Source organism: Coregonus clupeaformis, chromosome 33 (assembly GCF_020615455.1).
Source record: "Coregonus clupeaformis isolate EN_2021a chromosome 33, ASM2061545v1, whole genome shotgun sequence".
NCBI lineage: Eukaryota > Metazoa > Chordata > Actinopteri > Salmoniformes > Salmonidae > Coregonus > Coregonus clupeaformis.
Window position 1 is genome coordinate 41,315,350 of NC_059224.1, and position 144,179 is coordinate 41,459,528.

General features: G+C 43.5%; 1 protein-coding gene across 2 annotated transcripts; it reads left to right on the plus strand.

Moving 5' to 3' along the window:
• The first annotated feature begins 19,765 nt into the window (after positions 1 to 19,765).
• On the plus strand, positions 19,766 to 115,561 carry LOC121549134 (C-1-tetrahydrofolate synthase, cytoplasmic). 2 transcript variants are annotated; one of them, XM_041860996.1, is made up of 28 exons: positions 19,766 to 19,918; positions 20,369 to 20,478; positions 20,752 to 20,836; positions 22,313 to 22,372; positions 22,493 to 22,546; positions 23,019 to 23,155; positions 25,234 to 25,334; positions 25,849 to 25,985; positions 32,344 to 32,455; positions 33,008 to 33,135; positions 34,489 to 34,586; positions 34,990 to 35,163; positions 35,386 to 35,522; positions 35,958 to 36,004; positions 36,092 to 36,199; positions 44,967 to 45,041; positions 56,657 to 56,743; positions 65,882 to 66,016; positions 66,311 to 66,379; positions 77,138 to 77,249; positions 78,399 to 78,538; positions 80,514 to 80,555; positions 81,094 to 81,194; positions 81,679 to 81,856; positions 91,629 to 91,736; positions 92,126 to 92,278; positions 114,184 to 114,269; positions 114,948 to 115,561. In XM_041860996.1, the coding sequence occupies exons 2-27, from the start codon at positions 20,378 to 20,380 to the stop codon at positions 114,250 to 114,252; spliced, it is 2,748 nt and encodes a 915-aa protein (XP_041716930.1). In that variant the 5' UTR covers positions 19,766 to 19,918; positions 20,369 to 20,377; the 3' UTR covers positions 114,253 to 114,269; positions 114,948 to 115,561. The 2 variants fall into 2 exon arrangements, with proteins under 2 accessions (XP_041716930.1, XP_041716929.1); XM_041860995.1 differs by having other exon boundaries at positions 115,038 to 115,561.
• The last annotated feature ends 28,618 nt before the right edge of the window (positions 115,562 to 144,179 follow it).

Genomic DNA, 144,179 nt, shown 5'->3' on the forward strand with positions numbered 1-144,179 from the left:
AGGCATTGATGCTATGGACTGGCCCGCCCGTTCCCCAGACCTGAATCCAATTGAGCACATCTGGGACATCATGTCTCGCTCCATCCACCAACGTCACGTTGCACCACAGACTGTCCAGGAGTTGGTGGATGCTTTAGTCCAGGTCTGGGAGGAGATCCCTCAGGAGACCATCCGCCACCTCATCAGGAGCATGCCCAGGGGTTGTAGGGAGGTCATACAGGCACGTGGAGGCCACACACACCACTGAGCCTCATTTTGACTTGTTTTAAGGACATTACATCAAAGTTGGATCAGCCTGTAGTGTGGTTTTCCACTTTAAATTTGAGGGTGACTCCAAATCCAGACCTCCATGGGTTGATAAATTTGATTTCCATTGATAATTTTTGTGTGATTTTGTTGTCAGCACATTCAACTATGTAAAGAAAAAAGTATTTAATAAGATTATTTCATTCATTCAGATCTAGGATGTGTTATTTTAGTGTTCCCTTAATTTTTTTGAGCAGTGTATATACATATCCTTTAAAAATATATATATTTTCCTTTATTACGTTCTAACTCCACCACCCCTACCCTAATTGGAGTAAACTAGTGAACATCAACGCTTAGGCCTCTACTTCCAGCTTATACATACTATATACATTTTATGTACACAGTCTATTTTACAATAGTTCTATTTTGTTTGTTTTTACTCATGTCCTTCCTCTATCTATTTCTGATGTCCATCCAGTTTGATTCCTATTTGCCATATCTTTCAAACTGTGCTCTTTCACTAAAGTTCTTAACCTATAACCTACATATGTTTTACGGACACTGTATGTTTTACGTTAGTTATCTTGTTGTTATTAGTTGTTATTAGTCCCAACCTTCAGCTCCATTCAACCCCTCCCATCTATCTCTTTACACCATCCATATTGCATTTCTATTTGGCATATATTTTTCAACTGTGCTGTGATGTTTCACAAAAGTTCTGAACCTTTCATCAGTATCTATTGGTAGACTAGAGCAGGTCTCCAGTTATTCACAACCATACTCTGAGATGGAACCAGAAAGGCTCTGCTTCACTAGCCGTGGGTGTGTCCAGAAATGGAGTGAAATATCCAACCAATTCCTCAATTGCTAAACAGCTATTTTAGATGTATTTTTAATCTTAGTCTTTTGACAAAAAAATACAATTTAGTCTTAGTCCCATCGTAGTTTTAGTTGTTATCAGTCGACTAAAACTCTGGACAATTTTAGTCTAGTTTTAGTCACATTTTACTGTGCATCTAAAGCTAATATCCTGCCCTTCTAGCCATCTCTAGTTAGAACAACAAAAAGTAAGCAAAAATGCCCCCAGTCATCAAGCGAAGAGATCACTGTTAAATATGTTTTAAGTGATTGATAAGAATGAACTAGATCATAGGTAATTCAATAATCAATATTGAGTTGCACCTTTAACCAATAGCCTAACAAATAAACAACTCTTAAAAAAATTCAGTTCAAAGACGGATTGTCTTTATTAAGACATCCTCTATCTCAAATTTCAGCCAGACTGCCCAGCCAGCCAAGCCACCTGCATGCCCGACTCCCACCAGTCTAGTCAATAACTCAACTCTCTCCCAACATAATTTTTTTTAATTCCCAAGGGAAAGGTTTGGAAACAAAAGTAAAAAAAAAAATAACACATACACCTACACATATACTGTACGTACATTTACACACAGAAACAGCACATCCTCCATACAGTACAATTTATCTCATAGGCCTAATAGTACTGTAGAGCTCGTTTTACTTGCACACAATATAGCTGGGTCGCCCCATCCTGTCCCTAGGGGACCACCACCCTGCAGCACCCCAACCCAACACACCCCACTCAGCTCTAGGATCTTAGTGAAACATTCATTATTGGTTTTGGGGGTGTTAGGCCAAGGCCAGAGTAACAACCCACAGGACGACAGACCCCCAGGGCCAGGACTGAGCAGCCCAGCAGCTAGTGATTGCCTAAATTGGTGTCTCCCTGATGTGGGCATGTTTTCAATACAGACTCCTTCTGTCAAACTGTATTCCATATAAGGCATCCATACCTTATGAAAGTTGCCCAGTATACCCTTAACCTTGTAATAAATCTAATCTAATGATACATAACTTGACATTTCTGCCATTCATTGTGACATTGTGGGAGGATAACCAACCATCCAGTTAATGGCAATGCATTTCTTAGCCACTAGAAATGCTTGGTTACACAGTTTCTTCTGATAACAGTATCTAGTATCAACATTTCCAAGCAAACAAAAACAGGAAGAAGGGAGAAACAGTAGACATGCTGAGATAAAAGAACATACTCTTTGCCAGAATTCAGTCAGTTTTCACAAGACCATAACATACGGAAATATGTCCCCTTTTGTGTTTTACACTTCCAGCAGCAATGACATTTCTGAGTGCATGTTATTCAGTTTCACTGGCATATAGCACGTTCTATGGATGGCCTTAAACTGCAGTAATTTCTGTCTGTATCAATTCAATGTCATCAATTGCTCCTACAAGGTCTTCCTCACATTTTTGTTTTACATATTTTGTGTCATCGGGAAAAGCCTCTATCAACCCATTATACAGTTAGGAAATCAACTTTAGAGGTTTGTCAGACTGCTTTAAAATAGTTTCAATCTTTGAAGCATCTTGCTTGTCCAGTGTTTGCTGCACAGAGAGAAAGTGTTGTATCTGCAAAATTTTACCTGAGCTCTGTCACAGACTGGTCTTCGCTGGCTGCCTGACCCTGTTGAGACCTGTCACCATCTGATCATCCTAAGATGAGGCATGACAAAGAATTACGTTGGTGTACATTTATACATTATATTATCCAAGAATATAATCAATTGTTCAATAATTGAAATGACCATTATTCTCAGATCCCAGACTGTAGCTTTAAGCTTAAGCTACTGTCCTGTAGCTATTCTAGGTCTACCCATCATTCACTGATATTGTTAATATACTGCAAAATTCACCTGAGCTCCGTAGACTGGTCTTCCCTGGCTGTCTGACCCTGCTGGGACACCTGTCACAGCCTGTAAAGCTGTTCATTACTGTGTCAGTGTGAAAAGTAGGGCATTAGCTAGGGAAACTGACAGATCAGTAACGTTACATTGCTGTACTGACTCTAATAAAAACTCACATTGCACTGAAAAAACGTCAAAAAATCAGTTTTCAATCGTTTGGCTGCTGGTTTCATCGTTTGATCCAGGTCTAGCGTGATAGAGGCAAAAGAGTTGGCCTACTTAACATTAGCCAACTTTTGGCCAGCTCTCGCTCTAACGGTACATCAACTGGCGAAAGCCAGCCAAGTTAATTGACTTCTGTTGAAACAGGACAAATAGGCTACAAAACATTTCCATACAAACAACTGCTGTTAGATAGTAGTAATAATAGCCACCTCATCTGTGGTAGCAACTGGCTAGCTAATTCATTCACCTCAGTCGAGAGGGGATGAAACATTAGCTAATGTTACATGTCAGTTACACTACTAGACCAGCACTGGGAATAAACACTAGTTTCATTTTTTATCTTGCCAGCTACATCAGTCCACTAAAGAGTAGCCAGTTTCTGCTCTGCTTGCTTTTACAACTCAGTGAAAGAGACACAACACACACACACTGACAGCAGCTGCCTCTGTTCAACTCTCCCGTGCCGGTCCAGCCAGCCTTTCAGAAGCTTTGCCTTCATACAGCCTGTCCACCCGCTCTGTGGTGTTTTAAATCCAGCTGGCTGAAACCTCCAAACAGCCTACCCAACCGCTCTGAGGAGTCTGCATGGTCGTAAGGCACACCAATGCGTCTTTTGGTATCACAGTGCAATGAAATGCAATTTTAGAATGTGGGGGAGTCATGACCCCCTCGTCCCCAGTGAAAGTTGTGCCCCTGTATGTGAGGTGGGTCTTAAACCATGTTTGTTTAATTTAGGCTAATTGTGATGCTTTTCACACGTCAACTGCAAAGGGTGGCTATTTGAAGAATCTCAAAGATAAAATATATTCTCATTTGTTTAACACTTTTTTAGTTACTACATGATTAGGTATGTGTTATTTCATAGTTTTGATGTCTTTACTATTATTCTACAATGTAAAAAAAAATATACAAATACAATCAAGAAAAGCCCTTGAATGAGTAGGCGTGTCCAAACTTTTGACTGGTAGTGTATATGAGGCCAGGACACTCCTGGCAACATTGGACTATAATCAACATCGAGAGAGGCCTGTTCTGAGGAACAAAGCTGGTAACAAGATTCCTGTTTCCCTGCCATTCTGGGCACTCACCTGTTCTGCGCATGCGGACTAATGTGTACATCTTCGGTCAGAACCAGAACCTGCCCGAACTTGTTCAGTGCAGCAGCACATTTTACTGCCTATTGCTTATATCTTGATATTGTAATACTAATTACTCTTTCTTTGCTGTTCTGTGTTCTATACCCTCAGCTACTACAGACACTTAAAAAAAAAAAGTATAGACGATGGACAGTGCTTGCGAAAGAAGACCAAAACCCTACAGTTACATCCCTGAGCTGCAAGCAGGTGTGGTCAGACAGAGGTTGGCATCCAATGTAGGAATGCCAAGGATCATGTGACCCAAGGAATCTTGTCCTTCTCCCTGACATTCCACCACCACCCATCCAGGAGCTGGTTCAGGCACATGTCAGCCGAGTGCTAGGTATGAGTGATAAGATAAAAAATACAATGGTCTTTTAAACAAGTAGGGTAGGGTCATACAGGGTGTTTCTAGATGTATCTTTTCCTCCTTCCCTTTCCCAGGATCTGGAATGACTGGAAACCCCATGTTCACATGCGCGTGCACGCATAAGCACACTGTCACACTCTGGCTCCAGGACTGTGTGTTAGAGCCAGGGTGTATTTCATTTGGTGGTGTTGGGGTTGGGTGAGTTTCATTTTGTTTGTGTTTAGTGGTGATTGGTCAATGACTCCCAATCGGAGGTAACGAGTGTCAGCTGTCGGCTCGTTATCTCTGATTGGGAGCCATATATATATACTGTTGTGTTTCACTGTTTGTTTGTGGGTTTTTGTTCCATGTTTCGGTCAGTGTTACAGAGGACTTCACTATCGTCATTGGTTGTTTTTTCGTGGTTGCTTTATTTAATAAAGTCATTATGTTCACTCGCAACGCTGCGTATTGGTCCGCTTCCTCAGACGATCGTGACAGAAAAACCCACCATAAAAGGACCAAGCAGCGTGTCAAGCGGCAACAGGATCCACCTACACAGGATTTATATCCACCCATAAAGGATTCATGGACATGGGAGGAGATACTGGATGGTAAGGGTCCTTGGGCACAACCGGGAGAATATCGCCTCCCTCGTGAAGAGCTGGAGGCAGCTAAAGCCGAGAGGAGGCGATATGAGGAGGCAGCACGGAGGCAAGGCTGGAAGCCCGGGAGTACTACCCAAAAAATTTTTGGGGGGGGGCACATGGCTTGGGCGCCTGGGCAGCAGGAGGCTGCCACAGGGAGATGTGGAGAGAAGGCTATCGGATTACGGGAGCCATTGGCGAGTAGAGGGAGGGAAGTTGTTGTCGCACGGCATGAGAGACTGAAGTGTGTTACCAGTCCGGTCCGGCCCGTTCCTGATCCCCAGTTAAGGCCAGTGGTGTGTGTTCCCGGTACGGACCGGCCTGTTCCTGCTCCACGCACGTATCCTACGGGGTGCGTCACCAGCCCAGCCCGGCCTGTTCCTTCAGAGCCGTCCGCCAGACCGGGAGCCGCTAGAGCCTTCCGCCAGACAGAATCATACACCTGCTATGGAATCAGCAGGAGCCGACGCAGCCTATGCTGGACTGGAGGCTCGGGTTCGTGACCGGCAGGAGCGGCTCATGCGGATGGGAGCCGTCCTGCTGGAGGTGATGACTGCAATCCGAGGCTGGGGTCCGCCTCCACCGCTAGCCGCCCAGCCAGCACCATCAGCCAGCCATGAGCAGCCAGACCCGTCAGCCAGCCATGAGCAGCCAGATCCGTCAGCCAGCCATGAGCAGCCAGATCCGTCAGCCAGCCATGAGCAGCCAGATCCGTCAGCTAGCCATGAGCAGCCAGATCCGTCAGCCAGCCATGAGCAGCCAGATCCGTCAGCCAGCCATGAGCAGCCAGATCTGTCAGCCAGCCATGAGCAGCCAGATCTGTCAACCAGCCATGAGCAGCCAGATCCGTCAGCCAGCCATGAGCAGCCAGATCCGTCAGCCAGCCATGAGCAGCCAGATCTGTCAACCAGCCATGAGCAGCCAGATCCGTCAGCCAGCCATGAGCAGCCAGATCCGTCAGCCAGCCATGAGCAGCCATATCCGTCAGCCAGCCATGAGCAGCCAGATCCGTCAGCCAGCCATGAGCAGCCAGACCCGTCAGCCAGCCATGAGCAGCCAGATCCGTCAGCTAGCCATGAGCAGCCAGATCCGTCAGCCAGCCATGAGCAGCCAGATCCGTCAGCCAGCCATGAGCAGCCGGATCCGTCAGCCAGCCATGAGCAGCCAGATCCGTCAACCAGCCATGAGCAGCCAGATCTGTCAACCAGCCATGAGCAGCCAGATCCGTCAGCCAGCCATGAGCAGCCAGATCCGTCAGCCAGCCATGAGCAGCCAGATCCGTCAGCCAGCCATGAGCAGCCAGATCTGTCAACCAGCCATGAGCAGCCAGATCCGTCAGCCAGCCATGAGCAGCCAGATCCGTCAGCCAGCCATGAGCAGCCAGATCCGTCAGCCAGCCATGAGCAGCCAGATCCGTCAGCCAGCCATGAGCAGCCAGACCCGTCAGCCAGCCATGAGCAGCCAGATCCGTCAGCTAGCCATGAGCAGCCAGATCCGTCAGCCAGCCATGAGCAGCCAGATCCGTCAGCCAGCCATGAGCAGCCAGATCCGTCAGCCAGCCATGAGCAGCCGGATCCGTCAGCCAGCCATGAGCAGCCAGATCCGTCAACCAGCCATGAGCAGCCAGATCCGTCAGCCAGCCATGAGCAGCCAGATCCGTCAGCCAGCCATGAGCAGCCAGATCCGTCAGCCAGCCATGAGCAGCCAGATCCGTCAGCCAGCCATGAGCAGCCAGATCCGTCAGCCAGCCATGAGCAGCCAGACCCGTCAGCCAGCCAGGATCTGCCAGAGCCGTCCAGCCAGGATCCGCCAGAGCCAGCCAGCCAGGATCCGCCAGAGCCGTCCAGCCAGGATCCGCCAGAGCCGTCCAGCCAGGATCCGCCAGAGCCGTCCAGCCAGGATCCGCCAGAGCCGTCCAGCCAGGATCCGCCAGAGCCGTCCAGCCAGGGATCCGCCAGAGCCGTCCCAGCCGGGATCCGCCAGAGCCGTCCAGCCGGGATCCGCCAGAGCCGTCCAGCCGGGATCCGCCAGAGCCGTCCAGCCGGGATCCGCCAGAGCCAGCCAGCCGGGATCCGCCAGAGCCGCCCAGCCGGGATCCGCCAGAGCCGTCCAGCCGGGATCCGCCAGAGCCGTCCCAGCCGGGATCCGCCAGAGCCGTCCCAGCCGGGATCCGCCAGAGCCGTCCAGCCGGGACCCGCCAGAGCCGTCCAGCCGGGACCCGCCAGTGCCGTCCAGCCGGGACCCGCCAGAGCCGTCCAGCCGGGATCCGCCAGAGCCGTCCAGCCGGGATCCGCCAGAGCCGTCCAGCCGGGATCCGCCAGAGCCGTCCCAGCCGGGATCCGCCAGAGCCGTCCAGCCGGGATCCGCCAGAGCCGTCCAGCCGGGATCCGCCAGAGCCGACCAGCCGGGAGCCACCAGAGCCGTCCAGCCAGTATCCGCCATTCAGCCTGGTACTGCCCCTTAGTCCGGTACTGCCCCTTAGTCCGGTACTGCCCCTTAGTCCGGTGCTGCCCCTTAGTCCGGTGCCGCCCCTTAACCCAGTGGGGTTTAGTTGGGGGGTGGTCATGTGGAGGAGGCTAGGGAAGCGGGTGGTGACTAAGGTGGGATGGGGACCACGACCAGGGGCAGAACCGCCACCGTGGACAGACGCCCACCCAGACCCTCCCTAGACTGTATGCTGGTGCGCCCGGAGTTCGCACCTTTAGGGGGGGGTACTGTCACACTCTGGCTCCAGGACTGTGTGTTAGAGCCAGGGTGTATTTCATTTGGTGGTGTTGGGGTTGGGTGAGTTTCATTTTGTTTGTGTTTAGTGGTGATTGGTCAATGACTCCCAATCGGAGGTAACGAGTGTCAGCTGTCGGCTCGTTATCTCTGATTGGGAGCCATATATATATACTGTTGTGTTTCACTGTTTGTTTGTGGGTTTTTGTTCCATGTTTCGGTCAGTGTTACAGAGGACTTCACTATCGTCATTGGTTGTTTTTTCGTGGTTGCTTTATTTAATAAAGTCATTATGTTCACTCGCAACGCTGCGTATTGGTCCGCTTCCTCAGACGATCGTGACACACACATACAGTGCATTCGGAAAGTATTCAGAACTCTTGACTTTTTTCCACATGTTGTTACATTACAGCCTTATTCTAAAATGAATTTTTTGGTCTGATTCTCTGGTCTGATGAAACCAAGATTGAACTCTTTGGCCTGAATGCCAAGCGTCACATCTAGAGGAAACCTGGCACCATCCTTACGGTGAAGCATGGTGGTGGCAGCATCATGCTTTGGGGATGTTTTTCAGCGGCAGGGACTGGGAGACTGTCAGGATCGAGGGAAAGATGAACGGAGCAAAGTACAGAGAGATCCTTGATGAAAACCTGCTCCAGAGCGCTCAGGACCTCAGACTGGGGCGAAGGTTCACCTTCCAACAGGACAACGACCCTAAGCACACAGCCAAGACAATGCAGGAGTGGCTTCAGGACCAGTCTCTGAATGTCCTTGAGTGGCCCAGCCAGAGCCCGGACTTGAACCCAATCAAACATCTCTGGAGAGACCTGAAAATAGCTGTGCAGCGACTCTCCCCATCCAACCTGACAGAGCTTGAGAGGATCTGCAGAGAAGAATGGGAGAAACTCCCCAAATACAGGTGTGCCAAGCTTGTAGCATCCTACCCAAGAAGACTCAAGGCTGTAATCGCTGCCAAAGGCGCTTCAACAAAGTACTGAGTAAAGGGTCTGAATACTTATGTAAATGTCATATTTCCGTTTTTTTTTATTAATACATTTACAAAAAATTCTAAAAACCTTTTTTTTCTTTGTCATTATGGGGTATTGTGTGTAGGTTGATGAGAAGAAAAAAAATTCATCCAGTTTAGAAGAAGGCTCTAACGTAAATTTTTTGGGAAAAAGTCAAGTGGTCTGAATACTTTCCGAATGCACTGTACACACTGAATACCAATAGCTAACAATTAGTTCCTACAGTTTCTTCTAAATAACAATTACAAATAATCACCATTATGTTATTGTACATTGTGTTATTGTACAGTCCCTTCTACTCAATTAAATAGACCTCATTTGCTTATGAAAAACAATTGTAAATAACCTAATGTTATTGATAATGTATTGTACAGTCCCCGCTACTCAATCCACCTGTAAATAGACCATATGAATACTTTGTCAAAAGGATATCAAAATGATCTTCGTGTGAGATTGAATGTCCATTGGTCACAAGTGGAATTCTCATTTCGTTACATTTTCGTCAACTAAAATGAAAAGTCATTTGTAATAGTTTTTGTTTTTTTCAGGGCATCTCATTATCGTCATTAGATTTCGACAGGAAAAGTAGGTCGTTGACAAATATTTTTAGTCATAGTTATTGTTGCCAAAATTAACACTGGTGCTAAAGGTCCCCAGAAACCCACTGGGTCCTGGGGTCCTGTCCAGAAACAACCCCTAGCCCCTACCCCTAGACACTTGTAGAGGTCTGAGAGGATTAGACAGGTATAAGCAATGTGGCCAAAATTCCACCAAATCTATCAGAGGGCAATGTGTAGTTTTTACCATGTCACCACATATCAATCTCTATCATATCTCCACAAGTGTCTGGAGAGTAGGGGCTAGGCTAGCGGTTGTGTCTAGACAAGGCCTGGGTATCACGGCAACTCACTCACTCACTCACTCGTGCGCTGTCTAAAGCATCCTTGCTTCCTCTGTCCTTGCTTCCTTCATTCCTTGCCTCCCTCTGAAACCACAATGGGGGAGAGGATTGAAGGTTCCTCCCCTAAGGCCTCCTCCTCCTCCAATGCACTTTGAAAGAGAGGCGAGGAATGAAGGAAACAAGGACAGAGGAAGCAAGGATTTGACGGCTAGTGGGTGGATGGGTAAAATGCAATATAACCATAAAGTAAGCCTTGTGATACAAAAGTCGGACAGCCTTTCTTTTTAATGCTCTATGTGTGTGTGTGTGTGTGTGTGTGTGTGTGTGTGTATCACTCCTACTTATCGTTGTATTGAATTTAACATATTCAAGCGACCAACATACTGACACAAGATACCAACAGGGTTCAAATAGCCTCCAGGGTTAATTGCTGCTCATTACAGCAATCTAGTAGAATTCAACAGAATACTATATACAATTGAAATTCATTAAATAGGGGGTTTCTTTCGGAAATGATTGATAAGAACCCCTATAATCATTGTTTCTATCAATCAAAGCACATATTCTGATGAGTTTAAGGTCTGCATAGGTGAGAGCATGAAAAATATGGGCAATGTCTTGCATCTTGTACAACAGGATATATTGGCTACTTTCCATGATGTTCCCTATACTAAAATGTCAAACATGGTCACAACATTTCAATATAAAGATAATTTGTTAAATGGGTATTTTCCTATGATAACTCAACCAGTGGACTGGTCCTCAGTGCTGAAATAGCATCTGCATCTGCTGATTACATGGACAAGGGGGACCTGATCAGTAATCCTAGATTAGCAATGTGAGTCTACTGCAGGTGTGTGTGTAGTGGACTGGCCAGTCATTTGTGGGTAATCTCTGTAGCCCCAGGCCTTTGGCTCTTAATCTGAAACTCTCACCCTGGTCTCTACCTCTTCACTGTCACTGTTGAGTGATGTCATTCTCTGAACCCTCCAAGCTCTTCCTTCCCTGAGCCCATGCCGTCAACAGACAGAATAGCAACACCAGCAGAGCTACAGCACCACTCATTCTGAAATGACACCTCAACAGAAATGATATAGTCTAAAATGCTCTGATTACTAATGGTTAATTAGGTAGCTAGGATATATCAGTGAGCTAACCATTTACAGTATCAGCAGTTCATTAATAAGTCAATAAACACTATCATTGTTGTGACTAGTTTATAATCTTTAATCTAAAGTAGAAGTGTAGAAATATCACCTTGGCATTAATAGATGAGTTAATAGATATTAATAGATTCATTAATAGATAATAGATTAACAGAATTAAGTTAAAACGGTGAACTTCTATCTCAGGCATTCCACATTTAACTCCACCCACATGTGAAAATCAAAATATCAACTTGTTTTTTGGTTTATATGCAAAAACGAGATAACAAAACAAAAAATAAAACAAAAAATACATTTTTCAGTGTTTTTTTTAATGTCCATTTTGAAGTTGCCGATTGCTCCGTTTTAAAACCGAAAAGGAATTAACCACAGGTATACGGGACCCTGGACTGTCCATATTTGAAATGTGTATTATGTAACGATCCCGGCAGTCTGAGTCGGGTCCTGTCTGGTGACTAGTGTTTCTGTTCGTGATCTCCAGTTTCCCGAGGGTTCGGGAACGCTCCGGGGAGCGCTCTTGATTTCCGCACCTGCATCCCATCAGCAATCTGCACACCTGGTCCTGATCATCACCCTTCTTAGGCTCTGGCCTAACATCCAGTTCCTGCCGGATCGTTAGCCATGAACAGTATGTTTGTCAGCGTATCAGCCTCTAAGCTACTAGTGTTAGTTTTGTTGTTTTGCACCTTGTTGGCTTTCCGTGTACTTACCTCCGTTTGTTTCTATCTGCAGTCTCTCACCCGAACCTTCTCCCCACCTCTGCCTGATGGTCGGCGGCTGCCGAGCCATTACCGGACCAACCACTGCACCCTCAACAACCCATCCACGCCACCCGCTCTGTTCCCTGGATTATTCAGCCTCACTCGGGAATCTGTTAAATAAACACTCACCTTTGTCTCAACGTACCTTGTCCTGGTCTGCTTCTGGGTTCTGGCTTAGTAAACCGTGACAGAACGATCCGGCCAGTAATGAACCCAGCGGACCTGGACTCTGTTCGCCATGCCATTACCCAGCAGGAGAAGATGTTGGGCCATCATAGCACGGTACTACAGGAGATCGCGTTGTCAGTTCGGAACCTTTCTACCGGTCTGACGGAGGTCCAGAACCAACGCAAGTGTCCGGTGGAGGATCCACTACCGGTTTCACCCATCTCGCCTGCCGCTTCTGAAGTTGTGTCCCTCCGTGAGCCCAAGGTTCCGACGCCGGATAAATATGAGGGGGAGCTGGGAAGATGCCGTTCCTTCCTTATGCAGTGTGGATTAGTGTTCGATCTACAGCCCTACTCTTATGCCACAGACAAGGCTAGGATAGCCTTTGTGATTGAGTTGCTGCGTGGTCGAGCGCTGGAGTGGGCTTCAGCCGTTTGGGAACGACAGGATCCCTGCATGGCTTCATACCAGGGGTTCACGGCCGAGATGAGGAAGCTCTTCGACCATTCCGTCCGAGGGAGGGACGCAGCTAGGCGCCTGTTTTCACTTCACCAAGGAATTTCGCAGCGTGGCCGACTTCGTGATCGAGTTCAAGACGTTGGCTGTGGAGAGTGGGTGGAACGAGGAGTCTCTGCAAGCGGCCTTTTACCAGGGTCTGTCGGAGCAGCTCAAGGATGAGTTGATCTCCTATCCGGAGCCTAGTGACCTGGATAGCTTGGTAGCCTTGTCTATTCGGGTGGATAATCGAGTCCGAGAGCGAAGGAGGGAGAAGCAATGGGGTCCGTCCAATCGATCAGCTTCTCAGTTCCCAGTCGGGTCGGGTGGTGGACCAGAACACGTCGATCATTCGCCACCACAAGGGATTAGTGGAGAGGACCTCTCTCCCGATTCTGAACCCATGCAAGTGGGGCGGCACGGGTTAACCAAGGAGGAGCGTCAACATAGACGTAAGACCAACTGCTGCCTCTACTGTGGTCGCTCGGGACATTACATCTCCACTTGTTCCCGGCGGTCGTCAAACTGCCCGGCTCGCTAAAGTTGGGAGGACTTTTAGCGAGCCAGTTTCAACCTCTCAGTACCTCTGTCAGACCCCGTTTCCCGGCTACCCTTGTGAACAGGAATCAAAGCTTAGCGATTAACGCTTTTATCGATTCAGGTGCCGATGGAAGCTTTCTTGATGCCGAGTTGGTGGAACAGCTGGGGCTTTCCAAGGAGCAATTGCCGGAAGCCATTGAAGCGACCACTCTGAACGGCAGTAGTCTGGCACGTATCACGATGAGGACTGAACCGGTTAAGATGCGGTTGTCGGGGAATCATTCTGAGATGATTTCATTCTTCATTCTGCCGTCTTCCCATGTTCCTCTGGTCCTTGGATACCCCTGGCTGAAGGAACACAATCCCACGTTCGATTGGGTGACGGGCAAGGTAACGAGTTGGAGCCTTGATTGTCATGCTAACTGTCTCAAGACTGCCTGCCCCCATTCGGTTCCCAGTCAGGTGATTGAGGCTAAACCCCCAGATTTGTCCCTGGTTCCCGAGACATATCACGATTTGGGGGAGGTTTTCAGTAAGCAGAAGGCTCTGTCACTCCCTCCCCACCGACCATATGATTGTGCCATCAACCTGTGCCCGGGAGCTGTCTACCCCAAGGGAAGGTTATACAGTATCTCCCGACCTGAACGTGAGGCGTTGGAGACCTACATCAAGGAGTCCCTAGCGGCTGGTCTCGTTCGTCCCTCGTCATCACCCCTGGGGGCAGGATTCTTCTTTGTGGGTAAGAAGGATGGCTCTCTTCGACCATGTATTGATTATCGGGGGTTGAATGACATCACGGTCAAGAACAAGTATCCCCTGCCATTGATGAGTTCTGCCTTCGACTCCTTACAGGGTGCTACGGTATTCACCAAGCTAGACCTACGCAATGCGTATCACATGGTCCGGATCAGAGAGGGCGACGAGTGGTTGACGGGTTTCAATACACCGATGGGTCACTTCGAGTATCAGGTGATGCCGTTTGGACTGACCAATGCTCCAGCGGTATTCCAGAGTATGGTGAACGACGTCCTGAGAGATATGATCGGTCTCTTTGTGTTTGTTTACCTGGATGACATTCTGATCTTCTCGAAGGAACCTTCCGACCACGTCCAGCATGTCCGGCAGGTTCTGCAGCGATTGTTGGAGAATCGCCTGTTCGTGAAGGCCGAGAAGTGCGAGTTTCACGCCCACACGACATCCTTTCTCGGGTACATCATCTCCAGGGGAGAGATTAGGATGGACCAGGAGAAGGTTAGAGCGGTTCTGGAATGGGCCCAGCCCGGTACGAGATTGCAGCTCCAGAGATTTTTGGGGTTTGCGAATTTCTACCGCAGATTCATCCGGGATTACAGCCGTGTGGCCGCTCCGTTAACTGCCTTGACTTCCAGTATCAGGACCTTCAAGTGGAATCCGGAGGCGGATCGTGCGTTTCTGGATTTGAAGAGGCGATTCACCAACGCACCGATTCTCTCTCAACCGGACACGGCCCGTCAGTTCGTCGTTGAAGTGGGCCGCGTCTGATGTGGGAGTTGGCGCCATCCTGTCGCAGCGATGCTCCACGGACAGTAAACTCCATCCCTGCGCCTACTACTCTCGTCGCCTTTCGCCTGCGGAGAGGAATTACGATGTGGGTAACCGGGAGCTTCTCGCGGTGAAACTTGCCTTGGAGGAGTGGCGCCACTGGTTGGAGGGGGCGGAGCAACCGTTTACTGTCTGGACTGACCACAAGAATCTTGCTTACGTGCAATCGGCTAAACGTCTCAACTCCCGTCAGGCCAGGTGGGCGTTGTTTTTCCGGACGATTCAAGTTTTCCCTGACGTTCCGACCTGGATCTAAGAACGGCAAGGCGGACGCCTTGTCCCGGATGTTCTCCAAGACGGAGGAGAGTGGGTCCAAGACCGAGACAATTCTCCCCCGGAACTGCGTCGTGGGAGCAGTTATGTGGAAGATTGAGGAGGAGGTGCTGGCGGCCCTTCGGACTCAGCCCGGTCCCGGTAACGGTCCACCCGGTCGGTTGTTTGTGCCTGAGTCGGTTCGTCCTGCTGTCCTCAAATGGTCCCACGCCAGCAAGATGGCTTGTCACCCTGGCGTGGCTCGGACAATGGCGTTTCTTCGCAGACGTTTTTGGTGGCCTGCCATGGCCGAGGATACTCGGGGTTTTGTTGCTGCCTGTCCAGTGTGTGCGCAGAATAAGAGTACCAATCGGCCCAGCTCTGGACTACTTCACCCCCTTCCTATTCCCCGGCGACCATGGTCGCATCTGGCCCTGGACTTCGTCACTGGGTTGCCCGCTTCTGAGGGGAACACGGTCGTTCTGACTATCGTGGACAGATTCAGCAAGTTCGCCCACTTTGTGCCAATTGCCAAGCTTCCCTCTGCCTCGGAGACGTCCGAGATCCTGGTTAGGGAGGTTTTCAGGGATCACGGGTTGCCCAGTGATATCGTTTCCGACCGTGGCCCTCAGTTTACCTCTGCTGTCTGGAGGTCCTTCTGTTTGGCCATTGGAGCTACAGTCAGTCTCACATCTGGTTTTCACCCCCAATCCAATGGTCAGGCGGAGAGAGCCAACCAGAAGATGGAATCCACGCTACGCTGTCTGGTCTCTTCCAACCCCACCTCCTGGGTCTCTCAGTTGCCTTGGGTTGAGTATGCCCACAATACTCTCCCTACATCTGCCACTGGGATGTCTCCCTTCCAGTGCCTGTATGGCTACCAACCTCCCCTGTTCCCTTCTCAGGAGAAGGAGCTCTCAGTGCCTTCTGTTCAGGCCCATATTCGGTCGTTGCCACCGGACCTGGCATCGGGCCAGAAAGGCACTCCTTAGAGTTTCGGACCGGTATCAGCTCCAGGCGAATCGTCGCCGGATCCCCGCTCCCACCTATACCATCGGAGATAGGGTTTGGTTGGCCACACGGGATCTTCCGTTACGGACTGAGTCTAGGAAGTTGTTACCGAAGGTCATTGGTCCGTTTGTGGTGGAGAAGGTGATCAATCCAGTGGCAGTTCGACTCAAACTACCGAGGACGCTCAGAGTCCATCCCACCTTTCATGTCTCCTGCCTCAAGCCTGTCTTCCTCAGTCCTCTGTTGCCTCCTCCGCCTCCTCCTCCTCCTCCTCGGATGATCGGAGGTGGTCCTGCCTACACGGTGCGTCGCATCATGGATTCCAGACGGCGGGGCCGGGGTTTCCAGTATCTCGTGGACTGGGAGGGGTATGGCCCTGAAGAGAGGAGTTGGATTCGCGGCGACAGGTCCTAGATGCTGACCTCATCAGTGACTTCTACCGCCTCCATCCTGGCGCTCCGGGGAGTCCGCCCGGTGGCGTTCGCCGGAGGGGGTACTGTAACGATCCCGGCAGTCTGAGTCGGGTCCTGTCTGGTGACTAGTGTTTCTGTTCGTGATCTCCAGTTTCCCGAGGGTTCGGGAACGCTCCGGGAGCGCTCTTGATTTCCGCACCTGCATCCCATCAGCAATCTGCACACCTGGTCCTGATCATCACCCTTCTTAGGCTCTGGCCTAACATCCAGTTCCTGCCGGATCGTTAGCCATGAACAGTATGTTTGTCAGCGTATCAGCCTCTAAGCTACTAGTGTTAGTTTTGTTGTTTTGCACCTTGTTGGCTTGCCGTGTACTTACCTCCGTTTGTTTCTATCTGCAGTCTCTCACCCGGAACCTTCTCCCCACCTCTGCCTGATGGTCGGCGGCTGCCGAGCCATTACCGGACCAACCACTGCACCCTCAACAACCCATCCACGCCACCCGCTCTGTTCCCTGGATTATTCAGCCTCACTCGGGAATCTGTTAAATAAACACTCACCTTTGTCTCAACGTACCTTGTCCTGGTCTGCTTCTGGGTTCTGGCTTAGTAAACCGTGACATATTAAATCATGTCAATGATGATAAGTCAGGCCTATATGGGATAATCTTCTTTTCTTTTTTTTTTTTATGAAATGAGAATTTATTCTAATAAAATTATTTCAAATAGCAAACATTATTTTGCCATTTAAGGTGAAACGTATGAATGAAATATAGGCCTACCAGTGGAGGCTCCTCAGTGGACGAAGGGTAGGACCATCCTCCTCAGTGAATTTCATTTTATATAATTTTTATATAAAAATATACTAAATATATTCACGTCACCAAGTAATTGATTAAAACACACTGTTTTGCAATGAAGGTCTACAGTAGCCTCAACAGTACTCTCTGGGGTAGCACCATGGTGTAGCCGGAGGACAGCTAGTTTCCGTCCTCCTCTGGGTATATTGACTTCAATTCAAAATCTAGGAGGCTCATGGTTTTCACCCCTTTCCATAGACTTACACAGTAATTATGACAACTTCCGGAGGATGTCATCCAACCTATCAGAGCTCTTGCTGCATGAATTGACTGCATGAATGTTGTCCACCCAATCAAAGGATCAGAGAATTAATCTAGTACTGAAAGCATAAGCTACAGCTAGCTAGCACTGCAGTGCATAAAATGTGGTGAGTAGTTGACTTAGAGAGAAAGACAATAGTTGAACAGTTTTGAACAAATACATTTTTTCAAAAATGAAGGAGGAGCAACAAGAGAGAGAGAGAGAGAGAGAGAGAGAGAGAGAGAGAGAGAGAGAGAGAGAGAGATAGTTGTATTTCGTTGTATTTAAAAAAAATCTTTCACTTAAAGATTTGTATTATGAAAAGTACTATAGAAGTTTAATAAATTATTATTATTACTACGTTTCCCATACTCCTGATAGGTTGATATTTCATTCCGGGCGGGAGTAGAGAACATAGACGCAGCTGTTTAGTATCATATCACTTGACATGGTAACAGCAAGAGATCAACTGATCTATTGGTTTATTCTTGTGGGGTTTTGGTTGCAATCAAGTGTGTTTTAACACGCAGATGTAATCTCCCGTTAGTAACGTTTTAAGAAATCCAGCGACACCATGCAGGATCATATTAATCCTGGCAGGAGCACGTTAAATTATGCCTGTTTTTTTGTGATCGACCGAGGGTGTCCATGTGTGGTTGTATTATTTTCAAAACCACTGTAATTCAGTAAGTAAACACCTGAGGGCGCCATAGTTCTTAAAAGAGGGCTACTATCTCTATCAAACAGCTGGAGGAGTGGGAGACAACATGCGAAAAAAAGGCATTACAACCAACCAAGCAAAACCAGAGGCAATGAAGTGTTGTAAATATGTAAGAAGCAGATTGAACCCACTTTTTACAGGTAGTCTAATTGTGTCTCTTTTGAAGATTACCTGTCATTGTTGTTTGTGAACATTTATAAGCATTACAATTCATGTAATTGATGTTTATAATAATTGATAACACCTTCATAAACAATATGTAATTAAAGTATTCTGGCTTCAATGCTCAATTCACATCATGGCTCCATTTTGTAAGTGTGTTCTGTTCGGTTCCTTTGACTGAGTTCATCAAAGAAAAATGCAAAAATTGAGTCAAATAAGTTTAGTGAAAAGTACACATGTATGTACACTAAGGCAATGCCTAATGGAGATTTTTGTTTTTCAAGTCATGGTTTCATCAACCCAAATGCAAACTGTTTGATAAGTTTGTTTCTCCAGATTTCTTGATATTGGAAAATCGTTTCTCTGTAACTCAAAAGGATTCTTGCACTCACTCCAGTAAATCTAGTCTAGTTATTGAATGTGTGTGTTGGTTGTAGTAGTGGAGATTATTTGCAGAGCATAACACCCACTGAGGCTTTGGCTATGCCCTGTTGTGAAACTGTACAAAGGTGAGTCAGACTGACTCATTCATTGCAATGTACACACAGAGAAACAACAAGGTTAGCAGAGCAGTGTTCATTAGTGCATGCAATGGAAAATGCTTTAAAATGCTTTGCAATGGAACATGAAATTAAGTGTTACTTACTGGACAACCTCAGTAGTCCCTCCCTGTTCCAGTCAGTTTTTTTCCTGTTTGTTGCCTAATGAACATGGCCCAGGCCTTTCCTCTTACTCCGTCCAAAGCTGAGTTCTCGCGGGAGGTTGTTTTGTTTTCTTTGGCATGCAGAGGAAGAAGGAGGGGCAGAGAAAGAGAGTTATGGCTGGAAGAGAGTGAGAGAGCAGAGGGGCAGGCTCATTCCTGAAGAGAAAGCAACCTAAATTAACCTTCCTTGGATACAAAGAATTGCTTTTACTCAGTGGAAAAGTAGCGACTTTTGGTAGTAAAGGAGGCAAAAAAACAAGCTAGGTTGCCAAAAACATTTCAGACTGTCTTGTCAGAATGGATTCTGATTGGCTGGAAGTAGACCCAGTAGTTAGAGGGCCCAATACCCTTCCCAACCTCTGGGTTTCTGTTTAACCAAACCCCATTCCCCTGGATTTTTCGTTTGAGCCTACGAGTTGCAACTTTCCCTATGTTATACCCTCTCTCTAACCCAATAGCCTTGACAGGGAGACATTTATCTACCACGTTCAGTCCGGAGTAAGCAGGAATGCCACGGAAAAGTCCAGAGACTGTGATAAGGTACTGCTGGTAGCCTCCCAGTTGCACTGAGAGAGAGAGAGAGAGAGACAGCGAGAGAGAGAGAGAGAGAGAGAGAGAGAGAGGGAGAGAGAGAGAGAGAGACAGCGAGACAGCGAGAGAGAGGGAGCTACACACACACACACACACACACACACACACACACACACACACACACACACACACACACACACACACACACACACACACACACACGCACACACTGATAGGAGGAGTTTCCTAGACCACTATGTTGGAGTGTGGATCACTTGGTGGCTGACCTGGTCCTCAATAGACAACAGCCACATCTGGACATTGCATCAACTCTGGTAAGTAATTTTTCTATCTCTTGCGTTTCAACTTTTTATAATAATATAGTTATAATCTATTATTACATTATTATAACCTATTGCAATGTTGCATGTTAACAACTTCTGCAAGTAGTCATGGTTGTAGTCAATAGTAGTAACCTTTGAGGCAGTTGTCATATGTTGTATGGGTTTGCAGTGTTCTGGCTTGCACTATGAGAGCTTTGTGATTGACATTTGTAAATGAAAAGCGCTCTACAAATGTAATTTATTATTATAGTTGTAAATGTGGAAGCAATGGCACTTGTGATGTTTTCAATTGTTCATAATGGGATATCTGTTGCACTGTAGTTGTAGTGGATGCAGTTCCTTTCACTGTCCTCTGGGCCTCTTAAACTCCCCTTACCATCTAGCCATTGTTCTTTCTCCTCGTCTCTACATCCATCTGTCCATCCATCCATCTTTCTCCAGTTGTCAGCCATGCTTTCCTTCGCCGCCCTCACCCTCCGTCTAGGGTCCACAGGATGCAGAGGAGGCAGGCGCACCCTGGCGACAGTTGTCTCGGGAAACAAGATGTCTCAGTGAGTAGCCTATGACACCGTGGTAATTACTGTATGTTGGAGTGAAGGGGCCTCCTGGAGGTCATGGAGTTTGATATGGGGTGCTGAATGTTAAATTGTGTTTGTTCGTTCTCATGAGTGTGTTTTTAAGGCATTATAGGCATGGGCTTCATTGAAAGTGTTACCAATGTTTCAATGTGGTTGTTCTTTCTACGAGTGTGTTTATAATGCATTACATCGTCTTCATAGAAAGTGTTACCAATGTTACAATGTGGTTGTTCTTGTTCAACACAGGCTGGTGAGGGAGAGGTTGAAAGAGGACTTGGACAAGATGAGGGGCCAGTTCGCTGGCTTCCGGCCAGGTCTGGTAGTGTTGCAGGTGTGTCTTTTACCCTTTTCACACTATCCTGCGAAACCGAACTGTATCGTCCTGGCTTGTATATTTTCTTTTCACTTTTCTTTTCACTTCCCAGCACAGTTCCAGCAACTGTGGTGGAGGCGTAATGAGGCCGGCTCAGTACAGCTTGCTTCAGTTTGGCTCAACTCTGCTCAGTAGTGCGAAAGGCCCTTTTGTGTATCCTTCTTTATTTAATTACCAGAGTGTGTTCTTTTGAGCTCTTTTTCTTTACTTCTTAATGATTTTTTTTCTCGTCTACTCCCACACTGCTTCAAATGTGTTGATTGTTTTGCTCACTAGAAGGTGTGAGTGTAATTTGTTTGCTTCTGCCGTATAACTCTAGGCTACTTTACTGTTGATTTGTTTTCTAACTCTGAGGTTTCCTCTCTGTAACCCTACTAAGTCTTAAATAACCTTTGCTAAAATATTCAGAGGCCCAATTCATTCAAAATAACATAATAAACACTGAGTGTACAAAACATTAGGAACACCATCCTAATATTGATTTGCACCCCCTTTTGCCCTCAGAACAGTTACACAAGGATGCTGGCCCAAGTTGACTCCAATGCTTCCCACAGTTGGGTCAAGTTGGCCGGATGTCCTTTGGGTGGTGGATCATTCTTGATGTACACGGGAAACTGTTGAGCGTGAAAAACGCAGCAGCGTTGCACTTCTTGACACACTCAAACTGGTGCGCCTGGCACCTACTACCATACCCTGTTCAAAGGCACTTACATATTTTTTCTTGCCTGTTCACGCTTTGAATGGGACAAACACAATCCATGTCTCAGTTGTCTCAAGGCTTAAAAATCCTCCCCTTCATCCCCTTCTGGATTTCACAGGAGACATCAAAAAGGGGTCATAGCTCTCACCTGGATTCACCTGGTCAGTCTATGTCATGGAAAGAGCAGGTGTTCCTAATGTTTTGTACACTCAGTGAATAATGAAATGTTTTCAGTGTTCTTTCTTGTTTCAAATTCTAAACATTGTTTTGTATCCAAACACCACAAGTAGATTGTTGTTTTCTATTTCTTAGGGATACCTTCTGTTTTATCACTTACAATGAATCATTTGCATTTAGTTATACATTTAGTAATTAATTTAATCTCTACATGTATTCATCAGTTTGTGCTCAGCTTACTCTGTGGTAGGATAGCTGCTATACAGACTTGGGAACATGATACATGCTCTTTATTTGTTGTTGTTGTGTAACTGGAGAGTATTTTAGCTCCATGTTTAGCTTTTGAAACTGTGTAACTTGAGAAAACAACATACATATATTCTAGTTGTTTCTGTTAGTAAAATCCTATTTGGTGTGTGCATCTCTGCATGTGTTTACTATACTTAGAATAGTAAACAAACCTAAATTTGACCAACCACAAGGTCAAATAGTATTTCTAGGGGGTTTAGGGTTAAGGCTAGGTTAGTTATACAGGACTGTACGTGTGTGTGTTTCAGGTGGGTGACAGAGACGATTCTAACCTCTACATTAGCATGAAGCTAAAAGCTGCAGCTGAGGTAAGCACTGTGGCAGCAGAGGGCGTTGGTAACACATGCTAGCTATTTGATGTCATCTGTACTGTATACTTGCAATGAGAATGCTAATGCTAATGCTAATCACTGCCACCATTTCTATAGATTGGAATCAATGCCAACCATGTCAGACTGCCAAAGACTGCCACAGAGGATGAGGTAAGGACTACAGCTACTAGATCCATGTTATGTTTTGAAATACATGCCCCTATACGGCCAGAGAAATGTGTGTATTTCAACCCACTGGGCACACACTGGTTGAATTAACATTGTTTCCACATCATTTCAATGAAATTACATTGAACCAACGTGGAATAGACGTTGAATTGACATCTGTGCCCAGTGGGAAGAGACTGAACAAGGAGCATCTAAAATATAACATAGATATGGATACAACTTTAGGCACATTTGCCTCAGAGGGCCATTGAATCCTCTAGCTAAGCAAAAAAATACAGGCCTTGTAAAGCATTTGAAATATACAAAATTAAGCAAGTTTGTATTGTGATTAATCCTTAGATATGAACTTTTAAACAAGTTTGATATTATTTGAATAATAGGGCTATGTTGTTATTCTGTACTAGCACTTCCTCACCAATCCCTGACCACCACTCTAAAACCTTGGCCTACACAGGTCCTCCGTAGTATTGCAGCGGTCAATGAGAACCCAGAGGTCCATGGCCTCATTGTCCAGCTGCCCCTGGACTCTATCAACTCTATCAACACAGAGAAGGTGACTAATGCTGTGGCCCCAGAAAAGGATGTGGATGGGTGAGTGACAACTCTCACAGGAAGCCTGAATATGCTACCAGGGGTTCGAACCTAAATAATTTTCCAATCGTTTCGTTCTGAACATAACCATTCTTTTTTTCATTCCGTTCCCCTGTTTCGACCAGCAAAATAAAGTTCTGAACCGGTTCGAACCCCCCACAACGTACCGGTTTATATCGTTAAAATAAAATACGTTATTAACCGGTTCCCATGCTTTTAAAATAACGGTTCTGTTCTGGAACAGTATAGATCACTTTCGTACCGGGTTCTGATCCTGTTCCTTGATGTCGTTCTTTTCCAGTTTTCGGTTCTGTTCCCTGAACCGGTTCCAACCCCTGTATGCTGCTATTGATATTAACATCGAAACATACTATCACTATTACTATTGTTTGTACTGTGAGTAGTAGGCCTACTGTTACTACTGTTACTACTGTTACTATTAGCGTACACAGTCACACCCTCTCACAATAAGCTCATAGTGGCAGTGAGGAAATGTTTGTCTTGGTTTTAAAGTCACCAGGGTTTTTAAGTAATCAATCGTTTACTTTTTTACACTTAAAAAATACTTACATATTAATACAGCGTATAGTTCTTTATATTTGAGGGACAAACCTAATTTTAGCATAAGAGAGTCATTATACTGCACTTGCAATCCAGCAGCGTATTAGCCCAATGGACTCTGTTGACCTTTCTTGAGAGTGACATGACCTGCTGAAATCAGTCTCTATTTAGTTTCATTGTTCCTCAGTCTCTGAGCAAAAGATAAGTCTGTCAGCCGTAAATATATAAAATATACGTTTATTGGTCATAATAAGAGTTTCCCCACCCACCCAACACACACACACCCACCCACACATACACACACCCACCCACACATACGCAGACACGCACACTCACACACACACACACACACACACACACACACACACACACACACACACACACACACACACACACACACACACACACACACACACACACACACACACACACACACACACGCACACACCCCACCACCACTATGACCCCCCCCCCCCAAAACTCCCATACACTTTCACACACCACACCATCTCCCTGAGGCTCGGGTCTCTTCCAGTTCCATCTGACTCCCTTCGGTCTGGTTTCAGCCAACATTTCGCGAATGTCCAGAACTGTTTGTGCTGTCTTGCCAACTTCTATGGTCATGGCCATTTGGGCACCCTTGGGCTCTCGTCAAAAGAAGTGCACTATAAAGGGAATTTGGTGCCATTTGGGACGCAGACCTCCTATGGGCAAATAATGCAGTATCTTTGTTGTAGTGTGTACACAGCCGTTTGATTCAAGCACTGGTGTGTAACTAGAGCAAATATTTGGAGGGTATGTGATCGAGCTAGCGCATCAGTAAGATTTGTTGGAGGTGACACAATGGACCCTTTGAAGGGGTTTGGATAGTGTTTAGGCAGACTTGTACAAGTCATTTCTCAGCTTGTGGGAGAGCTTGGAAATGAAGCTGGTCCAATTTAGACTGTGAAGGAGAGTGATGAGTAAAATTGATTCCTTGTCCACATCTTAGGGTGGTAGTGATTTGTTCTGCAGGTCGTATAAACTATGACACAAATCAGAGGAGGCCCCAATATCAATCCAATGTCCCCAAAATACCTTCCGCCGATTGGGAGTTTAGAACATTTCCAGAAGCTCTCAGTTTATGGGAGTGTGTGTGGCACAGTCTGCATTTGTTTGTTTGGTTGTGTGTGTGTGTGTGTTTTATAGAGAGATAGAGAGAGAGAGAGTGGGGGGAGCAAGAGAGAGAGCGATGCTACCTATTCCTTACATTTACATTTTACATTTAAGTCATTTAGCAGAGCGACTTACAGTTTAGTCACATTATTATTATACTTTTTTTCTTTTCTTTTTTTTTTATACCCCCTGTGGGAATCGAACCCACAACCCTGGCGTTGCAAACGCCATGCTCTATCAACTGAGCTACATCCCTGCCGGCCATTCCCTCCCCTACCCTGGACGACGCTGGGCCAATTGCGTGCCGCCCCATGGCGTGTGAAATGTGATGGTATAGATTTGTATGGTTTGTGTGTTCTCAGGCTGACCAGTATCAACGCGGGGAAGCTCTCTCGGGGTGACCTGGGGGACTGTTTCATCCCCTGTACTCCTAACGGCTGCATGAAGCTCATTAGTCAGACAGGTGAGGGTCACACACCTCTTACTGTTGCCATGGAGATTATTGTATAGTAGCCGATGAATATACAAACACTTCCCTTGAAACACACACAAGCACGAAACTGGATACATAAAGGCAGTATAGATTTTTTCTTGTTTAGGATGCTTGTCAGGGTCATAATTGGGTTTGTGCTTTACTGACACATTTCTCATACTGTATGACCTGACCTGACAATATTTTCATGATATAACATTCTAAAATAAAAATGTACGTTATAATTACTAGATTTGTGTGTATTGGGTATATGTTGTGAAATTGTTAGATATTACTTGTTAGATATTACTGCACTGTCAGAGCTAGAAGCACAAGCATTTCGCTACCCCCGCAATAACATTTGCTAAACACGTGTATGTGACAAATAACATTTGATTTGATTTGATTTAATGAAAAACATCAATCACATCAAAATTGCCAAGTGTGTGTGTGAGAATGAAATGGAGCAATGTGTAATGGTCACCAATTTTATCTGTACGTATAGGCACGTCAGTGGCAGGGAAGAACGCTGTGGTGATTGGCCGTAGCAAGATTGTGGGAGCGCCCATGCACGACCTGCTTCTATGGAGCCATGCCACCGTGACCACCTGTCATTCCAAAACAACTGACCTGGCTGCCCAAGTAACACCCTCTAACCTGACCCCAGATCTGTGTGTGCTGTCTTGCCAACTGCATTGCTGTCATTTGGTGTGACTATGATATAAATAAAGAGACGGCAGAACAGCACAAACATATCTGGACTCAGGCTAGCATCCCATCCCCCATCCTATAATCACTTGGTTGAAAGGTCATGTCCTTCCTCTCGCTAATTTTTTCTGCATCTGTTGAAGCATGAAATGGTCCCCTCTTGTAATCGTCACCCTCCTCTTGAATCATTGACCACCATTTAGTGCATTTATTTTTTAATAGATCCACAATTGTCATTAAAAAAGTTGGTTTCATCAACTAACTCCACAAATGTGCTCAGTGATGATACATTCGGCTAAAATCCTTTATTTAGATGCAATATGTGTGTTAAAAAATATACTGTATATACTGAACAAAAATATAAACGCAACATACAACAATTTCAAAGATTTTACTGAGTTATAGTTCATACAAGGAAATCAGTCAATTGAAATAAATAAATTAGGCCCTAATTTATGGATTTCACATGACTGGGCAATAGGCGCAGCCATTGGTGGGCCCAGTGGGTGGGCCTGGCTCCCACCCACTTGGGAGCCAGGCCCACCCACTGGGGAGCCAGGCCCACCCACTTGGGAGCCAGGCCCACCCACTGGGGAGCCAGGCCAAGCCAATCAGAATTAGTTTCTCCACTCAAAAGTGCTTCTTTACAGACATAAATACTCCTCAGCACCAGATAAATAACTTTTTGTGCATATGGAACATTTGGGGAATATTTTATTTCAGCTTATGAAACATGGGACCAACACTTTACATGTTGGGTTTATATTTTTGTTCAGTATGTGTGTGTGTGTATATATATATATATATATATATATATATATATATATATATATATATATATACAGTGGGGGAAAAAAATTATTTAGTCAGCCACCAATTGTACATGTTCTCCCACTTAAAAAGATGAGAGAGGCCTGTAATTTTCATCATAGGTACACGTCAACTATGACAGACAAATTGGAGAAAAAAAATCCAGAAAATCACATTGTAGGATTTTTAATGAATTTATTTGCAAATTATAGTGGAAAATAAGTATTTGGTCACCTACAAACAAGCAAGATTTCTGGCTCTCACAGACCTGTAACTTCTTCTTTAAGAGGCTCCTCTGTCCTCCACTCGTTACCTGTATTAATGGCACCTGTTTGAACTTGTTATCCGTATAAAAGACACCTGTCCACAACCTCAAACAGTCACACCCCAAACTCCACTATGGCCAAGACCAAAGAGCTGTCAAAGGACACCAGAAACAAAATTGTAGACCTGCACCAGGCTGGGAAGACTGAATCTGCAATAGGTAAGCAGCTTGGTTTGAAGAAATCAACTGTGGGAGCAATTATTAGGAAATGGAAGGCATACAAGACCACTGATAATCTCCCTCGATCTGGGGCTCCACGCAAGATCTCACCCCGTGGGGTCAAAATGATCAGTCCCAGAACCACACGGGGGGACCTAGTGAATGACCTGCAGAGAGCTGGGACCAAAGTAACAAAGCCTACCATCAGTAACACACTACACCGCCAGGGACTCAAATCCTGCAGTGCCAGACTTGTCCCCCTGCTTAAGCCAGTACATGTCCAGGCCCGTCTGAAGTTTGCTAGAGTGCATTTGGATGATCCAGAAGAGGATTGGGAGAATGTCATATGGTCAGATGAAACCAAAATAGAACTTTTTGGTAAAAACTGAACTCGTCGTGTTTGGAGGACAAAGAATGCTGAGTTGCATCAAAAGAACACCATACCTACTGTGAAGCATGGGGGTGGAAACATCATGCTTTGGGGCTGTTTTTCTGCAAAGGGACCAGGACGACTGATCCGTGTAAAGGAAAGAATGAATGGGGCCATGTATCGTGAGATTTTGAGTGAAAACCTCCTTCCATCAGCAAGGGCATTGAAGATGAAATGTGGCTGGGTCTTTCAGCATGACAATGATCCCAAACACACCGCCCGGGCAACGAAGGAGTGGCTTCGTAAGAAGCATTTCAAGGTCCTGGAGTGGCCTAGCCAGTCTCCAGATCTCAACCCCATAGAAAATCTTTGGAGGGAGTTGAAAGTCCGTGTCACCCAGCGACAGCCCCAAAACATCACTGCTCTAGAGGAGATCTGCATGGAGGAATGGGCCAAAATACCAGCAACAGTGTGTGAAAACCTTGTGAAGACTTACAGAAAACGTTTGACCTGTGTCATTGGCAACGAAGGGTATATAACAAAGTATTGAGAAACTTTTGTTTTTGACCAAATACATATTTTCCACCATAATTTGCAAATACATTCATAAAAAATTATGAAAGTTTTTTTCTCATTTTGTCTGTCATAGTTGACGTGTACCTATGATGAAAATTACAGGCCTCTCTCATCTTTTTAAGTGGGAGAACTTGCACAATTGGTGGCTGACTAAATACTTTTATCCCCACTGTATATATATATATATATATATATATATATATATATATATATATATATATATATATTTATATATATATATACAGTGCATTTATTCAGACCCCTTGACTTTTTCCACATTTTGTTATGTCACAGTCTTATTCTAAAATTGATTAAATAGTTTTTCTCCCTCATCAATCTACACACAATATCCCATAATGACAAAGCAAAAACTGGTTTTTAGAAATTATTGCAAATGTATAAAATAAAATAAAACTGAAATTCCTTATTTAAATAAGTATTCAGGCATTTTCTATGAAACTAGAAATTGAGCTCAAGCGCATCCTGTTTCCATTAATCATCCTTAAGATGTTTCTACAACTTGATTGGAGTCCACTTGTGGTAAATTCAATTGATTGGACATGATTTGGAAAGGCACAGACCTGTCTATATAAGGTCCTACAGTTGACAGTGCATGTTAGAGCAAAAACCAAGCCATGAGCCACTATTTTTTACATTGTAGAATAATAGTGAAGACATCAAAACTATGAAATAACACATATGGAATAATGTAGTAACCAAAATTAAACAAATCAAAACATATGTTATATTTGAGAATCTTCAAATAGCCTTGATGACAGCTTTGCACACTCTTTGCATTCTCTCAACCAGCTTCATTTAACAGGTGTGCCTTCTTAAAAGTTAATTTGTGGAATTTATTTCGTCTTAATGTGTTTGAGCCAATCAGTTGTGTTGTGACAAGGTAGGGGGGGGGGGGTATACAGAAGATAGCCCTATTTGGTAAAAGACCAGGTCCATATTATGGCAAGAACAGCTAAAATAAGCAAAGAGAAACGACAGTCCATCATTACTTTAAGACATGAAGGTCAGTCAATATGGACAATTTCAAGAACTTTAAAAGTTTCTTCAAGTGCAGTCGCAAAAACCATCAAGCGCTATGATGAAACTGGCTCTCATGAGGACCGCCACAGGAATGGAAGACCCAGAGTTACCTCTGCTGCAGAGGATAAGTTCATTAGAGTTACTAGCCTCAGACATTGCAGTTCAAGTCACAGACACATCTCAACATCAACTGTTCAGAGGGCTGTGTGAATCAGGCCTTCATGGTCGAATTGCTGCAAAGAAACTAATACTAAAGGACACCAATAATGAGAAGAGACTTGCTTGGGCCAAGAAACACGAGCAATGGACATTAGACCGGTGGAAATTTGTCCTTTGGTCTGGAGTCCAAATTGGAGATTTTTGTTTCCAACCGCCGTGTCTTTGTGAGACACGGTGTGGGTGAACGGATTATATCTGCATGTGTAGTTCCCACCGTAAAGCATGGAGGAGGAGGAGTTATGGTGTGGGGGTGCTTTGCTGGTGACACTGTCTGTGATTTATTTAGAATTCAAGGCACACTTAACCAGCATGGCTACCACAGCATTCTGCAGCGATATGCCATCCCATCTGGTTTGGGCTTGGTGGGACTGTTTTTCAACAGGACAATGACCCAACAAACCTCCAGGCTGTGTAAGGGCTATTTTACCAAGAAGGAGAGTGATGAAGTTCTGCATCAGATGACCTGGCCTCCACAATCCCCCGACTCAACCCAATTGAGATGGTTTGGGATGAGTCGGACGGCAGAGTGAAGGAAAAGCAGCCAACAAGTGCTCAGCATATGTGGGGACTCCTTCAAGACTGTTGGAAAAGCATTCTAGGTGAAGCTGGTTGAGAGAATGCCAAGAGTGTGCAAAGCTGTCATCAAGGCAAAGGGTGGCTATTTGAAGAATCTCAAATATAAAATATATTTTGATTTGTTTAACACTTTTTGGGTTACTACATGTTTCCATATGTGTTATGTCGTAGTTTTGATGTCTTCTCTATTATTCTACAATGTAGAAAATAGTAAAAATAAAGAAAAACTCTTGATTGAGTAGGTGTGTCCAAACTTTTGACTGGTACTGTATATATAAATTAGCTAAAATCAGGGGTTGGAACAGGTTCAGGAAACAAGAACCGAAAACCAGAAAATGATGACATTTTTCAAGGAACAGAATCAGAACTGGGAACGAAAGTGATCTAAACTCTTTCGGAACAGAACCATTATTTTAACCCTTTGAGACCTACGAACACACTGGTGTGATCATTCTACAGTTGTCCCTGCAGTGTACGCTCAAACCGGTGTGATTAGAACACTTATTTAGGACGTCCAGTTACGATTGATGCAACAGTCAGCATTTGATCTGGCCACACTGTTTTTTCACAGAAACATATTGCACAAACACAGTCTTTACAATGTTATATCCTCAATGTGAGCAGTTTATTTTTGGATGCAATGTTCAGACATTCACTGAAGTAGAAACAGCATAACACAATTGTCATCCAAACCGGAAAATGTAGGCTACATTAGTCATAGCGCTAACTGAGGAAAGAGTGACCTAACACAAGCGGTCATATTTATTTAACTCTCGGCTGACAGAAATCATAATATGAATTAGCAAATAGCAATTACTATTTACAATTCATCACATCACGGGTGACCTCACCAGCAGTGAACGAAATAATTCAGTAAAATACTTTCTAAAAATGGGAAGTAATCCGGCGATGGGTAGTTTGTTTGTGTCAACCAAAAATAAGGAGTTACAAGATGAGTTGGGTCTGTTTGCAGTATGCATGTTGAAGGGGGTGTGTTGTCTACCATCATTCACTTCCATTTTTCACTTCCGGAAGTTTACTCAAAAGACGAGTGAACCATCCCTTCACCCCGTTTTGTTATAACATCTTTGGTCTAACAGATGTTTACTCGACAACCAGAATGCATTGTATGATGTCAACAAACATGGCGCCAAACATAGCTGGAAATTAGCTTAGCATTAGCTCATCATAATCAGTACAACCTTCAAAAAAGTATTTTACACACATCATATGTGTCCATTACAATTTAGGCAAGAATCGAAATGCATGATTTGTCACCAGTACTTGAAAATATGTGAATAAAACAGTAAAGTAATTATGCTCCATACATACATACGGTGTCGAGTAAAACGACAAAAGTGCCTATGCAAAGCCCTCACTATGTCACTCAGAAACGTATTCCAGTGTCTGCCTGCCAGCTGAACATCTTTGCCAGTGTGTGAGCGTGTGCAGGCTTCATGCTCCTCCCCCTCCGTAGCATAGGCTACTGTAGCCTACTGATGTTACAAACGTGATTTAGAAATTAGGGAGAGAGATTTTTAATTAGAGGGGAATGGATTAACTTTTTCAATTCTAGTTAAGGATACTAGTTATCATGTTTGCTATTGGATTTATTAATTACAAAAAGGTAAGTCGCATTTTTATTTTAATTCAGGTGCCGCTTTGCACACACAAGCTTGTTAGCTAGCTTTGGTCCAACGTTAAGCCAAATCTCGGAAGTTCAAAGACAGTAAAAATTCCTCGATAAAAGCCGCTCCTCCGTAGGTATAATTCTGTGGAACTAATTCAGGTAACACATGTCAAACCGAGCCTCCTTTGCCACTCTCTCTCCCCACAATTTCAGTTGCATCTCTCGCCCTACACTTGTCTGTCCAATGTAAACAACTATAGCTTGCAAGCTGCTTTATCCACACTGATTGGTGAAGTAATTTAATATCGAGCTAAATGTAAAAAAATATGATTTCAGAGGTTTTAAACAGAACAGAAAGGAACTATATAAACTGTACTTTTTGGATGTGAACCGGTTCAGAACTTTATTTTGCTGGTCTGAACTGTGGAACGGAATGAAAATAATAATGGTTCTGTTCAGAACGAAACGATTGGAAAATGGTTAAACTATATTTTCTAAGATGTAAAGATATACCCTAAAACAATAAGACTGAGAGCTAAAGGGTCTAAATCTATGTGAATGTATGACATTTTAACCCTTTTTCCAGGTGGGAAGGGCAGACATATTGGTGGTGGGTGCAGGCAAGGCGGAGATGGTGAAAGGCGAGTGGTTGAAGGAGGGTGCTGTGGTTATTGACTGTGGCATCAACCACATCCCAGGTATGTATAACAACTATTTTGTCAATCACAACCCAAGGGCTACATCAAGTCAAATCAAATTGTATTTGTCACATGCGCCGAATACAACAGGTGTAGAACTTACAGTGAAATGCTTACTTACAAGCCCTTAACCAATAATGCAGTTTTAAGAAAAATATGTGTTGAAAGTAAAAAATAGAGCAGCAGTAAAATAACAGTAGCGAGGCTACATACAGGGGGTACCGGTAAAGAGTCAATGTGCAGGGGCACAGGTTAGTCGAGGTTATTGAGGTAGTCTTGAATAGCATCCAGTGTCCTTACCGATCATTGGTGATTAAGAACAGGAGAGGAGGAGAGGAAGCCATTTAACACTATTAGAACGAAGCAGAAGTCTCCTTTTAAATTCTTCCTTGTCTGGTGCCAGTCTGTTTCTGCTTTAGCCAACTTGTCATTAATGCAACAATGTGATGATGTTGAATGTAGAATGTCCAGTAGCCAGGCTACTACTTGGGTTCTCAGTGACCATCAACTTCAGCCTTTTGAACTTTGACCCTGACCATTTGACCCCCACAGATGACAGCAAAGCCAGTGGGACGCGGGTGGTGGGGGATGTGCATTACCCCTCTGCCAAGGAGAAGGCTGGGTTTATTACCCCTGTGCCCGGGGGAGTGGGACCAATGACCGTTGCTATGCTCATGGAGGTAGGCTGTCATAAATTCAATTATATTACTTTTGAGTGTTTTTCGGGCAAAAAATATATATTCAATATTGACAGAGTGCATTCAATTTACTTTCTCACATGAACGTCAAACAGACTTATTTTGGCTTTTTGCATTTGTGTAGTTATCAGTTTTGTTTTAAAATAATTTGTCTGAAACAAATTTTGGCCATATTATAATGCACAGAAACTCATTTTGAGCCACGGGGGACAATTAACATTCCTGATTAAATTGTTTTAATTTCCTCTCTAAGATAAAGATACTAAATTAATACAAAATAATAGATAGGACTTTTTCTTTTTCGTACATATTCTTGACAGTCTATTTTATAGGCATTACCACATAAATATCTTGGCTTTGACCCTGCCATGGCTGCTTGCAGCTATTCTTTTTTGTTATGTTGCCAACAACACAGAAGTAAATCTACAGTGGTGGAAAAAGTACCCAATTCTCATACATGGGTAAAAGTAAAGATACCTTAATAGAAAATTACTCAAGTAAAAGTGAAAGTCACCCAGTAAAATACTACTTCAGTAAAAGTCTAAAAGTATTTGGTTTGAAATATACTTAAGTATCAAAAGTAAATGTAATTGATAAAATATACTTCAGTATCAAAAGTAAAAGTAAAAGTATAAATAATTTCAAATTCCTTATATTAAGCATACCAGACGGCATCATTTTCTTGTTTATTTTTTTATATACGGATGGCCAGGGGCACGCTCCTACACTCAGACATAATTTACAAACGAAGCATGTGTTTAGTGAGTCCACCAGATCAGAGGCTGTATGGATGACCAGGGATGTTCTTTTGATAAGTGTGTGAATTAGACCATTCTATTGTACTGCTAAGCATTTAAAAATGTAATGAGTACTTTTGGGTGTCAGGGAAAATGTATGGAGTAAAAAGTACAAAAACATAAATAGTAAAGTAAAGTACAGAAAACTAGTACTAATTTCAAGTATTTTTACTTAAGTACTTTACACCACCTTAAATATATTATTTGTTACTGTAATTAAAATGGAGGCCCTAGTTATGCACTTACTGGCTACATCCCAAATGGCACCCTATTCCCTATATGGGGCACTACTTTAGAAAAGATCCCTATGGAACCTGGTCAAAAGTAGTGCTCTAAATAGTGAATAAGGTGCCATTTAGGACACATACTGTCTTTCTCCTTCATTGCTTTTGAGTGCCCTTTTTCTCTGTGTAGTTTTAAATGAGGATGTTTATGTTATTATGATTTTACTTAACTGTTGATCATCTTTGGGGACTTTTTTTCTTAAATAAAAACAACAACTGTTTCATCTCGTGTTGTCTTTCTTTGTCATTTCTAGAACACTGTCCAGAGTGCAAAGCGCTTTCTCAAGACGTACCAGCCAGGAAAGTGGAACATTTCCTATGCCAAGCTAAAGCCACAGAAACCTCAACCCAGGTATAGACTTGATATCCTTGCTACATCTTCACACACTTTAGAGGACTTGCCACAATTGTGCCTTTTACACTTATCTCAAATTAATTTATGTTTCATATAGGTGACCCCGTGATAATCAGTAAATTAAATGATGAATCAATCGATCAGTCAGCCAATAATTTAATCAGTCATTCATTTAGTCAGTCAACCAATGCAGCCAATACAGTTATATCTTTATATTGCCACTACAGTATCAATTTGACAATAACTAAGGGTCAAGTCCCAACAGTAGTCGCCATAAGGACAACCACATTAGTAAAGAGAACGGGGAGAATTGGCATCACTGTAGGCCTACATCAGTATGATGTCATTTATGAGATCAAGGAAGCTCTCCACATGCTGTAGCTAGTGTGACCTTTTTCAGTGACACCGCGATCGCACACTCCTTCACGCCAAAGACAATAGGCCGTCTGGCCAGGGAGGTTGGCCTCTTCTCAGAGGAGGTGGAGCTCTACGGGATGACCCGAGCCAAAGTTCGTCTGGAGGTCATGAACCGCCTCAAGGCACAGCCTGATGGGAAATATTTGGTGGTCACAGGGTAAGGGTAGTAAAACTTGAAAGACTGGGCCCAATGGGACAGTACCCAATACTCTAGGTCACATCACATACCGATATGCAGTATGTGTACCAATTAACATTGGCACAGAAAGGTCATTATGAGCCTGTATGGGATATGCCCTGGCCTCTGTGTCCGGAAATGGCAAATTCTGACAAATGGCACAACATCGTATCTGTAAGGCCTTTGACTTCCTCCTTGCAGGATCACGCCAACGCCACTGGGCGAGGGAAAGACAACCACCACTCTGGGGTTGGCACAGGCCCTAGGGGCACACTTTCATGTCAACAGTTTTGCCTGTGTACGCCAACCCAGCCAGGGCTCAAACTTTGGGGTCAAAGGTGAGTTTTTTTAGACTAAACATACTGCTTGGTGTTTCTGTCTTTTAACTTATTTCACAACTGGATGACCCAGTTGTTAATTTGTTTTAAAATATATATGAATCCAGCTAATTTGTCTGACAAATCACAAGATTTTCTCTGACGAATCAGAAGAATCACAAGATAGCATACACAGTTGTCGTTGTGTAGTCTCATACACATGCACAAACCTTCCACATATTAATAGCACATAATTTATGCTAAACTTAAAGTGAACCATGTGTTTCTCAAGTTGGTTTTCAGGCCGCAAAGTGTACTCTGTCATAAACCATTTATAATCGATTTGTAAATAGTTTGTTAATCATTTATTAATCATTACTCCCACATTTGTAAAGATAATTATACACACATGTTTAAACAATTACAAAATGTACTTTGATTATGACTTCTATGTAGGTGGTGCTGTTGGAGGTGGTTATTCCCAAGTCTTTCCTATGGAAGAGGTATAGCACTTTCTATTCCTCCCTTAGATACATCTATGGTCACATTTGAGTGCAGTCTTTCAATTTGTTCTACCTCACTGATTCCAGGTCAGTCTCCACCTCACCAGTGACACACAGGCTGTCATGGCAGCCAGTAGCCTGGTGGTGGACACCATCAATGCACGTGTGTTATCCGAGTCAACACAGTCAGATAAGGTAATAAAAAACAATATAACATTAGTCCCAATATTATTTGGTCTCTCCATTTCAAAATCCTATTTCAACTGTTCTTTACTTTGTTTACTAGGAAATTATGTGGTATGTGTGCTTTCTGTTACTTCCAAAACAAAACTTGGTAACTACATGATTTAATATTACATGTAACAGTGCTCCTTCACATTACTCACACAACAAACATTTTATTTTATTTTATTATAAAATCGTCTTCAGAAAGTATTCACACCCCTTGACTTTTTACACGTTTTGTTATGTTACAAAGTGGGATTAAAATTGATGTAATTGTCATTTTTTGTCAATTATCCACACACAATAATCTGTAATGTCAAAGTGGAAGAAAAAGTATATGATTTAAAACAATTTTATGAAAAATACAACACTAATATATCTTGATTAGATACAGTTGATGTCGGAAGTTTACATACACCTTAGCCAAATGCATTTAAACTGGAAAAAATTGTGTTTGACCAGATACAATGCTATTTGACTGTAAACAAATTGACAGCAAACTTTCAGCATGCTTATAGAGATGGCCATTCAACAAGCACTTACACAAATGACTGATGATTGGCTGAGAGAAACTGATGATAAAAAGATTATGGGGGCTGTTTTGTTAGACTTCAGTGCGGCTTTTGACATTATCGATCATAGTCTGCTGCTGGAGAAACATATGTGTTATGGCTTTACACCCCTTCCTATAATGTGGATAAAGAGTTACTTGTCTAACAGAACACAGAGGGTGTTCTTTAATGGAAGCCTCTCAAACATAATCCAGGTAGAATCAGGAATTCCCAAGGGAAGCTGTCTAGGCCCCTTGCTTTTTTCCGTCTTTACTAACGACATGCCACTGGCTTTGAGTAAAGCCAGTGTGTCTATGTATGCGGATGACACAACAATATAGACGTCAGCTACTACAGCAACTGAAATAACTGCAATGCTTAACAAAGAGTTGCAGTTAGTTTCGGAATGGGTGGCAAGGAATAAGTTAGTCCTGAATATTTCCAAAACTAAAAGCATTGTATTTGGGTAAAATCATTCACTAAACCCTAAACCTCAACTACATCTTGTAAGGAATAATGTGGAAATTGAGCAAGTTGAGGAAACTAAACTGCTTGGAGTAACCCTGGATTGTAGACTGTCATGGTCAAAGCATATTGATACTACAGTAGCTAAGATGGGGAGAAGTACACTACCGTTCAAAAGTGTGGGGTCACTTAGAAATGTCTTTGTTTTTGAAATAAAAGCTTTTTTTTTGTCCATTAAAATAACATCAAATTGATCAGAAATACAGTGTAGACATTGTTCATGTTGTAAATGGCTATTGAGCTGGAAACGGCTGATTTTTAATGGAATATCTACCTAGGCGTACAGAGGCCCGTTATCAGCAACCATCAGTCCTGTGTTCCAGTCTCAACGTCAACAGTGAAGAGGCGACTCCAGGACGCTGACCTTCTAGTAAGAGTTGCAAAGAAAAAGCCATATCTCAGACTGGCCAATAAAAAGAAAAGATTAAGATGGGCAGTCTGAGATATGGCTTTTTCTTTGCAACTCTGCCTAGAAGGTCAGCATCCCGGAGTCGCCTCTTCAATGTTGACATTGAGACTGGTGTTTTGCGGGTACTATTTAACGAAGCTGCCAGTTGAGGACCTGTGAGGCGCCTGTTTCTCAAAGTAGACACTCTAATGTATTTGTCCTCTTGCTCAGTTGTGCACCGGGGCCTCCCACTCCTCTTTCTATTCTGTTTAGAGCCAGTTTGCGCTGTTCTGTGAAGGGAGTAGTACACAGCGTTGTACGAGATCTTCAGTTTCTTGGCAATTTGTCGCATGGAATAGCCTTCATTTCTCAGAACAAGAATAGACTGACGAGTTTCACAAGAAAGTTATTTGTTTCTGTCCATTTTGAGCCTGTAATCAAACCGACAATTGCTGATGCTCCAGATACTCAACTAGTCTCAAGAAGGCCTGTTTTATTGATCTTTAATCAGCACAACAGTTTAATCCTAGTAATCACCACTTTATTTTAAGAATGTGAAATGTCAGAATAATAGTATAGAGAATTATTTATTTCAGCTTTATTTTCTTTAATCACATTCCCAGTGGGTCAGAAGTTTGCATACACTCAATTAGTATTTGGTAACATTGCCTTTAAATTGTTTAACTTGGGTCAAACATTTCAGGTAGCCTTCCACAAGCTTCCTACAATAAGTTGGGTGAATTTTGGCCCATTCCTCCTGACAGAGCTGGTGTAACTGAGTCAGGTTTGTAGGCCTCCTTGCTCGCACACGCTTTTTCAGTTCTGCCCACACATTTTCTGGAGGATTGAGTTCAGGGCTTTGTGATGGCCACTCCAATACTTTGACTTTGTTGTCCTTAAGCCATTTTGCCACAACTTTGGAAGTATGTTTGGGGTCATTGTCCATTTGGAAGACCCATTTGCGACCAAACATTAACTTCCTGACTGATGTCTTGAGATGTTGCTTCAATATATCCACATAACTTTCCTTCCTCATGATGTCATCTGTTTTGTGAAGTGCACCAGTCCCTCCTGCAGCAAAGCACCCCCACAGCATGATGCTGCCACCACCGTGCTTCACGGTTGGGATGGTGTTGTTCTGCTTGCAAGCCACACCCTTTTTCCTCCAAATATAACAATGGTCATTAAGGCCAGACAGTTCTATGTTTCTATCATCAGATCAGAGGTCATTTCTCCAAAAAGTACGATCTTTGTCCCCATGTTCAGTTGCAAACCGTAGTCTGGCTTTTTTATGTTGGTTTTGGAGCAGTGGCTTCTTCCTTGCTGAGCGGCCTTTCAGGTTATGTCGATATAGGACTCGTTTTACTATGGATATAGATACTTTTGTACCTGTTTCCTCCAGCATCTTCACAAGGTCCTTTGCTGTTGTTCTGGGATTAATTTGCACTTTTTTGCACCAAATACGTTCATCTCTAGGAGACAGAACACATCTCCTTCCTGAGTGGTATGACGGCTGCGTGGTCCCATGGTGTTTATACTTGCATACTATTGTTTGTACAAATGCACATGGTACCTTCAGGCGTTTGGAAATTGCTCCCACGGATCAACCAGACTTTTTTCTGAGTTCTTGGCTGTTTCTTTTGATTTTCCCATGATGTCAAGCAAAGAGGCACTGAGTTTGAAGGTAGGCCTTGAAATACATCCACAGGTACACCTCCAATTGACTCAAATGATGTCAATTAGCCTATCAGAAGCTTCTAAAGCCATGACATTATTTTCTGGAATTTTCCAAGCTGTTTAAAGGCACAGTCAACTTAGTGTATGTAAACTTCTGACCCACTGAAATTGTGATACAGTGAATGATAAGTGAAATAATCTGTCTGTAAACAATTGTTGGAAAAATTACTTGTGTCATACACAAAGTAGATGTCCTAACCAACTTGACAAAACTATAGTTTGTTAACTAGACACTCCAACCTAAGTGTATGTAAACTTCCGACTTCAACTGTGAGCATTCAACCCCCTGAGTCAATACTCGGCTCCCGAGTGGCGCAGCGGTCTAAGGCACTGCATCTCAGTGCTTGAGCCGTCACTACAGACTCCTGGTTCGATTCCAGGCTGTATCACAACCGGCTGTGATTGGGAGTCCCATAGGGCTCACAATTGTTCCACAGTTGGGCCAGCGACGTCCGTGTTTGGTTGTGTAGGCCGTCATTGTAAATGAGAATTTTGTTCTTAACTGACTTGCCTTGTTAAATAAAGGTAAAATAAATAAATAAATATGTTAGAATCCCCTTTTGCAGTGATTACAGCTGTGATTGTTTTTGGGTAAGTCTCTAAGAGCTTTGCATACCTGGATTGTACAATATTTGCCCATTATTCTTATCAAAACTCTTCAAGCTCTGTAAGTTGGTTGTTGATCATTGCTAGACAGCCATTTTTATGTCTTGCCATAGAATTTCAAGCCGATTTAAGTCCAAACTTGAACTAGGACACTCAGGAACATTCAATGTCGTCTTGGTAAGCAACTCCAGTGTATATTTGTCCTTGTGTTATTATCCTGCTGAAAGGTGAATTTGTCTCCCAGTGTCTGTTGGAAAGAAGACTGAACCAGGTTTTTCTCTAGGATTTTCCTTGTGCTTAGCTCTATTATGTTTATTTTTATCCTAAATAACTCCCTGCTCCTTGCAGATGACAAGCATACCTATAACATGATGCAGCCACCACAATGCTTGAAAATACAGTGGGGGAAAAAAGTATTTAGTCAGCCACCAATTGTGCAAGTTCTCCCACTTAAAAAGATGAGAGAGGCCTGTAATTTTCATCATAGGTACACGTCAACTATGACAGACAAATTGAGAAAAAAAAATCCAGAAAATCACATTGTGTCACGATCGTTTAAGGATGCGGACCAAGGCGCAGCGTGATAAGCGTACATGTTTTATTTTAGTACACCACACGAACAAAAAACAACAAACGATACGTGAAGTCCTAGGATAATACACAAACCTTTCGGATCAAGATCCCACAAAACTATAGTGCCAACAGGCTGCCTAAGTATGGTCCCCAATCAGAGACAATGAGCTACAGCTGTCTCTGATTGGGAACCACCCTGGCCAACATAGATATACAACGATCTAGAACAGAAACCTAGAAAACAAAACATAGAAAATCCACACCCTGGCTCAACATTTAAGAGTCCCCAGAGCCAGGGCGTGACACATTGTAGGACTTTTAATGAATTTATTTGCAAATTATGGTGGAAAATAAGTATTTGGTCACCTACAAACAAGCAAGATTTCTGGCTCTCACAGACCTGTAACTTCTTCTTTAAGAGGCTCCTCTGTCCTCCACTCGTTACCTGTATTAATGGCACCTGTTTGAACTTGTTATCAGTATAAAATACACCTGTCCACAACCTCAAACAGTCACACTCCAAACTCCACTATGGCCAAGACCAAAGAGCTGTCAGAGGACACCAGAAACAAAATTGTAGACCTGCACCAGGCTGGGAAGACTGAATCTGCAATAGGTAAGCAGCTTGGTTTGAAGAAATCAACTGTGGGAGCAATTATTAGGAAATGGAAGGCATACAAGACCACTGATAATCTCCCTCGATCTATGGCTCCACGCAAGATCTCACCCCGTGGGGTCAAAATGATCACAAGAACGGTGAGCAAAAATCCCAGAACCACACGGGGGGACCTGTGAATGACCTGCAGAGAGCTGGGACCAAAGTAACAAAGCCTACCATCAGTAACACACTACGCCGCCAGGGACTCAAATCCTGCAGTGCCAGACGTGTCCCCCTGCTTAAGCCAGTACATGTCCAGGCCCGTCTAAAGTTTGCTAGAGTGCATTTGGATGATCCAGAAGAGGATTGGGAGAATGTCATATGGTCAAAATAGAACTTTTTGGTAAAAACTCAACTCGTCGTGTTTGGAGGACAAAGAATGCTGAGTTGCATCCAAAGAACACCATACCTACTGTGAAGCATGGGGGTGGAAACATCATGCTTTGGGGCTGTTTTTCTGCAAAGGGACCAGGACGACTGATCCGTGTAAAGGAAAGAATGAATGGGGCCATGTATCGTGAGATTTTAAGTGAAAACCTCCTTCCATCAGCAAGGGCATTGAAGTTGAAACATGGCTGGGTCTTTCAGCATGACAATGATCCCAAAACCACCGCCCGGGCAACGAAGGAGTGGCTTCGTAAGAAGCATTTCAAGGTCCTGGAGTGGCCTAGCCAGTCTCCAGATCTCAACTCCATAGAAAATCTTTGGAGGGAGTTGAAAGTCCGTGTTGCCCAGCGACAGCCCCAAAACATCACTGCTCTAGAGGAGATCTGCATGGAGAAATGGGCCAAAATACCAGCAACAGTGTGTGAAAACCTTGTAAAGACTTACAGAAAACGTTTGACCTGTGTCATTGCCAACGAAGGGTATATAACAAAGTATTGAGAAACTTTTGTTATTGACCAAATACTTATTTTCCACCATAATTTGCAAATAAATTCATTAAAAATCCTACAATGTGATTTTCTGGATTATTTTTTTCTCATTTTGTCTGTCATAGTTGACGTGTACCTATGATGAAAATTACAGGCCTCTCTCATCTTTTTAAGTGGGAGAACTTGCACAATTGGTGGCTGACTAAATACTTTTTTTCCCCACTGTATGAAGAGTGGTACTCATGAATGCGTTGTGTTGGATTTGCCCCAAACATAACGCTTTGTATTCAGGACAAAAAGTTAATGTCTTTGCCACATTTTTTGCATTATTACTTTAGTGCCATATTGCAAACAGGATGCATGTTTTGGAAGAATGTTACAGGCTTCCTTCTTTTCACTCTGTGAATTAGGTTAGTATTGTGGAATAACTACAATGTTGTTGATTCATCCTCAGTTTTCTCCTCTCATTGGCCTCATGGTGAAATCTCTGAGCGGTTTCCTTCCTCTCCGGCAACTGAGTTAGGAATTGTATTGATACACCATCCAAAGTGTAATTGATAACGTCACCATGCTCAAGATACAGTGAGGGAAAAAAGTATTTGATCCCCTGCTGATTTTGTACGTTTAACCACTGACAAAGAAATGATCAGTCTATAATTTTAATGGTAGGTTTATTTGAACAGTGAGAGACAGAATAACAAAAAAAAATCCAGAAAACGCATGTCAAAAATGTTATGAATTGATTTGCATTTTAATGAGGGAAATAAGTATTTTACCCCTTCTCAATCTGAAAGATTTCTGGCACCCAGGTGTCTTTTATACAGGTAACGAGCTGAGATTAGGAGCACACTCTTAAAGGGAGTGCTCCTAATCTCAGTTTGTTACCTGTATAAAAGACACCTGTCCACAAAAAGCAATCAATCAATCAGATTCCAAACTCTCCACCATGGCCAAGACCAAAGAGCTCTCCAAGGATGTCAGGGACAAGATTGTAGACCTACACAAGGCTGGAATGGGCTACAAGACCATCGCCAAGCAGCTTGGTGAGAAGGTGACAACAGTTGGTGCGATTATTCGCAAACGGTAGAAACACAAAATAACTGTCAATCTCCCTCGGCCTTTGGCTCCATGCAAGATCTCACCTCGTGGAGTTGCAATGATCATGAGAACGGTGAGGAATCAGCCCAGAACTACACGGGAGGATCTTGTCAATGATCTCAAGGCAGCTGGGACCATAGTCACCAAGAAAACAATTGGGAACACATTACGCGTGAAGGACTGAAATCCTGCAGCGCCCGCAAGGTCCCCCTGCTCAAGAAAACACATATACAGGGCCGTCTGAAGTTTGCCAATGAACATCTGAATGATTCAGAGGAGAACTGGGTGAAAGTGTTGTGGTCAGATGAGACCAAAATGGAGCTCTTTGGCATCAACTCAACTCACCGTGTTTGGAGGAGGAGGAATGCTGCCTATGACCCCAAGAACACCATCCCCACCGTCAAACATGGAGGTGGAAACATTTCGCTTTGGGGGTGTTTTTCTGCTAAGGGGACAGGACAACTTCACTGCATCAAAGGGACGTTGGACTGGGCGATGTACCGTCAAATCTTGGGTGAGAACCTCCTTCCCTCAGCCAGGGCATTGAAAATGGGTCGTGGATGGGGTATTCCAGCATGACAATGACCCAAAACACACAGCCAAGGCAACAAAGGAGTGGCTCTAGAAGAAGCACATTAAGGTCCTGGAGTGGCCTAGCCAGTCTCCAGACCTTAATCCCATAGAAATTCTGTGGAGGGAGCTGAAGTTTCGAGTTGCCAAACATCAGCCTCGAAACCTTAATGACTTGGAGAAGATCTGCAAAGAGGAGTGGGACAAAATCCCTCCTGAGATGTGTGCAAACCTGGTGGCCAACTACAAGAAAGGTCTGACCTCTGTGATTGCCAACAAGGGTTTTGCCACCAAGTACTATGTCATGTTTTACAGAGGGGTCAAATACTTATTTCCCTCATTAAAATGCAAATCAATTCATAACATTTTTGACATGCGTTTTTCTGGATTTTTTTGTTGTTATTCTGTCTCTCACTGTTCAAATAAACCTACCATTAAAATTATAGACTGATCATTTCTTTGTCAGTGGACAAACGTACAAAATTAGCAGGGGATCAAATACTTTTTTCCCTCACTGTATTCAGTCTGCTCTTATTTATTTTCACCAATCTACCAATAGGTGCCCTTCTTTGCGAGGCATTGGAAAACCTCCCTGGTCTTTGTGGTTAAATCTGTGCTTAAAATTCACTTCTCGACTGAGGGACCTTAAATATAATTGTATGTGTGTAGTACAGAGATGGGGTAGTCATAAAAAAATCATGTTACCACTAATATTGCACACAGAGTGAGTCCATGCATCTTATTATGTGACTTGTTAAGCAAATTGTTACTCCTGTACTTATTTAGGCATGTCATAACAAAGGTGTTGAATACTTATTGACTCAAGACATTTCATCTTAATTTTTGTAATAATTTGAATAAAATAAAATTCCTTTAATTAATTTGTAAACATTTCAAAAAACTAAAATCCACTGACATTATTGGGTATTGTATTGTCTAGATCAGTGACACGAATTTCAATTTAATCCATTTTAAATTCATGCTTCAACACAACAAAATGTGGAAAAAGTCAAGGGGTGTGAATACTTTCTAAAGGCACTGTATATACAAGATGAGTAGCAGATTGTAAAACAAAAACGTATTGCAGAGAAACAACTATATGAGGAGGAATGTCTTTGAATGAAGTTTTGTGTAATTCACTACCCTGCCCGTATAGGCTCTATTTGATGGGCTGGTGCCACTGAGGGAGGGTCACAGGAAGTTCTCCCTGTCCCAACTCAATAGGCTGAAGGCAAGTGGAATATCTTCCTCTCTTTATTGATGTGGTTATTACAAAGTATTGTTTTAAAGCAGACATCTCAAAGTAAATTTTCCTAAGGGGCCATTTCTGTAAAGACAAATGTGACCGACCGCCTTGATTCGGTCTTATGTAGCAAAATTTGAAATTGTGTTTTTTACATTGGATAAAAGCGGAGACACAGAGCTACAAAATGGTATATCATACACTGCATTTAAGGGAACAATGGGAAAGTAATTCTGCTTTGAAAGTCGATAAACTTGTAATTTCACTTTTGAGAAAATGGCCTTACTGGTAAAATAGTACCTACTGAAGAGCTCTTCTTTGTCTACACCCATTCAGCATCGTTCACTCCCTCTTAAGCTTTAGCCCCACCCATCTCTTTCACTCTCGGAGCGTTCAAAGCGCATACTTGATGCTCTGGTCGATGATTAGGGTTGATCCGAGCGTTCTGACCTCACAACGGCAGTCAAGCACCAAGATAACTGGCTAACATTGGCTAACTTGCTAGATACTTCCAGACACAAAATTGTTATTATGGTTAATTGTTTACCTCTGGATAACATGAAAAAAAAATGGTCAGAGAACACTCCGCCCTAGCAGAGCTGGTTAGGCTATTTTCATGTTATCCAGAGCGTTGGTGACTAACTGTGCTGCTGGCAACAATTTGATTATGCTTTTTTGCCGACGTTTACTGACACCGGCCATATTCAACGAGTGTTGTGCGTTCGTAAATTAATCAGTTATTCTGCGCTCTGGCATACTCAGACTGAATTTACAAACGCACCCGAAATGGTTACACGCATAGTGGAGTCTTTTGTTAAGATGTGTATCTAGCTAGGTAAACAATGAACCATAATCCCAACTCATGACGTTACTACCCTGCATGAATTTGCAGGTAGCTAACCAACCGGGTTGAAGGTTAGCTAGCTAACATTAGGCTCTAACTAGCCAAGCAAAGCCAAGCTAAACAATGAACCATAATCCCAACTCATGACGTTACTACCCTGCATGAATCTCCAGGTAGCTAACCAACCAGGTTCAATGTTAGCTAGCTAACATTAGGCTCTAACTAGCCAAGCAAAACCAAGCTAAACAATGAACCATAATCCCAACTCAAGACTTACTACCCTGCATGAATCTGCAGGTAGCTTCCAACCAGGTTCAATGTTAGCAAGCAAATGGCTCTGAGATACGAATATTAAGATCATACACGTAACGTTAGCTAGCATGCCAGCCAGCTAATGTTATCTAGCTAGCTAACAGTACACTTTAAGTTGAAATGAAACTACTTTCTGTCAAAATTAGAAACATGTAATATCTGAAAATGTATCTTACATCTTACAAATACATCATGCATGATGGACGCGTCTCCCTGTCACGGATGCTATGGTTGCCCTTAGGTTGAAGATGTATTCCGGAGACAGGTGTTTTCTCTCTTTAGCTATCATACTCTAATTCCACTGATTTCAAAACTCGATCCTCCTGGCGTAGCAGTGCGGTCGTGTTCCCTTGTGTGTCCATGTAAATAGCCTGTTTTTTGTATTTTTTTGTATTTTACGTATATATTTCCCTATCACACTTTTAATCCTTCTACTAAATATACTTTCCTGCAACCGCCTCACACAATGTGGAACGGATTCTATTATTTACTCACCTTTATCTAGAATCTCCAGTTGAAACTAGCCAGCCAGCTAACTAGCTACTTGCTATTAGCCACCGTTAGCGCTTTTCTTCCAGAACATCGGATTCTCTGCCGGAATAACTGAATCACTGGACCTTAACACCAGATTGCAACTAGCTAGCTGCAACCGAATGGATGTCGAATGGATGTTGCTGTAGGCTAATCACCACTACCCCCGAAGCAAGCACCAGTTAGCCTTGAGCTAGCCTCTGTCTACCGGATGGGAGTAGCCAGCTAACCAGCTAACTAGCTACTTGCTATTAGCCACCGTTACACCATTGTCCATGGCCTGCACTACCTACCAGCCAGCTCTAGCCTGGACTATTATCGGCCAGTCTGCACTGTCTGCACAGCGCGTTATAGATCCAGAACATATCGGATTTTCTGCCGGAATCACTGCATCACTGGACCTTTAACACTGGATAATCGCAACTAGCTAGCTGCAACCAAATGAACGTTGTTGTTGGCTAATCAGCCTTGAGCTAGCATTGAGTCAGGCACATCTCCCGGCTATCTACCTCTCTGTCAACCGGACGGGACCTCCTAGAGTCAATACACGGAGCCCCGCCGATCCATCACGACTGGTCTGCCGACGTAATCGTCTGTGGTTTCAACAGGCTTCCCGTTGCGACGACCACGAAGATCCATCTGCTAGTCCCGGCCTGCTAGCACACGCAAACAACAGCTGTGCTTCCTGCTCGCTGTGCTGTAGCACCAATTCGAACTGCTCTCGGACTCACATATTGCTGTTCACTGGACCTTATGATCACTCAGCTGCACAGCTGATACCTGCTGGACTGTTCCTTTACACGGTACCCTGTCCTGTTTATCTGTTTAGCCTAAGCCCAAACTTTATCGCCATTACCACCTGTGATTGCTTTATGCCTCTCTCCAATGTCAATATGCCTTGCCTGTTGTCACGAATTCCGCTGAGACTGCTCCTCCTCCTTGTTCGGGCAGGCTTCGGCGTTCGTCGTCCCCGGAGTACTAGCTGCTACCGCTTGATGTTCTCTATGTTTGTTTGGTTTTGTCTTGTTGGTGCACCTGTGTCGTATTATGTATTGATTATGTCACCTATAAGTTTCCTTTGGTTTTGTTTGCAGTTGTGTGTCGTTGTACGCCTGTCCGTTGGTGTATGTGTATCGTTTTCTTGTTGTTAGTGTTTTATGCACCGTTTGCGTAATCGCTCGCCTCCTGTGTTTTGAGGCCCGTAATTTTGTATTTGTCTTTGTGACAATTAAAGTCGGTTCGACTAAGCTTCTGTGTCCTGCGCCTGACTCCAACATCGCATCCACATCAGCCCTTGACAGAACGACACACCATACATGGAGTCAGCAGGAGCAGGTCAGCTGCCAGGATGCCCAGACCCAGCAACTCGGCTCCGCCATGCAGGAGGTAATGAACACCCTGCGCCGATGGGAAAGGGGAGGCGTGCCCACACCTCCTCCTACAATACCACCACCATCGGCCAGCCCCACCAGACCAGCTCCGGAATACAGTGGGATTCGGCTCTCGCTCCCGAGGGCGTATGATGGCACCGCAGCCGGGTGCATCAACGAGTAGGAGGGGAATCCCTAACTTAGAACAAAATTTCCGATCAATAAAATTCCCAGCTGCGCCTGAATCGACTAGCGCCTTATGCTGGAAATGAGATGCAACCTGAGGAAATAACACAGGTATACACAAGTGAACAACAGAGAGCTCTGGGTGAGTGGGGCACCTACTCACCTGAAATGACTCCCCAGTGCGCGACCTGTTGCCCCGATACATAGCTGAGTCCCTGAGAAAAGGATACATACGGTCCTCCACTTCCCCTGCGTCCTCGAGTTTCTTTTTTGTGAAGAAGAAGGATGGAGGGTTGCGCCCATGTATTGATTATCATAGTCTCAATCAGATCACTGTGAAATACAGTTACCCTCTTCCTCTGATTGCGAGTATGACTGAATCATTACGCGGAGCACGTTTTTTCACAAAACTGGATCTCAGGAGCGCTTAGAACTTGGTGCGCATTAGGGAGGGAGACGAATGGAAGACGGCATTTAGTACCACCTCAGGTCATTATGAGTATCTTGTCATGCCATACGGGTTAATCAATGCTCCTTCAGTCTTCCAATCATTTGTGGACGAGATCTTCCGGGACCTGCATGGGCAGGGAGTGGTAGTGTACATTGACGACATACTAGTGTACTCTGCTACACGAGCCGAGCATGTAGCCCTGGTGCGCCGAGTGTTGGGTAGGCTGTTGGAGCATGACTTGTATGTCAAGGCAGAGAAATGTCTGTTTTTCCAGGAGTCCATCTCCTTCTTGGGTCATCGGTTGTCCGCGTCAGGGGTGAAGATGGAGATTGACCATGTGTCAGCCGTGCGTAACTGGCAAACCCCAACCACTGTTAAAGAGGTGCAGCAGTTTTGGGGTTTTGCCAATTACTACCGGAGGTTTATCCGGGGTTTTGGACAGGTGGCAGCTCCCATTACTTCCCTGCTGAAGGGGGGCCCGGTGCGTTTGCAGTGGTCGGCTGAAGCGGACAGGGCGTTTTGTAAACTGAAAGACCTGTTCACTTCGGCTCCGGTGCTGGCGCACCCGGACCCCGCATTAGCATTCCAGGTAGAGGTGGACGCGTCAGAGGCCAGTATTGGGGCAGTACTGTCGCAACGCTCCGGCACGCCTCCTAAGCTCCGTCCCTGCGCTTTTTATTCTAAAAAGCTTAGCCCGGCGGAACGTAATTATGACGTAGGGGACATGGAGCTGTTAGCCGTGGTTCAAGCCCTAAAGGTGTGGAGGCATTGGCTTGAGGGGGCTCAACACCCTTTTCTCATTCTGACTGACCATCGTAACCTGGAGTACATCCGGGCAGCTAGGAGATTGAACCCTCGTCAGGCTAGGTGGAACATGTTTCTAACCCGGTTCATTTTTAAGATCACTTACATCCCAGGGTCCCAGAACGGTAAGGCAGACGCCCTGTCCCGGTGGTATGACACAGAGGAGAGGTCCATTGAGCCCACTCCCATACTGCCGGAGTCTTGTCTGGTGGCACCGGTGGTATGGGAGGTCGATGCGGAAATTGAGCGGGCGTCACGCACCGACCCTACTCCCCCAGAGTGTCCAGCGGGTCGGACGTACGTGCCGCTCGAGGTCCGTGATCGTCTCATTTATTGGGCTCATACATCACCCTCCTCTGGACATCCAGGTATTGGCCGGACAGTGCACTGCCTTAGTGTTAAGTACTGGTGTCCAACATTGGCTAGGGACGTGAGGGTTTATGTCTCCTCTTGCTCGGTGTGCGCTCAGTGTAAGGCGCCTAGACACCTGCCCAGGGGGAAGTTACAACCCCTGCCCGTTCCACAACGGTCGTGGTCTCACCTCTCGGTGGACTTTGTCACGGACCTTCCCCCCTCTCTGGGGAATACCACTATTCTGGTCGTTGCGGATCGGTTCTCTAAGGCCTGTCGTCTCATTCCAATGCCGGGTCTCCCTACTGCCCTACAGAATGCTGAGGCTTTGTTCACCCACGTCTTCCGGCACTACGGGGTTCCCGAGGATATAGTGTCTGATCGGAGTCCCCAATTCACCTCTAGAGTCTGGAGGGCGTTCATGGAACGCTTGGGGGTCTCGGTTAGCCTTACCTCGGGTTACCACCCTGAGAGTAAAGAGCAGGTGGAGAGAGTGAACCAGGATGTGGGTAGGTTTCTGAGATCCTATTGCCAGGGCCGGCTGGAGGAGTGGTCAGGGTATATCCCCTGGGCAGAGATGGCACAGAACTCTCTGCGCCATTCCTCTACTAACCTGACCCCTTTTCAGTGCATGTTAGGGTATCAGCCGGTTCTGGCACCATGGCATCAGAGCCAGATCGAGGCTCCTGCGGTGGATGAGTGGTTTCGGCGCTCGGAGGAGACGTGGAACGCTCCACACGTCCATCTGCAGCGGGCCATCCGCAGGCAGAAGGCGAGCGCCGATCTCCACCGCAGTGAGGGTCCAGTATACGCCCCTGGAGATCGAGTCTGGCTCTCGACTTGAAACCTGCCCCTTCGCCTGCCCTGCCGGAAGCTTGGCCGGCGGTTTGTGGGGCCATTTAAAGTCCTGAGGAGATTGAACGAGGTGTGTTAGAAGTTGCAACTGCCTAATGACTATCACATTAACCCCTCGTTCCATGTGTCTCTCCTCAGGCCGGTGGTAGCTGGTCCACTCCAGGAGAGTGAGATAAGAGAGACCCCTACGCCCCCACTGGACATCGAGGGGGCTCCGGCGTACTCAGTCCGGTCCATCGTGGATTCGAGACGTCGGATGGGGGGTCCACAATATCTCGTGGAGTGGGAGGGGTACGGACCGGAAGAACGGTGCTGGGTACCTAGGAGGGACATTTTAGATCCATCCCTCCTGACTGAGTTCCACCGTAGTCATCCTACGCGCCCTGCTCCACGTCCTCCTGGCCGTCCCCGAGGCCGGGGTCGGCGCACGGCTGGAGCCGCACGTCAAGGGGGGGGTACTGTCACGAATTCCGCCGAGACTGCTCCTCCTCCTTGTTCGGGCAGGCTTCGGCATTCGTCGTCCCCGGAGTACTAGCTGCTACCGCTTGATGTTCTCTATGTTTGTTTGGCTTTGTCTTGTTGGTGCACCTGTGTCGTATTATGTATTGATTATGTCACCTATAAGTTTCCTTTGGTTTTGTTTGCAGATGTGTGTCATTGTATGCATGTCCGTTGGTGTATGTGTATCGTTTTCTTGTTGTTAGTGTTTTACGCACCGTTTGCGTAATCGTTCACCTCCTGTGTTTTGAGGCCCGTAATTTTGTATTTGTCTTTGTGACAATTAAAGTCGGTTCGACTAAGATTCTGTGTCCTGCGCCTGACTCCAACATCGCATCCACATCAGCCCTTGACACCTATTGCTGTTTCAGTTAGTTCTTATTATACAATATCACTGTAGAACCCCAAGTCCCTCTCAAACTGCCTCAAATAGTTCCTTTTTTCCACCCCCCATACACGCAGAGACCGGCTCAATCGGTGCCTCCAGTGATGCTATCTCTTTCATTGTTTCCCAATGCTTAGGTTTACCTCTACTGTACTCATATCCTTCCATATCCTTGTCTGTACATAATGCCCTGAATCTATTCTACAACGCCCGGAAATCTGCCCCCTTTATTCTCTGTACCCAACGCACTAGAAGACCAGTTCTTAAAGCCTTTAGCCGTATCCTTATTCTAGTCCTCCTCTGTTCCTCTGGTGATGTAGAGGCTAACCCAGGCCCTGCAGCCCCCAGTATCACTCCTACTCCCCAGGAGCTATCATTTGTTGACTTCTGTAACCGTAAAAGCCTTAAAAGCACGTTAACATCAGAAGCCTCCTTCCTAAATTTGAGTTATTCACTGCGTTAGCACACTACGCCAACCCTGATGTTCTAGCAGTGTCTGAATCCTGGCTTAGGAAGGCCACCAAAAATTATGTCGTTCTCCGCTAACATCAAGGCGGTGACCCGATCCTGCAGGTTCATGCTCTACAACATTCGGAGAGTACGACCCTGCCTTACACAGGAAGCGGCACAGGTCCTAATCCAGGCACTTGTCATCTCCCGTCTGGATTACTGCAACTCGCTGTTGGCTGGGCTCCCTGCCTGTGCCATTAAACCCCTACAACTCATCCAGAATGCCGCAGCCCGTCTGGTGTTCAACCTTCCCAAGTTCTCTCACGTCACCCCGCTCCTCCGCACACTCCACTGGCTTCCAGTTGAAGCTCGCATCTGTTACAAGACCATGGTGCTTGCCTATGGAGCTGTGAGGGGAACGGCACCTCCGTACCTTCAGGCTCTGATCAGTCCCTACACTCAAACGAGGGCATTGCGTTCATCCACCTCTGGCCTGCTGGCTCCCCTTCCTCTGCGGAAGCATAGTTCCCGCTCAGCCCAGTCAAAACTGTTCGCTGCTCTGGCACCCCAATGGTGGAACAAGCTCCCTCACGACGCCAGGACAGCGGAGTCACTCACCACCTTCCGGAGACATTTGAAACCCCACCTCTTTAAGGAATACCTGGGATAGGATAAAGTAATCATTCTACCGCCCCCCGCCTCCCTAAAAAAAAAAAAAAAAAAAAAATGTAAAGTGGTTATCCCACTGGCTATAGGGTGAATGCACCAATTTGTAAGTCGCTCTGGATAAGAGCGTCTGCTAAATGACGTAAATTTAAATGTAAATGTACAACATTTTCAGTCTAGATAGAACTGCCAATGGGGGTGGAGTTGCAATCTACTGTAGAGATAGCCTGCAGAGCTCTATCATACTATCCAGGTCTGTGCCCAAACAGTTTGAGCTTCTACTTCTCAAAATCCACCTTTCCAGAAATAAGTCTCTCACTGTTGCCGCTTGCTACAGACCCCCCTCAGCCCCCAGCTGTGCCCTGGACACCATATGTGAATTGATTGTCCCCGCCATTTATCCTCAGAGTTCGTACTGCTTGGTGACCTAAATTGGGATATGCTTAACACCCCGGCCATCCTACAATCCAAACTAGATGCCCTCAATGTCACAAAAATTATCAACGAACCTACCAGGTGCAACCCTAAATCCGTAAACATGGGCACCCTCATAGATATCATCCTGACTAACTTACCCTCTAAATACACCTCCGCTGTCTTCAACCAGGATCTCAGCGATCACTGCCTTATTGCCTGCGTCCGTAACGGGTCCGCGGTCAAACGACCACCCCTCATCACTGTCAAACGCTCCCTAAAACACTTTAGCAAGCAGGCCTTCCTAATTGACCTGGCCCAGGTATCCTGGATGGATATCGATCTCATTCCGTCAGTAGAGGATGCCTGGTTGTTCTTTAAAAGTAATTTCCTCTCAATCTTAAATAAACATGCCCCATTCAACAAATACAGAACTAAGAACAAATATAGCCCCTGGTTCTCCTCAGACTTTACTGCCCTTGACCAGCACAAAAACATCCTGTGGCGTACTGCATTAGCATCGAATAGCCCAAACGATATGCAACTTTTCAGGGAAGTTAGGAACCAATATACACAAGCAGTTAGGAAAGCAAAGGCTAGCTTTTTCAAACAGAAATTTGCATCCTGTAGCACTAACTCCAAAAAGTTTTGGGACACTGTAAAGTGCATGGAGAATAAGAGCACTTCCTCCCAGCTGCCCACTGCACTGAGGCTAGGAAACACTATCACCACCGATAAATCTACAATAATCGAGAATTTCAACAAGCATTTTGCTACGGCTGGCCATGCTTTCCACCTGGCTACCACTACCCTGGCCACCAGCTCTGCACCCTCCACTGCAACTTGCCCATGCCCCCCCGCTTTTCCTTCACACAAATTCAGACAGCTGATGTTCTGAAAGAGCTGCAAAATCTGGACCCCTACAAATCATCTGGGCTAGACAATCTGGACCCTTTCTTTCTAAAACTAGCCGCCGAAATTGTCGCAACCCCTATTACTAGCCTGTTCAACCTCTCTTTCGTAACGTCTGAGATCCCCAGAGATTGGAAAGCTGCCGCGTTCATCCCCCTCTTCAAAGGGGGTGACACTCTAGATCAAAACTGTTACAGACCTATATCCATCCTGCCCTGTCTTTTGAACGTTTTTGAAAGCCAAGTTAACAAACAGATCACCTACCATTTCGAATCCCACCGTACCTTCTCCGCTATGCAATCTGGTTTCCGAGCTGGTCATGGGTGCACCCCAGCCACGCTCAAGGTCCTAAACGATTTTATAACCGCGATCGATAATAGACAGTACTGTGCAGCCGTCTTCATTGACCTGGCCAAGGCTTTCGACTCTGTCAACCACCACATTTTTATTGGCAGACTAAATAGTCTTGGTTTCTCAAATGACTGCCTCGCCTGGTTCACCAACTACTTCTCAATGTGTCAAATCGGAGGGCCTGTTGTCTGGACCTAAGGCAGTCTCTATGGGGGTGCCACAGGGTTCAATACTTGGGCCGACTCTTTTCTCCGTGTATATCAATGATGTCGCTCTTGCTGCTGGTGACTCTCAGATCCACCTCTACGCAGACGACACCATTTTGTATACATCTGGCCCTTCATTGAACACTGTGTTAACAAACCTCCAAACGAGCTTCAATGCCATACAACACTCCTTCCGTAGCCTCCAACTGCTCTTAAACACTAGTAAAAACTAAATGCATGCTGGCACCCGCCCACCCGACTAGAATCACTACTCTCGACGGGTCTGACTTAGAGTATGTGGACAACTACAAATACCTAGGTGTCTGGTTAAAAAAAAACAAAAAAAACATTGTAAAGTGGTTATCCCACTGGCTATAAAGTGAATGCACCTATTTGTAAGTCGCTCTGGATAAGAGCGTCTGCTAAATGACGTAAATGTAAATGTAATGGTTAGACTGTAAACTCTCCTTCCAGACTCACATTAAGCATCTCCAATCCAAAGTTAAATCTAGAATCGGCTTCCTATTTCGCAACAAAGCCTCCTTCACTCATGCTGCCAAACATGCCGTCGTAAAACTGACTATCCTACCGATCCTTGACTTCGGCGATGTCATTTACAAAACAGCCTCCAACACTCTACTCAGCAAATTGGATGTAGTCTATCACAGTGCCATCCATTTTGTCACCAAAGCCCCATATACTACCCACCACTGTGACCTGTACGCTCTTGTTGGCTGGTCCTCACTACATATTCGTCGCCAAACCCACTGGCTCCAGGCCATCTATAAATCCCTGCCTTATCTTAGCTCATTGGTCACCATAGCAACACCCACCCGTAGTATGCGCTCCAGCAGGTATATCTCACTGGTCATCCCCAAAGCCAACAACTCCTTTGGCCGCCATTCCTTCCAGTTCTCTGCTGCCAATGACTGGAACAAATTGCAAAAATCTCTGAAGCTGGAGACTCTTATCTCCCTCACTAACTTTAAGCATTGCAAGTTGTCAGAGCACCTTACCGATCACTGCACCTGTACACAGCCCATCTGAAATTAGCCCACCCAACTACCTCATCCCCATATTGTTATTTATTTTGCTCATTTGCACGCCAGTATCTCTATTTGCACATCATCTCTTGCACATCTATCATTCCAGTGTTAATAATAATTGTAATTATTTTGCACTATGGCCTATTTATTGCCTTACCTCCATAACTTGCTACATTTGCACACACTGTATATATATTTTGTGTTGTATTTTTGACTTTATGTTTTGTTTTACCCCATATGTAACTCTGTGTTGTTGTGGAGAGCAACACTTATGCAGCTCCACTACACAATACGTTAAAAAAAACGCGCGTTAAACAGGATTACCTACACATACTGACCAGCTCAAATAGACAGAAGAGTACTATATGGCAGACCAATTCGAACTCCTCTCTCGGCATTTCCAGCCCAGTCATTATATCAGCCAATCATGGCTAGTGAGAAGGTTGCTGTCTTTTTCTGTGGTTTAACCAACTAGGCTCGTAATTTAACAATTTTATTCATATTTACAGATGGAATACAAGTTTGTTATTAAGGCACATGTAAGTTCACATGTTCCAGAAGGCATTTCTGCCAAAAAAACGCATTTAGATTTTTTTTTTAAGTTTACGTTCAAATGGCTCTCCTGTTAAGTAGTGATCCGCGACATATGCCTAGTTTCCTGAATCGAGTCACAAATACTGTAAGTGCCTTACAGAAAATGTCAAAGGGGTAGACCATTGTCGAAAAAACCACAAAGGAATAGTGAATGTACAAATTCATGTAAAGAGTTAGCAATTGACGTGTTTCCAAGATAGAAATTGGGAATTAATAGCTTTCTTAATAAAAGGAGTATAGGGTTTAATTCAAATAGCAGCCCTCAAATGGGCCATGGGGGGAATGTTGGACACATGTTTTAGGGCTCATTCTTTTTTATGTTGGGGGGGGTCTTGTCGTTCTTGCAGCTGATTGTTTTCCTTGTGATGTGTTTGTAGAGACTGGGTATAGAGAAACCAGAAACCCTGAAACCAGAGGAGATATACCGATTTGTCCATTTGGACATTGACCCGGAGACCAAGACGGTATGTCGCTTATCATGAGGTGTAGCCTGGTCCCAGATCTGTTTTTATTGTCTTGCCAACTCCTATTGTTTGTTAATTGGCGTGACAATGATGATAGGAGTTGACAAGAACGCACAAACAGATCTAGGACCAGGCTACATGAGGAGTACAAATGATTCCCTCATGAACATCCATTCACAAGTATTCTTCCATCAGCGACTGTATACAGTTACATTTTTTATGTAACACACAGAGATACTGAATGTCCCTTGAAACAACTGTGAATGAGCATGATTGACAAAAAATCAATGGAGTTGGAGGTAACCTTACCTCTCTGCAGACCTACTGGTCAGTAGGTACCGTTGAAGACGGAAGTTTACATACACCTATGCCAAATACATTTAAACTCAGTTTTTCCACAATTCTTGACATTTAATCCTAGTAAAACTTCCCTGTTTTAGGTCAGTTAGGATCACCACTTTATTTTAAGAACGTGAAATGTCAGAATAATAGTAGAGAGAATGATTTATTTAAGCTTTTATTTCTTTCATCACATTCCCAGTGGGTCAGAAGTTTACATACACTCAATTAGTATTTGGTAGCATTGCCTTTAAATTGTTTAACTTGGGTCAAACGTTTCGGGTAGCCTTCCACAAGCTTCCCATAATAAGTTGGGTGAATTTTGGCCCATTCCTCCTGACAGAGCTGGTGTAACTGAGTCAGGTTTGTAGGCCTCCTTGCTCGCACACGCTTTTTCAGTTCTGCTCACACATTTTCTATAGGATTGAGGTCAGGGCTTTGTGATGGCCACTCCAATACCTTGACTTTGTTGTCCTTAAGCCATTTTGCCACAACTTTGGAAGTATGCTTGGGGTCATTGTCCATTTGGAAGACTCATTTGTGACCAAGCTTTAACTTCCTGACTGATGTCTTGAGATGTTGCTTCAATATATACACATAATTTTCCTTCCTCATGATGCCATCTATTTTGTGAAGTGCATCAGTCCCTCCTGCAGCAAAGCACCCCCACAGCATGGTGCTGCCACCCCCGTGCTTCACGGTTGGGAAGGTGTTGTTCGGCTTGCAAGCAACCCCCTTCTTCCTCCAAACATAACGATGGTCATTATGGCCAAACAGTTGTCGTATATGATGAATGGTGGTCATTATTGCTGTCAACAAAAGGAGTCTGCTCATACTGAACATTGATCATAAGGTTTATTCAGACCACAAGCTTCAGCATGAGTTTACAGACACGCGTGGTCCGGAGAGCAGTGTCCTCCAATTCTGATGTCTGCTCTGTCCTATCTTCTTCGTGTACCCCTATTTATAACCAATGCAACAAGATGGGCTCCCTCTTCTGGCCAGTTTACAATACACTTCCTGTCTATTATATGTTACATTATACTAACCATTGTCTTGTGATACTAACATAACCAACATTCCATTTCGTCATGAAAAACATTTAACAAAGGCATAATCTTCAGATACTATATTCCCCCCTTTCGAGACGAACTAAACGTCTCGAAACCAAACAGAATAGGATTATGACTAGTAACAACTTATCTTATTGAGTATCTTTAACCTTAAACCAAAACATTCTCCTCTAGAGTGTAAATACCTTTCTTATGAAATATTAATAACTGTTGATGAAGTGTGAACACATTACTATGAATTATGAATAAATCTTTATGGAGTGTGAGAGCGAAAAACTGTCCGGCAACCTTTGTTCCAAATCCATCCATCCATCAATCAAGACAGTAAAATTCTCTCACGGTCCCTCTGCCCCAGGCAACCACCGCGGTACTCCAGATAAACTCATAAATCATGTAAAGACATTTGAAACTATGATGCCATTAAATACACATGTTCCCCTGCAAACAAAATCCTATCCAGAAACATCCACTCTCAAGCTGGTCAACCCATAGGACTTGAAAAGGAATCTCTCCCTGCCTAACCGTCCTTTCCCTAACCCCATCGAAATAAACAAAAGCATCTAAGATCCTCATCTGCATTCAATAACCTCAAACATCATTCTACTAAAATCAATACCTAAGAATATGACACCATTATGTATTACACATCAAATATGTCTATATTTCATTGCAGACACTGGAATGTAGTCCATTACACTTCATCTCCTCCGTAGTCTCCTCCTCCAATGGACTTGTTGATGATGGAATCAGCCACACCCTCCTTATTTCATCTCCTCCAGTCATATTCTCCCTTCCCATGTTCCCCCACATGCTTCTGGAATGAAAAGAAAAGAAACGACCAAACAGTATCCTTTGCAAAACAACATTTTCAAATTAAACCTCCACATCAATTTAAAAGAATATAAAAATGACATATCAATGATGTATGAATCACATTATCCATTCCCCCCTTTATTCATAAAATCATTCTAAAATCATATTAAAATCAGCCTACAAAATGTTTTCCTTGAAACAATAAAAATAAAATGATCAAATAATCAAAAAGGATATTTATCCATCAGTAGTCCATCTAAATCCCTCGTCCATCTTCGTCCAGATCAGGAACAATCACCAACGGCATCTGAGTGTTGTCTCCAGGAACTCTCCAACCTATCTTAATCTCATAACTTTCTCAAAAGTCAGTACAAACATCACACAGTGATATCAAAGCTGAAACTAAAATCTGACCCATCACTGCCCCTACTGGCCTAATTAATCTTGCAACCAAATCCTCTCAAATCTCCATAGGGTCAGAATGTACTCTATCATCACAAACCCACCAAATATCTCTAAAATTCCCATAGTCACACTGTCAGTCAAAAGCTAATCTTTTAACCATCAAAGTCCAGCTTTTCTACTACCTGGTACATAAAAATTAACCTATTATTTGTCATTACTACCCTTAAAGTCATACTTATCCAAAGTTATACTATACTCATCACCCTCTGATATTCCCATAAACATACCCCTTACCTCATATGTTTTATTATAACAACAATAACTTTTAGCCCTCAATGTTTCACCTGAATACTTCAGGTTTCCACTGTTACCTGACCTTACTTTCCATCTAACAATTCCCATAGGGTAATCCCTTTACCCCAGAACACTTAAACCCTACTGTTCTGACAACTACATTATTTTATCTGTCAATGACTGTTGCCGATACCACAGTCATGACAAAGCATAACCCTGACCCAGACCCACTAGAGGCTGCGCAACCATCCAACAGGTCTTGGGCTGGCATCCCCAACAGACATCAACCCTCAAGATTCCTCACTGATTCTTACAGAATGAGTTAATCTATCTCTAATTTTCACAACAGAGGAACGAGCAGCACTGATCAGATGCCCCCCCCCTCTGTCATCAAAATCAAAAGACCTCATCCTGCAGCTTCCATGATGAATCTCTCTTCTCCATTTCAGATTAATCTATATTGCTCTCTACTACTATCTGCTCTGCTTTTTTAACCCTATTCGTCGTAACCTAAACCCCTGAGTCTCTCTTGCTGCCTCCTTTAATTTCAGAAAAGTTGTTGTCATCCTTCCTACATTTGCTATTACCATCGTATCATTAATCCCTTCCCAAAGTTACCATTAACGTTGGTGATTTAGTTGATGAATTAAAACCCTTAATTCCCTCTAGTGGGAAACTACCAACATCCTATTCGATTATTCCCTGTTGGAGTGACTACTGTAATAAACTTATCCTTAACTCCCTCTATGACTGTGGAAAGTTTTACAGACTTCAAATCTTCCATTATAAGCATCACCTTACAAATTACATAGCCCTTTAACCAATAATTCTTAACCCGGAACAAATTTCTATGCTTTCACTAGATAAGTACACATATTCTCCCTGATCTTTATCTGTAACCTTACGCAAAATAATCCCTTATTTGACTAAGTGCAACAGCTTCTACTTCTGATCCTGCTAACAATACTTATTCTCCCTAATTATCTCTCTCTCTCTCTGTGAAAGAAACGTCATCATCCTAAATGGCATATTATTATTACTATTATCCTAACTCTAATAACAGTATTTTCCCCCTATAATTGATGCTGGACCCTTATAATCAAATGCGCTATATTTATGGCTTTAATAACTATCAATGTTGAAAGAGTTAAATTACTTCTCACTGTTGTTTTAATAGACTCACGTGGTGATGTCATTATTGTTACTACCTCATCCCAAAGCTCTGAACTCTTTACTTGTACTTCCATCCATCACCATTAGTGTCACTTTTTCCCCCTTTCAGTTCTACCTCTAAACTTTAAACCTTTTGATTATAACAAAAGTACCCACAATTACCTTGATCTTCCTATTCTAAAGTGTCATTCATTACTGTTCTCTCTCTCTCTTACTACTAACTTTGAACTTAGCTCACTGTCTCAGAGTTCCTTCACCCCTAGTTCTCCTAACTTATTTTAATCTAATCTTCTCCTACCCTTTAAACAAACCTTTTTCCACTGATTTATTGACAAAATTCCTTCCCCACCAATTTTTAGAATACGTGATTGGGAATTCCCCACCTGCTCCTGACTCCTTTACACAGACTTGGCAAAACGACTAAACACCTTTTAGCCTAACCTCAAATCTCTTAATGTAAGAATGTAACCCAAAATAACAGTCACCCCTATTAAGTTTTTTCCCAGACAGATTGTCTAACAGGCAATCTAATACATTATCATCCTTCCTATGATATTATCTTTTAAGCAAATGATTCCCAAAAACCCTACTTCTTAAAATATTCTACCAGACAGTCAGTCGTCTAGTGTGCCTCTGATTGAACACTTCAATTTACACCATGCATCTCTTCCCACAATATCCTTGATATATTGTCCTAATATTAGTATGTCTATTGTAATTCCTATTTGACTTCTATAGCAGAGCTCAATTGATTCCCGAAGAGTAAACTGTTTTACTACCTCAAATCCCTATCCTAACCTAATTAGTTTATTTTACAGAGTGGATATGGATAACCTCTTTAGGCTGAACCCAGATAAGTTTTTCCCCTATTCACTATCACTTCTAATGGTCGGTTGTTTTTACTTCAATTGTTGGCTATTTTCTCTTCTTCTCTAATCGATGCTCTCAGCTGATACCCCCCTTCCGGATATTCTAGACACTCTAGAATATTTAGTGTTCACCTGAAGCACAGGTGATCTTCACTTGCTCCTTGATCTTCCTCTGTTTCTTCTTCTCCAATTCTGTGTCTGTCCAGACCTTGACTGTGGATATGACACCTAGTACCCCCCTTGGCTGGTACAATTGCATTTGATATTGTTCAGTTGAAGCTGTAACAGTGATTGTTGATTTGGTTCCCTCTGATTCTTCATAACCCAAACTTATTTTCTCCTTCTCCAACTCTTGGGATTATTTTCTCAGCAGGTTTTCTTGGTCCTGTTCCTTCTCGTCGTTGACATATCAGTATTCTTCAACCTTAGTTCTAAGTTCTGTCCTCCAAATATCATCTTCCATCTTACTTCTGGAGTTTTGAATTCATCTTCATCGTTGTTTCTGCTGGTACCCTATCTATTATTAATCTATATTTCTGATGCAATAATCACTCCTGGATAATCATTGTAAGCTTCCTTCTCGTAAGGTGGGTGTCTTTGTGCTGAATCCGTATGTGAGAAAGGTGTACTAACATCTGCCATTAGTCTCTCCTAACACTACCTTAGTTAAATAATTACTATTTTAGTCAATTTTCCCCTATATCAACCCTTTTAAATTCCTTTATTGTGAACTATGTTATTCTAGACTGTATAGCCTCTGTAGGCTTCCCCCCTGTAATTCTTAATATAACCTAAACAACTCCAAATAAATCCAAATAAGTCAATTAAAAAATCATGAATAATTAAAACCAATTTTTATTCCTATCTCCTATGTCCCCAATTTATCCATTAGTGTTGACTATATTACCACAACCCATCAAATGCAAGTAAATTAGTCAACTTCAAAGCAATCCCAAAAACAAAGCCTCTAACCCTTCAATAAATGATACACAGAGCATCCAAAATGCAATTTTTAATGAAATAGTATTTGCCAAGCCTATGCAAAATCGTCATAAACTCACATATCTTGTAACAGTAACCTGTTTGATGATTTGATCCCTCCACCGCGTCACGTGATCACTTCCTGTATCTCCTCGCTCCCCCTCTCTCCTGTCTCTCATGACAAGGGACAAAGACACAGAAACAGCTTTTAATAGTTAATGCCATCACTGAGTGTTTCCAACAATTCAATATTCGTTCGTTCTACATTCACTCTAAAACTTTAACTCAGGACTAATTATAGATCGCCCAAAAACATTTTGATTTTAATCCGTCATTTAATTATTTAATTCACTCTATTATAATCCGCCACCATATATTTAATTTATAAATTCAATAGGTCCCAAAACAAGTTTCATCTTAACCCACCGCCGTGTAAACTTTGTGTTAAACTCTCCTTGTGCCTATTTGTTCCGTCGTCTGTGTTCCTCTGTCTCCCCCTGCAGTTTAACCAATGTGTTGTTTTACAGAAATCCACGCATGCGCAAATATCATTTATTACATAGATCGCTCCAAAACATTTCATTTAATTTTAATCGTCTTTTAATTTAATTAATTATACTCCGTCAACATATATTTGATTTATAACTTTACTACATATCGCCAAATAGTTTCCCGTTCGAACAACAGCCGTTTAACACCTAAGAGATTTTTCCCCAAAAAACCCCCCACATGGGACCTATGACCCTTACCCATAATGCCGTGCTTTGTAGGCTTAGCACATAACCACATGTTGTAGTTTTTAGCCCCGTAAAATCACACATGCGCAAATATCATTTTAACCTCACTTGAGTCTCAGCATCCCCTCATGGTGCCGTAAAACAAAACGTTCCCTAATCTCGTGCCATAAACTCCAACTCCCACGTTTGGTACTGTAGTGTCGCAAAATTAAACGCATGCGCAAATATCATTCCTCAATACAATTTCACCGTGAAAGGAAGATTCTCTACTCTCTCTCTCCAAACAGAATACCAGTCCAGCTGTAATTCCCCATTTCCCCCTTATAGTCAAACAACATTTAACAGCGCTCACAAAACATATAACCTGACTTACAAACACATAAACAAGTTTAAGAGACTTTCACCCGTCGCAACAGAATCTCTAAGGATACGTTAACATGTAGCACACAACACAATTAGCCTGTAGCATTAGCATTTAGCTTAGCCTAAGGTATACTATAGCATGATTCACACTTTAGCCTTACAAAGATTAGCCTGAGCAACGATATACCACGTGGCCCAAAACAATCCAGCCTTAGCTTCAGCCTCTAGCCAACTGCAGCCTACTACACAAATCAATATCCTGCACCGTGGCCAAATCATTGTCTATCAGTAATATCTCCTTCTAACTTTGTGTTGCCGTAAGTTCTGGATAATCATAGAGAGGTTACCCCAAGCATTATAGTTCGTCAACCATACGATGAGTATATAACATGCATATAATTCGTCCAGCTTAATAATTCCCAGAATTAACCATACACCACATAACGCGTTGCAAGGATTTTATGGCCCATTCCTAAAGAATCGCCTCGATTCGAGGGCTTTTCCAGATCCCCCGGTGCCCTAAAAATGCATACGTATTCCAACATTTATTCTCTACTAATCCATTTGTACAATCCATTGTTGTAAACAGCGTTTACACATCAACCAAATTTAGAATATTTTCGTTCAGACTCCCAGTTAACAGCCATAACGCCACCCGAAACACGGTCGTAAGGGTACACTCCTCCAGTGTACATAAGCAGTAACAAAACCAACAACTTAGCTGTGTCTAGTCGGGTCATGACTCCAGACCAAAGTCAGCTTGAGTTAGCTTGATGACTCCAAATGCAGCAAAGAAGGATTGCATCATCCCTCCTGGCAAGCTCGCCATTCTGTCGTATATGATGAATGGTGGTCATTATTGCTGTCAACAAAAGGAGTCTGCTCATACTGAACATTGATCATAAGGTTTATTCAGACCACAAGCTTCAGCATGAGTTTACAGACACGCGTGGTCCGGAGAGCAGTGTCCTCCAATTCTGATGTCTGCTCTGTCCTATCTTCTTCGTGTACCCCTATTTATAACCAATGCAACAAGATGGGCTCCCTCTTCTGGCCAGTTTACAATACACTTCCTGTCTATTATATGTTACATTATACTAACCATTGTCTTGTGATACTAACATAACCAACATTCCATTTCGTCATGAAAAACATTTAACAAAGGCATAATCTTCAGATACTATACAGTTCTATTTTTCTTTCATCAGACCAGAGAACATTTCATCAAAAAGTACGATCTTTGTCCCCATGTGCAGTTGCAAACCGTAGTCTGGCTTTTTTATGTTGGTTTAGGAGCAGTGGCTTCTTCCTTGCTGAGCTGCCTTTCAGGTTATGTCGATATAGGACTCGTTTTACAGTGGATATAGATACTTTTGTACCTGTTTATTCCAGCATCTTCACAAGGTCCTTTGCTGTTGTTCTGGGATTGATTTGCTCTTTTCGCACCAAAGTACGTTCATCTCTAGGAGGCAGAACGCATCTCCTTCCTGAGAAGTATGACGGCTGCGTGGTCCCATGGTGTTTATACTTGCGTACTATTGTATGTACAGATGAACGTGGTACCTTCAGGCGTTTGGAAATTGCTCCCAAGGATGAACCAGACTTGGGGAGGTCTACAATTATTTTTCTGAGGTCTTGGCTGATTTCTTTTGATTTTCCCATGATGTCAAGCAAAGAGGCACTGAGTTTGAAGGTAGGCCTTGAAATACATCCACAGGTACACCTCCAATTTACTCAAATTATGTCAATTAGCCTATCAGAAGCTTCTAAAGCCATGACATCATTTTCTGAAAATTTCCAAGCTGTTTAAAGGCACAGTCAACTTAGTGTATGTAAACTTCTGACCCACTGGAATTGTGATACAGTGAATTATAAGTTAAATAATCTGTCTTTAAACAATTGTTGGAAAAATTTATTGTGTCATGCATAAAGTAGATGTCCTAACCGACTTGCCAAAACTATAGTTTGTTAACAAGACATTTGTGGAGTGGTTGAAAAACGAGTTTTAATGACTCCAACCTAAGTGTATGTAAACCTCTGACTTCAACTGTATATTTTTAAGGTTCTATCTAATAAACTCCTTCCAAACAGCTGAGTGGGTCTGTGGCCAGTGAGATGATGGCGGTGTTGGCCCTCAGTACCAGTCTGGGGGACATGACGCGTCGTCTGGCCAGGATGGTGGTGGCCTACAGCCGCAAGGGGAATCCCATCACAACAGAGGACCTGGTCAGTGTGTGTGTGTGTGTGTGTGTGTGTGTGTGTGTGTGTGTGTGTGTGTGCGTGCGTGCGTCTGTGCATGTGTATTTGAAAAGAAGCGAGAGAGAGAGCACTTTTTTGCCAATTACGATATGCGTTAGCAAGTGTGCAAATAATGGTTTCTGGACGAACGTGTGTCCACTTACTGCTCTTTTCTATATAATTTCCAATCATGGTGTGCAACCAGAGCGAGTGCTATTCTTATTGTATCTGAGTGATTTGAATAACATGTTATTAGAGTCTCTTGCTGTGTTTGCCCCACAGAGTATTAGTGGAGTGTTGGCCACGTTGATGAGAGATGCTGTGAAGCCCAGTCTAATGCAGACCATGGAGGTGAGAGACCCAGACACCCAGACCGATCTATGAGATTAATGTGTGATTCATATTTCTTATTAGACCCTTAGGTCTTTCATTAATCACACATTTTCATTTGTGTGTGTGTGTGTGTGTGTGTTTGTGTGTGTGTGTGTGCACCCCAGTGGTGGAACAAGCCTTCTGTCACTGGTGTAGAGAGGAGTAGGCAGGAGGCAGTCGCAGGTTTAGAACTACTGAATTTATTTAAGCACCATAGATCAAAACGTGACGAAACCCAAACGCTGTTGTGCTCAAAATATATCTTCATAAACAAAAACGCACAGAAAGCACTAGAAGGCCAGCGACTCCGAATGCCTGAGCTGGACAGGAGGGGAGCCAAAGCGAAGGCTGGTGTGACAGTACTGCTCCAGCAATGTGGCGCCGCTGACCTTGGGGACGACCCCGGAGACGCGGTGCGGGACGGTCGGGAAAACGGCTGTGGAAGTCCCAAATGAGAGAACGATCCAGGACGTCCCGCGCCGGAACCCATCACCGCTCTTCTGGACCGTACCCCTCCCAGTCGACCAGGTACTGGAGAAGTCCCCCACGACGCCGTGAGTCCAACAGGCTGCGGACGGAGTATGCCAGGGCTCCCTCGACGTCCAAGGGAGGGGGAGGTGCATCGTGGGGTCCAGCACTAGCCAAGGGACCAGCTGCCACAGGTCTGAGGAGCGATACATGAAATGAGGGTGAGATACGGTAATTGACGGGGAGCTGTAATCTGTATGTCACCTCATTGACTCTCCTTAGGACTTTGAACGGCCCCACAAACCGCGGGCTCAGCTTCCAGCAGGGCAGGCAGAGGAGCAGGGCCTTCGTAGAAAGCCAGACCCTGTCACCGGGGTGAAAGACCGAGGCCACACTGCGGTGATGATCGGCCTGCGCCTTCTGACGGAGGATGACGCACTGGAGACAGGTGTGCGCTGTGTTCCATACCTCCTCGGCGCGCCGGAACCATTCGTCCACCGCAGGAGCCTCAATCTGACTCCGGTGCCAGGGCCGGCTGATAGCCTAGAACATACTGAAAGGTGTGAGGTTAGTGGAGGAGTGACCCCCGGCCGGTCCTGACAGTAACTACAAAGGTACCTACCAAGTTCCTGATTTGCCCTTTCCACCTGCCCATTTGATTGGGGAAGGTATCCGGAGGTGAGGCTGACCGTGACCACCAGTCGTTCCATTAAGGCCTTCCAGACACGGGAGGTGAACTGAGGACCACGGTCAGACATGATGTTCTCAGGGATGTTCTCAGGGATCCCGTTGTGCTGGAAGACGTGAGAGAAGAGAGCCGGCGCGGTCTGCATGGCCGTAGGGAGACCAGGCAGAGGAATCAAATGACAGGCTTTGGAAAACCGGTCCACAATGACCAGGACGGTGGTGTGCCCCTCCGAGGAGGGAAGGTCTGTGACAAAGTCCACGGAGAGATGGGACCAGGGTCGTTGTGGAACCGGCAGCGGGTGGAGTTTGCCATAGGGGAGGTGTCTCGGTGTCTTGCTCTGTGCGCAGGTGGATCAGGAAGAGACGTAAACCCGGACGTCCCTGGCCAAGGTGGGCCACCAGTACTTGGCGAAGAGACAGTCGATAGTACGGGCTATACCCGGGCGCCCCGACACAGGTGCTTTGTGTGCCCAGGTGAGGAGACGGCCCCGCACATCAGAGGGCACGTCGATACGCCCCTCGGGACAGTGGGCAGTTGAGGGCTCCTGTCGCAGGGCTCGACGGATGTCCGTGTCCACATTTCACACGACAGGAGCCACAATGCGGGACTGGATAATAATGGGTGTCACTTGCTCCCTCCGATCCTCTGTGTCATGCACCCGGGACAACGCATCGGCCTTAACATTCTTAGATCCCGGCCGGTAGGAGAGGGTAAATCAAACCTGGTGAAGAATAAGGCAGCTCTGATGCTGCTGCTGGTCATTAGTAGCCTACCAAACTTGCTAACTGCCTGGTACTCAGCACTCTATTGTCCCTCTAATCACTCTGACATCAATGCCTCTAATTGGCCACACCCTGCTGACATCATCAGAGTGCGCAGCTGAACATTGTATGCTGGAAAACACTTGGTTTGTTATTTTTGATTAAAACAAAAACGCTATTCATAAATATGAATACAGAACGTGTTTTTGCGTGGATTCCACGACGCGGTTAGCTTTTAACAGCTAGGACCGCTATTTCTTGTCCCGGAATCCCGCTTAAGAGACAGGTTGAAGCCTGCTTGACAGAGACGCTAAGCTGCTAGCCATCAAGCTAACGAAGTTGGTACCAAATTAGTTTTGCAATGGAGCCCTCTTTGTCTGGACTACTAAATGAACGGTTCCAGCGCTGTAGGAGCTGTATGTATTATGCTTTGTTTCGTTAAAAAACGGATCACTCGGTGTTCCAATGCGGCAGTTGTTTACTTGCCGAGGATTATAGGCTTGAGGTGGCTTCCTTGATAACGCAGGTCGCCAACCTACGTAAGAAACTGGGGAAAACGCAGAGTGGAATGTTTACATTTTCTACGCCGGTGGCTGGACGGCGTTCGCGCTTGTTGAATGCATCTCCACCTTGTCATTTGTCGTTATCCGACTGGCCGGTGTTGCCCGGAGCTCCCCCATCTGATAGCGCCGTCGAAGGCGCACAGCATGAGGAGAAAGGCAATCAACGGTGGTCGCATGTCACAACCTCCCGCAAAGCAGTCTACACTCCCAACGAGAGGCCCGGAGCAGATACAAACAACGAATAGTTTCGCCGTCCTTGAGCCTGATCTTTCTGCACTTTCGTTGCTGGGGGTGCCTGTGTCTGCAGCCGCAGTGCCTACTACTACGATTTCGAAGTCGACGTCGGCAACCTTCCGTCCCTGCTCTGGATCGAGCAGTGATTCTCCATCTGTCGGAGGCCTGCATCCTGTGAAGCATGGGAGTGGGTGGATTTCCTTGTCCTTCTCGCCAGCCGTGATTTTGGGCAGCTCCATGGTAAGAAATGTGACTGTTCCTGGTGCAGAAACAGCTCTGAACATTTGAAACTGGATTTTAAAGAGCTGATTGACTCTCTGCTAGACTGATTCTCTGCTAGACACTAACAAAAAACCCATCATATCTGGCCCTGTGCCCTCTCTGAATCGTGCATTGAACGCTTTAGATTTTTGCTCTTCACAATTGGCTACGTGATTATTGCAGCTCAATGGTTGTAACTTTTGTTGACAATTTTGATACATTTTGGAAACAAAACACTTTTTATAAGGAGGATGGGATTCACCCAAATAATTTGGGTTCCTGGATCCTTTCACAGCATTATAAGGCTGTGTTGAGACCATGACTTAGCAATGACCCAAGCCCAGCTCAGCTAATCCCTACCATTGTGACGCAGAGTGGTCAAAATGCTTCAGCAAATGTACATTACATCAGGGGCGTCGGTAGACACAATGTGGCTAACCTGGTTTGTGCCCCTCTAGCTGCCCTGGGTGCCTCTGCTGATTCTGCAGCTGTTGTGTGCAGTGATCATGTGCCTAGGAACCAGATTTATACTGTTAGCGCTGAGCCGGTGTGCCCGAGGAGGCAGTCCACTGTGTGCAGCTCACCCTGCACTAACATAAAGAACATGAGCACATCTACTGCTGCTAAGCTTCCCAGTAAAGCAATAAAAACAAGTAAGCATCCCAGAAGAAAAGTGCTCAAAATAGCCCACGTTAACATATGTAGCTTAAGAAACAAGGTTAATGAAATCAATAATTTGCTAGTAACAGATGACGTTCATACTCTGACTATCTCCGAAACTCACTTAGATAATACCTTTGATGATACAATGGTAGCAATACAAGGTTTTAACATTTACAGAAAAGATAGAAATGCCAATGGTGCAGGTGTTGCTGTTTATATTCAGAACCACATTCCTGTGAAGATTAGAGAGGATCTCATGTTAAATATTGTTGAAGTAATATGGCTACAGGTTCATCTGCCTCACCTAAAGCCAATTCTGGTGGGAAGCTGCTATAGACCACCAAGTGCTAACAGTCAGTATCTGGATAACGTGTGAAATGCTTGATAATGTATGTGATATCAATAGAGAGGTATACTTTCTGGGTGATTTAAATATTGACTGGCTTTCATCAGGCTGCCCACTCAAGAGAAAGCTTCAAACTGTAACCAGTGCCTGCAACCTGGTTCAAGTTATCAGTCAACCTACCAGGGTGGTTACAAACAGTACAGGAATTAAATCATCAACATGTATTGATCATATCTTTACTAATGTTGCAGAGATTTGTTTGAAAGCAGTATCCAAATCTATCAGATGTAGTGATCACAATATAGTTGCCAAATCTAGGAAAACCAAAGTTCCAAAGGCTGGGCCTAATATTGTGTATAAGAGGTCATACAATAAGTTTTGTAGTGATTTCTATGTTGTTGATGTAAAGAATATATGTTGGTCCGTGGTGTGTAATAAGGAGCAAACAGACACGGCACTTGACACATTTATGAAATAGCTTATTCCAGTTACTAATAAACATGCACCCATTAAGAAAATGTAAAAACGGTTAAATCCCCATGGATTGATGAAGAGTTGAAAATTTGTATGGTTGAGAAGGATGAGGCAAAAGGAATGGCAAATAAGTCTGGCTGCACAACCGATTGGCAAACATATTGCAAATTGAGAAATCATGTGACTAAACTGAATAAAAAGAAGAAGAAACAACACTATGAAACAAGGACAAATGACATAAAGAATGATAATAAAAAGCTTTGGAGCACCTTAAATTAAATTTAGGGAAAAAAGGCAAACTCAGCTTCATCATTCATTAAATCAGATGGCTCATTCATCACAACACCAACTGATATTGCCAACTACTTAAATAATTTTTTCATTTGCAAGATTAGCAAACTTAGGCATGACATAACAGCAACAATTGCTGACACTACACATCCAAGTATATCTGACCAAATTATGAAAGACAAGCATTGTAATTTTGAATTCCGTAAAGTGAGTGTGGAATGCTGAAAAAATTATTGTTGTCTATTAACAATGACAAGCCACCGGGGTCTGACAGCTTGGATGGAAAATTGCTGAGGATAATAACGGACAATATTGCCACTACTATTTTTCAAATGTCATTCCGCTACCTAAGAATAGTAAAAAAAACTTTCTGGCTCAAATAGCCGACCAAGTATAATAATAATAATATGCCATTTAGCAGACGCTTTTATCCAAAGCGACTTACAGTCATGCGTGCATACATTTTTTGTGTATGGGTGGTCCCGGGGATCGAATCCACTACCTTGGCGTTACAAGCGCCGTGCTCTACCAGCTGAGCTACAGAGGACCCTTAGTAAACTATTGGAAAGAATTTTGTTTGACCAGATACAATGCTATTTGACTGTAAAGAAATTGACAGCAAACTTTCAGCATGCTTTTAGAGAAGGACATTCAACAAGAACTTGCACAAATGACTGATGATTGGCTGAGAGAAATGTATGATAAAAAGATTGTGAGGGCTGTTTTGTTAGTCTTTAGTGCGGCTTTTGACATTATCGATCATAGTCTGCTGCTGGAAAGACTTATGTGTTATGGCTTTACACCCCCTGCAATAATGTGGATAAAGAGTTACTTGTCTAACAGAACACAGAGGATGTTCTTTAATGGAAGTCTCTCAAACATAATCCAGGTAGAATCAGGAATTCCCCAGAAAAGCTGTCTAGGCCCCTTGCTTTTTTCCATCTTTACTAACGACATGCCACTGGCTTTGAGTAAAGCCAGTGTGTCTATGGATGCAGATGACTCAACACTATACACATCAGCTACTACAGCAACTGAAATAACTGCAACACTTAACAAAGAGTTGCAGTTAGTTTCGGAATGGGTGGCAAGGAATAAATTAGTCCTGAATGTTTCCAAAACTAAAAGCATTGTATTTGGGTCAAATCATTCACTAAACCCTAAACCTCAACTACATCTCGTAATGAATAATGTGGAAATTGAGCAAGTTGAGGACACTAAACTGCTTGGAGTAACCCTGGATTGTAGACTATCATGGTCAAAGCATATTGATACAACAGTAGCTAAGATGGGGAGAAAAACACAACCATTCAAAAGTTTGGGGTCACTTAGAAATGTCTTTGTTTTCAAAATAAAAGCAATTTTTTTGTCCTTTAAAATAACATCAAATTGATCAGAAATACAGTGTAGACATTGTTCATTTTGTAAATGGCTATTGAGCTGGAAACGGCTGATTTTTAATGGAATATATACATAGGCGTACAGAGGCCCGTTATCAGCAACCATCAGTCCTGTTTTCCAGTCTCAACGTCAACAGTGAAGAGGCGACTCCGGGACGCTGACCTTCTAGGCAGAGTTGCAAAGAAAAAGCCATATCTCAGACTGGCCAATAAAAAGAAAAGATTAAGATGGGCAGTCTGAGATATGGCTTTTTCTTTCTATTTTTCGCATGCAACGTCCCACTGCTCAAGCCAGCGCATGTCCAGGCCCGTCTGAAGTTTGCCAATGACCATCTGGATGATCCAGAGGAGGAATGGGAGAAGGTCATGTGGTCTGATGAGATAAAAATATAGCTTTTTGGTCTAAACTCCACTCGCCGTGTTTGGAGGAAGAAGAAGGATGAGAACAACCCCAAGAACACCATCCCAACCATGAAGCATGGAGGTGGAAACATCATTCTTTGGGGATGCTATTCTGCAAAGGGGACATGACGACTGCACCGTATTGAGGGGAGGATGGATGGGGCCATGTATCGCGAGATCTTGGCCAACAACCTCCTTCCCTCAGTAAGAGCATTGAAGATGGGTCGTGGCTGGGTCTTCCAGCATGACAATGACCCGAAACACACAGCCAGGGCAACTAAGGAGTGGCTCCGTAAGAAGCATCTCAAGGTCCTGGAGGGGCCTAGCCAGTCTCCAGACCTGAACCCAATAGAACATCTTTGGAGGGAGCTGAAAGTCTGTATTGCCCAGCGACAGCCCCGAAACCTGAAGGATCTGGAGAAGGTCTGTATGGAGGAGTGGGCCAAAATCCCTGCTGCAGTGTGTGTAAACCTGGTCAAGACCTACAGGAAACGTATGATCTCTGTAATTGCAAACAAAGGTTTCTGTACCAAATATTAAGTTCTGCTTTTCTGATGTATCAAATACTTATGTCATGCAATAAAATGCAAATGAATTACTTAAAAATCATACAATGTGATTTTCTGGATTTTTGTTTTAGATTCCGTCTCTCACAGTTGAAGTGTACCTATGATGAAAAATTACAGACCTCTACATGCTTTGTAAGCAGGAAAACCTGCAAAATCGGCAGTGTATCAAATACTTGTTATCCCCACTGTATATGGACAAGCATTGACAGAGCGGCATGGACTAAGATACAGTAGAATATTATAGAATACAGTATATACATATGAGATGAGTATTGCAAGATATGTAAACATTATTAAAGTCACTAGTGTTCCATTTCTTAAAGTAGCCAGTGATTTCAATAGGCAGCAGCAGCCTCTAATGTGCTAGTGATGGCCATTTAACAGTCTGATGGCCTTGAGATAGAAGCTGTTTTTCATTCTCTCGGTCCCAGCTTTGATGCACCTGTACTGACCTCGCCTTCTGGATGATAGCGGGGTGAACAGGCAGTGGCTCGGGTGGTTGATGTCCTTGATGATCTTTTTGGCCTTCCTGTGACACCGGGTGCTGTAGCTGTCCTGTAGGGTGGGTAGTTTGCCCCCGGTAATGTGTTCGGCAGAACGCACCACCCTCTGGAGAGTCCTTCGGTTGCGGGTGGTGCAGTTGCCGTACCAGGCGGTGATACAGCCCGACAGGATGCTCTCAATTGTGCATCTGTAAAAGTTTGTGAGGGTTTTAGGTACCAAGCAAAATGTATTCAGCCTCCTGAGGTTGAAGAGGCTCTGTTGCGCCTTCTTCACCACACTGTCTGCGTGGGTGGCCCATTTCAGTTTGTCAGTGATGTGTATGCCAAGGAACTTGAAGCTTTCCACCTTCTCCACTGCAGTTCCGTTGATGTGGATAGGGGCGTGCACCCCCTACTGTTTCCTGAAGTCCTTGATCATCTCCTTTGTTTTGTTGACGTTGAGTGAGAGGTTTTTTTCTTGGCACCACACTCCCAGAGCCCTCACCTCCTCCCTGTAGGCTGTTTCGTCATTGTTGGTTATCAAGCCTACTACTGTTGTGTCGTCTGCAAACTAGATGATTGAGTTGGAGGCGTGCTTGGCCACGCAGACATGGGTGAACAGGGAGTGCAGGAGGGGGCTGAGCATGCACCCTTGCGGGGCCCCAGTGTTGAGGATCAGCGAAGTGGAGATGTTGTTTCTTACCTTCACCACCTGGGGGCAGCCCGTCAGGAAGTCCAGGACCCATTTGCACAGGGCGGGGTTCAGACCCAGGGTCTCGAGCATAATGATGAGCTTGGAGGGTATTATGGTGTTGAATTCTGAGCTATAGTCAATGAACAGCATTCTTACATAGGTATTCCTCTTGTCCAGATGGGATAGCGCAGTGTGCAGTGTGATGGTGATTGCATCGTCTGTGGATCTATTGGGGCGGTAAGCAAATTTAAGTGGGTCTAGGGTGGCACGTAAGGTAGAGGTGATATGATCGTATTCCCGTGTAGCTCAGTTGTTAGAGCATGGCGCTTGCAAAGCCAGGGTTGTGGGTTTGATTCCCACGGGGGACCAGTATGAAAAAATGTATGCACTCACTAACTGTAAGTTGCTCTGGATAAGAGCGTCTGCTAAATGACTAAAATGTAAATGATCCTTGACTAGTCTCTCAAAACACTTCATGATGACAGAAGTGAGTGCTATGGGGCTATAGTCATTTAGTTCAGTTACCTTTGCTTTCTTGGGTACAGGGACAATGGTGGCCATCTTGAAGCATGTGGGGACAGCAGACTGGGATAGGGAGAGATTGAATATGTCTCTAAACACACCAGCCAGCTGGTCTGCACATGCTCTGAGGACTGGGCCAGCAGCCTTGTGAGGGTTAACACGCTTAAATGTCTGACTCACATCGGCCACGGAGAAGGAGAGCCCACAGTCCTTGGTAGCGGGCCGCGTCGGTGGCACTGTATTATCCTCAAGGCGGGCGAAGAAGGTGTTTAGCCTATCCGGACGCAAGACATCGCTGTCTGCGACGTGGCTGGTTTTCCTTTTGTATTCCGTGATTCTGAGCCGCTGAATTGCAACGCCACTTTGTCCCTATACTGACATTTGTGCCTGTTTGATTGCCGTATGGAGGGAATAACTACACTGTTTGTATTCTGCAATATTCCCAGTCACCTTGCCATTGTTAAATGCGGTGGTTCGCGCTTTCAGTTTTGCGCGAATGCTGCCATCTATCCACGGTTTCTGGTTAGGGTAGGTTTTAATAGTCACAGTGGGTACTTCCTGATAAACTCAGTCACCATATCAGTATATACGTCAATATTATTCTCTGAAGCTACCCGGAACATATCCCAGTCCGCGTGATCAAAACAATCTTAAAGCGTGGATTCCGATTGGTCAGACCAGCGTTGAATAGTCCTTAGCATGGGTACTTCCTTTTTGAGTTTCTGCCTATAGGAAGGGAGGAGCAAAATAGAGTCGTGGTCAGATTTGCCGAAAGGATGGCGGGGGAGGGCCTTGTATGCATCCCGGAAGTTGGAGTAGCAGTAGTCGAGTGTTTTAGCAGCGTGAGTACAACAGTCGATGTGTTGGTAGAACTTTGGTAGCCTTTTCTTCATATTTGCTTTGTTACAATCCCCAGCTGCAATAAATGCAGCCTCAGCATATGTGGTTTCCAGTTTGCATAAAGTCCAGTGAAGTTCTTTGAGGGCCGTCGTGGTATCGGCTTGAGGGGGGATATACACGACCGTGACTATAGCCAAAGAAAATTATCTTGGGAGATAATATGGTCGGCATTTGATTGTGAGGTATTCTAGGTCGGTTGAACAAAAGGACTTGAGTTCCTGTATGTTCTCACAATTACACCATGAGTGGTTAATCATAAAACATTCACCTCTGCTCTTCTGCTTCCCGGAGAGATATTTATTCCTGTCTGCGCGATGAACTGAGAACCCAACTGGCTGGACCGACTCGGACAGTATATCCCGAGAGAGCCATGTTTCAGTGAAACAGAGTATGTTACATTCGCTGATGTCTCTCTGGAAAGAAACCCTCGCCTGACCTCATTAACTTTATTATCCATAGACTGAACATTAGCGAGAAATATACTCGGAAGTGGTAGGTGGTGTGCACGCATCCTAAGTCAGACTAGAGGTCCGCTCCGAGTACCTCTCCTCGGGCATTGTTTTCGGTCGGCCTCTGGAATCAATTCAGAACAAAGGATCCGCTTCTGGAAATTCATATTCCTGGTCGTAATGCTGGTAGTGATGGTGAGTTCTTCCCGGCTGTATGTAATAACACAAACAATATTTTGGGCTAATAAAATAAGAAATAATACATAAAAAAAATATATACTGCAAAGTTTCCTTAGAGCTCTCTGTCTGTGCCATTTTTTCTGGATTTTTCTGGATTTTTGTAGGACACAGAGAAAGGAAGGGGGAGCATAGAGTGAGCAACAGAGGAAAGGATAGAGGGAGAGAATACAGCCGTGAGGCCCAGATATCAATTGCTTCATCAATTCTTAATATTGTTGTTGCTAAATGCTTGAGGATTAGGTTCTGTGTCTTAGGTTTCTAACTGTTGACCCCCCACCCCTCCCCCCCCGCTCTCGCTCTCTCTCTATCTCTCTCTCGCTCTCTCTCTAGGGGACACCTGTGTTTGTTCACACCTGTCCATTGTCAGATATTGCCCAGGGCAACTCCTCCATCCTCGCTGACCAGATCGCCTTAAAGCTGGTGGGCCCAGAGGGGTTTGTGGGTAAGTCAAATGCAGCCACAATTATAGTTTTTCCTGTGTTTTGTATCATATTGATCAAACTAACACTGTTAAAGTGTTAAAATTTTTTGTATTTCCTGATTGTTAAAAATACAATTTACACAGGACCTTCTAATCAGCAGGTTTTTAATGGGTAGAGTTTTGGCTTGCTTGGTGACATCACCAGGTGGTATAAGTGAATAGACCAATAACAAAGAGAGTTCCAAACCTCTCTTCCAATAACAGCTAGTTTTCAGTGTACATATCCCTCCCATTAGGCCCCTCCAATGAGGCCCCTCACTCCCAGACAGTCCTAGCAAAATTCTTGCTAGAGAAAGTATTTTTTGTTAAAAAGCTATTTTTGTGCCCTTTTTACCGTTTTAACTGAAAACTATTACAGTAAGGTACTGTTACCCAGAAATGATTTGATATAGAGATAAAAACGGCTGCATTGGGCCTTTAACACATATGACACGCTAACTGTAATATGCATTTTAGTATGCACTATGTATGATTTTCTGTCTAAGGTAAGTTGGATGGACAATAAAGCTAATGTAATTTAATTCAATGGTGGACATTCAGTGAAATAAGTGATAACAGGAGAAACATTTAACACAATTAATAGCAGAAAACTTTTGAAAAACTACTTGCATGAAATGGAGCATGTTGGCATTTATTGGGATGACTCATGTACTGGAGGCAGCTCTGCAGAGTGGTCACTAGCTGGCACAGCCACAAAGTCATAAAATCTGATTATAAACCCTAACCTTAACCACACTGCTAACCCTAATGCCTAACTCATTTTTGTTTTCATAAATGTTTTTCGATATAGCCAATTTCGACTTTGCAGTTGGCCCATCTAGCGGAAATCACTCAGTTTTGCCTCCAGGCAAGATTTATGGCAATAAAAGTCAACCTCCTGAAAGCGATGGAGAGGGACATTTTAGAAAGGTCACTTAGAAAAAGTAAAGCGAAAGGATATTAGACCAGGGTTTTGTTTATGTTCAATAAATGGATGAATGTTTGTAATGTTACATAAATGTGACATATATTTATAAATATATAATTATGCTGTTGCTTGTGTCTCACTTCTCTTCACCCTACATCCCCTTACCAATGTAACATCACACACACACACAAATGTCCCCCCAGTCACCGAGGCAGAAGGAGGTGCTGAATTAGGCATGGAGAAGTTCTTCGACATCAAGTGTCGCTCTTCGGGCCTGCATCCTGACGTGGTGGTGATGGTGGCTTCAGTTCGTGCCCTCAAGATGCACGGGGGCGGACCTGCGGTGAGCTACCACTAAGGGGAGTGCTAGTAAGGAAGGAGAGTAGAAAATACCATTCAGTCAACTGGATAAGTGCGCTATCTCAATTGCTTAAAAATCGGTCTTCTCTCTGTTACTTTCACTTCATCTGCATTGATTTGAAAAGACTTGACATATGAAAACAAAATGCTGGAAGCTCATCATTAGTCTCACCTACTGTAGTCCGTCCTTTCAAATCAGCGCAATGAAGGAGAGGAGGCGACCTGAGGCAATATTTTTTTTTTTTACAATTGAGAAAGCGCCAGTGTCTGAACGCACTCCATGGATGACAGAAAAATTAGACAGCATTTATTTTTTAAACATTGTCCCCTCCCATTCTCATGTACTACCTTTGAAGATCTAAGATCATCTAGCAAGTGGCTTCTGGATATGGTTGCCTCCAAAATAGCACCCTATTCCCTATGTAGTGCAGTACTTCTGACCATGGCCCATAGAGCTCTGTTAAAAGTAGTGCACTATATAGGAAATAGGGTGCCATTTGGGACGCAGATTGACTATCACCCATCCAGTCCAATCAGATTCTCCTCTCTCACTGTCAGAGAGGAGGCTATTTTAATGTAAAGTTTCTAACCCTGGGGATTCATTAGATATCAATTATTAATTGACTGATCGACCTCATCCATCATCATGCTCACCGCAAACATACTATAGGATTAGACAAAAGTTGCCCCTATCCACTGATACAGGGTTGGATATGTTTTCATTCCCTGATGGTTTAAGTTAAGATCTGTGTTTAAGGGCAACCTACCTCGCACAGATATCGACTGTTGATAAATGCGATGGGTTCGAACTGTCATGACAGCGTGCACTAAACCTGAAACTGCCTTGCAATTATACATATTTTAATTGAATTGAACTGGGAAACTGAATTGAACTTAAAACCCAGTTTGCACTTTTCCAAAGTGCGTAGTGCTATCTAGAACCTAAAAGGGTTCTTCGGCTGTCCCCATATGATAACCCTTTGAAGAACCCTTTTTGGTTCCAAGTAGAACCCTTTTGGTTCCAGGTTGAACCCTTTCCACAGAGGGTTCTACATGGAACCCAAAAGGGTTTCTACCTGGAACCAAAAAAGGTTATCCCATGGGGACAGCCGAAGAACCCTTTTTGAACAATTTTTCCGAAGAGTGTACGATGCAATCTTCGAACCCATACAGTCTTCATGAAGCCTCTTCTGTCACAGATCACTCATGCCTCCATTTTGGGCCACAACACAGAGGTGTTTAATTATTTAACGTGCTAATGGGCACCACTGACTGGCATCGACGTCTCTAGCATCAACACCACACACACACACACACACACCGTATAACGTCTCTCAATCTCTCTAACTCTTCAAGTACTGAGCGCTCGTTAATTAAACACCTGGTGACACATTTATTCTTACATGTGATATTTATTCATTTAACATATGCTCAGGGTACAATGAGTGCGTACACTGAGGAGGTAAAGCCATACATGAGTTGTTGTAGTCAATTTAATTTGACATGCTAATTGTCCAATACACAGGGGTAGTGCCCTGAATAAATAAAATCACTGTTTATTCTCATAATCAAAGCTGAAAAATTAAGATCAATTGTTTTATATTGTGCCTGCTTCTGTGGTGCCTGCTTCTTGAGGGGTGTGAGAGAGAGAGAGATTGAAAGAAAAAGAGAGAGAGAGAACGCGAAAGAGAGAGAAAGAGAGCAAGAGAGAGACAGAGGGATACAGTGAGAGAGAGAGAAAATAAACCGTGGACTGTTGATGGCACATCTCCATTGGTGTCAGAATGAAGGGGAAAGAAGGAGAGTGAGAAAGAGAGAGACCGAGACCATTTTCCAACCCAACAACCCAACATCAAAGCGATGAGAAAGGGAAAAAAAGAGAGTGGGAGAGGATAGGAGGATAGGAGAGAGAGAAGTTAACGTAATGTCCCTATTGGTTTTCTTCATCTTTTCCACAGGTCACGGCAGGTTCAGCCATGCCGAAGGAGTACTCAACGGAGGTAATTTCCCCATGGCTTCCCAGCCATGCACACACACACACAAACACACACACACACACACACACACACATACACACACACACACACACACACCTACACACACACACACACACATACGCACACACACACAGACCAGCTGCTGAAATATGTATCAGGCTCTCCCCCTTGGAAATTATACTGGATTTATTTTCACTCTGTGGAGATAGATTTTTAAAACAACCTTTATTGACACAATTCAACTTATTTATATAGTGGAGATAGAGGTTTACAAATGTTCTGTCAGAGCTAAACCTCAGTGGGAATTATAGAGGAGAGAGTTTGTTGTGGTTGGACCGGAGATACTGATAGAAATTAGATTTCCATTGACTTTCTGTTGTAATTGTTGTTGACGTTGTTTCCTGTGGTTGAGATGTGCTTCCAAGCCATCAAGAGGAAAAAGTGTATTGTACAGTGTCCATATTAGGACTGAGTTACACATCCATGGAAGTTGTGTAAGAATCACTTTGAGTTGGTCTGTCTCTCCAATGTTTGTCTGCAGAACCTGACGTTACTGGAAAATGGCTGCAGCCACTTGAAGAGGCAGGTGGAGAATGCCCGGGCCTTTGGCTTACCTGTCGTGGTAGCCATCAACACCTTCAGGTAAACCATTATCTACAGTGTTCATATTCCAGACTGCTGTTTGGGTGTAAGTCAGAGGCTTTTAATAACATCACTTGAACACACACAGAGTGTGTCACTGTCTTGAACTGTCTCAGGGTATTGGACTGGTGGGGATTTTCAGTCCAATTAAAAAGTTGACTTTACCTTATTCAAGAGCTAGTGACTCTTTACAGACCTTTTCAGTAGAAGTGTATTTCCTCGTCTGATCGAGAAGATTGTGGTCATTTCCATTTCCATTGGGCTATTTCCATTTCCATGGGGTCATTTCCAAGATTGGGATCTGATTATTTCCATTTAAATTCAGTCAATTCAGAGTTCAAAGTTCCCCAGCAGAATTTTAATGGAATTTACCCCAACTCAAGAGAACCTGCACACTTTCATTCCAGCCGTCACAGGCTAAACATTTCTTACTGCCCAACCTTGCATCAGACTCATTGGTGTATTTCTCCTTTGATTACAACAGCACCGACACCGATGCAGAGTTGGGCCTGGTCTGTGAGCAGGCTAAACTGGCGGGGGCCTTGGAAGCGGTGCCATGCTCACACTGGGCTGAAGGGGGCGCCGGAGCGGTGGCGCTGGGTCAGGCGGTACAGAGGGCAGCTGAGACACCACACCAGATGAACTTCCTGTATGATCTGGAGGTAAAAAGCTCCCACTATCAACTATGGAGTAGGGGTAAGTTGTCCCTAGATGTTGATCTTGGGTCAGTTTGAACATTTTCCAAATCCTTGATCTGTACCATAGGGAAAACTTCATCCTGGAGCTCAAACTATACTCTATCCTCAACTACCCCATTACCGATGTGACCCTGTTGGAAAACTTCAGAAATGCATCCTGCCTTCCTAGAAGTAATCGTGGATCTGAGTTGGCTGGATTGGTGAAAGTAATAGGGTTGTAAGCAGTGGCGGTCGGTGCCGTTTAAGATGAGGGAGGATCATTATATTTTTATGAGCATGGCCGTATTTCTATTACAGCATATTGGATGACTGTCGTTCATATTCCATTCACCCAGCTCAATGTAACATCGATAAGTTTAGGCTGCTTCACATTATACTTGAATATTCCCTATACCCATCTTGAGGTTGATACAACCTAGCCTATGAATGAAAGTTTAAAACATAGGTGCACAGGTCGAGAGAATAATTTGAGTAATCAAAGTTACAGACAGTGACACGTTTAATACCGCCTTGCACACTCTTGCCTGCATCTAGCTGATCTAGGGTGTATTATCTCCCAAGATAATTTTCTTCGGTTATAGTCACGGCCGTGTATATCCCCCCTCAAGCCGATACCACGACGGCCCTCAAAGAACTTCACTGGACTTTATGCAAACTGGAAACCACATATCCTGAGGCTGCATTTATTGTAGCCGGGGATTTTGTCAAAGCAAATTTGAGGACTAGGCTGCCAAAGTCCAATGAAATATTGACTGTTGTACTCGCGCTGCCAAAATCCTTGACCATTGCTATTCAAACTTCCGGGATGGTTATAAGGCCCTCCCCCGCCCTCCTTTCGGCAAATCTGACCACGACTCCATTTTGCTCCTCCCTTCCTATAGGCAGAAACTCAAACAGTAAATACCCGTGCTAAGGTCTATTCAACGTTGGTCTGACCAATCGGAATCCACGCTTCAAGATTGCTTTGATCACGTGGACTGGGATATGTTCCGGGTAGCTTCCGAAAATAATTTAGACGAATACACTGAAACGGTGACTATTGTGCCCACTGTGACTATTAAAACCTACCCTAACCAGAAACCGTGGAGAGATGGCAGCATTCGCGCCAATCTGAGAGTGCGAACCACCGTATTCAACCATGGCAAGGTGACTGGGAATATGGCAGAATACAAAGTGTAGCTACTCACTCCGCAAGGCAATTAAACTGGCAAAACATCAGTATAGAGACAAAGTGGAGTCGCAATTCAATGGCTCAGACACGAGACGTATGTGGCAGGGTCTACAGACAATCACGGACTACAAAAGGAAAACCAGCCACGTTGCCGACACCGACGTCTCGCTTCCAGACAAGTTAAACACCTTCTTCGCCCGCTTTGAGAATAACAGTGCCACTGACGAGGCCCACTACCAAGGACTGTGGCCTCTCCTTCTCCGTGGCCAACGTGATAAAGACATTTAAGCATGTTAACCTCCGCAAGGCTGCCGGCCCAGACGGCATCCCCAGCCACGTCCTTAGAGCATGCGCAGACCAGCTGGCTGGTGTGTTTATGGACATGTTCAATCTCTCCCTTTCCCAGTCTGCTATTCCCACATGCTTCAAGATGGCCACCATTGTTCCTGTACCCAAGAAAGCAAAGGTAACTGAACTAAATGACTATCACCCTGTAGCACTCACCTCTGTGATCATGAAGTGCTTTGAGACTAGTCAAGGATCATATCACCTCTACCTTACCTGTCACCCTAGACACACTTCAATTTGCTTACCGCCCCAATAGATCCACAGACGATGCAATCGCCATCACACTGCACACTGCCCTATCCCTACCTATGTAAGAATGCTGTTCATTGACTATAGCTCAGCATTCTACACAATAGTACCCTCCAAGCTCATCATCAAGCTTGAGGCCCTGGGTCTGAACAACATCTCCACTTCGCTGATCCCACAAGGTTGCGTGCTCAGCCCCCTCCTGTACTCCCTGTTCACCCATGACTGCGTGGCCAAGCATGCCTCCAACTCAATCATCAAGTTTGCAGATGACACAACAGTAGTAGGCTTGATTACCAACAATGTCGAGACCGCCTACAGGTTGGAGGTGAGGGCTCTGGGAGTGTGGTGCCTTCAACCTGAGGAGGTTGAAGAAATTCGGCTTGGCACCTGATACCCTCACAAACTTTTACAGATGCACAATTGAGAGCATCCTGTTGGGCTGTATCACCACCTGGTACGGCAACTGCACCGCCCGCAACCGCAGGGCTCTCCAGAGGGTGGTGCGGTCTGCCGAACGCATTATCGGGGGAAACTACCCGCCTTCCAAGACACATACAGCACCCGATGTCACAGGAAGGCCATAAAGATAATCAAGGACATCAACCACCCGAGCCACTGCCTGTTCACCCCACTATCATCCAGAAGGCGAGGTCAGTACAGGTGCATCAAAGCTGGGACCAAGAGAATGAAAAACAGCTTCTATCTCAAGACCATCAGACTGTTAAATAGCCATCACTAGCACATTAGAGGCTGCTGCTGCCTATTGAAATCACTGGCCACTTTAAGAAATGGAACACTAGTCACTTTAATAATGTTTACAGTCACTTTAATAATGTTTACATATCTTGCACTACTCATCTCATTTGTATATGCTGCATTCTATTCTGTAATATTCAACTGTATCTTAGTCCATGCCGCTCTCTAATTGCTTGTCCATATATGTATATTTTTCTTAAAATCCATTCCTTACTAGTTTTGTGTGTATTAGGTATATGTTGTGAAATTGTTAGATATTACTTTTGTGACAAATAACATTTGTTTTGATTTGATCATTAGTCCAACAGTTGCAAACGAGAGTTTCTATTGGACAAATTCAGCTACAGTCGGAAGTTTACATACACTTAGGTTGGAGTCATGAAAACTTGTTTTTCAACCACTCCAATCATTTATTTTTAACAAACTATAGTTTTGGCATGTCGGTTAGGACATCTACTTTGTGCATGACACAAGTAATTTTTCCAACAATTGTTTACAGACAAATTATTTCACTAAAAACTCACTGTATCACAATTCCAGTGGGTCAGAAGTTTACATACACTAAGTTGACTGTGCATTTAAACAGCTTGGAAAATTCCAGAAAATGACGTCATGGCTTTAGAAGCTTCTGATAGCCTAATTGAAATAATTTGAGTCAATTGGAGGTGTACCTGTGGATGTATTTCAAGGCATACCTTCAAACTCAGTACCTCTTTGCTTGACATCATGGGAAAATCAAAAGAAATCAGCCAAGACCTCAGAAAAAATATTGTAGACCTCCACAAGTCTGGTTCATCCTTGGGAGCAATTTGCAAATGCCTGAAGGTACCACGTTCATCTGTACAAACAATAGTATGCAAGTATAAACATCATGGGACCACGCAGCCATCATACCGCTCAGGAAGGAGACGCGTTCTGTCTCCTAGAGATGAACATACTTTGGTGCGAAAAGTGCAAATCAATCCCAGAACAACAGCAAAGGACCTTGTGAAGATGCTGTAGGAACAAAAGCATCTATATCCACAGTAAAACGAGTCCTATATCGACATAACCTGAAAGGCAGCTCAGCAAGGAAGAAGCCAATGCTCCAAAACCGCCATAAAAAAGCCAGACTATGGTTAGCAAATGCACATGGGGACAAAGATCGTATTTTTTGGAGAAATGTCCTCTGGTCTGATGAAACAAAAATAGAACTGTTTGGCCATAATGACCATCGTTATGTTTGGAGGAAAAAGGGGGTTGCTTGCAAGCCAAAGAACACCATCCCAACCATGAAGCACAGGGGTGGCAGCAACATGCTGTGGGGGTGCTTTGCTGCAGGAGGGACTGGTGCACTTCACAAAATAGATGGCATCATGAGGAAGGGAAATTATGTAGATATATTGAAGCAACATCTCAAGACATCAGTCAGGAAGTTAAAGCTTGGTCACAAATGGTCTTCCAAATGGACAATGACCCCAAACATACAGTGAGGGAAAAAAGTATTTGATCCCCTGCTGATTTTGTACGTTTGCCCATTGACAAAGACATGATCAGTCTATAATTTTAATGGTAGGATTATTTGAACAGTGAGAGACAGAATAACAACAACAAAATCCAGAAAAACCCATGTCAAAAATGTTATCAATTGATTTGCATTTTAATGAGGCAAATAAGTATTTGACCCCTCTGCAAAACATGACTTAGTACTTGGTGGCAAAACCCTTGTTGGCAATCACAGAGGTCAGACGTTTCTTGTAGTTGGCCACCAGGTTTGCACACATCTCAGGAGGGATTTTGTCCCACTCCTCTTTGCAGATCTTCTCCAAGTCATTAAGGTTTCGAGCCTGACGTTTGGCAACTCGAACCTTCAGCTCCCTCCACAGATTTTCTATGGGATTAAGGTCTAGAGACTGGCTAGGCCACTCCAGGACCTTAATGTGCTTCTTCTTGAGCCACTCCTTTGTTGGCTTGGACGTGTGTTTTGGGTCATTGTCATGCTGGAATACCCATCCACGACCCATTTTCAATGCCTTGGCTGAGGGAAGGAGGTTCTCACCCAAGATTTGACGGTACATGGCGCCGTCCATTGTCCCTTTGATGTGGTGAAGTTGTCCTGTCCACTTAGCAGAAAAACACCCCCAAAAGCATAATGTTTCCACCTCCATGTTTGACGGTGGGGATGGTGTTATTGGGGTCATAGGCAGCATTCCTTCTCCTCCAAACATGGCGAGTTGAGTCGATGCCAAAGAGCTCAATTTTGGTCTCATCTGACCACAACACTTTCACCCAGTTCTCCTCTGAATCATTCAGATGTTCACTGGCAAACTTCAGACGGGCCTGTATATGTGCTTTCTTGAGCAGGGGGACCTTGCGGGCGCTGCAGGATTTCAGTCCTTCACGGTGTAGTGTGCTACCAATTGTTTTCTTGGTGACTATGGTCCCAGCTGCCTTGAGATCATTGACAAGATCCTCCCGTGTAGTTCTGGGCTGATTCCTCACCGTTCTCATGATTATTGCAACTCCACGAGGTGAGATCTTGCATGGAGCCCCAGGCCGAGGGAGATTGAGAGTTATTTTGTGTTTCTTCCATTTGCGAATAATCACACAAACTGTTGTCACCTTCTCACCAAGCTGCTTGGCGATGGTGTTGTAGCCCATTCCAGCCTTGTGTAGGTCTACAATCTTGTCCCTGACACCCTTGGAGAGCTCTTTGGTCTTGGCCATGGTGGAGAGTTTGGAATCTGATTGATTGATTGCTTCTGTGGACAGGTGTCTTTTATACAGGTAACAAGCTGAGATTAGGAGCACTCCCTTTAAGAGTGTGCTCCTAATCTCAGCTCGTTACCTGTATAAAAGACACCTGGGAGCCAGAAATATTTCTGATAGAGAGGGGGTCAAATACTTATTTCCCTCATTAAAATGCAAAATCAATTGATAACATTGTTGACATGCGTTTTTCTGGATTTCTTTGTTGTTGTTCTGTCTCTCACTGTTCAAATAAACCTACCATTAAAATTATAGACTGATCATTTCTTTGTCAATGGGCAAACGTACAAAATCAGCAGGGGATCAAATACTTTTTTCTCTCACTGTACATACATCCAAAGTTGTGGCAAAATGGCTTAAGGACAACAAAGTCAAGGTATTGGAGTGGCCATCACAAAGCCCTGATCTCAATCCTATAGAAAATGTGTGGGCAGAACTGAAAAAGTGTGTGCGAGCATGGAGGCCTACAAACCTGACCCAGTTACACCAGCTCTGTCAGGAGGAATGGGCCTAAATTCACCCAACATATTGTGGGAAGCTTGTGGAAGACTACCCTAAACGTTTGACCCAAGTTAAACAATGTAAAGGCAATGCTACCTAATAGTAATTGAGTGTATGTAAACTTCTGCCCCACTGGGAATGTGATGAAAGAAATAAAAGCTGAAATAAATCATTCTCTCTACTATTATTCTGACATTTCACATTCTTAAAATAAAGTGGTTATCCTAACTGACCTAAGACAGGGAAGTTTTACTATGATTAAATGTCAGGAATTGTGAAAAACTGAGTTTAAATATATTTGGCTAAGGTGTATGTAAATTTCCGACTTCAACTCTATGTTTATCCCTGTTTCGTTCCGTTTGCTGTTTAAGAAAAATATTGGCGGAATGAATACACTCCTGATCACACGGAAACACAGTTCACTTTCATAGCAGCCACATACAAACAGCATGATCACTTTGCTTGTTGTATTCCTTCTCGCATCTACGCGCTCTCTTCCTCTCACCTTTTCCCTTCACTTGTGGACTTCAGTGCACAACACATCACCTTTCCAGCCAATCCTTCATATCATAACCACTAACCGCTACACACAGCCTACATCGTTGTCACCATATTAGCTAACGTCATAGTCAACATAGCTACTAGAACTAACGCGTTAGTAAACCCGCTACAATCATGAAGTACAGTGTACAGTACAGTCAGCAAGCAGTTTAGCAGTTACACCGGCGGGCCCTGGTGGCAATAAATTAATTTAAACAAAAGCTTACCTTGATTTGGAAGAGTTCCAGTGTTGGATATCCATAGCCAGTTAGCTAACATATCATCCCTCTCTGTTTGAGCCAGGTGTTTGAGTAGTCTAAACTAGCTAGCTGCATTCGCTAGCTAAGTAAGTGAAAGTGAATGTGAAGAAAATACAAAGATAAATATATCTAGCTCTCTCTCTCTCTCTCTTGCTTCTCCTTCATTTTTTAAGAAATTAATTTGTTCAAAACGGTTCAACTATTGTCTTTCTCTTCTTTGAGTCAACTACTCACCACATTTTATGCACTGCAGTGCTAGCTGTAGCGTACGCTTTCAGTACTAGATTCATTCTCTGATCCTTTGATTGGGTGGTTAACATGTCCGTTCATGCTGCAAGAGCTCTGATAGGTTGGAGGACGTCCTCCAGAAGTTGTCATAATTACTGTGTAAGTCTATGGAGGGGGTGAGAACCATGAGCGTTCTAGGTTTTGTATTGAAGTCAATGTACCGAGAGGAGGACGGAAACTAGCGTTTCACTATTTTTATTTTTATTCACTGAGAAAGATGGTCCTCCCCTTCCTCCTCTGAGGAGCCTCCACTGGTGGTAAGGTAACCTTGCTTTCACTTATTCAATAGTTTATAGATCTGTGCTTACCTCAAGGAAACAAGGGAGGAAGGACACATTTCTTAAGTATTCGAACAGGACCCATACCTATCCTCAACTATCGTTTACAGATACAGTTTTAAAAGCCATTCCTTTTTAAACATAAAGGAAAGCTTCTACACTGTAGACCACGTCCTCTCAGAAACTTCCTGAAAGCACTTGCATCTTTATCAATAACTGAGTATCTAAAGTGAAACAAAATCAGCAAAAGTGTACATTTCATCACATTTGTGGCGATAGGCCTAGCGGATCCAATTATCACCCTCAGTTTAGGAGTGTTTCATTATTGTTCCTGTTCTTGTAAATAATTAATTATGTAAATTGCATTGACGCTCCCTGGCTCTTAGCACTTCAATGATACTTGTGGCAACACTGGTATGATGCTGTTCATTTGTTGGAAAAATTACAAGGTAGTTTTGCATTTTGCTTGTGCCCAAGTCTGGCATAGTGGTTAGCCCCACACACTCCGGACCACATACCCCTGGTACGAATTCTTTCTAAGCCCTTCTTCTCTGTCTCCCTCGGTATCTGTTCCCCCTTTACATTCCGACTATCACTGTACATAAAACAATGAAATACAAAAAATATACAGTACCAGTCAAAAGTTTGGACACACCTACTCATAAAAGGGTTTTTCTTTATTTTTACTATTTTCTACATTGTAGAATAATAGTGAAGACATCAAAACTATGAAATAATACATATGGAATCATGTAGTAACCAAAAAAGTGTTAAACAAATCAAAATATATTTTATATTTGAGATTCTTCAAAGTAGCCACCCTTTGCCTTGATGACAGCTTTGCACACTCTTGGCATTCTCTCAACCAGCTTCATGAGGTAGTCACCTGGAATGCATTTCAATTAACAGGTGTACCTTCTTAAAAGTTAATTTGTGGAATTTGTTTCCTTCTTAATGCATTTGAGCTAATCAGTTGTGTTGTGACAAGGTAGAGGGGTTATACAGAAGCCCTATTTGGTAAAACACCAAGTCCATATTATGGCAAGAACAGCTCAACTAAGCAAAGAGAAATGACAGTCCATCATTACTTTAAGACATGAAGGTCAGTCAATACGGAACATTTCAAGCACTTTGAAAGTTTCTTCAAGTGCAGTCGCAAAAAAACATGAAGCGCTATGATGAAACTGGCTCTTATGAGGACCGCCACAGGAATGGAAGACCCAGAGTTACCTCTACTGCAGAGGATGAGTTCATTAGCATTACCAGCCTCAGAAATTGCAGCCCAAATAAATGCTTCACAGAGTTCAAGTAACATACACATCTCAACATCAACTGTTCAGAGGAGACTGTGTAAATTAGGCCTTCATGGTCGAATTGCTGCAAAGAAACCACTACTAAAGGACACCAACAACAAGAAGAGACTTGCTTGGGCCAAGAAACACGAGCAATGGACATTAGACCGATGGAAATGTGTCCTTTGGTCTGGAGTCCAAATTGGAGATTTTTGGTTCCTATTGCCCTGGCTTTGTGAGACGCGGTGTGGGTGAATGAATGAACTCCGCATGTGTATTTCCCACCGTAAAGCATGGAGGAGGAGGTGTTATGGTGTGGGGGTGCTTTCTGGTGACACTGTGTGTGATTTATTTAGAATTCAAGGCACACTTAACCAGCATGGCTACCACAGCATTCTGCAGCGATACACCATCCCATCTGGTTTGGGCTTAGTGGGACTATCATTTGTTTTTCAACAGGACAATGACCCAACACACCTCCAGGCTGTGTAAGGGCAATTTTACCAAGAAGGAGAGTGATGGAGTGCTGCATCAGATGACCTGGCCTCCACAATACCCCGACCTCAACCCAATTGAGATGGTTTGGGATGAGTCGGACCGCAAAGTGAAGGAAAAGCAGCCAACAAGTGCTCAGCACATGTGGGAACTCCTTCAAGACTGTTGGAAAAGCATTCCAGGTGAAGCTGGTTGAGAGAATGCCAAAGGGTGGCTATTTGAAGAATCTCAAATATAAAATATATTTTGATTTGTTTAACACATTTTTGGTTACTACATGATTCCATATGTGTTATTTAAAAAAATAGTATAGTAAAAATAAAGAAAAACCCTGGAATGAGTAGATGTGTCCAAACTTTTGACTGGTACTGTATATTAAAAAAATACATACAAACATTCTGCTTCGGTTCAGCTCCACATACCTGCCTCGGTTGTATTCTTAAAGCATAAAATGGGGGGAAATAGACTGAAACAGGGAGGGACTACCTGGACTTGTCCAATGATAATTTTTGTTATCTATTCCAACATGTTTCAAAACAGTTTCTGTTGCATGCCCTGATGAACACGACGACCCTGTTGAAAATAACGTAGCATTGGCATTAGCCACAACTGTCTTTCTGGATAAAAGCATCTTCGAACGGACTAAACTGAAACTGTAAAATTAATGCGTCACTTGCTTTCTACTTCAGGTGTTAATTGTTCAGTATTGCTGGTTACCCCATTGCAAATAAAGTCAGCGTCTTGTTAGTGTCGTCACGCTACAAGCTATGTGTTGACTCCACTCACTGTGAAAATATATCTGTTTTTCAGATGCCCATTGAGGACAAAATCAGAGCAATAGCCAAGTCAATGTATGGAGCGGATGATGTGGAGCTCCTTCCTCAGGCCCAACAGAAGGTGGCACTGTTCTCAAAACAAGTGAGTACACAACAATGCAACAGGACAACCTTTGTGTTAGACAGCTAAACAGAGTTGGAATAATTTGCAGATATTTTAAGGCAAACCCTAATGGTTAAGGTTAGGTTCTTGGTCTGGGGTAATCTTATCCTAGATCTGTGGTAAGGGGCAACTTCGTCAGTATCTCGAACCAGACAAACACTCAATCCAACCAATCCGAAAATGTAATTCAAAAAAGGTTGTGATTCTGTGTGAATGCCATCTACAACAAATGGTGAATTCCTAGCTAAGACTTCACTGGACTGGCCATTGTACGCCAATGAAAGCTTCACAATGTGATGCTTATAAACTGAAACCAGGCTAAATTAAACCATGAACCACATTGTCTCTGCTCTCCATCTCTCCTTCAGGGCTTGGGCAACCTGCCCATCTGCATGGCAAAGACCCACCTGTCCCTGTCCCATGACCCAGAGAGGAAAGGGGTGCCCACCAGCTTTACCTTGCCAATCAGGGACATCCATGCCAATGTGGGTGCTGGTTTTCTCTACCCCTTGGTTGGCACGGTGAGTACTGGGGCTGTCACTCATTCATATGAGTTACTCATTGTTACTCATATGAATGCAGAACTGGGACATGACATGGTAAACATTTACACTTCCGTTCAAAAGTTTGGGGTCACTTAGAATTGTCCTTGTTTTCGAAAGAAAAGCAATTTTTTTGTCCATTAAAATAACATCAAATTGATCAGAAATACAGTGTAGACATTGTTAATGTTGTAAATGGCTATTGTAGCTGGAAATGGCTGATTTTTTATGGAATATCTACATAGGCGTACAGAGGCCCATTATCAGCAACCAGCAGTCCTGTGTTCCAATGGCACATTGTGTTTGCTAATCCAAGTTTATCATTTTAAAAGGCTAATTGATCATTAGAAAACCCTTTTGCAATTATGTTAGCACAGCTGAAAACTGTTGTGCTGATTAAAGAAGCAATAATACTTTAATCCCGCTAGAGGACTGGGAGGCCCCGGTGCACAACTGAGCAAGAGGACAAATACATTAGAGTGTCTAGTTTGAGAAACAGACGCCTCACAGGTCCTCAACTGGCAGCTTCATTAAATAGTACCCGCAAAACACCAGTCTCAACGTCAACAGTGAAGAGGCGACTCCGGGATGCTGACCTTCTAGGAAGAGTTGCAAAGAAAAAGCCATATCTCAGACTGGCCAACAAAAATAAAAGATTAAGATGGGCAGTCTGAGATATAGCTTTTTCTTTGCAACTCTGCCTAGAATGTCAGCATCCCGAAGTCGCTTCTTCACTGTTGACGTTGAGACTGGTGTTTTGCGGGTACTATTTAATGAAGCTGCCAGAAAGATTCATAACTACAGACAGGAGTGGAAATGGGAAAAATATGTAACTTTGGGAACTCCACTGTCACAACGAAGAGCATTCAGTTAAAATAAGATTCACCCAGAGATTTTCACTAAGGCCACATGTCTCCCATATTCCATCTCTGACTAACAGACAGATGACACATGACACATGCCACATAACATATTTATCTTATTTTGACCAAAAGCCTCTTCTCCATGATCAGTTGCATGCTCAGGCGATGGTTTTGAGGATTATTTTGTCTCCTCTATACAAAATGTGCACATTTTGCTACAAGCACAATTTGAATGACAAGAAAGAATCTAATAACATTTTCAAACTAACATGCTAACATTGTGCTTTTCAGCAACTATGTTGGATGCGTAACCAGGCCAGCTCAGTAAAGCTTGGTTTGGCTCGCCTCGGTTTAGTGCGAAAAGCCCTCAAGAGATGAATACACAAATACAAAACAGTAACCCAATGAAGCATAGGTCCCTAGACATTCAGTTGTCAATAAAATCAGAAGACACATTCAAATATTTCACAAGGGCTCAGAAGACCCCTCCTTTGACATACACGCAAACGCACATGCACACACACACACATACACACTTCAACTGAGGAGACAAATGGATTGAGATTGAGTTTTATCTATGTGGGTGAGCTGTTTGAACAGTGTTGTTGTGCTGACAAAGCCAAGACACTGTGGACCGAAATTACTCAGAGGATATTTTTAACGAGAGTTGCTAGGTTGCACCGGGGTTCTGAATATGGACGTGTAGGGAAGAAAACTGCTGTCAGTTGTCTGTCCCAAGGTGTGCTTCTCACTGCTCAGTGATTCTATATAGGTGTCTTGGGATTGTGTGTGGGGGGAGGTGTGTGTGTGCATGTGTGTATTCATGTCTGTGTGTTGCACATTGCACTCAGACCCTCCCTTCGCATACAAACACACGCACCAACAAGGTAGATGGATCTCCTGTTGCTTTTGTCATAATATTTCCCTCTTTTTCATTTCCTTTGTCAATACTCTTCCTTCTGGAAACCCTCTACAGTATATCACTCCACTACTTTGCACCCTGTCCATCATAGTCTGCTCTAGCAACCACCACTACACTAAAAAATACTGAACAATTAACACCTGAAGTAGAAAGCAAGTGACGCGTTCATTTTTACAGTCAGTTCGAAGATGCTTTTATCCAGAAAGACAGTTGTGGTTCTTGAGGGGTTCTTTTTCAGGGTTGAGAGTGATATGTGTAACCATTTTCACCAAATTGTTCTGGGAGGGTTCTTTGCTGCTGTGTTGGTTGTGAAGAACCATCCTCTCCTTTACTTCTCCAACATGTTTTCCTTTTTGCCATGAAATGATACACTGTTACAAAGTTCCTGTAATTTTACAGTACACTACAGGCTACTGGTTGCAGTGAAAGTATGGTAAACAACAACAAGTTACTGAATGTTGTGTATTTGTGCCAACCGTCAGTGGAAGTGTTGTACCAGTTTAACAATAGAACCTCTAAAGCAGTCATTTGGACTGCTTATTAATTAAAATTTTTAAAGTAATGACCCCCTCCGTCCTTGACTTTTCCTAAATAAGTCCATATAACACACTGTCTTATTAGAATCTTAGTATCACAAACAGAACTGGAGTTATAACTAGTTTTAGGAGGGCATGTCATTTTTTGAATGGTTTTCCCCCGTTGCCCCTCCTTCTCCTGACAGTAGGGTCTGCTCCGCTCATTCTCCTGATAGTTGAAAGTGCCGTGCCCAGTTGATACTCACCCCGATTATTGCCTCGAAACTGAACCTAAACTCTACCGGAACTAATTTTGCACATATAACAACAGATTAAATAAATAAAGTAAAGTATGATGGGGGAGAAAGGGGGAGAATGGGTGAGTTGATGAGCGAGGGGAAGCGAACATTGCATAATTATGTAATCACCAATTGTGAATGAGGAACAGGGCGGGCCATTCTATTGAATTGATCTATTCTCTTTATAATCTCAAAATGGTATGTACCGTATATCAGTCCACCAAATCCAAGCAGTCTTATCAGTCTACTCTGGCCTACTTGGAGTACACAGTGAAAGTGTGCGTAATTTACAATGGCAAGAATACCAAGACGAATGGATGAACATGCTGCCTTAGCATTGCTACAAAATTGAATGAAAACAACTCAGATGGTGGGGAAGAAATGAATCATGACATCTCTGATGATTCTTCTTCTGATTCTGAGCCTCAGCCTGAACCTACATCTCCGAGGCCTAAGCGCAAAAAAGCCAGAATGGTGCGCACTGAACAGGTGCTGTCACGTATATGCCGGGAGTCAGGAAGCAGGTGCAGAAGGTTAGTTTAATAATGATAAATGCAGATTAAAAAAACATGAGAAGCGTACAGAACGTGAATCAAAACAAACCAATACTGCCTGATGACTGAGGCTACTGAGGGCAAATAAAGGGAAGGTAATCAAGGTGATGATGATGTCCAGGTGTGTGTAATGATGGGAATCAGGTGTGCATAATAATGGTTGCCAGGGCCGGTGGTTAGTAGACCGGTGACGTCGAGTGCTGGAGAGGGGAAGCGTGATCACCAGGATGGAACACGGGAGCCTCACTGCGGTGGCGGTCTGCAAGATCCTTCTGACGCCGGACAGCGCACTGGAGCCTCACGTGGGCGACGTTCTACACCTGATAACCTAGGATGCACTGGAAGAGAGTCAGCCTGGTGTACGAGGGATGGAGTGAGTTCTGGGCGTACTCTACCCAGGGAAGGAACTGGGCCCACTCCCCCTGTCGGTCCTGGCAGTGACTTTTTAGGAACCTCCCCAGCTCCTGGTTGGTTCTTTCCACCTGTCCGTTTGGACTGAGGCCGGTATCCGTGGCCCCCAGCTTCTCCATGAAGGCTCTCCATACCCGCGACGTGAATTGGGGGCCACGGTCGGAGACGAAAGTCCTCCGGAAGGCCATAGTGCCGGAAGACCTGCTGGAACAGTGTCTCAGCGACCTGGAGAGCGGTAGGGAGACCAGAGAGAGGGATACAATGGCAGGATTTGGAGAACCTGTCCACAACAACCATAACAGTGGTGAAACCATCAGACGGGGGGAGATCAGTAACGAAGTTTATGGACAGATGGGACCAAGGCCGCTGAGGCACGGGAAGGGGAAGTAGTTTCCCTGCTGGAGCATAAAGGGAAGGTGAAGTCTAGGTGTGTGTAATGATGGGAAGCAGGTGTGCGTAATGATGGGGAGCAGGTGTGCGGTTTTAATGGTTGCCAGGGCCGGTGGTTAGTAGTCCGGCGACGTTGAGCACTGGAGAGGGGGAGCGGGAGTAGGCGTGACAGGTTCCCACCCCACCACCAAATGAAACAGTGAGAGAGGAGAGAGGAAGGGACGGCACTGTTTGGGTAGAACAAGCCGGGGCCGATTATCAGCACAAAATGTAATCACGGAGAGAGCAGATCCTACATATCAAGCAAAAAACAACATCAGCAACATACTCACCAGCTTTCATTATTTATGTGACATGGAAAGCCTCCAACTGATGCCATTGCGTGAAGACAAGCGGACAATATTTTTTTATTTTTTTTATTTAACTAGGCAAGTCAGTTAAGAACAAATTCTTATTTACAAATACGGCCTACACCGGCCAAACCCGGACGACGCTGGGCCAATTGTGCGCTGCCCTATGGGACTCCCAATCACGGCCGGTTGTGATACAGCCTGGAATCAAACCAGGGGGTCTGTAGTGACACCTCAAGCACTGAGATGCATTGCCTTAGACCGCTGTGCCACTCGGTAATTGACTAAATATATTAATTATAATGCCATTATTGTTTTTGTGCTGATTTTCACTATTTATCAAGCACACTTGGCACTTATAATGATGTTTAGGCTACTGATGTTTTAATCATTTGACCGCACGTCTTGCTGACCGTGCATCTTGGTGGTTGGGGTATTTTTTTTATTTTGTCGTAATAACAAAAGCTGTTACCGCGTTACAACACATATGCATTCTGTTCCATAGTTGTATCAAAGGAACTCCACAAATAACATTTATTCAACATTTATTTTTGTGATTTTGTGTTTTTACATACAGTGCCTTCAGAAAATATTCACACCCCTTGACTTTTTCCACATTGTGTTGTGTTACAGCCTGAATTTATAAAAGATTAAGATTTGTCAAAGTGGAATTATGTTTTTCATAATTTCTACAAATTAATACAAAATGAAAAGCTGAAATTTCTTGAGTGAATAAGTATTCAACCCCTTTGTTATGGCAAGTCTAAATAAGTTCAGGAGTAAAAATGTGCTTAACAAGTCACATAATAAGTTGCATGGACTCACTCTGTGTGCAATAATAGTGTTTAACATGATTTTTTTAATGACTACCTCATCTCTGTACCCCACACATACAGATATCAAACACAGATTCAAACACAGATTTAACCACAAAGACCAGGGAGGTTTTCCAATGCCTCACAAAGAAGGGCACCTATTGGTAGATGGGTAAAAATAAAAAAGCAGACATGTATCCCTTTGAGCATGGTGAAGTTATTAATTAATTTGGATTGTCTATCAATACACCCAGTCACTACAAAGATACAGGCGTCCTTCCTAACTCAGTTGCTGGAGAGGAAGGGAACTGCTCAGGGATTTCACCATGAGGCCAATGGTGACTTTAAAACAGTTACAAAGTTTAATGGCTGTGAGGAGAAACTGAGGACGGATCAACAACATTGTAGTTAATCCACAATACTAACCTAATTGACAGAGTGAAAAGAAGGAAGCCTGTACAGAATATAAATATTCCAAAACATTCATCCTGTTTGGAACAAGGCACTAAAGTATTACTGCAAAAAATGTGGCAAAGCAATTAACTTTTTGTCCTGAATACAAAGTGTTTTATTTGGAGCAAATCCAATACAACACATTCATGAGTACCACTCTCCATATTTCCAACTATAGTGGTGGTATGCTTGTAATCGTTATGGACTGGGGAGTATTTCAGGATTAATAAAATAAACGGAATGGAGCTCAGGCAAAACCCTAGAGGAAACCTGGTTCAGTCTGCTTTCCACCAGACACTAGGAGATGAATTCCCCTTTCAGCAGGACAAGCTAAAACACAAGGCCAAATCTACACTGGAGTTGCTTACCAAGAAGACAGTGAATGTTCCTGAGTGGCCGAGTTACAGTTTTGACTTAAATCTTCTTGAAAATCTATGGCAAGATCTGAAAATGGTTGTCTAGCAATGATCAACAACCAATTTGACAGAGCTTGAATAATGGTCAAATTTTGTACAATCCAGGTGTGGAAAGCTCTTAGAGACATCCCCAGAAAGACACACAGCTGTAATCTCTGCCAAAGGGGCTTCTACAAAGTATTGACTCAGGGGTGTGAATACTTATGTAAATGAGATATTTCTGTATTTCATTTTCAATAAATTTGCTAATATGTTTTTACTTTGTCATTATTTGGTATTGTGTATAGATGGGTGAGAAAAAACATATATTGAATCAATTTTGAATGCAAGCTGTAACACATTTTTTGAATAAGTCAAGGGTTATGAATACTTTCTGAAGGCACTGTCTAGCCTACAGTAAAATCAACTAATGAAAATGCTATTGTGTTATTTGAAATACATATTTTTTTGTATTCTAATGTTACCTAAGACCTTCATAAACACAACCCAATTATTATTTTTGCGATAGCATACATGAAATGTATTAATTACACTGTTAGAATGTTGCAGTCAGATTGAAGGGGGGTCTCTTGAGGCTCAGCAGTTGTAGTGTTAAGTGGTTGATGGTTATGTTGTCAAAGGTGGAGAACCTCTTTTAACACTGTCAGTTCTGCAATCTTTGTAAGAGCATGTGACAATAAAGAGCAGCACTGTTAAAGAGATTCTCAGGTACTTTTGTATACTTTTTAGCCAATAGTTCTGAAAGTAGCGCTCACGAAGTGGTCCCCGAAAAATACACATACACTGAGTGTACAAAACATCAAGAACGTGTCGTATCGGGAGAATGGTGGCCATTATTGCTGTCAACAAAGAGTCCGTTCAAGCTGCATCGTGTTAGAGGCTTTTATTAAAATCACGAGGTTACAGCATAAATTACAGACCCGCGGTGTGTCTGGAGAACGACGTCCTAGATTGTCATGGCCGTTCCAACTTTCTTCTTCGTTTAACCCCTATTTATAAACAATGGAAAATGATGGGCTCCCTCTTCTGGCCAATCACCAGTCTCCCCAGTCTACAACACACCTCCTGTCTGTGGTATGTGGCATTACACCTAAAACATTCCCTCTTGATACTAACATAAACAACATTCCATTTCTTCATGAAAAACATTTAACAAAGACATAATCTTCATATACTACATTTCCCCCCTTCGAGACGAACTAAACGTCTCGAAACCAAACAGAATAGGATTATGACTAGTAACAATTTATCTTATTGAGTATCTTTAACCTTAAACCAAAAACATTCTCCTCTAGAGTGTAAATACCTTTCTATGAAATATGAATAACTGTTTATGAAGTGTGAATACATTACTATGAATTATGAATAAATCTTTATAGAGTGTAAGAGCGAAAAAACTGTCCGGCAACCTTCCATCCATCAATCAAGACAGTAAAATTCTCTCACGGTCCCTCTGCCCCAGGCAACCACCTCCGGTACTCCAGATAAACTCATAACCCATGTAAATGCATTTGAAACTATGATGCAATTAAATACACATGTAAGCCCCTGCAAACAAAATCCTATCCAATAAATATCCACTGTAAGGCTGGTCAACCCATTGGACCGTACAGTGGAACTCTCCCTGCCTAAATTCCTGTCCCTAAGCATCACCGAAATAAACAAAAACATCTAAGATCCTCACATGTATTCAATTACATCAAATATCATTCTACAAAAATTAATACATAAGAATATGACACAAATTATGTATTACACATGTCTATATTTCATTGCAGACACTGGAATGTAGTCCACTACACTTCATCTCCCTGTAGTCTCCTCTTCCAATGGACTTGTTGATGATGGAATCGGCCACACCCTCCTTGTTTCATCTCCTCCAGTCATATTGTCCCTTCATTGTCCTTGTTTGAGTCACATGTTCCCCCAAATGCTTCTGGAAGAAAAGAAAATAAACGACCAAACAGTATCTTTTGCAAAACAACCCTTTCAAATTAAACATCAATATCCACTAAGAATATAAAAATGATATATAAATGATGCATGAATCACATTAACCCATTCCCCCCTTTGATTCATAAATCATACTACAAATCACACTAATATTGGAGAAAAAAAAATTGAAAAATCATCAAATAATCAAAAATTATATTTATCCATCAGTTCCACTTGTCCATCTTTATCCAGATCAGGAGCAGTCAACACCGGCATCTGAGTGTTGTCTCCAGGCATCACTCTCCAACCTATCTCAATATCATAGCTTTCTCAAAGGTTAGTAACATATTAGAAACATCACACACAGTGCCATCAAAGCTGCCATTAAAATGTAACCCATCACTGCCCCTACTGGCCCAACTGATCTTGCAACCAAGATTTCTTCAATGATAGGCTTGAAGACTATGACATGTCTCTTTCATCCAATTTCAAATATAGCTTCAGATTTCTGTGTTCGGTGCTACCCCTCTTATAATGGTAGAAACCTCATATGGAAGCTTCAACATTGACATGTAACAAAATCCTGTCCATCCATAGGGTAAGAATATATACGCTTTATCACCACAAACCCTCTAAATATCTCTAAAATTCCCCATAGTTACATTGTCAGTCAAAAGCTAATCTTTTAACCATCAAAGTCCTGCTGTTCCTACTAACTGGTACATAAAAATTACATTATATTTGTCATCTCTAACCTTATGTTCATGCTTATCCAAAGTCATCCTTGTCACGAGTTGCTAAGCCAGAACCCAGAAGCAGACCAGGACAAGGTAAGTTGAAACGAAGGTGAGTGTTTATTTACAAATTCAAGAGTGATGCTGAATAATCCAGGGAACAGAGCGGGCGGCGTTGATTAGTTGTTGGGGGTGCAGTGGTTGATCCCATCCTGGGTCGGCAGCCGCCGACCACCAGGCAGAGGTGGGATGAAGGTTCCGGACGGGTGACTGCAGATGGAACAAAACGGGGGTAAGTAAGCAACAAACCAACAAGGTGCAAAAACAACAAAACTAACGCTAGGCTCTAAGACTGATACTCTGGTAAACCTACTGTTCATGGCTAACGATCCGGCAGGGAATGGATGTTAGGCCAGAGCCTAAGAAGGGTGATGATCAGGACCAGGTGTGCAGATTGCTGATGGGATGCAGGTGCGGAAATCAAGAGAGCTCCCCGGAGCGTTCCAGAACCCTCGGGAAACTGGAGATCACGAACATAAAAACTAGTCCACAGACAGGACCCGACTCAGACTGCCGGGATCGTTACAGTACCCCCCTCCGACGAACGCCACCGGGCGGACTCCCCGGAGCGCCAGGATGGAGGCGGTAGAAGTCACTGATGAGGTCAGCATCTAGGACCTGTCGCCGCGGAATCCAACTCCTCTCTTCAGGACCATACCCCTCCCAGTCCACGAGATACTGGAAACCCCGGCCCCGCCGTCTGGAATCCATGATGCGACGCACCGTGTAGGCAGGACCACCTCCGATCATCCGAGGAGGAGGAGGAGGAGGCGGAGGAGGCAACAGAGGACTGAGGAAAACAGGCTTGAGGCAGGAGACATGAAAGGTGGGATGGACTCTGAGCGTCCTCGGGAGTTTGAGTCGAACTGCCACCGGATTGATCACCTTCTCCACCACAAACGGACCAATGAACTTCGGTAACAACTTCCTAGACTCAGTCCGTAAAGGAAGATCCCGTGTGGCCAACCAGACCCTATCTCCGATGGTGTAGGTGGGAGCGGGGATCCGGCGACGATTCGCCTGGAGCTGATACCGGTCCGAAACTCTAAGGAGTGCTTTTCTGGCCCGATGCCAGGTCCGGTGGCAACGACGAATATGGACCTGAACAGAAGGCACTGAGAGCTCCTTCTCCTGAGAAGGGAACAAGGGAGGTTGGTAGCCATACAGGCACTGGAAGGGAGACATCCCAGTGGCAGATGTAGGGAGAGTATTGTGGGCATACTCAACCCAAGGCAACTGAGAGACCCAGGAGGTGGGGTTGGAAGAGGCCAGGCAGCGTAGCGTGGATTCCATCTTCTGGTTGGCTCTCTCCGCCTGACCATTAGATTGGGGGTGAAAACCAGATGTGAGACTGACTGTAGCTCCAATGGCCAAACAGAAGGACTTCCAGACAGCAGAGGTAAACTGAGGGCCACGGTCGGAAACGATATCACTGGGCAACCCGTGGACCCTGAAAACCTCCCTAACCAGGATCTCGGACGTCTCCGAGGCAGAGGGAAGCTTGGCAATTGGCACAAAGTGGGCGAACTTGCTGAATCTGTCCACGATAGTCAGAACGACCGTGTTCCCCTCAGAAGCGGGCAACCCAGTGACAAAGTCCAGGGCCAGATGCGACCATGGTCGCCGGGGAATAGGAAGGGGGTGAAGTAGTCCAGAGCTGGGCCGATTGGTACTCTTATTCTGCGCACACACTGGACAGGCAGCAACATAACCCCGAGTATCCTCGGCCATGGCAGGCCACCAAAAACGTCTGCGAAGAAACGCCATTGTCCGAGCCACGCCAGGGTGACAAGCCATCTTGCTGGCGTGGGACCATTTGAGGACCGCAGGACGAACCGACTCAGGCACAAACAACCGACCGGGTGGACCGTTACCGGGACCGGGCTGAGTCCGAAGGGCCGCCAGCACCTCCTCCTCAATCTTCCACATAACTGCTCCCACGACGCAGTTCCGGGGAGAATTGTCTCGGTCTTGGACCCACTCTCCTCCGTCTTGGAGAACATCCGGGACAAGGCGTCCGCCTTGCCGTTCTTAGATCCAGGTCGGAACGTCAGGGAAAACTTGAATCGTCCGAAAAACAACGCCCACCTGGCCTGACGGGAGTTGAGACGTTTAGCCGATTGCACGTAAGCAAGATTCTTGTGGTCAGTCCAGACAATAAACGGTTGCTCCGCCTCCAACCAGTGGCGCCACTCCTCCAAGGCAAGTTTCACCGCGAGAAGCTCCCGGTTACCCACATCGTAATTCCTCTCCGCAGGCGAAAGGCGACGAGAGTAGTAGGCGCAGGGATGGAGTTTACTGTCCGTGGAGCATCGCTGCGACAGGATGGCGCCAACTCCCACATCAGACGCGTCCACTTCAACGAGAACTGACGGGCCGTGTCCGGTTGAGAGAGAATCGGTGCGTTGGTGAATCGCCTCTTCAAATCCAGAAACGCTCGATCCGCCTCCGGATTCCACTTGAAGGTCTTGATACTGGAAGTCAAGGCAGTTAACGGAGCGGCCACACGGCTGTAATCCCGGATGAATCTGCGGTAGAAATTCGCAAACCCCCAAAATCTCTGGAGCTGCAATCTCGTACCGGGCTGGGCCCATTCCAGAACCGCTCTAACCTTCTCCTGGTCCATCCTAATCTCTCCCCTGGAGATGATGTAACCGAGAAAGGATGTCGTGTGGGCGTGAAACTCGCACTTCTCGGCCTTCACGAACAGGCGATTCTCCAACAATCGCTGCAGAACCTGCCGGACATGCTGGACGTGGTCGGAAGGTTCCTTCGAGAAGATCAGAATGTCATCCAGGTAAACAAACACAAAGAGACCGATCATATCTCTCAGGACGTCGTTCACCATACTCTGGAATACCGCTGGAGCATTGGTCAGTCCAAACGGCATCACCTGATACTCGAAGTGACCCATCGGTGTATTGAAACCCGTCAACCACTCGTCCCCCTCTCTGATCCGGACCATGTGATACGCATTGCGTAGGTCTAGCTTGGTGAACACCGTAGCACCCTGTAAGGAGTCGAAGGCAGAACTCATCAAGGGCAGGGGATACTTGTTCTTGACCGTGATGTCATTCAACCCCCGATAATCAATACACGGTCGAAGAGAGCCATCCTTCTTACCCACAAAGAAGAATCCTGCCCCCAGGGGTGATGACGAGGGACGAACGAGACCAGCAGCTAGGGACTCCTTGATGTAGGTCTCCAAAGCCTCACGTTCAGGTCGGGAGATACTGTATAACCTTCCCTTGGGGTAGACAGCTCCAGGGAACAGGTTGATGGCACAATCATATGGTCGGTGGGGAGGGGAGTGACAGAGCCTTCTGCTTACTGAAAACTTCCCCAAATCGTGATATGTCTCGGGAACCAGGGACAAATCTGGGGGTTTAGCCTCAATCACCTGACTGGGAACCGAATGGGGGCAGGCAGTCTTGAGACAGTTAGCATGACAATCAAGGCTCCAACTCGTTACCTTGCCCGTCACCCAATCGAACGTGGGATTGTGTTCCTTCAGCCAGGGGTATCCAAGGACCAGAGGAACATGGGAAGACGGCAGAATGAAGAATGAAATCATCTCAGAATGATTCCCCGACAACCGCATCTTAACCGGTTCAGTCCTCATCGTGATACGTGCCAGACTACTGCCGTCCAGAGTGGTAGCTTCAATGGCTTCCGGCAATTGCTCCTTGGAAAGCCCCAGCTGTTCCACCAACTCGGCATCTAGAAAGCTTCCATCGGCACCTGAATCGATAAAGCGTTAATCGCTAAGCTCTGATTCCTGTTCATAAGGGTAGCCGGAAACGGGGTCTGACAGAGGTATTGAGAGGTCGAAACTGGCTCGCTAAAAGTCCTCCCAACTTTAGCGAGCCGCGCAGTTTGACGACCCGACTGGAACCTGAGAAGCTGATCGGTTGGACGGAACCCATTGCTTCTCCCTCCTTCGCTCTCGGACTCGATTATCCACCCGAATAGACAAGGCTACCAAGCTGTCCAGGTCACTAGGCTCCGGATAGGAGATCAACTCATCCTTGAGCTGCTCCGACAGACCCTGGTAAAAGGCCGCTTGCAGAGCCTCCTCATTCCACCCACTCTCCACAGCCAACGTCTTGAACTCGATCACGAAGTCGGCCACGCTGCGAGTTCCTTGGCGAAGCGAAAACAGGCGCCTAGCTGCGTCCCTCCCTCGGACGGAATGGTCGAAAAGCTTCCTCATCTCGGCCGTGAACCCCTGGTATGAAGCCATGCAGGGATCCTGTCGTTCCCACTCCAGCGCTCGACCACGCAGCAACTCAATCACAAAGGCTATCCTAGCCTTGTCTGTGGCATAAGAGTAGGGCTGTAGATCGAACACTAATCCACACTGCATAAGGAAGGAACGGCATCTTCCCAGCTCCCCCTCATATTTATCCGGCGTCGGAACCTTGGGCTCACGGAAGGACACAGCTTCAGAAGCGGCAGGCGAGATGGGTGAAACCGGTAGTGGATCCTCCACCGGACACTTGCGTTGGTTCTGGACCTCCGTCAGACCGGTAGAAAGGTTCCGAACTGACAACGCGATCTCCTGTAGTACCGTGCTATGATGGCCCAACATCTTCTCCTGCTGGGTAATGGCATGGCGAACAGAGTCCAGGTCCGCTGGGTTCATTACTGGCCGGATCGTTCTGTCACGAGTTGCTAAGCCAGAACCCAGAAGCAGACCAGGACAAGGTAAGTTGAAACGAAGGTGAGTGTTTATTTACAAATTCAAGAGTGATGCTGAATAATCCAGGGAACAGAGCGGGCGGCGTTGATTAGTTGTTGGGGGTGCAGTGGTTGATCCCATCCTGGGTCGGCAGCCGCCGACCACCAGGCAGAGGTGGGATGAAGGTTCCGGACGGGTGACTGCAGATGGAACAAAACGGGGGTAAGTAAGCAACAAACCAACAAGGTGCAAAAACAACAAAACTAACGCTAGGCTCTAAGACTGATACTCTGGTAAACCTACTGTTCATGGCTAACGATCCGGCAGGGAATGGATGTTAGGCCAGAGCCTAAGAAGGTGATGATCAGGACCAGGTGTGCAGATTGCTGATGGGATGCAGGTGCGGAAATCAAGAGAGCTCCCCGGAGCGTTCCAGAACCCTCGGGAAACTGGAGATCACGAACATAAAAACTAGTCCACAGACAGGACCCGACTCAGACTGCCGGGATCGTTACAATCCTATAATCATCACAATCTGATATTCCCATAAACATACCCCTTACCTCATATGTTTTATTAGAACAAAAACAATTTTTAGCCCTCAATGTTTCACCTCCAATGATTCAGGGTTTGCTTGTTACCTGATTTTACTTTCCATCTAACAAATGCACCCACGTTAATTCACTTAACCCAATACCACCTAACCCTAGGCTTAAACAAATGTTTTGACAACGACATTATTTTATCTGTTACTGACTGTTGCTGATACCACAATCATGACAAAGCATAAGATTGACACATACTTGATAGAGGTCAAACGACCGTCTCTAAAATGTTTGTTGGTGGAATTCTCACCAGACATGGACCCTCAAGATTCCTCACTGATCTTACAGAATGAGCTGCTGGAACCAAAGATTCCTACCTGCCATCTATCTCTAATTTTCACAACAGAAGAATCAAACCACTCCCTTTAGTTTCTCTCTTCCCTTACGAGCTGTACTGATCAGATACCTCTCCTTGTCTGTCATTAAAATCAAAGACCTCATCCTGTCCTCCATGATAGTATCCTTCACTATTTCAGATGAATCTATATTGTTTCTATTACTATCTGCTCTCCTATTTTAACCCTATTCGTCGTAACCTAAACCCCTGAGTCTCTCTTGCTGCCTCCTTTAATTTCAAAAAAGTTGTTGTCGGTGTCATACTTCCTGCCATCGTATCATTAATCCCTTCCCAAAGTTACCATTAACGTAGTTGATGAATTAACACCCTTCACTACCGATATCCTATGTGTATTATTCACTGTTGGAGTGACTATTGTAACATATTCTTCCTGAACTCCTTCGGTGACTGCGGAAGCTTCAACAGATTTCAAATCTTCCATTATAGGCATCACTTTACGAATTACATAGCCCTTTAACCAATAATTCTCAACCGGAACAACTTCTAATGCTTGCACTAGATAAGTACACATATATTCTCCCTGATCTTTCTCTGTAACATTACGCAACATAAGTGAACAGTCACTCCTAACCCTATTCCAAACTATACCTCCTTCTACTCCTGGTCCTGATAACGATACTTATCCTCCATAATTATCTCTCCATATGGGAGGAACGTCCCTATCCTAACCCTAATAAGTATTTTTTCCCTAAAATTGGTGCTGTATTGGTTGTATTCGCTTGTACTTCCATCTATCACCACTAGTGTCACTTTTTCCCCAAATCTCAGTCCTATCTCTAATCCCTGACTTTTGATTATGTGATTGGGAAAGTTCCCCACCTGTTTTTGACTTCTTTACACACAGACTTGGCAAATGACTAAACACCTTTTTAGCCTAGCCTGAAATCTCTTAGTGTAAGAATGTAACCCCGAATAACAGTCTCCCCTTTTAACTTTATTTTTCAGACAGATTGTCTAATAGACAGTCGTCTAGTGTACATCCTATTGTACAATTCAATTTAAACAATGCATCTCTTCCCAACACTGCAATAACAGTATCTTCTAATATTAGTATGTCTATTTTGATTTCTCTTTGAGTTCTATAGCAGAGATCCATTAGTTCCCTAAGAGTAATTAACTGTTTTACTACCTCAAATCCCTATCCTATCCTAATTAGTTTATTTTACATAGTGAGATGTTTAACCTCTTTAGGCTGAACACAGATAAGTTTTTCCACTATTCACCATCACTTCTAATGGTCGGTTGTTTTTACTTCAATTGTTGGATATTTTGTCTTCTTCTCTAATCGATGCTCTCAGCTGCCACCCCCTTCCGGATCTTCTAGGCACTCTAGAATCTTTAGGGTTCACCTGAAGAACAGGTGATCTTCACTTGCTCCTTTATCTTCCTCTGTTGTTTCCTCTCCAATTCTGTGTCTGTCCAGAAACTGACAGTGGATATGGATAACCTGGTACCCCCCTTGGCTGGTACAATTGCATTTGATATTGTTCAGTTGAAGCTGTAACAGTGATTGTTGATTTGGTTCACTCTGATATCATCTTCCATCATCTTCTTATTTTTTATTTTTTTTTATTTTTTTATTTCACCTTTATTTAACCAGGTAAGCCAGTTGAGAACAGGTTCTCATTTACAACTGCGACCTGGCCAAGATAAAGCAAAGTAGTGCAATAAAAACAACACAGAGTTACATATGGGGTAAAAAAACATAAAGTCAGAAATACAACAGAAAATATATATACAGTGTGTGCAAATGTAGCAAGTTATGGAGGTAAGGCAATAAATAGGCTATAGTGCAGAATAATTACAATAGTATTAACACTGGAATGCTAGATGTGCAAGAGATTATGTGCAAATAGAGATACTGGGGTGCAAAAGAGCAAAATAAATAACAATATAGGGATGAGGTAGTTGGGTGGGCTAATTTCAGATGGGCTGTGTACAGGTGCAGTGATCGGTAAGGTGCTCTGACAACTGATGCTTAAAGTTATTGAGGGAGATAAGAGTCTCCAGCTTCAGAGATTTTTGCAATTCGTTCCAGTCATTGGCAGCAGAGAACTGGAAGGAATGGCGGCCAAAGGAGGTGTTGGCTTTGGGAATGACCAGTGAGATATACCTGCTGGAGCGCAGACTACGGGTGGGTGCTGCTATGGTGACCAATGAGCTAAGATAAGGCGGGGATTTGCCTAGCAGTGATTTATAGATGGCCTGGAGCCAGTGGGTTTGACGACGGACATGTAGTGAGGACCAGCCAACAAGAGCGTACAGGTCACAGTGGTGGGTAGTGTATGGGGCTTTGGAGACAAAACGGATGGCACTGTGATAGACTACATCCAATTTGCTGAGTAGAGTGTTGGAGGCTATTTTGTAAATGACATCGCCGAAGTCAAGGATCGGTAGGATAGTCAGTTTTACGAGGGCATTTTTGGCAGCATGAGTGAAGGAGGCTTTGTTGCGAAATAGGAAGCCGATTCTAGATTTAACTTTGGATTGGAGATTCTTTATGTGAGTCTGGAAGTTGAGTTTACAGTCTAACCAGACACCTAGATATTTGTAGTTGTCCACATACTCTAGGTCCGACCCGTCGAGAGTGGTGATTCTAGTCGGGTGGGCGGGTGCTAGCAGCGTTCGATTGAAAAGCATGCATTTAGTTTTACTAGTGTTTAAGAGCAGTTGAAGGCTACTGAAGGATTGTTGTATGGCATTGAAGCTCGTTTGGAGGTTTGTTAACACAGTGTCCAATGAAGGGCCAGATGTATACAAAATGGTGTCGTCTGCGTAGAGGTGGATCTGAGAGTCACCAGCAGCAAGAGCGACATCATTGATATACACGGAGAAAAGTGTCGGCCCAAGAATTGAACCCTGTGGCACCCCCATAGAGACTGCCATAGGTCCAGACAACAGGCCCTCCGATTTGACACACTGAACTCTATCTGAGAAGTAGTTGGTGAACCAGGCGAGGCAGTCATTTGAGAAACCAAGGCTATTTAGTCTGCCAATAACAATGCGGTGGTTGACAGAGTCGAAAGCCTTGGCCAGGTCGATGAAGACGGCTGCACAGTACTGTCTATTATCAATCGCGGTTATACTAGTGACCTTCAGCATCTTGGCCTCACTGTATTCTTCTCCTTCAATTCTTGAGATCTTCATCCAGTCGTGTTACTTCTTCTAAATTATTCGCTTTATCCAGGCATGATAAGCATCGGTCTATATCTCCATTTCTTCTTTGCTCTTGTCATTGTAGGATAAAATCCTCTTGAACATAAAGCACCTTTAATCTCCAAATCTTCATCGCTTTCTTCATTTTTGCTTTCATCAGAGATCAAATCTCGTGTATCCTTCTTCTTTCCTCTCTTGCCAACTTCCTTCTGATCACAGAGTGACCTCTTTTCAATCACTCATCTTCATCATCCTCATCTCCTTCAAGTTCCATCCTCCTTAACCTCCCTCTTTTCTTCCAGACATCTCATTTTCTTCTGGATCTTGGAGTTTTGGATTCACCTTTATCGTCGTTTCTGCTTGTCGTCTCTCTATTATTTGTCTTCATCTCTGATGCAATAATCACCCTCCTGGATGATCACTGGAAACTGAGAAATAAACATCCCTAAGCTCTATTTTTTAGCCTTATCTCTATAGCTTTGTTTATCTTATCGCTGGAATCTTTTATCAGTTTTTGTTTGAGAGTGAAGGGCAACTTTTGTTTCACTTGCCGGATGACCTCGCAATACTTTAGTTAAAGGATTACCATTTTATCCCCTATATCAATCCTTTTATATTCCTTTATTGTGAACTATCTTATTTTAGACTATATAGCCTATGTAGCCTATGGCTTCCCCACCTCTAATTCTTTTTTATAAAAACCCATCAAACCATTTCTAATTAAAATTAAAAATCAATTAAAAATTATGAATAATTAAAATCAATTCTTTATTTCTATATCACCAATTTATCAATTAGTGTCTATCTTACCACAATCCATCAGGAAAGTAAGTTAGTCAACTTCAAAGCAATCCCAAAATCAAAGCCTCTAACCCTAGAAGACTACAATTCCCATAACCCCTTGCTCTATAGGCCCTTGCTCTATAAGCACCTAATTATCTTAATTTTACAGAATAATGTCAGTCTTTGATTCCCAACACAACTCCAATCAAACCCCAGTGATGCACATAGCCTCCAAAATGCAATTTTTATTCAAATCAGTATTTGCCAAGCCTATGTGAAATTGTCATACCACATATTTTGAATTGGAAGATTTTGTAACCTAGCCTGATATCTGATCCTCTGCCTGCGTCACACCTTGTCACGTCACGCACACGTCAGCCCCTTCTCTCTCTCGCCTCGTTCCATGTTCCTCTCATATTTCAAAAAAACATAGAAACAGACAAGATTTCAGCAGTTAATGCAATCACTGAGTATTTCCAACCATTCAATATTCGTTCGTTCTACATTATTCACTCTAAGACTAAACTCAGAACTAAATAGATCGCTCAAAAACATTTTTATTTTATTTAATCCGTCTTTAATTTAATTCACTTTATTATAATCCGTTACCATATATCTAAGTTATAAATTCAATAGGTCACAAAACAAGTTTCATCTTTAACCCGCCGATGTAACAACTAGAATACTCGTGTTAAAATCTCTCTGTCTGTCTGTCTATTTCTGTCTCCCCCTCGCAGCACGCAGCAGAAATATTACCCATTAGCAAAAACGTGTTGTAGTCCTAGTGCCATAAACCAAAACGTGTCCCAATCTCGTGCCATAAACTTCAACTCCCACGTTTGGTACTGTAATGTCGCAAAATTAAACGCATGCGCATACCCATTCCTCAATACAATTTCACCGTGGACGGGCGATTTTCTCTCTCTCCCCCAAACCTAAAGAGTTAACAGTTTAACAGTCCAGCTGTACCTCCCTTTTTCCCCTCCTAGTCAAACAACATTTAACAGCGCTCACAAAACATATAACCTGACTTACAGACACAGAGACAAATTTAAGAGACTTTAATCCATCGCAATGGGGTCTCTAAGGATATCCGTTAGCATGTACCACGCCACACAATTAGCCTTTAGCATTATCATTAGCATTAGCCCTAGCCTTTAGCTAACTGCGGCCTACCACACACCAATAAATATCCTGCACTGTCCTATTTATTTTTAAACATATTTCTCCTACCGTTTTTGTTACCGTGGCTAAAATGACCATTACACCGAGAAATTAAACCCAATCAAACCCCCCGTCGGACGAGTGTCGAATCATAATCACAATCAGATAAATCCCATAAAACCGAGTCCTTTCAAACTCACCGACTGCACATTCTATCGTGCAAACGGATTTGTCGGCCTGTCATTTTCTAAATGGCCCCCCCTGGGGGTCTTAAAGCGGTCCAGTGCCCTAATGATGCGCATATCTGCCTTAATTGTACAAATTCAATACTTAATTCCTACCGTTTTATGCTCTACATTCCAATTATCTGCCGTTTCCAATGGAATATAATTTTAGCAGACTCTAGTCATCAGCAATAACACCACCCGAGGCAAGGTCGCAATGGTACATCTCTCCAGTGTACACAAGTCGTATCCAATCTAACAAACTCCAAAGCGGTAAGGAAAACTCACCTTATCTGGCCATGCTTCAAAGCGAGTTAGCTTGGCGGCTACGAAACAAAGAAGAGGTGCAAACCAGCCCCATGTTGGGCGCCATTATGTCGTATCGGGAGAATGGTGGCCATTATTGCTGTCAACAAAGAGTCCGTTCAAGCTGCATCGTGTTAGAGGCTTTTATTAAAATCACGAGGTTACAGCATAAATTTCAGACCCGCGGTGTGTCTGGAGAACGACGTCCTAGATTGTCATGGCCGTTCCAACTTTCTTCTTCGTTTAACCCCTATTTATAAACAATGGAAAATGATGGGCTCCCTCTTCTGGCCAATCACTAGTCTCCCCAGTCTACAACACACCTCCTGTCTGTGGTATGTGGCATTACACCTAAAACATATACTATCATAAACAACATTCCATTTCTTCATGAAAAACATTTAACAAAGACATAATCTTCACATACTACAAACGCCTCCCCCTGCCCCCAGAACAGCCTCAGTTTGTCGGGGCATGGACTATACAAGGTGTCGAAAGCGTTCCACAGGGATGCTGACTCCAATGCTTCCCACAGTTGTGTCAAGTTGGCTGGATGTCCTTTGGGTGGTGGACTATTCTTGATATACACGGGAAACTATTGAGCTTGAAAAACCCAGCAACGTTGCAGTTCTTGACACAAACCGGTGCGCCTGGCACCTACTACCATGCTTCGTTCAAAGGCACTTAAATATTTTGTCTTTCCCATTCACCCTCTGAATGGCACACACACAATCCATGTCTCAATTGTCTCAAGGTTTAAAAATCCTTCTTCCACATATCTCATCACCTTCATCTACACTGATTGAAGTGGATTTAACAAGGGACATCAATAAGGGATCATAGCTTTCACCTGGATTCACCTGGTCAGTCTATCTCATGGAAAGAGCAGGTGTTCTTAATGTTTTGTACACTCAGTGTATGTGCAGATATGTGCACCAAATCATTGCTCTCTCTCTCGCTCTGCTGTGTGTGCATCTTGCTAGCTGTCACTCAAATTGTCAGGGGCTGAAGCTCATTGGCTAGAACTCGAATTGCTACGGGGCTGGCCCACATGGGGGAAAATGTAGGGAAAATGGCGCAGCACAGCTTCCAGTAGAACAGTCGCTTTCAAACTACGGATTTAGTGGCTAATTGAGATAAAACAGTAATTCTGCTCATAGATTATGCTTGTATGTACTACACATTGACACATCCATCCCAAAGCGGGAGGTTTAAAAAATCAATTTTTGCGCACATGTACCCGTAAAGGTACTGAGCAGTACCATGTGAGTACCTAACAGTGTGTACCATAAGCGCATCTGAAGTATCCTATAGGTATAACTGTAGAACCTGTCATTGGTTCTACCTGGAACCAGAGGGTTGTTCATGAGGGTTCTAAATGGAACTCAAAAGGGTTCCCCTACAGCACGTGTCAAACTCATTCTCTGGCGTTGCAGGAAATTCAGGTCGCTGGCAACCGAGAGGTTGTGAGTTAAAATCCCAAGTGAGGTTCACTCCCAAGTAATCAGAATACAGCAGTATACTGTCCCTTACAGCAATAATACCTCAATCCAGCTCCAAAAATGAAGTTACTTTTTGTATACTTACCATATTTTCACTGCAATCAGTAGCCAGGAAGTTTTTAACAGTGTAATGAAGAACCCTCTAGTGCAATGTAGAACCCTCAGTTTAATGATTAGTCAAAGAACCGATATAAAAAGGTTCTCCACAGCCCAAAAAAGGGTTCCCCTGCAGGGAGAAAATGAAGAACCGTTTTTTGGTAATAACTAGCACCTTTTTTTGTTGTTGACTGTAGTAACAAAAAAATATTGCATATTGCAACCTGCTGCTCTCCAGATACTGTATTATTGTTCTTACACCTTTCTTATCTCTATGTCCACCCTATACTAGACGAGTGTACCTCAATCTCCAGCCTTCTCCTGTTTCTATGACAACGACTTCAGCACCGAGAGCAAATAGTCCCTGCCTCCTCTCGGGTGAGTTCACAGGGCAACAGGCTGAATGACCAAATCACCACCTCTACTTTGTTTGACATAATCTATTTATAATTGAATGGAATCAAAATTGAAATTCACTTACAATCATGAAAGAGGTTGTGTTGTGCCTCCGCTCTTGTGAGTAATTTGATCTACGTTTTTTAAATTTGAATAGTAACGCTTCTCGCTTTCGGCCTGACTGTGAACATGCGGGTAGGGGGAGGGAGGCATTGAATCCAATTCAGTTTGAAAGCCAATGAAAAAACAGGGCTGCATCCCAAATGCCACCTTATTCCCTATTTAGTGCACTACTTTTGACCAGGGCCCTCTGGTCAAGAGTAGTGTACTAAATAGGGAATAAGGTGCAATTTGGGATGCAGACAAGGTCTGTGTAAGGATTTCAAAATGTATTTTTAATAAGCCTTTTATTGCTCACAGTATTGGTTCCCTGCTGCACCTGTTTGTCAGTGTGTAACTCCTTCTCTCTCTCTCCCCCCCCCCATTTTCCACTCTCTTTCTCTCACCCACACTCTATTTTTCTCTCTCTACCCTCTGTCTCTCTTCCCCACTCTACACTCTTTTTTTCTAAGAGTGTACCCCCATTCCTTCTTTCCACTTCACTTCTCTCCCTCCCCTGTGTTTCTCTCCCATCCCTTCCTCTCTTGCCCATCTCTTTAGCCTCTCTTTTCTCTCTCTCTCCTCCATCTCCTCTTTTCCACCCGTCCTTCTCCCACCCTCCTTTATCATTTTCTTTCTTTGTGCTTTTAGAAAAGCGTTGGACATCATTCATCTCAAGAGGAGTGAAGGCCTCTGTCCCCTCCAACTACTGTCATCAACAGTCAACCCCAGGGCAACAGGCAACCCAGTGACCAAACCATTGAGAACCATTGAGAACTGCAATAGAACCAAACCAATGTTCTTCAACCCACAGGGTGTGCAGGCATCAGGCGAGTTTGCTAGTGCTGGGCTGGAACAAAGGCCTGTGGTTGAAGTACCATCATCAACCACACACTCAGTACATCAGCTAGCTACCATTCACTTTAAATATACTATAACAACCACTTTCATTAAATGTGGACCAAACAAGGAGAAAAAATGAATAAAAAAAGACACTCCTTAATGGACCATGTTCATGTTCATTGGACTTCATTGGACATTGGAGAATCTTACAGAACTCTGCATGCAGGGTTTCAATGAGGTGTTTGTCCCGTTTGGTGAACTCTTGTTTTGCAAGTGGACCCCACACCTCGCTGCCATAAAGTGCAATTGGTTCAATGACACATTCAATTAGTTTTAGCCAACGTTTAATAGGTATTTCAATTTGAATTGGTTTTTTAAAGGCGTAGAATGCCCTGCGTGCTTTCTCTCTCAGTTCATTCACTGCATCATTAAGGTGTCCAGTTGAGCTTATTTTTAAATGTATTTGTGCAGTACTCTATATATTTTGTACCAATTGAGAACTTTGGTCTACTTCCCTGAGATCTGGATCTTCTCTGGAAAATCATTATTTTAGTATTTTGGGGGTTTACTGCCAGGGCCCAGGTCTGGCAGTACTGCTCTAGCAGGTCCAGGCTCTGCTGTAGGCCATGTGCTGTGGGTGACAGCAGGCATAGGTCATCTGCGTAGAGCAGGCATTTAACCTCTGAATTGTGGAGACTAACACCAGGGGCTGGGGATTTTACTAGAATAGTGGCCAATTCGTTGATGTAAATATTGAAGAGTGCAGGGCTCAGATTGCAACCCTGGCGAAGACCCCACCCCTGGTTAAAGAATTCTGTTATTTTCTTGCCAATTTTGATGCTGCACGTATTGCCATTATTGATTTAATTATGTCATATGTTTTACCCCCTACACCACTTTCAATTACTTTGTAGAACAGTCCTGTATGCCAAATAGAATCAAATGCTTTTTGGAAGTCGATAAAGCAAGCATACATTTTGGTATTATTTTGGTGGACATGTTTATCTATCAGGGTGTGTAAGGTGTAAATATGATCGGTCGTGTGATGTTTTGGTATAAATCCAATTTGGCTTTTACTCAAGACATTGTGCTTATTAAGGAAGTTTAGAACTCTTACATTTATAATACTACAGAAAACCTTCCCCAGGTTACTGTTCACACAAATGCCTCTGTAATTGTTAGGATCAAATTTGTCTCTGTTCTTAAAGATTGGGGTTATGAGTCCTTGATTCCAGATGTCAGGGAAATAACCTACACTCAGGATCAAATTAAACAGTTTTAATATAGCCAATTGACATTTTGCACTAGTGAATTTGAGCATCTCATTTAGGATGCCATCAGGTCGGCAAGTTTTTTTTAATTTGAGGGCCTGAAGTTTCTTATAGAGCTCCTGGTCAGTAATTGGGGAGTCCAATGGATTTTGATTGTCCTTTATAGCTTTTTCTAATCCATTTAACTTCTCATGAATTTGGCATTGTTCTGCGTTTGTGTCAATTTGAACGGTGTTGTAGTGTGTTTTAAAATGGGTTGTCCATATGTCACCATTTTGTATCGCTAATTCCTCTTGTTTAGATTTTTTTAGTTTTTTCAAATTTTGCCCCAAGTTGTTTGTGTTTATGGACTCCTCAATTAGTGTCAGCTGCTTGCTGTTGTACTGTGCTTCTTTGGTTCTGAGTGTACGTTCATAGAGTTTTAAAGTCTCACAGTGATGAAGGCATAATTCACCATTATTTTGGTCTCTGTGCTTTTGGTTTGATAGTGTTCTAAGTTTTTTCCTTATAAATTTACAATCTGCATCAAACCAGTTGTCATCTGTCGTCTTTTTTGTTTAGTTTTTTATAAATTTCAGTTGTGCTTCTTTTGCCGTTTGCCTGAATATATAGTTGATGTTTTTTACTGCTAGATTGATGCGTTCTTTACTGTGAGTGAATGTGGTATCCAGAGTGTTTTGGTTACTGGTTGCTTTCTGGTATTCTTCTGTGCTGTTTTGGACCCATCTGTATGAATTTCTGATGTTGTACAACTTACTGGGCTGTGAATGTGTGGTTATTTCCATGTCTGTTCTTTTGAGGAACAACGTAATTTGGCTGTGATCAGACAGAGGTGTTAGTGGCTTGACGGTGAATGAGCTGAGAGAGAAAGGGTCAATGTCTGTGATCATATAGTCTACTGTACTGTGGCCAAGAGGTGAGCAATAGGTGAATCTCCCCAAAGAGTCCCCCCGTAACCTGCCATTCTCTCGCTCTAACTCTAACTGTCGCTCTTTCACTCTCCCTTCCTCTCTTCCTCTCTCATTCTTTATTTCGCTTTCATACTCACATTCAGGCATTCAGGCCAAAGAGTTTAATCTTGGTTTCATCAGACCAGATAATCTTGTTTCTCATGGTCTGAGAGTCTTTAGGTGCCTTTTGGCCAACTCCAAGCGGGCTGTCATGTGCCTTTTACTGAGGAGTGGCTTCCGTCTGGCCACTCTATCATAAAGACCTGATTGGTGGAGAGCTGCAGAGATGGTTGTCCTTCTGGAAGGTTCTCCCATCTCCACAGAGTAACTCTAGAGCTCTGTCAGAGTGACAATCGGGTTCTTGGTCACCTCCCTGACCAAGGCCCTTCTTCCCCGATTGCTCAGTTTGGCCGGGGGGCCAGCTCTAGGAAGAGTCTTGGTGGTTCCAAACGTCTTCCATTTAAGAATAATGGAGGCCACTGTGTTTTTGGGGACCTTCAATGCTGCAGAAATGTTTTGGTACCCTTCCCCAGATCTGTGCCACGACACAATCCTGTCTCGGATCTCTACGGACAATTCCTTCGACCTCATGGCTTGGTTTTTGCTCTGGCATGCACTGTCAACTGTGGGATCTTATATAGACAGGTGTGTGCCTTTCCAAGTCATGTCCAATCAATTGAATTTACCACAGGTGGACTCCAATCAAGTTGTAGAAACATCTGAAGGATGATCAATGGAAAAAGGATGCACCTGAGCTCAATTTCGTGTCTCATAGCAAAGTGTCTGAATACTTATGTAAATAATAGATTTGCAAAAATGTCTAAAAACCTGTTTTCGCTTTGTTATTATGGGTATTGTGTGTAGACTGATGAGGAAAAACATTTATTTAATCCATTTTAGAATAAGGCTGTAACGAATGCACTGTATATGGCCAATATACCACGGCTAAAGGCTGTTCTTAAGCACGACGCAACGCGGAGTGCCTGGATACATACCTTAACCGCGGTATATTCGCCATACACAAACCCCCAGGGTGCCTTATTGCTTTCATAAACTGGTTACCAACGTAATTAGAACAGTAAAAATACATGTTTTGTCATACCCATGGTATACGGTCTGATATACCACGGCTTTCAGTCAATCAGCATTCAGGGCTCAAACGACCCAGTTTATAATGTAGTATTTACTGTAGTGTTTTTGCGGACATTACTGTAGTATTTACTGTAGTGGTTTTGCGCTCTGTAATATACTATAGTATTTACTATAGTATTCTACAGTATACTACAAAATTCTATAGTAAGTACTACACATGATCGAGGAATACTACAGTGTGTAGTATAGTATTCTACAGTTTACTACAGAATTCTATATTAAGTACTGTAGTATTCTATCATAAACTGAATTAGTCCAACATGCAGTCATTCTCTAAATTAAGAAGCCGTGAGAACACATTCACAATCAGCTTTTAGTGACGTCTTTCTGATGTTGACAATCTGGTGAATCCCCAAGAGTGTAGAATTTAGAAAAAGAGGCCACATGTATAGAACCTTATAGGTAGAATCCTTAATTGAAACAATAACAAAGAGAACACCCCGCCTGTGTTTTGGTAAAAAGCTGAGGGATTGGCCTGGATAAATGTAACCACTCTCAAATTCATTAAAAGAGATATGGATGCATGGACTGACCATCCATGATATCAAAATGTGAGGCTATTGTTTGTATACAGTAAAAGTAAAAGTAAGCTCATATATTGCGTTCTGATGGGGTACGACAGCTGAACCAAGCTCATGAGGCATTCATAAGTTATATTCTTCAAGAATAAATGGGTATATACAATACTGTGTCATTCATTTATAAGTCCCAAAATTGATGTAGCAACTAAGGATTCAACCTTTAATGACTGCATTTGATCATAACTGACACACACATGCACATGCACACGTGCACACACACAAACACACACACACACACACACACACACACACACAGAGAGAGAGTGAGATTAGCCAACAACTAAAGGCTCTGTAGACAAGGAAAGGGACATTGTTTTCTTTCCTCAGCTCCTCTCCTTATTACCATTGGAAAGCACAGAAAGGAGGCAATTCGATTGAATCAAGGCATCACAACGTTTTGCAAATAAGAAGCCTTCTCCCTCAGCGGTGATAATGAGAAATCTGCTGTTATTCTCCATTAAAATGACCCCTTACCTCGATCTCCCTACACACACCCAAATGTGTACACACACACACGTGCACGCTCGCACACACATACACACAAACACACACTTTCCTCGTATTGACTTCAGAGAGAGGCCAGTGTAAGCTTTGTTCTCCCAGGAGCAGGCTGTGGAATCCCATATCTATTTTATCTTGTCTCTGACAAATTAAATCTCTTTGTGACCTTTTAGAAAGCTTGTCATTGCTACAAATGCAGGATCTACATTTTAGCCAGTTTGCTACAGCAGGAAAATAATCGTTCAGCAACAGGAAAGGTGTATTATGTGGATTATAATGAATGGAATTTTTTGGGGGGGTTGATACAAATCAAGTCTGATATTTCAAACTGGAAATTACAAACTTCAGAAGCCTTTTTAAATCCCAAATACACTAGAAAAATTATCCTACAACAAGGTGATCAAATTAAGTTCCTACATCTGTTTAGCGACACGGCTAATAATGTGGTTTCATTGTGGAGATACTGCAGCATTTGTCCTTTACCTGGCCATATCTCCCATTTCTGATTTACACGTCTGTTGTGGATTCTGTACGGCCACGTCACCTGAGAAAGGATAAGCTAGGCCTCGGGAGAAGGAGAGGAATTCATTGGGGATCTTCCATCATTTATTCATGTTTTCTGAATTATTCTGTGTAAATCTTTGATGTGGTGTAATTGTGTTATTTGTTTAAGGAGCCCGAACTGGAACCTGCATCTACAACACAAGACTGTTTTAGTCCACTGAGCTAAAGCCTAGGCGCAAGCTCGGGGAGTTTACACAAGTCTTTAGGTTTAATGCAAGGTTAATCCCAATCCAAGCGTGGCTCACTAGAACCACCATCCAACTATTTCTTGCCCTCAAATTTGTTTGATTAACATCCGGCACATGTATTCAGAGGGTTTTTCTTACCTACAGGCAGCACCCACAGACAAATGTGTGAGAACGCAATACACAGTCATTATATTAGCCTACAGTGTGACTGCCATATGGAATCTATACAGTAACTGACAATACCTGTCAGCTTTCCACACATTATACTACACAATGTTAGCAGGTACTACAGCAAAACTGAGATAAAACTCAAAGAAAATCTTTAAATATCTCTCTCTCTCTGGCATTTATTTGTGAATCTAATTTTCTTCTGAATCCCAGGGACTCTGATAGGTTTAGACTTGTTTCATTCAATATTCAGAGGACTGAAATATATTTTCCTTTCGTCCTCAAATGCACTGTCTGCAAAGAGGCCATGGGGGGAATTCACACCCAAGTTACGCAAGCCTAAATATAATTTAATTCCCTTTTTATGCACTTTTCTCTCTATGCATATTCTGACCTTGAACTTAAGCATGGAGAAATGTATGTGCCAGCCAGCTAAACATTTGGGGTGGAGATCACAGAAATAGAGGTGTGTCTACAGGAGGTGTGTCTACAGGAGGTCAAATAGCCCTTACACAGCCTGGTGGTGTGTTTTGGGTCATTGTCCTGTTGAAAAACAAATGATAGTCCCACTAAGCCCAAACCAGATGGGATGGCGTATCGCTGCAGAATGCTGTGGTAGCCATGCTGGTTAAGTGTGCCTTGAATTATAAATCACTGACAGTGTCACCAGCAAAGCACCCCCACAACATCACACCTCCTCCTCCATGCTTCACGGTGGGAACCACACATGCGGAGATCATACTTTCACCTACTCTGCATCTCACAAAGACCAAAAATCTCAAATCTGGACAGATTTCCATCGGTCAAATGTCCATTGCTCATGTTTCTTGGACCAAGCAAGTCTCTTCTTCTTATTGGTGTCCTTTAGTAGTGGTTTCTTTGCGGCCTGATTCACGCAGTCTGCTCTGAACAGTTGATGTTGAGATGTGTCTGTTACTTGAACTCTGTGAGAAATTTATTTGGGCTGCAATCTGAGGTGCAGTTAACTCTACTGAACTTACCCTCTGCAGCAGAGGTAACTCTGGGTCTTCCTTTCCTGTGGCGGTCCTCATGAGAGTCAGTTTCATTATAGCGCTTGATGGTTTTTGCGACTGCACTTGAAGAAGCTTTCACACGTTCTTGAAATTTTCCAGATTGACTGACCTTCATGTCTTAAAGTGTCATTTCTCTTTGCTTATTTGAGCTGGTCTTGCAATAGTATGGACTTGGTGTTTTACCAAATAGGGCTATCTTCTGTATACAACCCCTATCTTGTCACAACACAACTGATTGACTCAAACGCATTAAGAAGAAAATAAATTCCACAAATTAACTTTTAACAAGGCACACCTGTTAATTGAAATGCATTCCAGGTGACTACCTCATGAAGCTGGTTGAGAGAATGCCAAGAGTGTGTACAGCAGTCATCAATGCAAAGGGAGGCTACTTTGAAGGATCTCAAATATAAAATATATTTTGATTTGTTTGACACTTTTTTGGTTAATACATGATTCCATACATTGAGGGAAAAAAGTATTTGATCCCCTGCTGATTTTGTAAGTTTGCCCATTGACAAAGAAATGATCAGTCTATAATTTTAATGGTAGGTTTATTTGAACAGTGAGAGACAGAATAACAACAACAAAAATCCAGAAAAACGCATGTCAAAAACGTTATAAATTGATTTCCATTTTAATTAGGGAAATAAGTATTTGACCCCCTCTCTATCAGAAACATTTCTGGCTCCCAGGTGTCTTTTATACAGGTACCGAGCTGAGATTAGGAGCACACTCTTAAAGGGAGTGCTCCTAATCTCAGCTTGTTACCTGTATAAAAGACACCTGTCCACAGAAGCAATCAATCAATCAGATTCCAAACTCTCCACCATGGCCAAGACCAAAGAGCTCTCCAAGGATGTCAGGGACAAGATTGTAGACCTACACAAGGCTGGAATGGGCTACAAGACCATCGCCAAGCAGCTTGGTGAGAAGGTGACAACAGTTGTTGCGATTATTTGCAAATGGAAGGAAAACAAAAGAACTGTCAATCTCCCTCGGCCTGGGGCTTCATGCAAGATCTCACCTCCTGGAGTTGCAATGATCATGAGAACGGTGAGGAATCAGCCCAGAACTAGACGGGAGGATCTTGTCAATGATCTCAAAGCAGCTGTGACCATAGTCACCAAGAAAACAATTGGTAACAAACTACGCCATGAAGGACTGAAATCCTGCAGCGCCCACAAGGTCCCCCTGCTCAAGAAAGCACATATACAGGCCCGTCTGAAGTTTACCAATGAACATCTGAATGATTCAGAGGAGAACTGGGTGAAAGTGTTGTGGTCAGATGAGACCAAAATTATAGACTGATCATGTCTTTGTCAGCGGGCAAACGTACAAAATCAGCAGGGGATCAAATATTTTTTTCCCTCACTGTATGTGTTATTTCATAGTTTTGATCTCTTCACTATTATTCTACAATGTAGAAAATACAAAAAAATTAAGAAAATCCCTTGAATGAGTAGGTGTCTCCAAACTTTTGACTGGTACTGTATATTTTTTGCATTTCATTGTTTTAGTCGGAATGTAAAGGGGGGACAAATACAGAGGGAGACAGAGAGGAAGGGCTTAGAAGGAATTCTTACCAGGTGTGTCCAAACTTTTGACTGGTACTGCATGCGTGTACTGACCTTGACTTAATTCCCTCATAATTCCATCACCTTAAAAAATAAGTTCCAGGAAACCATGAATAAGGTCAAGCACCTTTCGGTTCCAAGTGGAAAAACACATACTTTATTTTACACGATAGAAATAACACCATTCTCCATGCACTGTAATTTATAAATTGTTAAGAGCTAGGCAAATGAGTAATCAGTTTGGAGAAGGGGAATGTAAATACAAATAGCAATTGTTTTAGATACTTTTTCCTTATGATCGCTGGAGACGTGAAACCAGACATATGGAAGCATACTGAAAATCATATCAACATGACATGTATTTCGGTCCCGTTTCCAAAGCGAAGCAGGCTATAAATAGCTGTGCCTATAAATAGCTGTGCCGTTGTTCAGAATTGTAATTTATTAGTCATCATAATTTGCAGGGATGAAATTTGGAGACCCAAACTTTAGGTTTAGGCATAGAACCGAACCTACCGTGTTTATTTATGCACTCTAGATTGCATTAATTATATGCTCTGGCTTTTCTTTGTTTGGTTTTTAAAAAACTATTTGTATCATGTTAAATATTAGCCAGTATCGGTAGCCACCATCAGTAATACCCACATACATTTATAACTGGCACTTGAGTGTTAGTTTTCTTACATTTGTAGAGTATTTGCATCATTACATCATTACTTTCTTTCCTCTGTCACGTCCATTATGGTTGTTCCTGAGGGTCGCTATAAATAGTGGAATATATAAGGCTAACGTTGTGTTGTGCAATCATTTGGGATATGTATTCACAAACTGAATAAATGTAATTGAACCTCTGAAAACCCTCCCACTTGCTGGCCAACAGATTTTCTTGTGGAGTTTCATTTAATAGGGTTTACAATACATTTATCTAAAGCCATCCCTTTAAATTCGGTGTACCTTTCATAAGGATTTTGTCGACAGATTCACTAGAATATATCGAGACAAAGGGTTCAATGTTATCAATGAAAGAAAGTCATCTAAATATATGGATTTTCATCTCCGTTTCAGCACCATTTGGTAGATTAAAAAATATTCTGATCTTGTAGATTATTGAGGGTTAGGAAAGTATTTATGAATCATAAAAAAGCTGCTTTGGAAAGCCTTTACGCACGAAATATACAGTATTAATGAATAAAGAATACAGTGGATTGCTTCATCCTGAAAGTTGCCATATTCAATTGTTCAATCCAACTGTCCAGGGTCTTGAACCGTGCGCTAGGCTCCAGGCTTAAACTACTACGTGTGCGTTACCCGCCTGCATAAGGTACGTCTGAAGAACAACTACTACGAAGGGCTTAAATCAGAACGCGTAAAAGAGGAATAGATTTAAAAGTAATAATTTCCTCCACCTCATACAGTTGAAGTCGGAAGTTTACATACACCTTAGCCAAATGCATTTAAACTCAGTTTTTCACAATTCTTGACATTTAATCCTAGTAAAAATTCCCTGTTTTAGGTCAGTTAGGATCACCAATTTATTTTAAGAATGTGAAATGTCAGAATAATAGTAGAGAGAATGATTTATTTAAGCTTTTATTTATTTAATCACATTCCCAGTGGGTCAGAAGTTTACATACACTCAATTAGTATTTGTTAGCATTGCCTTTAAATTGTTTAACTTGGGTCAAACGTTTCAGGTAGCCTTCCACAAGCTTCCCACAATAAGTTGGGTGAATTTTGGCCCATTCCTCCTGACAGAGCTGGTGTAACTGAGTCAGGTTTGTAGGCCTCCTTGCTCGCACACGCTTTTTCAGTTCTGCCCACGAATGTTCTATAGGACTGAGGTCAGGGCTTTGTGATGGCCACTCCAATACCTTGACTTTGTTGTCTTTAAGCCATTTTGCCACAACTTTGGAAGTATGCTTGGGGTCATTGTCCATTTGGAAGACCCATTTGCGACCAAGCTTTAAACTTCCTGACTGATGTCTTGAGATGTTGCTTCAATATATCCACATAATTTTCCTTCCTCATGATGCCATCTATTTTGTGAAGTGCACCAGTCCCTCCTGCAGCAAAGCACCCCCACAGCATGATGCTGCCACCCCCTTGCTTCACGGTTGGGATGGTGTTCTTCGGCTTGCAAGACCCCCTTTTTCCTCCAAACATAACGATGGTCATTATGGCCAAACAGTTCTATTTTTGTTTCATCAGACCAGAGGACATTTCTCCAAAAAGTACGATCTTTGTCCCCATGTTCAGTTGCAAACCGTAGTCTGGCTTTTTTATGGCGGTTTTGGAGCAGTGGCTTCTTCCTTGCTGAGCGGACTTTCAGGTTATGTTGATATAGGACTCGTTTTACTGTGGATATAGATAATTTTGTACCTGTTTCCTCCAGCATCTTCACAAGGTCCTTTGCTGTTGTTCTGGGATCGATTCGCACTTTTCACATCAAAGTACGTTCATCTCTAGGAGACAGAACGCGTCTCCTTCCTGAGTGGTATGACGGCTGCATGGTCCCATGGTTTTTATACTTGCGTACTATTGTTTGTACAGATGAACGTGGTACCTTCAGGCATTTGGAAATTGCTCCCAAGGATGAACCAGACTTGTGGAGGTCTACAATTTTTTTTCTGAGGTCTTGACTGATTTTCCAATGATGTCAAGCAAAGAGGTACTGAGTTTGAAGGTAGGCCTTGAAATACATCCACAGGTACACCTCTAATTGACTCAAATTATGTCAATTAGCCTATCAGAAGCTTCTAAAGCCATGACATCATTTTCTGGAATTTTCCAAGCTGTTTAAAGCCACAGTCAACTTAGTGTATGCAAACTTCTGACCTACTTGAATTGTGATACAATGAATTATAAGTGAAATAATCTGTCTGTAAACAATTGTTGGAAGAATTACTTGTGTCATGCACAAAGTAGATGTCCTAACCGACTTGCCAAAGCTATAGTTTGTTAACAAGAAATGTGTGGAGTGGTTGAAAAACGAGTTTTAATGACTCCAACTTAAGTGTATGTAAACTTCCGACTTCAACTGTAGGTGTAAACTATGTTACCAATGCTTTTCTGTTTTCAGAGGGTCAACTTAAAATTTGTATGAAACGATTGCTGAAAAGAAAGGTTATTGGATAATCATCTGAATTTGTATTGGTTTTGTTTGCTTGGTTCAAATGCCTTCTATTTCAAGTGTACTGTATTACCAAGAACTGTTAAAGGACAAGCAAGAGGTAGCCTGTCACCCATGCTAAATGCAATTCAAGTTTTAATGCCACGTGCACGAGTACAGTGAAATGCCTTTCTTGCAAGCTCTAAACCCAATTTCTAAACGTAGAACAAAAACACACGATAAATAAAAATAAGAAATAAGAAGAACACGAGAAGAAGAAGACATGAGAAGCTACAGTATATACAGGGTCAGATCCAATACCATATTTACAATGTGCAGGGATATTGGAGTGATAGAGGTAGATATGTACAGTGCCTTCAGAAAGTATTCATACTGCTTGACTTATTCCATATTTTGTTCTGTTACAGCCTGAATTCAAAATGGATTAAATATATTTTTTTCCCCTCACCCATCTACACACAATACCCCATAATCACAAAGTGAAAATATGTTTTTTGATATTTTTCACATTTATTGAAAATGAAATACAGAAATATCGAATTTACATAAGTATTCACACCCCTGAGTCAATACATTTTATAATGGCATTGTCAGCAAAAACTGCTGTGAGCCTTTCTGGGTAAGTCTCTAAGAGCTTTGCACACCTGGATTGTACAATCTTTGCACATTATTCTTTAAAAAATTATTCAAGATCTGCCAAGTTGGTTGTTGATAATCGCTAGACAGCCATTTTCAAGTCTTTCCATAGATGTTTAAGCCGATTTAAGTCAAAACTGTAACTAGGCCACTCAGGAACATTCAATGCTGTCTTGGTAAGCAACTCCAGTGTTTATTTGGCCTTGTGTTTTAGGTTATTGTCCTGCTGAAAGGTGAATTTGTCTTCTAGTGTCTGTTGGAAAGCAGAATAAACCAGGTTTTCCTCTAGGATTTTGCCTGTGTTAGCTCTATTCCTTACTTTTTATCCTAAAAAACTCTCTAGTCCTTGCTGATGACAAACATACCAATAATATGATGCCGCCACCACCATGCTTGAAAATATGAAGAGTGGTACTCAGTGATGTGTTAGTTGAATTTGCCCCAAACTTAACCAATTTTTTGCAGTTTTGCTTTAGTGCCTTATTGCAAACAGGATGCATGTTTTGTAATATTTTTTATTCTGTACAAGCTTCCTTCTTTTCACTCTGTCATTTAGTATTGTGGAGTAACTACAATGTGGTTGATCCATCCTCAGTTTTCTCCTATCACAGCCATTAAACTGTGTAATTGTTTTAAAGTCACCATTGGCTTCATGGTGAAATCCCTGAGCAGTTTCCTTCCTCTCCAGCAACTGAGTTAGGAAGGACACCTGTATCTTTGTAGTGACTGGGTGTATTGCTACACCATCCAAAGTGTAATGAATAACTTCACCATGCTCAAAGGGTATATTCAATGTCTGCTTTTTTTTACCCATCTACCAATAGGTGTCCTTTTTCGCGAGACATTAGTTAAATCTGTGATTGAAACTCACTGCTCGACTGAGGGACCTTACAGATAACTGTATGTGTGGGGTACAGAGATGAGGTAGTCATTCAAAAATCATGTTCAACTATTCCATGCAACTTATTATGTGACTTGTTAACACATTTTGACTCCTGAACTTATTCAAGACATTTCAGCTTTTCATTTTTAATGAATTTGTAAAAATGTGTAAAAACATAATTCCACTATGACATTATGGGGTTTTGTGTGTAGGCCAGTAATCCATTTTAAATTTAGACTGTAACACAACAAAATTGTGGAAAAAGTTAAGGGTTGTGAATACTTTCTGAAGGCACTGTATAGGGGTAAAGTGACTAGGCATCAGGATGTATGATAAACAGTTCAGCAGCAGCGTAAATGGAGATTGTATGTGAGCGTGTGTGCGTGTGCAGTCAACATAAATGTGTGTGTGCATGTTATGTGTGTTGGAGTTTCAGTGTGCGTGAGTGTGTAGAGTCATGTGAGTGTGTATAGAGACAGTGCAAAAATATAAAATAAATACAAGGGTCAACTCATATAGTCCGTGTAGCAATTCTACCATGTCTTAGGCGTGTTTAACATTGAATCGTACATTTAATGTCAATTTTCATTGCTCAATCCATAGGTTAGCATCATTAGAATGGCCATAGTGCCCTCCACCAAGGTAGCCTACTGAAATAAACAAATAAATTATAGTTGGCAAAACTGGTTGCAATGACATTGTTGAAAAGATAATAAAGACATTTTAAGCAACCAGACAAATATGTATTTTCCTGGTTGTAATCTGGTCATTAACAATCTGACCAGATAACACACAAAATATGACGTCTTTCTCATGACATCTTGCTTTCATATACACTGAACAAAAATATAAACGCAACATGTAACAATTTCAAAGATTTACAGTTTATATAAGGAAATCAGTCAATTTAAATACATTTATTAGGCCCTAATCCATGGATTTCACATGACTGGGAATACAGATATGCATCTGTTGGTTACAAATACAGTGGGGGGAACAAGTATTTGATACACTGCCGATTTTGCAGGTTTTCCTACTTACAAAGCATGTAGAGGTCTGCCATTTTTATCATAGGTACACTTCAACTGTGAGAGACGGAATCTAAAACAAAAATCCAGAAAATCACATTGTATGATTTTTAAGTCATTAATTTGCATTTTATTGCATGACATAAGTATTTGATCACCTACCAACCAGAAAGAATTCCGGCTCTCACAGACCTGTTAGTTTTTCTTTAAGAAGCCCTCCTGTTCTCCAATCATTACCTGTATTAACTGCACCTGTTTGAACTCGTTACCTGTATAAAAGACACCTGTCCACACACTCAATCAAACAGACTCCAACCTCTCCACAATGGCCAAGACCAGAGAGCTGTGTAAGGACATCAGGGATAGAATTGTAGACCTGCACAAGGCTGGGATGGGCTACAGGACAATAGGCAAGCAGCTTGGTGAGAAGGCAACAACTGTTGGCGCAATTATTAGAAAATGGAAGAAGTTCAAGATGACGGTCAATCACCCTCGGTCTGGGGCTCCATGCAAGATCTCACCTCGTGGGGCATCAATGATCATGAGGAAGGTGAGGGATCAGCCCAGAACTACACGGCAGGACTTGGTCAATGACCTGAAGAGCGCTGGGACCACAGTCTCAAAGAAAACCAGTAGTAACACACTACGCCGTCATGGGTTAAAATCCTGCAGCGCACGCAAGGTTCCCCTGTTCAAGCCAGCGCATGTCCAGGCCCGTCTGAAGTTTGCCAATGACCATCTGGATGATCCAGAGGAAGAATGGGAGAAGGTCATGTGGTCTGATGAGACAAAAATAGAGCTTTTTGGTCTAAACTCCACTCGCCGTGTTTGGAGGAAGAAGAAGGATGAGTACAACCTCAAGAACACCATCCCAACCGTGAAGCATGGAGGTGGAAACATCATTCTTTGGGGATGCTTTTCTGCAAAGGGGACAGGACGACTGCACCGTATTGAGGGGAGGATGGATGGGGCCATGTATCGCGAGATCTTGGCCAACAACCTCCTTCCCTCAGTAAGAGCATTGAAGATGGGTCGTGGCTGGGTCTTCCAGCATGACAACGACCCGAAACACACAGCCAGGGCAAATAAGGAGTGGCTCCGTAAGAAGCATCTCAAGGTCCTGGAGTGGCCTAGCCAGTCTCCAGACCTGAAACCAATAGAAAATCTTTGGAGGGAGCTGAAAGTCCGTATTGCCCAGCAACAGCCCCAAAACCTGAAGGATCTGGAGATGGTCTGTATGGAGGAGTGGCCCAAAATCCCGGCTGCAGTGTGTGCAAACCTGGTCAAGACCTACAGGAAACGTATTTACATTTTAGTCATTTAGCAGATGCTCTTATCCAGAGCGATTTACAGTTAAGTGAGTGCATACATTACATTTTCATACTGGCCCCCCGTGGGAATCGAACCCACAACCCTGGCATTGCAAACGCCATGCTCTACCAACTGAGCTACATCCCTGCCGGCCATTCCCTCCCCTACCCTGGAAGACGCTGACTAATTGTGCGCCGCCCCATGGGTCTCCCGGTCGCGGCCAGCTATGACAGAGTCTGGATTCAAACCAGGATCTCTAGTGGCACAGCTAGCACTGTGATGCAGTGCCTTACACCACTGTGCCACTCGGGAGACGTGTGATCTCTGTAATTGCAAACAAAGATTTCTGTACCAGATATTAAGTTCTGCTTTTCTGATATATCAAATACTTATGTCATGCAATAAAATGCAAATTAATGACTTAAAAATCATACAATGTGATTTTCTGGATTTTTGTTTTAGATTCCGTCTCTCACAGTTGAAGTGTACCTATGATAAAAATTGCAGACCTTTACATGCTTTGTAAGTAGGAAAACCTGCAAAATCAGCAGTGTATCAAATACTTGTTCTCCCCACTGTACCTTTAAAAAAAAGGTAGGGGTGTGGATCAGAAAACCAGTCAGTATCTGGTGTGACCACCATTTGCCTCATGCATCTCCTTCGCATAGAGTTGATCAGGCTGTTGATTGTGGCCTGTGTAATGTTGTCCCACTCATCTTCAATGGCTGTGCGAAATCGCTGGATATTGGCGGGAACTGGAACACGCTGTCGTACACGTCGATCCAGAGCATCCCAAACATGCTCAATGGGTGACATGTATGGTGAGTATGCAGGCCATGGAAGAACTGGGACATTTTCAGCTTCCAGGAATTGTGTACAGATTCTTAATAATACCCGTAAAACCTAGTGGTCAAACAAGGAAATGGTTCCAATCGTTTTCCACCGTTCATTTTTCCCATAGGGGACACTTCAAATAAGGGCAATGTTTCATGTAGGCTTACCCTGATGTGACATTTTGATAACTGTGTAAATCTCTCTAGGACAAGGTGAGTTGTATCAATATATTCGCCTGTATTTAAAATGGGGTAAGCCTACAAGAAACACAGCCCTTATTTTAATTGTTTCTAAAATTCCCTATGTGAGAGATGAATGGTGGAAAAACAATTGGAACCATTTCCCTGTTTGACAGCTAGGTTTTATTGGTATTACGACACCTCCACTGTGGGGCTCTATTGAGAGCTTCCACCATTTTAATGTAGTCAACTGGATGGGACTTCCAACTTCATTGGCTGATCCCTACTGATAATCCGGTTGGATTCATGTACAACTGGGTCAATCCAACCGGGTCATCAGGAGGGATCAGCCAATCGTGAAGAAGAAAATGTCCTACTTCAAAATGGAGATTGCCTCAATGGGGCTGCCCATGCTGTCACAGATGTTATAATGGCACAGATACAAAGATGAGTCCTCTAACTATATTCCTTAGACCCTTCTTCAGGGTTAGGTAAATCATGGCTTGGGATCTTCTACACCTTAGATAACTTATTTTAAAAAATATTTTACACTAATGAAAACGTCTCCTCCACTTGGTCAGTAGGCCTTAAAAACAATGAATATGGTTTTAGGGGCTTTTTCATTGGATCTATCTAGATATGTCACATTTTTTTACATTACGGAAATGCACATGGTAGATGAGTGTTTTCATGGATGGGGAGTCTTTGAGCAACTAAGTGAAACAGAACTGAATATCACACCATCTAAATACAAATAGTATAGGCTACCTCTAGTAGGCTAGGGCTACTCTAGTCGATTTTGTTCTGCCTCAGTAACTTTTATAGGAGGGCTCTATCTTTTTATTGAATGAGATATTTCTTTAAATACACTGTCAATCAAATGTACGATTCACGTGTGTGCTGCTGCTTCCACTAGTCGCTTGCTCGCTACAGGGTTTGAACAGCATACTCAAGCCTGCGGGCACCGTAGATTAAGGAAAATTATGTAGATTTGTACTATAAATAATAATAATAAATAATAATAATAATAATAATAATAATAATAATAATAATATGCCATTTAGCAGATGCTTTTATCCAAAGCGACTTACAGTCATGCGTGCATACGGGGATTGAACCCACTACCTTGGCGTTACAAGCGCCGTGCTCTACCAGCTGAGCTATAGCGGTCAACGTATACCGATAACCTCCGACTCCTCTTGTCCTTCAGGATTAGGCTTTATCAGGTAGGCTATAAGTTTATTACCAGTATGTGTTGACAGTTGAATATATTAGTTTTAAAAATCAACCATGCATGCCATCAGTCATTTCACATGTGATGCAATGTGGTGAGAGGGAGTGCAAATGTCATCTGTGAATTGGTAAAGATCCTTTGGCGCCATAAATGCAAGCTTCAAGTTGGGGAAAAAAATATAAGTAACAGCATATTACTGATAGCATGCCTTAAACTGTCACGCGTTTAACATAATCCAATACATTTGTTTATAGTCAATAGCCTTTGGATCATTGGAATCAGCTTAACTGAAATGCATTATATATTAGAAATTAAGTGAAATGAATAACATATTGGAAATTAAAAGCTTGCAACATGTTTGACATTTAAGTGATAATGCCCTCGAAGTCGGTGTTTGGATGATATATTGGCACGGGTTAATCTCGGGCCGGCAAACCGTGCCAATATATCCTCCAAACACCGGCTTCGAAGGGCATTATCACTTTTATACAACAGGTTACCAACATATTCAAATAATGATTGACATATTTTCATTAACGTTATTTTGATGAATTTATTCATACTATTTCATCCTTCCACAAGATATAGTCCCGACACAAATCGTTAGTTCTATCGGTTCGGTTGCCAGAGACGCGACCCAGTCATTCAGTCTTTTTGTTCTGTATCTATGGACGCGACCCAATCGTACTGGCTGGCAAAGTTCTTATCCCTTGCTTGCTAGCTAGATAACTACGACTAACTTACAGTCACGTCAAAAAGTGCAGCCAGAATAACAGCTGCATTTGCATTTGTTTAAGCAGTTTTGTAGTGTCGTAGTAAATATATTATGTTATAGCTTGGTCTGACTAAAATCTTGTGCATGACCCATCTTGTGTTGGGCCTTTGGATTTAATACAATGCACAAAGACTTCTATCTTGTCGGCCTTATCAGCAGGTGGCTATGGACAACACCCACGCCATAGGTCTCTCAGTTCTCCCAACTCACGAGTTATTGCTCTGAGGACATACACACACACACCCCCACACACACACACACACATACACACACACACACACACACACACATCATCATTGTTAAACATACACACATACACACACACACACATACACACACATACACACACACACACATACACACACACACACACACACACACACACACACATACACACACGCACGCACACACACACACACACATCATCATTGTTAAGCACACACACACAAAAACCCCCTTCTCTTAGGCTGAACATCTGAAGACAGAGAACCCGACTCAGAGCCAATGCAATGGAAGTGACCTCGACCAACTCATCAGGACCAATCAGAAGATCAGAACTACTAGAATCAACCTACTTTATTTTATTGTATAAAATATCAGCACACAATGTTTAGGGGCTCGCTCTCTCAGATATCTCCCTACGAGGTTGACGAACGGGTCCGTGCACGCTATTTACAGATATCTTTACCTCTGAATAAACTGCCTCATATTATACAATTATCCACCTTGTCCGAAAGTCTCTACTTGGTCTCCGTTCTCCAGTAAACTTGTGATCATCAACAAACTTGGTAGCAGAGGGTGGTTTTCTAACTCTGAATTCGGTCCATAAAAGTTGATAGAGACAGGAGACAAGTAAGAGACGGATCTGAAAGGACGGGTGACCTGATCCGCAGGAGCAGCCGGGAATCCAGCTCGCCTCAGGAAACTGATCTAGACGGCCGTCAATACAAAGGTAAGCAGAACCTGTTAAAACAAAATCTGCATATTGTATTGTAGGATAAACCCAAATTATGATCAGTAGTACTGGGCGTGAGTATGGATTACTGATAAATTTATAACATATCTATTATGACTCAAAAGGCACATATGTAAAGATATCTGAATTCTTTAGGTTTTTACTGTTGAAATGTGACTCTCTAGGGGAGGAGTCTAGTTACAGAGGTTGTGGTTCACGAGAGACGGACCCTTTTATTTTTTGCTGTTGATATCTGAAATCTTAGGTTTTTACTGTTGAAATGTGACTCTCTAGGGGAGGAGTCTAGTTACAGAGGTTGTGGTTCACGAGAGACGGACCCTTTTATTTTTTGCTGTTGATATCTGAAATCTTAGGTTTTTACTGTTGAAATGTGACTCTAAGAGAAGAAGTCTAGTTACAGTGGTTTTATTTCCTGTTGAATTGCGGCTTTCTAGTGAGAAGCCTATTACAGTTTTTGGTTCACAAGCGATGGACCCTTTTATTTGATCCACAAGAGAAGGATCTGGTGACTTGATAAAAAGATTCAGATAGTCGGGTTGAGTTAATTCCGTGAGAATCCAAGTCCAGAAAAGGTTCTCCCGACTAGACGCCAGTTGAATGGTTTAAACGACTGGGAGTCTCCTTGAGGAGAATAAAAAAAAAAAAAAAAAATACAAGTTCAGATAGTCGGGCAATTGGTTGACGTGGCACTCAACTATATGTACTGTGAGGAACTTAAACTGAATTCGTGTGTTGATGCTGATATGTAATGAAAATGTAATTGTTGAAATGATAACCTGAATGTTGTGTAAGATTGGCCGTTTCATGAGACTAACTAGTGGATAACTTTTAAGAGGACCACTGAGTCCTATTTTGCCTGTTATGTAGCCGCTGCGCTAAAAGCTGACTTGAACTTTTTCCCTCTTGTGGTGTTGGTATTTTCATAATTCCTAAAATTAGATTGATAATTATTTTGGGAGCGCTCGAGTTTGCTAATATATTGTTCCAAAAGGGCGATTCTGATACCTTTTGGGAAAATATATAATAACTCGAATACCTGAAAAACAATAATAACTTTTGCAAAATAATTCCCAAAATTAAATTGATAATTATTTTAGGAGCGCTCGAGTTTGCTAATATATTCTTCCAAAAGGGCGATTCTGATACCTTTTGGGAAAATATATAATAACTCGAATACCTGAAAAACAATAATAACTTTTGCAAAATAATTCCCAAAATTAAATTGATAATTATTTTAGGAGCGCTCGAGTTTGCTAATATATTCTTCCAAAAGGGCGATTCTGATACCTTTTGGGAAAATATATAATAACTCGAATACCTGAAAAACAATAATAACTTTTGCAAAATAATTCCCAAAATTAAATTGGTAATTATTTTAGGAGCGCTTGGGTTTGTTAATGTATTCTTCCAAAAAGGGCGATTCTGATACCTTTTGGGAAAGTATATAATAGCTCGAGTGCCTGAAAGACAATAATAACTTTTGCAAAATAATTCCTGGGATTAAATTGATGATTGTTTTGGGAGCGCTCGGGTTTGTTAATGTATTGTTCCAAAAGGGCGGTTCTGATACCTTTTGGGAAAATATATAATAATTCGAATAATTGAAAAACAATAATACCTTTTGCAAAATAATTCCTAATAATAAAGCATTGAACATTTTTTGTGTACGAGGGTGGGACATCAGAGATAAATCTCAGTCAGCGCCAAGAATACATTGCTGGATTCGGCCAGTGACGGGCTAAGAGCACCAAGATAGTCTAATAAACTGTATAACCATGGCAACCACTACCGTCCCAAAACTCAAATTTAATGAATATCTAGATCAAAAAATACAGGATAGAGCGGGAGGGAAAGAACAGTATAAGACAGTGAAGAAAGTGTGGGAGGGAGTGAAACTCAAATGGACACAGGCAGGTTACTTTAGCGGGGGTGCCCCGTCTAAAGGGCAACTCACCTCTATGGAGAAAGAGCTAGGGGAGGCAGTGAGGGAAGGAACAGAAAGTGAAGTGGAAAGGAATAAGTCTCACTTATTCAAGAAGGAAGGGACTAAACACAGAGAGAGAGCAGAGGCTGAGCTAAGGATAGGTACGTGGGCAATTGAGGAAACACGACGAGCACACCCATACAAGAAACCAGACATGATGGGTGTGGTGATTGAACCCACAACTGAGACAACACCAATAGAGGGGACACAGTCCATGAGTGACATACCAGCGCCCTCAGCACCACTGTATCCGACCCTGCCACAGGAAGCGAAGAGCACACCACCCGCATACACACCCACTCCTCCAACTAACCCTTATAACCCATTCCTAAGTCCTGCAGTGGTACAAGCGCCTGTGTTCGTGGTGCAAGGAGGACACCTAGAGGGGAACATGGCACTAAGACCATACCATTGCTCTTCCAATGGGGCCCTTCCAATTTGAAGCATCAATTCCTATATTGTCCCAACTGTCCAATCAACCTATTAGGAAGGGACCTATTGTGCAAACTGAAATGTTCAATCTACCTTACCGAAAAGGGTGTGGAGGTTTCCATTGATCCCATTACCTCCACACCAGTTCATCCAGTTAGGGTGCTGATGCTACCCATCATCCCAACCCCAGTGCTCTCCCTGACCCAAGAAATATACTGGTTGAAGTGCATCGAATCCGGCCAAGGAACCCCTGAGGTTCAATTCAAGTTCAACCAGCTGAGACAACTCATTTACACATTTCACCCATACAAGACTCCTCAAGCTGAAATCCACTGTACACTTAATGTGACTGATAATGATGTCAACCCATATACCGATGACTGGGATGAAAACATGATGCACCTGACACCAACAATCAGATGTTGTACCATAGTGTGTGGACAGGAAGGAGTGGCTGCTCCGGTTATCCTACCTTCCCATTTGAAATCCTGGTACCTACTGGGCGAAGAATCTGCTCCCCATGTTACACTGGCAGTTGGAAACGGTTTTGAAGCAAGGAGCCTTGGGCCTATGATCAGAAGAGCATCCAAACTCCAGTGGGAACCCACCCAAACTCCAGGAATAACCAAAGCCACCACTGAGAACATGTGGAGGTTTATGACAGTTGACACAGAGGAACATTGCCTTCCTGAACGTTTGACTCTCCCAAGACACCATGGTAAACCTTACACAGACCACCCCTCATCACAAGCACTGCTTTCCACCATTGATGAAGGCATATGGACACACACCCCATTTGATGTTGGACAACTACAGGTGGCACCAGTCACCATCACCTTACTCAACCCTGATCAAATTCCTATCTACCGAACACAGTACCGTCTGAAACCTGAACAGACCATGGGGATCAAACCAACCATAGATGGGTTGTTGGGAGCTCGTGTCATATATCGCACTGTGTCTCCATGGAACACACCAATCTTACCAGTCTTGAAAACAGGAGGTGAAACATACCGGATGGTACAAGACTTCCGAGCAGTGAACGACGTCACTGCACCCATTGACCTACCTGTCCCTGACCCTCACATTACACTGAGTAATCTCTCACCAAAACACCAATACTTCACCGTTGTGGATCTGGCTAATGCCTTCTTCAGCATTCCACTGGATGAGGCTTCACAGCCTCTCTTTGCCTTCACATATGAACATCAACAGTATACGTATTCGGTTCTTCCACAGGGTTACAGGTGTTCTCCCGGAATCTTCAATCATATCCTAAAGACACACCTGGCTGAATTGAAAATCCCTGAAGGAGTGATACTCATCCAATATGTAGATGACCTTTTGCTGGGGGCTCCCACATCTGATCTCTGTCTACAAATGACAAAAACCCTACTTGACTTCTTGGCTGTCAAAGGCTACAAGGTCAAAATGAGCAAAGTCCAGTCCTGTCGCAGAACTGTCCTTTTCCTTGGCAGAGAAATCTCAGGAGAAGGTGCTGGTCTCTCGAAATCCCACCGAGATTCCATACTCCATCATCCACGTCCCATCACAGTGTCAGGCATGTTGTCCTTCCTGGGGTTGACAGGGTACAGCCGTACCCACATCCCTGACTACACATCCAGGACTGAACCACTGAGAGAAATAGTGAGAGAAGCAGGACCAAGAAACTTACACTCCTCACTTACCTGGACACCTGAAGCATCAACAGCATTTGCTCTCCTAAAAACCGATCTCTCGGTGGCAGCAGCTCTGACAGCACCCGACTACAAAAACAAATTTCATCTTGATGTTTCTGAAAAGGAGGGGTTCACTTCTTCCATCCTTTTTCAGAAACAAGAGGGGGAGAGAAGAGTACTGATGTATCATTCCTCTAAGTTGGACCATATTGAAGCAGGTCAGACAACATGTTCCAGGTACGTGGCTGCAGTGGCAAAAGCTATTGAAAAAACCGCCCACCTGGTAATGTGCCACAAATTGGAAATCCATACGCATCATGGGGTTGCAGCATATCTGATGAGCAAGGAATTCACGTTCAGCGCTGAAAGAAAGAACAAAATCCAGAATAAATGCACCCAATCACACATTACTTTTGTCAACACCGACAAAAACATGGCAGACGCACTCAATGCAGAAGAAGGGTTGGCACACTCCTGCGAAGAGAGAGCGGCACAGGAACTGAAACTGCGACCAGACTTGGGAAACGAACCCCTTACCAATCCTGATCTATGGTTGTACACCGATGGATGCTGCTATAGAGGAGAAGAAGGGAACATAGCAGCATATGCAGTGGTACAGCAGCTTCCAGACGGGTCACACGTGACCCTGGAATCAGACATCATCCCACAACCTGCCTCAGCCCAACTAGCTGAGAACATTGGTTTGACTCAAGCCCTGGAAAAGGCTGAAGGAAAGACTGTGAACATCTACACTGACTCAGCATATGCTCATGGAGCAGTCCATACAGATGGACCACAATGGGTCAGACGTAACTTCACCACAACAGGAAACCTTCCGATCAAACACAAGGCACAAATGGAGAGACTGATAAAAGCAGTCTCACTACCTGAGCAGGTGGCCATCATGAAGTGCAAAGGACATCAGCAACTCAAGAACAAAGTCAGCGAGGGAAATGACGCAGCTGACAAAGCAGCCAAGAAAGCTGGGGCTACACTCCAAGACAGATGGTGCTGCAGACTCAACCAGCTAGAACAGAACTCACAGACCAACACATAAAGGAACTACAATTCACAGCGGGCCCGTATGAGCACTCGGTATGGGGACAGATGGGAGCCACCAAAGGACCTGATGAACTTTGGAGATGCCATGACGGCAGGTTGGTGGCCCCAGCTAATCTCTGTCCCGAGCTGATACGTGAGGCTCATGGGCCCACCCATGAAGGGAAACTCAAAACTTTACAGAAGGTTTCCCATATTTGGTGGCACCCACACATTAAGGACATGACAGACTTGTTTTGTGATGAGTGCAGCATTTGTGGCAGCCACAACCCAAAGAAACCTTTCCAAACACCCATGGGTTCATACCCAGTACCTAATGCATGTTTTCAGGACATTAGCATAGATTACACTGACATGGGGGCTGATAATGTAACTAATGGGAAAAGGTACTTATTGGTAATGGTAGATCGATTCTCCAAATGGGTTGAGGCAATACCAACAGCACGTGAGGATGCTAGGTCAGTTATTAAGTGGCTGCAGACTGAACTCATACCAAGGTATGGGGTTCCAAGACAAATTCGATCCGACAACGGGTCCCATTTCAGTAACCAACACCTGAGACAGGTGGAGGAGAGGTTCGGCATTGTGCACAAGTTTGGGTCTGTGTACCGGCCGCAATCTCAGGGCCTCGTGGAACGCGCCAATCAAACTTTGAAGGCTAAGATAGCCAAGGTATGTGCAGGTTCAAAGTTGACGTGGGTTGAAGCTCTGCCCCTGGCGTTGATGGCCATGAGAGCCTCTCCAGGAGCAGGCACCCATCTCTCTCCACATGAGATTATGACTGGTAGAGTCATGCCTGGTCCACCAAGGGAGGGAGGTCATATGCCCGCCCTTGATGTACAACAAATTGTAATGTCTGAATATGTGAGAAAACTAACGGAGCTCTCTGCAGCTCTCTCCAAACAGATTCACAAGGTCCAAGAGGGGGAGCTGACGGGAGATCCGGCGCTGCTGAAGGTAAAAGTTGGCGACTGGGTAAGGATCAAGGTTCACAAGAGAAAGTGGCAAGATCCCAGGTGGACTGGACCGTACGAAGTGAAGGAGGTTACTTCACACTCAGTCCAGGTCAAAGGTAAATCGGGCGCACCTTGGCACCACTTGACACATTGTACACCAGCACCAACTCCTTCCAGAACCCTGACTGAAGTCAGAAGTGATTTAATCACATTAAATTCGGATCAAATTCTTGACACCAACACTATCTGAATATGTGGAGGAGACTCCCATCTTCAGATACTGGAGGGGAAAAACAGAGGAGGGACAGACCACCATGGGAGAGACTGGGGTGCTCTGCTCCACTCCTTGTTTTGCTGATTGTAACTATTGGGGTTACTCTAGGAATCATACTCTGGTCAGTACAGCACATGACACAGACACCCATTACACCCACTAGTAAACCTAACGACACATTCAATGCCACAACCATACGTCCGACCAACCTGCACTCCGACACATTGAGCCCAGATCAGAATGTAAGCCACAGCCACCACGTAAATAAACGACAAGTTGTCTCTAACACCCTTTCCTGTGGGCCCAGACAATTGTATAGAAGCACCACATTATGTATACCCTTTAATGTTACCACTACTGCGACAGTGCCGTGGGTAGACTTCAGAGACCTTTCCTACTACCGTGACTGGGACTGGTATATGACAGTGGGGGTCACCCATAGCGATTGGACTTGGACAAACTTGGTATGTGAGACTAATTATGACTGGTCCAGTTGCACCTCTACTACATTAGGAAAACAATGGAGGAAACTCTTGACTTTGACAAAAAACTCTAAAGGACTCAAATTTACTATCTATCCTGGTATTGCATTAGGCTGCCAGGACTTTAGACTTGCTCCTTATGTAAGCTGTACCACTGCACCAGTCCATTGGAATGTTTGAATTTGTCATATTAATAACACAAAAGCACAGGCTATTAATGAAAATGGTAATAAGAATAATTCTATTATTTTACTTACCACTCCACCTACTTTGGATGATGCAATCCTGACCGCTACAGGTGTCTCCGGCCTTTCTAACAACTGGCTCTTGTTGACTGAGGAAGCGGCAAAGGTGACTCATCAGAGTTGTGTGGTTTGTATGGGGGGCACGGCCATTGCTTCGCATTATCCCTGCCGCCATTACGCCAGAATGCTTCCTGTCTGTCATGAAACATGACAACCCTTCCGCCAATTGTACACTATGGGACGTAGTTCATCCCTTGGTTACTAAAGCAACTAAGAAACCAATTTTTTCCTATCAGGTGGCTAGAGCTAACTTTACCTGTGTTAATCTCACGAAAGGTCTACCATTGTTGGGTATGGTACCTGTTGGATGGTGTCGGTTTATCTATACGCCTAATGCTGAGTTTAAACCTGTTTCCAGGGCTGATGTCTGGTGGTGGTGTGGAGGCGTTCATCTGTTTGATGGACTGCCTGGAAATGCCACAGGCACCTGTGCACTAGTCTCTCTTTTGCTACCAATTTCTGTGTATCCAACAGGTGTTCAGGAGCTGGTGACCCATGTGTCTGACTTAATTCCTACCAGGACCAGGCGCGCTGTGGGCCCTACTCATGGGGACCCAACCTACATTGATGCAATTGGGGTCCCTAGGGGGGTACCAGATGAGTATAAATTGATTGACCAAGTAGCCGCAGGTTTTGAATCTTCATTTTGCTGGTGGTGCACAATTAATAAAAATGTTGACAGAATCAATTATGTCCATTTTAATGTTCAAAAGTTAGGCAATTGGACACAACAAGGTTTTGAGGCGGTGCATGGCCAGTTGGCTGCGACCTCTCTCATGGCTTTCCAAAATCGTATTGCTGTCGACATGCTCCTGGCTGAAAAAAGGAGGAGTATGTGCTATGTTTGGTGAACAATGTTGTACCTTTATTCCCAACAATACAGCCACAGATGGCAGCTTGACTGTCGACCTGGAAGGGTTACTGAACTCTTAATGGCAAAATGAAGAGCCACTCAGGGGTGGATACTTCAATGTGGGACTCTTGGATGGATGCGTTTGGTAAATATAAAACGCTTGTTTCTTCTATACTTGTATCCATCTCTGTTTTTGCTGCAATTCTAGTGCTTTGTGGATGCTGTTGCATTCCATGCATACGGACGCTGACAACCAGGATTATAACCACCGCTATTGATCCACATCCTGCAGATAACGGTCAGATGTTTCCTTTGCTTGCTATTGACGATGCTGACCAAGGATATCTGGATGATGAATAGCATTTAAGCTTTTTGTCACGTCTCTTGTGAGACGTGAAGAGGGGGAATGTAAAACTTTATCTTCTGATAAAGTTTTCCCTATTTTGCCAATTACACTGTTAGCTTGTGTCACGTCTTAAGTTTTCCTTCTTTACTGTTACTTGGTCACGTCTCTGGGGAGACGTGAAGAGAGGGATTTGTCGTAGTAAATATATTATGTTATAGCTTGGTCTGACTAAAATCTTGTGCATGACCCATCTTGTGTTGGGCCTTTGGATTTAATACAATGCACAAAGACTTCTATCTTGTCGGCCTTATCAGCAGGTGGCTATGGACAACACCCACGCCATAGGTCTCTCAGTTCTCCCAACTCACGAGTTATTGCTCTGAGGACATACACACACACACCCCCCACACACACACACACATACACACACACACACACACACACATCATCATTGTTAAACATACACACATACACACACACACACATACACACACATACACACACACACACATACACACACACACACACACACACACACACACACACACACGCACACACACACACACACATCATCATCATTGTTAAGCACACACACACAAAAACCCCCTTCTCTTAGGCTGAACATCTGAAGACAGAGAACCCGACTCAGAGCCAATGCAATGGAAGTGACCTCGACCAACTCATCAGGACCAATCAGAAGATCAGAACTACTAGAATCAACCTACTTTATTTTATTGTATAAAATATCAGCACACAATGTTTAGGGGCTCGCTCTCTCAGATATCTCCCTACGAGGTTGACGAACGGGTCCGTGCACGCTATTTACAGATATCTTTACCTCTGAATAAACTGCCTCATATTATACAATTATCCACCTTGTCCGAAAGTCTCTACTTGGTCTCCGTTCTCCAGTAAACTTGTGATCATCAACAGTAGTGACATTTATTTGGATACATCCATAACAATATGCTAATGAGGCGCGATTTCGCCATCATAGAAAATGTGCTCACTCGTCAGGACACTGTTGTTCAGAGGAGCTAGCCAACAACACAGCTAACACAATCACTTCAAACTGAAGCTGGAAAGACTGCAAACTAGCTTTTTCAATTGACATTTCTTTGTTTATATCAATATAAATGACGCCAGCTGATTCATGATTTCGACTAGCTGAGAAACGCTGCCTGCCTGTCTGTCTCGTCCCAACTCCAGACACGTTCATTGCAATGGGACAGCTGAAGATCAGATTTCGGAGAGACAGACAGCAAGGTTTATACAAATCTCTGCTGTTGAAAACGAAATGTTAGTCTAAAAGAAATGTGAGATAATGTCTAGATGTGTTTTATAGTGGAGATCAAGTTCATAAATTGCCTGGCAGGGCTGATAAGACAGTGGATTGTGCAGTCAGGTGGAACAGAGTAAATAGGCATTTTAAAGTCATAGATTTAGCAGGTGGTAACTTGTGGAATAGACACCGGCTGGAATGTGGTTTTAACCAATCAGCATTCAGGATTAGACCCACCCCATTGTATAATACATTATCTACATTAATTTATTGTATGGGGGACAACATTATAAACCATTATATGCCAGGCGGTGGTTAAAGTATGA

Bases quoted from the DNA above. Each gene is read 5' to 3' on its own strand.
- LOC121549134 (XM_041860996.1), top strand. From the start codon at position 20,378: ATGCTTTCCTTCGCCGCCCTCACCCTCCGTCTAGGGTCCACAGGATGC. The intron at 66,017-66,310 runs GTCAGTGTGTGT...TTTGCCCCACAG, and splicing joins CCATCACAACAGAGGACCTG to AGTATTAGTGGAGTGTTGGC. The intron at 80,556-81,093 runs GTAATTTCCCCA...GTTTGTCTGCAG, and splicing joins CGAAGGAGTACTCAACGGAG to AACCTGACGTTACTGGAAAA.